At 45.9% G+C, this 144179-nt stretch overlaps 1 protein-coding gene and 1 long non-coding RNA gene across 7 annotated transcripts in view; both read right to left on the reverse strand.

Annotated features, from left to right (window-relative positions):
- Positions 1 to 29910: 29910 nt before the first annotated feature.
- Positions 29911 to 93049, reverse strand: LOC140698454 (uncharacterized). Of its 2 annotated transcripts, none has more exons than XR_012076243.1 (4): positions 92858 to 93049; positions 53852 to 53911; positions 38210 to 38255; positions 29911 to 30110 (listed from the first exon to the last, which is right to left on the reverse strand). It is a non-coding gene; the product is annotated as an uncharacterized lncRNA (long non-coding RNA). The 2 variants fall into 2 exon arrangements; XR_012076242.1 differs by lacking the exon at positions 29911 to 30110 and adding an exon at positions 32717 to 32895.
- Positions 93050 to 110387: 17338 nt separating this feature from the next.
- ABCC12 (ATP binding cassette subfamily C member 12) overlaps positions 110388 to 144179 on the reverse strand; it is a 70210-nt gene continuing 36418 nt past the window's right edge. Inside the window, exons 12-30 of one of the 5 annotated variants that reach the window (XM_072967301.1) lie at positions 143077 to 143201; positions 139966 to 140038; positions 138092 to 138295; positions 134611 to 134745; positions 134430 to 134505; positions 134275 to 134334; positions 131452 to 131541; positions 130661 to 130764; positions 128676 to 128867; positions 127822 to 128048; positions 126061 to 126198; positions 122717 to 122903; positions 117516 to 117605; positions 115609 to 115798; positions 115051 to 115210; positions 113990 to 114068; positions 112867 to 112980; positions 110584 to 110748; positions 110388 to 110481 (exon numbers count right to left, since the gene is read on the reverse strand). In XM_072967301.1, coding sequence (XP_072823402.1) covers positions 110389 to 110481; positions 110584 to 110748; positions 112867 to 112980; positions 113990 to 114068; positions 115051 to 115210; positions 115609 to 115798; positions 117516 to 117605; positions 122717 to 122903; positions 126061 to 126198; positions 127822 to 128048; positions 128676 to 128867; positions 130661 to 130764; positions 131452 to 131541; positions 134275 to 134334; positions 134430 to 134505; positions 134611 to 134745; positions 138092 to 138295; positions 139966 to 140038; positions 143077 to 143201 — 2502 coding nt within the window. In that variant the 3' untranslated portion in view covers position 110388. Of the gene's footprint in view, positions 110482 to 110583; positions 110749 to 112866; positions 112981 to 113989; positions 114069 to 115050; positions 115211 to 115608; positions 115799 to 117515; positions 117606 to 118257; positions 118422 to 122716; positions 122904 to 126060; positions 126199 to 127821; positions 128049 to 128675; positions 128868 to 130660; positions 130765 to 131451; positions 131542 to 134274; positions 134347 to 134429; positions 134506 to 134610; positions 134746 to 138091; positions 138296 to 139965; positions 140039 to 143076; positions 143202 to 144179 lie in introns of those variants that run through there. The other 4 variants (XM_072967300.1, XM_072967302.1, XR_012075576.1 and 1 more) reach the window with 4 other exon arrangements.

A 144179-nucleotide genomic window follows, 5' to 3' on the forward strand; every position in this document is an offset into this window, starting at 1 on the left:
TAAGAAACAGAATGGAACCAACATTTGATCTCTTCGTGGAACATTATATATTATGCATGGATTTTTCTCAGTTAATCCCAGCAAGGACCCTAAAAATAAGCATTATTATCCCCATGTTACTGTTATGGTTACGAAGGTGCTTTTGGCCCTCAAATAGCTTGAGTTCTATAGATGCCTGAGTCTTGCCCTCAGTGGAACAGTTGTCATAAACCAGCCGGGAAGCCGTTTGTGCCATCCATTTAGAAGGGATATCACGTCAAGGCTATTTCTCTGGGAGCCTTCTAATGTCAGCCCTAAATATGGATGTCAAAACACATTACCCTCTGGGGAGGCTGCAGCCATCCCAAGATTGCATGTTTAAATGACTAAAACAGAAAAATACAGCTCTTGGATTTATGACAGAAAGTCAGAAGTTTTCATCTCAGGCAGAGCCATAAATCAGGTGACCTGTGGGGGCAGAGGGGGCGGCCAGCGCTCCCCGGGGTCCCCTGAGAACCCTGCAGGTAGCGGTGGGCCAGCCTGCAGCTGGGAAGCTGTCCCAATTGTCAGGTCCCTGTCTTGTCGTTTGTCAAGTGAACGGGCGATGTCACAGTAGATTATGCTGGTGTCAAAGAGAACATCCCGGCTGAAAATACATCTGAGATTGAAAAATAGTCCTCCTCAAAAACTGCAGTGGTTTTGAGGAACAAATGTTCTGGAGAGGATCAGTAAGCAGGTGTGGATGTAAATTTTCCTCCACTAATGACACAGGGGCAGGTGGCTTTCAATGGTCATGAGACAGGGCTTCTGGAAAGACACCCCTTCACTCTGCACTAGCAGAGCCGTCTGGAACCCCTGTAGTGAGCGAGCAAGAGAGTAGGCCAAGGGCAAAACATCCGAATTAGAGGTGGGAAACCAGTTGCCCTGGATCAAACGTGGCCCCTGGATGTGTTTCTTTGGTCAGCTAGCTTAGGGTTAAATTATATATATAATTATGAACTGAAAAGTAATTATAAATAAAAATCCAAATTTTTATAGCACAGGGAACTATATTCAATATCTTGTAAGTTATGGTGAAAAAATAGGAAAATGAAGATACATATGTACCTTTATGACTGACGCGTTGTGCTGTACACCAGAAATTGACACAACATTGTAAACTGACTGTACTTCAATAAAAATATATTAAATATAAAAAATCCAGATTTGGGGCTTTTCTGGAAAGACTGGAAGATCTGGAAATTTTGAGCTCATTTTCCAATATGGGGAGTTGGTGGAGCTGAGCAGCTGCCTCAGTTTAGATGGAGAATGAACCTCTCTAGTCGCTTCCATTCTCCACCTGTTTATTTAGATGACCTGCCTGACCCTCTTGGCAGTCAGTTTACAGCCCTGATTCATGTGAGGTCCCGATCTCAAGTTCTTTCACGGAGCCCCCGAGCACCCCTTCCTTTTGCAGTTTCTTCCTCCCCACACCCAAGACCGCCAAGGCAAACCCCGGAGGGTCAGCTTTGCATCTGGATAGAAGATGCTCTCCTCCCTCCCCACCGCCCCTGTGGCTTTACAAATAAAAATAAAAATTTTTAAAGGGTCCTTATGAGTCCGATGAGAGATTTCCCATTTTTTTTTCCCTTTGTAGCTGGTCCTAAATGAGAAGGAACAGTTTCAAGTGTTAAAGAGAGGCCATTTCACATGTATTTTGAAGCTGCAGATGTGGGAGAAGATTCCCCTACCTCCTCCCCCAGTTCTCTCTGCCTATTTTGTTCTTCTAATAGCAAGAAAGGGTAGCATTTTAATAATATCTCCCCGGAATGACTTTATTCACGCATGAATTATTTCTCATTTACAAAGGTTTGGGAGATGCTTTTTTTCCCCTTCTTTTTTTGCTGTGGAAAATGATGGCTGTTTTCATTGCTAGGCACATTACTGTCAGAGCTCATGAAGCTGATGATCAGGTCTGTTTTCCCACGGAGTCCCCCTCCAACAGCCAGCCTGGTTTGTGGCGTCCCCGAAATAGCGGCTCTTGTCAAGGCGTGTGTGGGAATGTCACAGTCACGGTGGCTAATGGCAGGTGGTTATACTGCAGGCACAGAGTAGAGGCAGATGAAAGGCTGTGCAGGGCCGGCTCTCCCTCTCATCTGATCCTCACAAAAGCCTTTTATGAGGAAGTATTATCATCATTTTTACAGATGAAGAAACGGAAGCTCAGAGAAGTTAAGCCACTTTCTCAAGGTCACTCAGCCAAATAAATGGCTGACCTGGTATTTCTTTTTTCTTTTTTTTCTTTTTTTTGGTCTTTTTTCTTGGGGAGGGGGGTGGGGAATTAGGTTTATTTATTTGTTTACCTTTAGAGGAGGTACTGGGGATTGAACCCAGGACCTTGTACATGCTAAGCATGTGCTCTACCACTTGGCTTATACCCGCCCCTGTCCGACTTGGTATTGCAGTCTGGTTCTGCCAAGTCCCAACACTTTCACCACCAGACTGGGCTGCCATTCCTGCGTTCTTCTGGAGGGATTTCATCCAGGAGTGTGGTTCACCATAATGGGTGCGGCACAGTCTCTGAGGTGTGTGGGCCCAAGACGGTGCCAGGGCTAAGCCAGCAGTGATGTTTCAGGAGCCACGCCCACCCTTGCAGGTGTCGATGGGTTTGCCCTGCTGTGGCACTTGCAGCCAGCCTGGCACCTCCTGAACTTCCCCTGCTCTAAACCTTACAACACCTCTTTGAGGTGGGTATTGTTCGCGTCTACTTTAACAAATGCAAAAATTACTACCACTCTGTTGCGCACCAGCTCTCTAGCAGGTATTCATCTTCCAGTTCAAAGTCCGTGTCCTATAATAAGAGCTCCCTATCCCCTGACCCCCCAGCCCCTAGTAACCACCACACTCTCTGTTCCCATGAGCTTGGCTTTTTCAGATTCCACATAAAAGTGAAATCATACAGTATTTGTCTTAATTAAAATAATCATTAAAATAATTATTTTTAAAAAATGGAAAAACTGAGGCTTGCAGAGTTTTTGTGACTTGCCAAGGATTGAATAGCTTAGAAAGGGAATTTGAACTCAGGCCTGTCTGGCTCCAAGAGCCAATTTGTTTTCTCTTTACTGAGACCTTCTGGGGGTAAATGTCCCGAAGTGAGGCACTCATGTCACTGGGGGTACATGAAACCATTTCAGGAACTCACGGATGAAGACTTCTTATTTTAAAGGTGTGCACTTGTTCTGATCTGTGCTAGAAAAAAAGTTTTTTAAGAACAAATCAAACCTACAGTTTAATAACTACTATTGCTTAAGCCAAGGCAAAAATTTACTTAAGTAAAATAAGTGAGTTGATTAAAAAAAATGATGTAGGTAACAGGAAATCTTGGAAACACAGAGTAAGCACCCCATGACATTAAAGAATGGGAAAATGAAAACAAATATATGTATGTATATTATGATGCTGTACACCAGAAATTGACACATTATAACTGACTATACTTCAATTTTAAAAAGGCTATTTTTCGTTGCAAAAAAAAAAAACAAGTATTAAGAATATCATATTCATTCAAGGATAGGTGTAACAGCCACTATTCTGTGTTCTGAAGGACATATATGTACATAACTGTGATGATCTTAATAAAATTACTTAAAATGGAAAAAAAATGGGATTTCATGTACGAGGACCTACAAAGTGAGGTCATAGAGGAGCAGCTTGGGGATGTCTCCCAGCCCACTGTGTCACTGCCCACTCTCTGATAACTGTCCCCTCCCAGCCCCAAACATCTTACAGTGAGAGAAGCCATGTCCATATAGGATGGCCACAACCCCAGGCCACAGTTGGTGGCTGGTCCACCATGGCCAATGCTGGCTAAGCCAGTCAGCTGCTTCCCAATAAACAGAGGCTGGAACTAAGAGATGGCAGGCTTAGTTGGCTCACTCTGTTGACAGGAGGCCAAATGAATTCAGGAGCTGTTGGTGACCACCATTTTGCCTTGTGGACAGCAAAGAAGGGTTGGCTACTCTGTTGGGTGAAAAAAGAATGAAGTAGGCATACTGAGAGAAGCAGTGATTAGGTGGAGAGAGAGGAGGCCCCCTATCTTCCTACACGGCTCCAGTCCCTGGCTCTGTGCTGCTTCAAAACCCAGTGGGTCCCCTAGGACACTGTATTCTTGCCAATGCTAGCTCAGCTTTTGCAACCAGAGGAGTGTAACCTACACAAAGCTACTCCAAGAGAGGTGTGACTGCTAAACACTGACCTTTGTCAGTGCCCATTCCTCACCTTCATGCCCTCCCTGGAGGCCGTTTTAATGGTCTACTGTCAGAAGAGGTAGCAGGGCGCATGCTCCATGGCTCAGCACTGGCCCTCTGAGACGAGACAGGTCTGTTCTGCTTCTCAGTGTGGCAATCAGGGCCACTCAGCACAGCCCGGTCTGGAGGCCTGGCGATCTCCATGTGCACCTGCCATGCAGTCGCAGGCGGCGGAGGTCTCTGCCCCTTTGGGTGTGAGGAGGGCAGCCTCTAATGAGAGGAGGCAGGTCATTAAACTGCTCACAACAGCATTTGTGTGTGTGTGTGTGTGTGTGTGTGTAGAAAATGGTTCTGCAATGGAGCCCCGGATTGCTTGGGCTGGCTCTCCCTGGTCCTCTTCCTCGGGAAGGCATTTCTAGGAGATGTGCAGGATACACCGCAGAGAGCCTGGAGCCCAGTATTGAAGTATTTCTGCAGCTCCGACTCTCTCTTGCCTAAAGATGCTGTGCATCATCCTGCTGGGCCTTCAGCTGGTCAACCTCAGTGATCCAATTCCATCCCCAGCTCTTTTCACATAAATCCTCTTGTCTGGTCCAGCTGACTTTGTGAGTGTTCCCTATAGTTGACACACCACTGGAGTTCCTGGGCCTCCTTCTCAGAAGCATCTCCCACCTCATGGGAGCAGATCCCTGCAGCCCTGGGCGCCACCTTTCCCGCACCGCAGCTGACTGGGTCTGGAATGGACCTAGGGTGTGTCTCACAGAGGCGCTGGTCAGTTGTAGAGCTAGCCTGGAAGGCCTTATGGGCTTGGGGGCTGTGAGGTGCCTGGGGGGCGTGCAGGCTGGACCATGTGCAGGAGAATAAGTGAAGCTGGTCCAAGAGGAGCCGGGCACGGAGAGAACGACAGAGAAAAGAGGCCACTGGTGTGACATCCTGCCAGCACTGCAGGTCCTCATTCCTGTTCGTCTGGACAACCAGGCATGTTTCTTTAACTTGGATATCCAGAAATCGTTATACAGTGTCTGCTTTCTGATTAAGTTACCACTTATATGTACTAAATTGCTCCCATCTTGAGTGGGTTGCTGCTTCTGGATACCAAGTGGTGTGTGACGAGCCATTCCCCGCGTGATGACAATCTCACTGTCCCCCATTTGTTTACACCGCCTCTGCTTCAGTAGTGTCCTCCTCGCTGCTCTCTGCTTCCTCGAGCCCTCCCCATCCTCCATGAAGCCCTCCCTGCTTGCCCCACTGCCCCAGCCCAGAGAGGGCTCCCTGTGCTTTGAGCCTATCCCAGTCAGTCTGGGCTCTATAATGGAAACACCATGAAGTATTCGACTTAAACAACAGAAGGGTGTTCTGCACAGTTCTGAAGCCTGGGAAGTCCGAGGTCAAGGTGCTGGCAAGCTGGTTTCTGGTTGAGCACTCTCCTCCTGATTTGCAGATGGCTGCCTTCATGCTGTGACCTCACGTGGCAGAGAGGGGTCATCTCTCTCCTGTCTCTTCTTATAAGGGCACTAATTCTATTCATGGGGGCTCCACCCTCATGACCTAATTACCTCCCAAAGGCCCCACCTCCAAATACCATCACACTGGGGATAAGGTTTTAATATATGAATTGGGTGGGGCGGGGGTAGGGGACACAAACATTCAGTGTACAGCAGAGCCTAAGGACTTGACTGCACTGAAGCAGCCCTCATAACTGTCTTGACACAAGCCTCCTCTCTGGGCCAGGCCTGCACTGGGCACTGGGGACACAAAGACACAGAGACACAGCCTTCCCTCTAGGTGGTCACAGCAGAGGAGACAGACCTGTAAAAAATCAACCATAATGCCATGTGACAAGTGCTAACACGAGCCTTTCCTTCTGCTGGGGGAGGCTCAGGGTCCTCCAGGAAAGTTGGAAAACAAGGTGACACTGGAATTGAAAGTTACATGAAGTTTTGCCAGGTACACGAGGGGCACAGGGCCTTCCACACTCTTAATGTGTCATTAAGAGAAAGTTACGCTGACACTTGTTAAAACATTACCGTTTTAACTTTACTCAAGACTGCTGCAGTAGGAGCATTGCAGTGGGGAGAGGGGTCAGGCCCAACTCTGCTTACGGCAAGGTCAAGTGGGGACTTACAGCCAAGGAGAAGGGTGAGGGGGTCAGTGGATGGAAACTGGCTAAGAGGAGACAGCAAGTGTAGGGAGACTCTTGCCCAACGGATCTAACAAAATTCCTGATAAAAGGAGGCCAAGGACTTAGACATCAAGGGTGGGAGGGTGAAGAATTTGATCAGATAGCAAGGGAAGAGAGGTGCCTTAGCTGAACTCTCTGCTTAGGCTGGTCTGGGAAGGCCAAAGACAGGATGAGGGCCCAGGTTGGACCTCGAGGAAAAGAGGGCTCACAAGAGCCTGTCTAAAGTCTGGTCAAGGAGAGAGTCTTAGTCACAATCCAGGTCCTGCCACATTATAGGACTATGACGTGTGAGATACATTTCTCTTCTGCCCTGCTCCCATCCCTGGCCTGGGTGAAGGAGCTGTCCGCTCTCTGATTCGGGGGCATGTCTCTTCTCTTCACTCCCATCTGTACCCCGTAACCTCAGCTTCACCCTCTTCCTTGTCTCAACTACTTCAATTTCCAGTTTCCTTTCAGAGACCTAGGAATCTCAGCATCTGGAAATCACACACACACACACACACACACAATGGAAATGAAACCACCTTGGAAGGATATTGAGACATAGAAAAGGAAGGGGGAAAATCCCTGTTTCTTACAGATTTATAAAGGAGCCAGGAATGGAAGCTAACAGGAAGGGAGGCAGTAGACAAAGGCTGGTAAGTAAAGAAACCCACATGTAGGAATGGCCCCGCTTTGGATCAAGGTGCCAAGGCAAAGTCGGGCTTCTCTCATGTTGCGGAAGAGAGAAATCAGGCCTGTTTCTTTCCAAGAGGCAGTATAGACTCGGCTCCATTCCTAGCTCAGCCATCTCCATGGCCCCTCAGTGCTTTGCACAGACTAGTGACTCAGTAAGCATATGTTGTAGCAAATGAAATGTAATTAGAAGCCAGTGCTTAGTTACTCTAGTCACAAATGATACCGTGATTTAGTGTCAGGACCCAAAGTAAATTGAATGATGGACCAAAAATATATTGTAAGTGTTAAAAGGAATTCAGAACAGCCTGCTTTTCTTTTCAAATATCTTCTCTTCCATCCTTTTTTCTTGACAAGAGTTTTGAAATAATGAGAGCTAGTAGGTGATACATGAGTGCCCTTTATTTCTTACAGCTCTGAAAAATGTAAGGTGCTTGGCTGAAGAATTCCATCTTTATTGTCACCTGCCCGTGGTGGCTATGTGAATTGGTACAGCCTTCAGGGAGGAGATTTCAGAGTATCTGTCAAAGTCCTAAGAGCACCTTCCCTTGCATCCAGCAACCCTAATTCTAAGCGCTCTGTTCTGGTTATCTATTGCTGCGTACAGAGCCACCCCAGAACTTAGTGGCTGAAAGCAACCATTTACTATCATTGCTCACACTTCTGCAAGGTGACCAGGAGAGCCTCACTTGAAGTTTCTCGTGTGGCTGCAGTCAGACGGAGGCCGGGTCTGCGGTCATCAGGAGACTCACCTGGGCTAGACATCCAGGGTGGTGCGCTCTTGTGGCTGGGCGTGGCGCTGGCTGGCAGGTGAGAGCTCCTGGGGCTGTTGGCTAGGTTACTTCTCATGGCCTCTTCATGGGAATTGGCTTTTCATAGCCTAGGGGCTGGATCTCAAGAGGAAATGTGTCATGTGTTCCAAAAGGCAAAACATGGAAGATTCCAGGACAGTTAAGGGCAATGCCCAGAACTGGCCCAGTGCCACTTCTGCCAGATGCTACTGGTCACAGCAGTTACTGGGTCCACCCTCTCGCCAAGGGCCAGTATGTCCCCCACCCCCAATATGTTCTTTGAAATATTTTCCCATGATTCTCTTTCTTGTTTTAAAAATTTCAGAACTCTTTTACATACTAAGTTTTTTTCATTTACGGTTCTTTGACTCTAAGCAAGAGAAACTGGTTGCAAGTACCAGAAAACTTACTGGATGAGGAGTGGCTGAGGACTCGGGCTTGGAGCAGGAAGGAAGTGTGGAGCAGTCTGTCCTGGGTCCTGCCGCTGGGATGAATGAACTCTGTGATTGATTCTACTCTTGCTCCCCCGCTCAGGGGTGAATATCACAGGAGACAGACCCTGGTTGGCCAAGCTTCGGTCAGGAGCCACCAGGCAGTGGAGGAGAGAACCAGTAGAAGAAGGTTCTGGAGACTCGTACAGATCCATGGTGGAGGGCAGGTGCCTAGATTTCCCTTCCATGATTTAACTCCGTGGGGGAGAGGCAGTATCCCAAAAGGGGGCACCAGATGCTGGATTAACGACAATAATGAATATCCTTCCCAGCTGGTTTCCTCTCTAACGCCTCCTCCTGATGTTACGTGCTGTATCCACAAACAGGTATGAATCTGGGGTCCGGTCCAAGGAGGACGGACTTTGGAGCCAGACATAGACAATCACTCCATCTTTCCTAGACTCAGACTCAGTTTCCTGATCTGTAAAATGGAGGTAAACTGTGCCTAAGTTTCACGGTACTTGTGAGGATTAGAGATAACCTAGATAAAGTGCTTTGCGTAGTCTCTGGCCACCCGTAGACCTTCATAAGTGGAGCCGTTGATCATTCTTCATGATGGAGCAGTAATGGATCTGCTCCTCTCCTTCCCACCACCGTGAGGCCTCCATCCTTCCTCCACGATTGGCAATGATTTCACCAATCTAAATTGTTGCCATCTAAATTTTTGTGTGAGCTGGGTGTGAACTGTGGGACCTCAGGACAGCTTAGAAAGGGAGCTTGGCAGACAGAGACATGCCCACCCCGGGACAGCAGTAATTGTCTGCACACACAGTTTTGGAAGGAGGGGCTCGAGCTTCACACCCGCGTGACACCACGTTTGCTCACAGACGCTCCCACAGCTGCTGCTCCTTCCCGGGAAGCCAGGCCCGCTGTGTGCTATTTAACGCCACGCGGCCACACACTTACATCCCTCTTCTTTCATTCCTGGGCTTTTCTGTTCTTTAAACAGACCTTTCTTCTTCTTCTTCTTCTTTTTTCCCCTGTCCCTCTAAGAGTAATGGATGAGTTCATGACTTCTGTTACCTCAGAATTGCCTGGCTGTGAGATTGTATTCAGAATCCTTTAAATGGTTCTTTAATGTTAGGAGCAAAATGAAGCTTTTCCCCAGTCTTTGTAACAGGCTTGAAGGGACAAAGTGGTCCTGTCACAGGCCGCCGTGATGCGCTCAGAGCTCTGCCGCGGCCCATCTTGTAACAGATGGACTCTCCATTAGGTGTCCACGTGGTGTCCACCTGGGGTTTCACTAGCTTTGGTTGAGACAGAGATTTGATGTCAGCTGCAGATAATTCCTCCCTTTCTTGTCTTGACCCTTAAATCAAAGATGATCAACAAATTCAAATTCTTCTGTCTTTTTCTCTTCTGCTGGATTAGAATGCTAGAAATAGCCTGGATGAAACCCCATCTCTTTCAAACAGCTTGGCTTGGACTCAGATACCAAGACCAAGGTTATCAGTGTTTGGTGTGGAGTGCAACATGGGGTTTCTGGCATTCGTCTCCATGGAAATCACGGATGACAGCAGATTCCACTTCTATTGCTCTTGGCATCACTCCACCGCAAGGCTCAGGTGAAGGCCCCGGCGACCTCCCTGTGAAACCATCCTTCCAATGCTCCTTGTCCTGATTTTTTCACGACTCTGACCACTGTGTCTGTCTGTTGAGAGATTTCTCTTGGCCATTATGTATTTGAAGAAGCCCAGGCTTAGTCCAAATTCTTTTCTGTTCTTATTCTTTAATCTCTTCTTATGAATTTCATCTGTACCCATGTCATCAATTATCTTCTGTGTGCGTGACTCTATCCTCTGAACCTAACACCCATACACCCAACTGCTTTCCGGACATCTCCACGTGAATGTGTCAAAGGCTCTTCAAAGTCAGCCTGTTGAAATCTGGACTCAATATTTCCCCTCAGAAACCTGTCTTCTGGGATTTCCATCTCCATGCCTGGTAGCCCCACTACCAACCTTCAAATAAAAAACCCAGGGGTCTTCTTTGCCATGTCCTCTCCCACCCTCTCCTGCTCACTCTGCCGTTAACCACAGCAATTCTGTCACTCGAATATCTCACACTGGGCTACCCATTTGCACCCCACCACCAGCACCCTGGCCCACATCATCTTTCTGGCTGAGATTACTGGTCTGTTTTGTGCATGGCCCCAGTCTGTTTCCCGCGTTGTAAGCTTTCCCAAACATAGATCATCTTATGTTACCCTCTGCCTAAAAAATCCTCAGGGTTTTCCAATTGATTTTAAGAAAAGAACCCAAATCCTTAATATGTCCACCAGGCCATTCTTGTCTGGCCCTCTCCAGCCACACCCTCTGCCTGTGCCTGTCCGTGTGACTGTCCCTGGTAAGGCTTTCTCACATGCTGTTGGCTCTACATTCTGCACCCCTTCCCTATATTTTAGATATTTACTCTGGTTCAGATTTCCTGCTCAGTTACTACTCCCTCAAGGAAGGCTTTCCCTCACCTCCCAGACAGGTCAAGTCCCTCCTGTGCGTGTCCTCAGAGTACCCCATGCTCCCGATCAGAGCACTTATTATAACTGTCTGCAGGCTTGTCTAGTCCAGGAGGGCCAGGGCTGTATCTCTTTGCTCATCGTTATGTTGCACACCTAGTACAGTGACCACGCACATAGTAGGTGCTCACTAGATATTTTTCAAAGAATAAGTAACTAATGCAGTTCAGATGAAGCTCATGCTGTTCAAGAACGAGACCAGATAAGCCTCCCTGGGACCTCAAATTCTGGATGGAAGTAGAGAGGAAAGGGGACAATTTATTCAGAAAGTCTGGCTAGGGGCTGGGGGACACTGTGGCCTCTGCTTTTCATCACGAAGGCCTTTGTGGCATCCCCAGTGTCAGTCTGTGCCCCATGGGATTTCTTCAGTCGTGCAGGCTGGGTTTGTGACGGGAGGGAATGCTGTACCAGAGCAGGGTTCTGCCTGTGCCCGCCCCTGTGCTCATGGAATTGGAGGCGCTAAGTCTAGCAGGAGGGCAGGGACAAACCAACATGAAACACAAGTATTGAAGCACAAGGCGAGAGAAGCAGGTTCAAGTCAGCTCTTCCAGTTCCCAGATGTGGGGCCTCTAGCATGTTTTTTGACCTGCCTGAGCCCAGGTGTCTTCATCTGTAAAGTGAGGATCACAAAATCAGTTGGGTTTGAAGATCCAGTGAGCTAATACGGGTGGGGAGCAAAGGTTCACTGTAGCTGCAAGCACTGACTGGAACCGTGTGGGTTCTGAGGGGAGAGAAAGGAGGGAGTGGGGGGCCTGGAGTCACAGAGGAAGGGAACTGGGCTGGGCCCTGGAATATGAGGGGGCGGTTAGGACAGGGAAGAAGAGGGACGAGTGGAGGAGGAGAGAGGTGGGGTTCCGTGAGAGAAGGAACAGAGGCAGGAAAGGGGTTTGCTTTGGGTGGGGGAGGGGTAACATGGAATAACCTTGGGAACCGTGAACAGACCCACCGAGGCTTAGATTCATGCCGTGGTGAGCCTGGGGAGGTCTGTTAGCAGAGAAGGAACCGAATGTTTATTACGGCATATCCCTTCATTAAAAATCAAGAAATAAGTAAAACTTACCATGTGGAGTTTGACCTTGGGTTTGTTAGGTATTTTTATTTTATTTTATATATTTAAAATTTTTTTATTTTCATTGAAGTATAGTCAGTTTACAATGTTGTGTCAATTTCTGGTGCACAGCAGAATGTTTCAGTCATACATATTCATATATTCATCTTTATATTCTTTTTCACCATAAATTACTACAAGATATTGAATATAGTTCCCTGTGCTATACAGTATAAACTTGTTGTTTATTTATTTTACATATAGTAATTAGTATCTGCAAATCTCAAACTCCCAATTTATCCCTTCCCACCTCTTTCCCCTGGTAACCATAAGTTTGTTTTCTATGTCTGTGAGTCTGTTTCTATTTTGTAAATAAGTTCATTTGTGCTTTTTTTTTTAGAGTCCACATATGGGCCATATCATATGATATTTTTCTTTCTGTTTCTGGCTTACTTCACTTAGAATGACAGTCTCCAGGTCCATCCATGTTGCTGCAAATGGCATTATTTTATTCTTTTTTTATGCCCGAGTAGTATTCCATTGTATAATTATATCACAACATCTTTATCCAATCTTCTGTCAATGGACATTTAAGTTGTTTCCATGTCTTGGCTATTGTAAATAGTGCTGCTATGAACATTGGGGTGCAGGTGTCTTTTCAAATTAGAGTTCCCTCTGGATATATGCTGCTGGGTATTTTTATAATGCAAACAGGATTGTAAGTTGCTTGGGCTCTGTGCTAAGTATTTCAGCTCTGAATTTTAGAAGTAAAAGAAAAGAAAGCACACAGGCGTTGGTGTCAAGCTATGTCATGATGACATGATATCATTAACATCTCTCAACCTCAGTTTTCACACCTTCAAAATGGAATTAAAATGCCACCCAGCAATGATAAATAGCTTCTTTATGCTGGGCACTGAAGTGGGTTAAGTAATTAAGAGACACATGGATTGAACAGTGTGCTATGTGCGTTAGGTGAATCTGATTCTCACGACAACCCATTGAAGTAAGATTATTATCATCCCCATCCTCCCTGTGAGGCACAGAGAAGCAGGCAGGCTCCAGAGCTCAGTCTTAACCCAGGAGCTGGACTGTCCTAACGACCACCTCACAGGGCTGCACCAGGGACATGTTGGATAGTGTATGGAAGACATCTTGCCCACTGCCTGGTTTGTAGTAAGCACTCACCACACTTTAGCTCTCTCAGATTTGATTATATTTAACTCAGTAATTTATCACATACTGTTCCTTATTTGTTTCAAGTGTTTCTCTTTTCCTCCAATAATGATGGTAATAAATTGCTTAAGGACATTATAGCCTGTGTTTCTTTTGTAGCTTCCACAGGGCACCTAGAGGTTCTCAACAGAAATTTCTTAAAATGAACTGAATAAATGCTTACTGGTTGAATAAATGAGACTTCAATAAAAAAAAAAACAAATGTAGAATATGACTGATTGGCTTTTATGGCCTCTTATTTCTTTCACCCCACCAGATTCTAAAGGACAACTTGAGGAGGGTTATAAAAATATGAAATTCAACAGGATAAAAGAAAAAAATGAGAAAATTGGAATGAGGGGAAATAAAATTAAACCAGGGTTGTTTATTTCTTCATCATTTCTTGACAGATATTTGCCAGTGAAATACCCAAGATGAAACTCAGAAAATTTTCCAGGAACTGCAACTTACTCCTGTAGAATGTTTCCTGGACTCTTGAGGAGACACAGCCCGAATCTCAAAGGGAAAAGGAGGTGTAGTTTGAAAAGTGAGGGAATCTAGGACTCTCTCTGATCTGGTTCCTAGGAAAATACCAGGTTTTCCTTGAGACCAATGTCCTCGAACCTCTCGATATAAAGATGTAGTGTTCTCAAAGGTAGGGAGAATCGTTTCCTACTGGCTTGCTTATACCAGCCCATCAAACCTCCCTCCTTTCTGTTTCTACCTGATCTCCAAGATCTATCTCTCTGGATGTCTTGGAAGAAACTTAGTAATCACCCCTCTTCTCCCCTGGACTTAGAATCAATTAAGAACAGACACAGTAGAGTCTGAGGAAACCAAGGATTGTAGAATAAGGTTAAAAATGTTGCCTCTGAGGCTACAGATCCTTCTCATCTCACTTGGTTTTTTCCTGCAGAAATTTCTCCCACTCAGTGTTTCTCAGTCATGACTGCACATTAGAATCACCTGGTAGCTTTAAAAAATTACCAATGCCTGCACACCATCTGTGGAGCATCTGATTTAATTGATCTGGGAGGGGCCAGGCATCATTATCTTTTCAGCTCCTAAGATGATTCTAATGTGCAGCTTAGTGTTGAGACCTGTTTAGCGCACAGCAGATTCCCCCATAGGGCTTGTTACAGCACAGATTGCTGGACCCCACCCCAGAGCTGCTGATCCAGAAGGTGGGTCAGAAACAAACTTGTAATTGATGCTGATCGTGTTGGCGCTGGGACCACACTTTGAGAACCACTGCTCTAAACCAACAATTTAGCCAGAGGACCTCAATGCTCACAAAAATTCTGTTATAATATCAATGTTTCTTTATTGTTATGGAGGTAATTTTTATGCATTTTTATTTTTGATTTGTTGAACAAGTCATAGGAGGAAAAGAAAAATGGGACCAGAACCACAAAATCGCACAACCTTCATGCACATACATGTAACAGCATTCATTGCTTGCTTGCTATGTCTCAGGCACCAGCTAAAACTTGAAGGGCATTCTTCCTCCCATCTTTATGACAACTTTATGAAGTAGCTACTTTACTACCCCATTTTACAGATGGAAAGTTTGTAACACAACAAGATTAGAATGGATATTTTACATACTTGTAACCAGAGCATCAAGTCAGCTTCTTAGGGCACTGGCATATTTTCCACCCTCTCCCACTACATTCACATATCATAGTTTTTTTTTTTCTCATTGGACATTTAGATAGTTTCCATTTTTCACAATTACAGCTAACATAACAGTGATCAATTTCATTTCGTGCTTGTCTTAAATTATGTTCTTAGGATAGAGCCTCAGTCAGTCAAATGGTAAAATCATCTAACAATGTATTAGAAAACATTTTTTTCAATATTTTTCAATTTTTTTTCAAACAAAATCATTCTCTGACTGGGCTTAGTCATTTCAAATACTGGTACTGTAGGAAGATATTTCAGAAGGCATTCCATATAATTGAGCCTCATCCCCTAATCACTCCAGTGAGTGCCACCTCCCAAGCAGGCAAGCATTTTCAGAAAATGTCCAGATTTGTGATGGCAAAATGATGCTTCTGCCCTCTTCTATTATGACCACCCCAAGACAATGAGAAAATGCGAACTAGAAACGCAACTTTATCACGAACGACAGCATGTGACCTCTGGAACTCAGAACCCCCATTGCATAAGCAGAACGTGTAGGAGGAAGGTCAAAGCTGGTGCCTGAAGGAAGGCTCAGGACTCCGAGGCACCAGCTACCACTGAAGGGGAGCAAAGGCAGCAGCTGAGGACAAGGGAGTTGAGTGCAGGTCTGTGGAAGGGGTAGGGAGAGCCTCCAGACCCCCACTCCTACTGCCAAGAAGCAGGCGGTAATACGCCCCAGAAACTGAATAGACAGCCTCCTGCTACAGGGACACCAGGCACAGAGGAGGGAAGATGTGCCAGGCCAGACCCAGTGGACCGAGGGCAGGACTGTATCTTGAACAGGGAGAACCCCCAGCCCTGTGGCCAGGTGAGATCATGTCACTGGGGTTCCCGCACTGACTTGGCAGTGAGCCAGTATCTTTGTGATTTTAATGTCAAAAATGCTTCCTAGGGATTTATTCAAAAGTTGTGATAAACTTGTATTGGAAGGTAGAGTTGAAGAGAGGTAGGGTGTGAGAGAGCCTTATTTAATGGGAATTGTATTCAATTCCTATTGAATTGTACTCAATATGGAAATATTTGGAAATACGGAGGTAAATAAAGGATATACAGTTAAAATTGTTAAAATTGGTTGCCTCTAGGAACGGGGGTGAGGGAGGGGGTGTTTTACGTGTGGGGACTGCTGTTTTCTCTTATAAGCTTTTAAGGACTAATTGACTTTTTAATGATGTGAGTGTATTTCTTTGATAAATTGAAGAAAAAGGGAAAACTGGCTTGGGCACTTACTTGTCTACTGCTTAATTTATGTACCTTATGAGTTGGAGTTCCGTAAATGGATTTTGTTCAAGCCGACCATTCATGGAGATTGCAGGTCATAAATAAGAATCAATGATATTGGGGAGATAATTAATTGGTCCATAGCCAGAGAGAATACCGATTCCTAAGAGAGGAGTCTGGGCTCCAGCTTGAGGAGTTAAAATCTCCACTTAATTCTGGCCAAATTTCTCAGAGAGACCGCGTACTACTCCACCCTTTGCGATTCAGTCTAGCCAGTGATGCACCCATACTGTTGGTGAGAGTCTAACTAAGCATCATTCCAACCAGGAAAGTTCTCTGCTCTCTCGCTCTCTGTTGCCATAGAAACAGTGCAGCTCAAGCCTCTCTGTTGCTTTGGTAACCCACCCCCATTTCCTCCCATCACTACCGCTGGGGTATTTTGCTGGCAAGATAATGGTCTCTATTGTGGAATGAATGTTAATGGGGCAGCACGCTACCCCAGCCTAGACCCAGCCCTCCCCTCCCCCCCAGCTCCACATTTTAAAGCCTCGTCTAAGTGTCATTTCAATGAGGTGATAATAGACACTCAAATCAGATGGAGAGGAGCTGTAGTGGTTGCAGTGGTGGGTGTTCCTCGTTATGGTGAAACAGGGTTCAGCTCCTGATGTTGAAAAGGGAGGAATGGTATCTAGGAGGCACCGGTTAGAGGGCTCAGAAGGGGGTCAGGCCCTGAGGCTGGTCCTCTCAATCAATAGAGGATAATGATCATAAATAAAGCTTTCTAGGTGATGAATATATGCCAGGCACTGAGTTAAGCACCTCATGCACTCTGAATCCCTATTTTACAGAAGGAAAAAGTAAGCAACTCAGTATCACACAGACTCAGCATTCAAACTCAAATCTTAATCCCTGCACTAAGCTGCCTCTGGAGACCGGGGGAAACAAGAGAAGCACCAGAGAGTTGTTCTTGCACTGAAAGAGCTTACTCTTCAACTGGAAAGAGAAATTTAACTCAAAGGGGAAAGCATGAGAAAGTAATACTGTTCGGGGTGTGATTAAGTGTAAAGTTCAGGTGCCATCTTCACCAAGAGGATAGAGGAGACACAGAAGTCATAACAGATTTTCTGCAGGGAAAGAGAAAAGAGAGGATCGTGCAGATCCAGGAGACAAATCTTTTATGACAAGACTCCGGGTCAATCACAGGCTCCTGCCCAGAGCAGGCGTTTAACCCGAGTCACCTCCCGGTGATAGTGAGGGAAGCCTTTCCGTTGTTCAGCAAAGGAAACCTCTCACTCCTCCTCCCTGTGTCCTCGAGCCTTATGAGATGCAAACTTACTTAATATCGTCTGACTCTTTTACTTTAAAATACCAAAAATAGTGGAGTTTCATATAAAATTGCTTTAAATTTTATGGCTCTCAATTTCACAATCCAATAATTCTATTTGCTTTCCGAGTAAATTTTTTTAGTCACCTCAAGTCCTCATGGCATTAAGTGGGGTATAAATCTTCAGAAATAGAATTTTTATGGTATCTTGGATTTTCTTTTATCAGAATGATAACTCTTAGACATGTCCTTGTGTATCCTCTAATTTGCCCACACTCTCCTCCTTTTAACACTCCAAGGCATGACAGTCACAGACAGCAGGCTGGAGGGACCATGTGGAGTTATAATGGAGACATTGGATTCTCCAAGGGGAGCTCAAGGGTGTAGCATCCTGACAGCCCCATCTGTGGGGTTTTCTTAAGCCCAAAGCAGTGGTTCTCAATTCTGAGCTCTCTCCAGTAATCACAAAGGATGCAAAAGATGTTCAACTGTCAAAGTCAAATGAATATAAACTTGCTTTTACTTTCTATAACATATGCATATATTGTTCAGAAATCTTAGAAGGAACTGAAGGCAAAGTTTAATTTGAGTGTAGCATCAATTGTTGGTTAAGATGGTGACCTGTGAGACTTAGATTTGAATCCAGCTCAACTTCTGTCTCTTTCCCTTTCTCCCTTTCCCAACAGCTCTCCTCCCTCCTAATAGCTATGTGACCTTGAGCAAGTCATGTCAAGTCTTAGTTTCCTTATCTGCAAAGTGGGAAAATAATGGTAAGTTGTTTTTGTGAAAATTAAATGATGCAATGCATGTAACGGATTTGTAGTGGTACCTGGTGCATAATACTTAGCAGACATTAATAGTTTTTACTCTAGAAAGAAAATGACCACCAGGTGTTTAAGATCTTCAGGAGAACTTCTCTCCCTGATGGCTTGGCTTCTTTCTGTCGGTGTAACCTGTTTCAGCGTGGGAATTTTTGAATGTGGTACCTCCCGACTATTCCTGCTGTTTCTCTTGTAGGCTCCTGCATGGATTTGATAACTCAGACTCTGATGTCTCAGGCTTCTGACCTTGCTGGGTCCTCACATCCACTCACCTCAACTTTCTACATCCTGATTTCTGTGGTTCTGCTTCTGGAATCAGGATTACATCCTGAATCTTTGTTGCTCCCTTTGCTCAGCAATAAACTTCCACTGTTCTTGATGGTGAACTCTATAACTGACACAATCATGGAAGGGATTTGGGTCCTTGTAGGATGAAGTCAGATGTCTTGGCATCAGGTGAATTAATAAATAATGCCCCGGAATGCAGAGGAAAATTTATTAACCAACTACTTGAATCTGGTGTCAGTGCCTAGAATTTAGGAAGTGTCTAGCAAGAGTGTACAGCTAGTCTGGATTAGCTTTGTCTGAACAGCAGCCTCCTCATCTATGGAAAGTCTATCATTAATAGAACATTCAGCCTGGTGCCATCAGGAAAGAAGGGGGACCCTCAGAGCCACTAGAACAATTGGATAGATTTTGGTGATTCGTGGAATGATGGTGGTAGTGACTCAATATGCTCACATCCCCGGTGGTCTATGGCTTGCAAAAGTAGAAGAAGTTTACATATTGCCTCCCATAAGCTGTTGAAATTGTTGTGGATAGGTAAACAGAGTCAGGTGCTTACCTAGAGAATATGAATACAATATATGTGTATGTGTATGTGTAACAAACTCTGAAGGCCACATTCAATGTGATCATTTATGTTTGGGGTATGAGAGCCGTCAAAGTACAGTGGAAAGAGCATGTCAACTGGGAGAGGTCCATCCAGTTGCAGCTCCATTCTCACTTCACTCTGTGAACTTTTCCTTCTCTGTGATGTATAGATCTCCTGTATCTGGTTAAAAACAGAGAATGAATGTGACATTGATTTGGAAACACATAATTGCCATAGAGTACAGTAATATTGTGAGTCTGTGTTTTGAGTTTCAATATATCTAGCTGCTCTTTTTACATAAGAATTTACAATTTTATTAAAGGAAATTTTCCTGAGTCCCTACATGATGCAGAATGGTGCCATGTGGTGCCAGGCAGGTGTGACTGGTGGGCCGTGGTGCAATGGGCTCTCCCCAGTGTGTGTGGTGGAGGGGGAAGGGTCTCACATGGACACTGAGACTGCCTTGCAGGCTCACGGCCTGCAGGCTTCCCTCAAGAGTTTCTCCATGCAAGAGCCAGAATGACTCAGTTTTCTCTTAAATACAGTATCTGATACATTATATGTATATTATGTATATACATATATACACATGCATATATATGTGTATATATATGATAACACGTAACCAAATGAATATGCAAAACCAACTGTCCACCTTAAGGACTGGGACTGGTGACTACCTGTGTGTCCCCTGCCCCACCCTCTTTCCCCTTCCCAGAGGTCACCACCTTCCTGAATGTTGTATTTATCGTTCCCTTTAAAAAATATTCTTACATCCCATCTATACCCTCAAAGAATGGATTGCTTAGTTTTGCTTGTTTTCGATTTTATCAAGATGGTATCGCACATCGAATGTATATACATGCATGACTGGGACATTGTGCTGTGCACCAGAAATTGACACATTGTAACTGATGATACCTGAATTGAAAAAAAAAGATAGTATCTCATAGTAGCTTTCTAAGATGCTCCAAGCTGTTGCATGGAGTTTTTGTTCTTTCATATTTTTACTTCTGTATACCCAGTGTGATCTTTAAAAAAAACAAAAACCAAATCATACCACTCTCCACCGAGAATACTTCAGCGGCCTCCCACTGAATTTAAGGGCAATCCCAGACTCCTTACCTCCTCCGCAAGGCTCTCCATGACTGAGTCACTGTCTTCAGGGGTTGCAGTCCTCGGTAGCCTCCTCTCTTCTAGGGATCTGCTTCCCTGTGCCAGTCCTGGCCTACTGCTGCCTGTGCATTTCGGAACATGCTGTCTCCTGCCGTCTCCTACCGTCTCCTGCTGCCTCGCTCCTGTTCCTACCTGACTTTGATTATTCAGAGGCCCCCTGCCACCTTTCCGGGCTCTGTTGCCCCCACCTTTACATGTGTTTTATGTTCCAGCATCACTGCCCTGTCTTTGCAGTTCCCACATGCCTATCTCAGAGCCTCTGCGCAGAATGTACCTTCCACCTAGAATGCTAGTATTCCTTAGTCTTGATGTTGTTATCTCCTAAAACTGGGATGACCCTGCCTTCTTAGCCATCTCCCCTCTGCTGACTAGATCACGTGGCCCTCTTCAAATCCCTCATCCTGCCCTGTTCATTCTCTTCATTGTATTTAACCAAGTGTGAAATTTAATTACACTCACTTATTCGTCTGATTATTTAGTGACTGTTCCTTTCCCTTTTGGAAATTCAGCGAGGACAAGCACTGTCTTTCTTATTCACCACCGTATCCCTAGAAACTGGAACAGTACTGGCAAAAAGTAGATACTCAGAAAATATTTGTTGATTGGATACATGCTATTATCTTGAATGCATAAATGAAATAATGAATAAGCTTATTAATAAAAATCTAGTTGGGACCAGCATTTGTTTACAAGATTCACTGCTATGGGCAGCTACATCTCAGTGTCACCCTGTCCCTCCCCGAGGAGCTCTGACTTTCCTGTACCCTCACCTGCAAATTCCAGATCACTGCATTTCTGTCTGCTGATGGAGTCCTGTCCCCGCTAGAAGCCCACGGTTATGCCATGCAGTTGAAGTTGGGCTGCAGGAAATCCTCCATACAAATTCCCACCCCCTGGAGCGCAATAGCAGCCCTTGTCTTCCCAAGTGGACGCCTTGAATCTGTTTTCTCTGTCTAAGGTACTGAGCCTCCTTTTATGGTTGTGTTTTTCCCTACTTGGCAAAAGAGGCTGGTAACTGTGAGTATGCTAAGGGTTAATTTGGCAGTCTCTCGCTGAAGCCTGAAATGACATTTTTGCTTTGACCTGTCTTGTCCTTGTGACTTTCCAGAAATGGATTTGGGTAATGACTTGTCATTATGAGTAATTAGCATTTGTGGAAGTCTGAGAAGACCTGCCCTTTCTCATTTTAGCTTGGGAAACTTTACTACCCTTTTGACACGTCTATTGAAGTTGCATATTTGGCAAGGTGTGAGATAAAATCATGGACACAAAGGTTATCCATCAATGCCTGTAATTAACCCTTCGTGCTCCTGAAAGAAGTATAGTTGTTTACATTTCAAGATGCAGTAGACGTATCTTCCAGATTAGACCTAATTTCCTCTAAACACTTTAAATCAAAGTTAGCATTTATCAATTGATATTTGGAAGGACGGAAGAGAGTCAGGGTTGTATTTTCTTATTCAGTGTGTCTGACCACACACCAGGGAGTCTGTGACTGCTTACTGCTGCTGGATATTTCTGCTGATTTACGAGATGTTGGAACCAGAACGAATCTTAGACTCTGACTAGTCCAGTCCTCTCATTTTATAGATGAAGAAACCCAGCCCCACCCCTCAAGATAAAATGACTTTGTTTTTAGTACTTAATTCATAGTTTGGAGATTGCAGTAGATGACCTTTAAAGTTCTTTCCGAATGTATGAAATATAGAGCAAAAGATGTGAGTTTCAGCACTCGTGGGGATTCTCTGGGTTTGCGATAATATTGACCTTATTTAGTTCTCTTAAGACACATTCTGGAGTGTTCACAAATGGGTTGTCTCAGTTAGGCCATCATAAGTATCTCATCTGTTCTGTTATCAGGGCTGCATCGTGCTGGAGTCTCAAACCAGTGCCTGGAAACTGAACAGTGAAAAAATAAATGATGCTGTTAGGCTGCTCTCTGGACTGGAGGAATACTGACTGTCAACACGATCGTGGGCTCTCAGAGGCATCAGGGAAGCCATGCAGGAGGGACACTGGTACTCTTGGTTCTACCAAAGGCACCAAACTGTACATTGGAATGAGGGAAGTATGGGAAATAGCAAATCTGGTCTTGACGCCATTTCGACTAATCCGAGCTTGCTGCTAGCGAGTTAGAATAACAGTATCACAGAATGACCCTGTGTTCATATAGCACAGTTGGCTTCCAAAGGAAAAAACAAAAAATCTGTGTGTGGCTTCAGAACTCTCTCCCTCCTTCCTCCCGTCCTCTCTTCTCCCCTCTTCCTTCCTTCCTCTTATTCCTCCTTCACTCCTTCCTTTCTTCCATTCATCCTTCCTTTCCTCTTTTCTCTCTTCCTCCCTCTTGTTTTTTGCTCTCCAATCCTCTCTCTTTGCCATCTTTTCTTTTTCCTTCCTGTATATAATGCAGGGCTTCCTCCCCCTGAGGCTCCCAAACTAGATTTTCCTGTCTTAATGCAGAGCGCTGATACAATCTAGGGTTCTCAGCGTGGACTGATTGCAAGAGGCTCCATTGCTACACAGAATTAGACATTCTAGTTCTAAAATTTATTGTATTACAACATGAAAAGTTAGCTTTTACTAATGTATCACTATATTTTTATTGATAGTGGGACAAGAGCAAAGATGTTTGAATTTCTTAGGCTTGATCAGAGCAATAAGGATATGTAGAGTAAAAAAAAAAATTCTAGTTCGAGTCCTAGATCTGAGCAACTTGCTCTGTGATCTTCACCAAAATGCTCTGCTTCATTAATGCAAGTTTCATACCATCTTTATTTGCCAGCTGGGCATGGGACTATACCATGGGTTTAACTCTCTCCCTACAATATGCCTTGTTGCTTTCCTGCCACCAGGTCCACGATGGCTTTATGAAACCTTCCTTCTTAGTATATTGTAAAAGCAGGTGTTCACCCCAGTCACCATGTAGTGGTGCAGGGTTAGGGCCAGCTTTTTCCATAGGAATACAGTGGATGATGGTGTGTGTGTGTCTGTCCGTGCATGTGTGTGTGATTAATGCAAAGTTGCACCCATCTTCATATATTTAGTAAACATTTACTGAGTGTATCTGGGTAGGGAACTGTGAGCCAAGGGCTTGGGCTGCAAAGATGAATAAGAATGGGTTCCACTGTCTGGCTGCAGATATAAACACAGACAGACAATTGCAACAGAGTATGATAAGTGCTTTGACAGAGTATTGGGGTGTGCAGCCATGGAGCAGAGATTCCTAGAGTGGGTGCTCAATGCAACGCACTCTCTCTCCGTACACCAAGGCTTTCCAAAAATGTGGTGCATGGACTCTGGAAGCTTGCTGAATGTGCAGATTCCTGGCTGTCACCCTGGCTCTCACAGAGTCTCTGAAGGTGGAACATGGGACTCTGCATTTGTAGCAAGCTCCCGAATAATTTATACACGATTCCAATGGAGTATACCATTTAAAGTAAAGCTGAAAATCCACCATTTGAGATCCAATTTTCTTTAGGTCTTAAAGTCATTTAGGCTTAACAAATCCCAATTTACAATGCAAATGCATGCCCCGTTGGGAGAGACTTGTGTCGCATTCTTTCTGTATATACCTTCCCATACTTGCCACCATGCTCAGCATCCTCTAGGAATTCCGAGATCAATGACTGCACAGAAAAGATGTGGTGAGTATTGTCAGCTGAGCCCTAAGCTGTGGGGGTAGGAGCAGAGAGGGAGGACAGAGAGTCGTGTTTAAACAATTGAGAGCAAGCAGAGGACCATGGGTGACAAATTAGGAGCATCAGGAGTGGAAAGAAGGACTCTAAAAGGGCAAGTGGGAGTGAGGTAAGGAAAAACCTAATCTGTTTCACAATGTCCAATAACCTTTATCAAGTGAGACTGAGGATGAAACTTACTCTGAATTTTTATATTCTGTCACTACCGTTATTTGCTAACAGGATCTGGTCTAATTCGAAAATATATGCAAATTTTAACTTAAAGGTGAGACAGAGTCCTGTCAGATTTGATATTCTGGCTCCATCCCATAATAACTGTATAACTCAGATAAGTCTCCCAGATTTCATTGGCTTCTTATAAAGCAGGGATAGCAACACCTGCCTGTCTCACAGGATTGTTACAATAGCCAAAAAACATAATATAAGCGTATTTTAAATCTGTGTTGAGCTATTTCTAAAATATCAACTCCAAGAAAGCAGAGATTTCTGTCTAATGTTTACTGTTGTGTCCCCAGGACCTGGGACATTGCCAGCAGATTATAGGCCTTCAGATACTGACAGACAAATTACTTCTGATGACTTATCTGATGAGACAGATGAATGTTGTGGAACAAGCTTCAGACCTAGGCAGAGCTGGGTATAGATGACAATGTCTACCTCTGATTGCTGTGTGACCCTGGGTGAGTGACTGGGCATCTCTGTTTTTCATTTCTCCTCCATAACATAAGAGTGATAATATCTATCTTATAAAGTTGTGCATAAACCAAAAGATAACACATGTAAAGTTCTTGGTACGGTTCCTGGTATTTGGTTGACAGTTGAGGGGAGCTATATTATTAGCCAGAAGCTTAAAAACCAAAGGTTGAAGAAATGTAGAAAGCACAGAACTGCTTTTTGGAGTCATAAACACTTCTGATAGTTGAAGGAGTATATGATACACTTTCCAGAGAAACAACACACACACATGCATATTATACACAAAGTATTGCAAAGAATTTCAGAGTTCATCTTGAAGCCATTCATGGGCCCACAGTCAGTGACTTTTTTAAGTCATGATTTTATTTTTTTTAAACAGTACAGGATCATGGTAAAAAAAACGCAAACAAGAAAGAAAAGAACAAATACTGAAGTAACAAATTAACTAAACTCCCAGTGCCTAGAAATAACTAACATTAGCACTCCGTGAACACATTTCCAGACATTCCTGTATGAATATATATAGGAGCAAGAGAGAGAAATCTGTAAGAATACATGTTTGTTATTTTTAGAAAACATTTACATTTAATTTTGATGAATTTAATAGAAGGAAAAGAAACTGTTGCAAAATGGAAGGAATTTTCAAACTTCTATTTTTTACTTCAGGCATCATTAATTTATAAAAGATTCCTTCATTAATTCCTAGAAGATTCTTCCACGGTCAAGAAAATATATATTACAGAATCTTTAAGAGTTAACTCTATTTTTATTCTATTTTAGTTTTAGAAGAGATTTTTGATCTTTACTACAGTAGATGAGTTGATTATTATCCTCCTTACATTCTTGCCTCCTTCCTTCTCTGACCACTCAATTTCTGTTGGCTATGCAATTTTTAGTTTATCAGGGTGTTATATGTTTATATCCTATACTGGAACCATAATCCTCTCAATAACTTAATGTTTATTCTATGTCAGTGAATTCTTGTAAGAATTTTTTTTAATAGTGTTTATTCTGTTTTGTTGGAGGTCAGTTTTTGGGGGGGATAGTAGATTGGAGTGTTAGGATATAGTTACCACATATGTTATTATCAAGTGGTCCAGGGAATGCAAAATAGTAGCACAGAGTCTTGGGCCAATGGATGGGAGTTAGGATACAATCTGGCCAAATTATCTGAGGAATACTGGTGAAGGGCTGGAGCACAGGCCATCTGGTCAACCGTGGCTGTGGCAGGTGGGGCTCTGGGTCCTGGGAGAAGCCTCTGGTTCCCTGGAGAGGGACCATCTGTTAGACCCCCATCCTGCACCTGCTCTGCCGAGTCCCTCAGAAGAGGCGGTTCTTCAAGGCCAGCTGAGTGGGCCCCTGTGGTTTCATGTCTAGTCTCCTCCAATCCTACTGCTTGGCTCATTCTCGCTGTTCTTTTAATGGTAACAGTCAGAGAGGAGGAGGATCTCTCCCCTTTTCTGCAAAGGCCAATCAAATGTTTAAAATGAGGTGGTGAGCATGCCTAACCCAGCCTCAGCCACATAGGGGCTGAGTTAACATTCACTCGAAATGCAGGTTGAAGTAACAGTCTAGCGTTTTATCTGCATTTAGTGAGCCAGTCCTTGAGGGCTGGGGCCTGCTATCGGCTCTTCCCACTAGGGAAGGACTGCAGTGGGAAGTGAGGTGAAAAGGGCTGCACAGGGAGAGGAGGAAGCCAGAAAGGTAGGCCGAGGTCACGGATGATGGAGCGCATGCTCGGTGTTAGAGGGCTGCTGTTAACCTCCCGCAAGGAGGGAGAAATAGACCACATGCATGGAGGTATTTTTGTCATGCAGCTGCAGAAGCAGGCAGCTCATTTTGCATGATTTATAAGGACCTTTCTAGTTTGTTCTTTTTAACCTAGCTGACTCTGTGAGAAAGAGCCCCATTCCCAGGGGAATCATTAATCAAGGCATTCCTCAAAATAGGAATGTTTCCATGGAAGCATGGATCAGAGAGGTCTCTTAGAGTTCATCCCTTCCAGTGATCTCGGTCCTGGCTAGACATGGGACTCTCCGAGGTGTTTCCAACCATTAGGAAAGTACAAGTTATTAGTTTATCTCTGGAGGAAACCATGCATGTGTGTGTTTAAAAGCTCCCCAGGTGATTCTAACTTGCAGCCAGAGTTGAGAACTCCTGAATTATTTCAACCCTCTTGTGGTACAGGTGAGGAAAGTGCAGCTCAGAGAGGGAAGGCGCTTGCCCAGTGTCACACAATTACATTTGTTGTCCAGTTGGGACAAGAACCCAGGGTTTCTGACTCCCTTGTCAATGTTCTCTGCAGTGTCACTGTGCTCTGTTGTAACCAGACCCCTGGACATAGTAACAAATTTCTCCTACTTCTTCTCACAAGGCTCAGAAGAAGTGAACTTCAGCTATTTCTACCAGACCCACTCCTGTTGGGAGCATTTTAATGAAATTAATTCTCATATAGAATCCTACTGGTGGTTTATCAAGAAAGGAACAAAGGATGGTCAAGAGAATGACCAGAGGATGTTGCAGTGTGAGAAAGGATATTGTTGTGGCCACATTGTTTTGTTTAAGGCAGAATGTTTGCCTTCCATCCCCAAGGTCTCGTTTTAGCTTGATCTTAGCTTGGGGTGTGGCAGGAGACCACAGAACAGAGCAAAAGAAGTAATCCATATGCCCTGATACATTTGGTGTGCTTTTAAAATCAGATATTGAAAAGTATGTACCATTAACATGGTTCCTTTTCCACCTTGGACATCAGGAAGCTCAAAGTAACATTTTATGCTTATCGTAGTCTAGATTTCTACAATAATATTTTCTGTTTTATCTCTTTCAGTGTTTGTTTATCATTTGAGTCTTACTTTTACATGCCTAATGGATATGTGTCTTTTGGTGTAAGCGACCTCACATCTTTTGGAGAGCAGTCCAGGGTATAAATAACATATGGCTCATAAGGAGTTTGATCCAACCATGATCTGAGTGCCAGAGACATCACATCCCAACCCAAAGTATCACTGTCCCTGTGTAAATGGCGGGGCCTCCCCCCCAGAGCCCCTTCCTTGTTTGCTATGATGTTACTATTTGAATTGTTCCTTCTCTACTTTCTTGTCGGATAAGCATAGAAAACTAGGAGAAACTGCTCTGTCCACCGAAGAGCTTAAATTTTAGGCCCTGAAGTCAAACTTTTCACAAGGGACTCTCTTCAACGTACTTGCATCTCAAATGCCTTTGAAGCGAGTAGAGGGTAAGAATCGGGGTGTAGGGCCAGGGTGGGGAGGGAAGGCCTGCGTTTGGATGGGAGGTGTGAGGACAGTTCTGCTCTTACAGTTCCAGACACTGGTGCCATGCCCTCCCAGGTCTTAGTCACCCACTTATGGGGAAAATCCTGTCCCTTAGTTGAAATTTCAGCACAGCTTTCCTCAGTTTGAAAGATTTTGTGCTGATTAAGTCACAGTAAGGACTTTTACAGTAAGTAAAATAAGTCCTTACAGGGAGTAAGAAGGACTTCCCCCTTTCTCACTGTGGATTTAAAAAGCGAGGGACACAGACCAATTTATACTTAGAGTGAAGTTTTGTGGGCAAATCCCATCTGAAAGTGTCCTGGCCAGGGCATCCTTTTTTGCAGTATCATCACGGCAGGTAATAAAAGTCAAGACGTGATGGGGCAAGAGCACGCTCCACGCTTCAAATGACCATTCAAAGAAGTTGCTGGCTGGTCTTTACCCTTCTGGTTCTGTTAATCCGGATGGTCATTAATATCAGGCTTCAGGAGCATCTGTCTCCTGGCGGTGGAATTGTCAGGTCAGGTAGCAAGCAGGGGAGAGAATAAAGCCCGTGGGTAGGTGTTCTTTTGTCTGTTGACTTGTTCTCTAGTGACGCACTCCCTCCATATTTATCATAGGGCCATTCAAGTGGCCAATGTCATCTCTAATGAGGTGGGATCATTGCCCAGTAAAGCTAATGTGGCTCCTCTGTCTTCTCTCTTAATCCTGGGGCCATGAAGGTAGTTACTGTCACGTCAATCTCTCTCCCAGTCTGGGTGACAGAGCTTCTTTCGTGAGGAAATTATACCCCATTCCCCCTCCTCCTGCCTCTCTGTCCATCTCTGTAAGAGGCCCTGAAAGCAAGTGAAGAGTTAGTCTCGATATGGATATGTTGACTGATGTATAACAAGGATTGTGCTCTGTTGTCTAAAGTCAATAATCCTCTCCTGGAACCTCATTAAAGGCAGCTTCTGTTTAACTTAGAGGGTCTATTCTTGGGGTAATGAGAGGCAGACAAATCTAGACTCAAATCTGTGCCCTCTTCCCAACACATACGCTGTTTACTAAGTGTGTGGCCTCGGATAAACCACTTCTCTTTGCTACTCGCTCATCTATAATATGGGGATAATTGTTGCTCCTACTTCTCTGGGAAATTGTGCAGAGATGGATTCAGGGAAGCACACATGTACAAGGCTTAGCCAAGTGCCTGGCACGTAGTAAGTGCTCAATAAAGGGTAATGGTCATCACTAGCATGGATGGTAACCAAACCCAAAGGCACTTCTCCAGGGACACTCCTGAGGGTCAAAGAAATGAATTTTGGCAAACCACTTTTCAGGAGACTTTACAAGCTCAGTCCTCCGACATCCACGTTCTGCGGAATAGCAATTCTGGAAAGTCCCATCTGATGCGCTGTGTCCACACGGCTCAGCCGAAGACATAGTGTGCAGCCTTAAGAGACCTAGAGAAAACTGGCCACAAAAACAAGCAAAACTCAAGCTCTGTATTTAGTGCTCAGCCTTCTGTAGACTGTGAAGTTGAACAAGATGGTCTAAAGGTCAGGAGGGGGACTTAACTCAGCTAAACCTGGAGAGAGAGAGAAAAAAAAATCTCACCACACGGCCGTTCCCATGTTCGAAAGACCTCATGTTGGGGAATTAGAGAAATTCCAATTAAGCCCTTTCGTTCTGATCTCTCATTAGATCCTTAGAATATATGCAGAAAATTAAATCGAACTGGAGACCTCCAGCTGGGAGATTTATCCGATTTAATGTTTTGAAAGAGACTTATTATCTTGTCAGGAATAATTCGAAAATCCAAATAAGAGCAATTGAATCAGCAGAATTTAGGCATCGAGACAGCGATCATTCTGTACAACCAACCATAGCATTTAAATAGCTGAAGTGACGTTTCCAAAGCTGCCACTCGGCAGTTCAGTCCTTCCAAAAGCTCAGCCCTTCCTCGCTGTACCCTCTCCCTCCCCTACCATCACCCACCACGTTTTAAAGCCCACGATAAAAGACCACAGCAGTAGCATTCAAACGAAACTCGTATTCGGGTTCCTCATTCTTGCCTGCCTTGTCTTCACTCCATGCCATGTTCTAATCGGTGTGCAGACAGGCTGCAGCCTGGTGGCCTTCCAAAATGCTTGCCCTGTTCCTCTGGGAGTTTTTGGCTGGCTGCATTCTCCACGTGAAATAGCAGCTGGCTGCCTTCTGCATAATCTCCTGGGATGGGGATCACTGCTAGGAACAATTAAATGGGTTTCAAAATGTAATTGGGCTTGTTTTTTATTTTTTATAGCCTTCCAGCTACAGGCAGCAACTACATTGAGAGGTCTGAGGGGCCAGGCTGTTTCGTTAATAACCAGAGCCTTCAGGTAAAGTCAGGAGCTGTTCCTCACCACGGCTCCCATCAAAATCACTGTTGAGGCCATGTGGATGCCAAGATGTAGCCCAATGACTTATGCCTCCATCCTGAAGGATGAGGTCTCTCTAAGTATTGTCAGCTGCCCTAGGGCTGCCAGACCCCATAGCTCTCCAGCCTTCTCTGCGGAGAATGGGCTAGAGAGTGGGGAGGGGGCAGGAGGCAGGTAATGCACTCTAAACTTGCCAGATAATGGTTTGTCCAGCTCGAGTCATTTAAAGAGTCTCTTCCGGTTTAGAACAGTCTCTGTTGGATAAGTATGTGGTCAGTTCAAAGCCTGCAAACAATAAATGCTGAAGAGGCTGTGGAGAAAAGGGAGCCCTCCTACACTGCTGGTGGGAATGCTGTTTGGTGCAGCCACTGTGGAAAACAGTATGGAGATTTCTCAAAAGACTAAGAGTGGATTTAACATATGATCCAGCAACCCCACTCCTGGGCATATATTCAGAGGGAATCTTAATTCAAAAAGACAAGTTTACCCCAATGTTCATAGCAGCACTATTTACAATAGCCAAGACATGGAAATAACCTAAATGTCCATTGACAGAAGACTGGATAAAGAAGTTTTGGTGTATTTATACAACAGAATACTACTCAGCCATGAAAAAGAATAAAATAGTGCCATTTGCAGCAACATGGATGGACCTGGAGAATGTCATTCTAAGTGAAGTAAGCCAGAAGGGAAAGAAAAATACCACATGATATCACTTATATGTGAAATCTAACAAAAAAAGAAAAAGAAAAAGAAAAAGACAAACAGACTTATTTACAAAACAGAAACAGATACACAGACATAGAAAACAAGCTTATGGTTACCAGAGGGGGAAAGGGGTTGGGAAAGGATAAATGTGGAGTTGAGATTTGCAGATACTAACTACTATATATAATATAGATAAACAACAAGTTTATTCTGTATAGCACAGGGAACTATATTCAATATCTTATAGTAATTTTTGGTGAAAAAGAATATCTCCTTCACAGGACATATGGGAAGTTCCAGGCCCCCTGAAGCCCACACACAGGCCTGAGGTCCAGGAATGCCACTGCAGGGTACCCTGTCTGACCCCTCACTCTGAGTTGCTGCATCCTCCCTGTGCCACAGGGGCGTGGCCATGTACGTGGCATTTCCCAGGCAATGCCCACTGAGGTAGGATTCCTTTCAACCCGCAGCTCCATGATGATCTTGGCTCCCCCTTACCTATCAGGATGTTTCTACCAACCCCAGCGAATCTGCCACCCAATGAAGAAGATAGTGGGGACACGTGTCTGACATCTTCCCCCTGCTTCTTCCCACACTTCCTTATGGCAGAAGGAGTTCATCTCACACTTCCTTTGGAAAGCACTTACCCTGTTTCCCAGGGCACTGAGTCTCAGGGCTCAGACTTCACGGTGGAAGGGGAGGTATCCTTGCTACATCATGGAAGAAACTCTGTGATCTGAGCCTGTTGGGTGTGGTTCTTAATGTGGGCGCTCACAATGACCAGGAAAGAAGGGTTCGCAGGGGCAAAAGCTACACTGGTTTAATATCCCCCCGATAGCCTCACTGTATTTACAATCCAGCCTGCCTTCTAGGGGAGGTAGATCCCAAGACAGAGGTTTGTTATTGAACAGGGGCAGAGCGTGAGGATGCTCCCTGGTGACTCTAAGAGCATGAATCTCACTGTCCTACCCAAAGAAAGACAGGGACAACACAGACGCTGGAGAGCCTCTGTGGGAGGGAGGCTGGGTCTAGCCTGGTTGGGGAAGTCATGGGAAGGGCTGCTCGGAGGGGGAAAGGCTACTCTGGAGGAGAAAGGGGAAGTCAGTTGTCTGGCATCTGGAGAGAACTTTGGGGACAAAGCAGAGATATTTAAAGAGAGTATTTATGAAGTTTGGCCACATGGTGTGAAATATAAACCTCTCTGTTGTCCCGCATCCTCCTGGAAATATAACACTGTGGATCTGGGGATCCAGTCACACTGCAGTCCCTTCTCTGTCTCCCCTTGCTTTCTGCTCCTAAATGGACCCAAGAGGTTAATGGGACCTGCAACCTTTCCTCTTTCTCTTAGTCACGCCTCTTTCCGTTTTTCAGGGTGAATTTGTCCATACTTTTTGTTGAGCTATTTTTATTTTTGTCATTCTTATTTCAGGTAACAAGTTTAAAAATTTTCATTCCCCTTACACTGTATAACACAGGGAAATATATACAAGATCTTGTGGCAGCTCAGGCAAAAAAGAATGTGACAATGAATACGTGTATGTTCACGTGCAACTGAAAAATTGTGCTCTACCCTGGAAATTGACACAACATTGTAGACTGACTATAACTCAATAAAAAAAAAGTTAAAAAAACTTCATTCCCCTTAGTCAGTTTATAAATATTTCATAGCAGGTGAAATTCTAGGCACATGGGAACGTGATGAACATGACAGGCACAAGTGAGGAAGACAAACACTGAGTAAAGAATAATGAGATGATTTGGTGGATAATTCCAAGCGTGTGAAGTGCCGCGGTTGAGGCAATACGGTGGTGACCGGTACCCTTAGAGGGGGTAATCAGGAGACTCAGAGTCCTCCAGGGGGTCAGGAGAGGCTTCTCAGAGGAAGGGTATTTGGCTGAGTTGTCCTGAAGAATAAACAGACATGAGCTACAGAAAAAACGGGGGAAGAATTTCTAAAGATGAGACCAATAAATTCAGTTCTTGGAGGCAAAAGAGAGCACAGCATCTTCTAGAACTGAGGCTGGCCAGCCCGGGCAGAGCATAAGGATTGAGGGAGGTGGTGATAAACAACGAGGCTGAGGACATTGCTGGGGCCTGTCTTGATGGGGACAGTGCAACACAGAGCTGAGTGCATGGGCTGCCTGCCCCCTAAATTAGGGTGACCTTGAGAAGTTGCTCTCTCTAAGTTGGTTCATCTGTAAAGCCAGGATAATGTACCTGACTCATAGGCTTATTTTGAGGATTACATGAGATAACCCACAAAAATCACTTGGCCCAGTGCCTGACTCATTATAAGTACACGATAAACACCATGTATGGACTTGTAGACCACAATGAAGAATTTGTATTATATTTTTAAAGCAATGGGAAACCATCAGTGAGTTTTAAGGAGAAGTTCCTGATCTGTCCTGTGCTTTTTAAAGCGTTGTCTGGCAGAAGAGAGGAAAACGGAATGGAGAGGAAGAGGAAATATGAGGGTGTTCGTGGGAAGATTGTGGCAGATATGGGGGACTGACTGGTTCAGTGTCCAGTCCAGCCTCCCTCAAACAGGCCTTCCTGTATGGCAGAGGATGCAGAACACATCTGCTTCTGTAGCAGATAACATTCCATCAGTTACATGCATCTGGGAGATTCAGAAGGTGGTCCCAGCTGACAAGACTGGCCACGGCCATCGGCTCTCTCTGAAGCCAGTGTCAGGCACCAACACAATGGTGACAAGAGGCAGCTTCACTGCCTTTGTGACCTAGGGCCACATCTAACACGATGTTCTCAGAGTGAGAATTTCCAGTGATGGCTCCCTGAATCTCCACCTTCCTGACAGTGGCAGGGGAGCAGTTCCTCTGCTGGGCTCATTCTGTTGTGTTGCTCTGAATGTTATTTCTGGAAGCTCAGTCCAGACCCTTCCAGCCCTTCCAGGACAGAGCAAGCACCTCATTTTCTATATTAAATCCCTTTATATGTAAAAGCTAAAGTGGTTTCTACTTCCTGCAACTAACCCCCAATTGATAGAGAGATTAGAGAGATACAGAGATTATTGCAATACTTTAGACAAGAAACGATTGCTAAACTAGCATCCTGACGTGGGGAAGTATGTAGAAAGGGGTATATCTGAGAGACATTTAAGAGGTTGAATTAATAAGACTCAGTGATTGATCGAGTATAAGGTTGGGGAGGAATAAGAAGTGACTCATAAATTATTGACTTGAGAAATGATGTGGGTGGTGGTGCTATTTCTTAAGGCTATCAAATTGGAGTTGGAGCAGTTTGGGTAGAAAAATTATGCATTTGATTCTGGACATATTCTGTTTAAAGCATATTTAAAGTACCCACTTAGAGATGTGGCAAAGTGTGTTGAATATATGAGTCTGGAAATCAGAGGAAAGGCCTGGGCTGAATATTTGGGAATCCGTTGTATGGAGATGGTAATTAAAGCCTTGGAAATGCATATAGTTGCTTAGGGCACATGCAGAGCCAGAAGGGAGCAGCTGGACACGCAGGGGGAACACAAAGAGAGAGAAGCCAAGAGTGGGTGGGGGAGGAGGGTACAGCTCATTGGTAGAGCACGTGCTTAGCATGCACAAGGTCCTGGGTTCAATCCCCAGTACCTCCACTAAAAAAAGAAGGAGAAGGAGAAGAAAAGGGAAGGAGAGAGAGAGGCCAAGAAAATGCAATGTGCCAAAGACAGAGAAAAGAATCGAGTAGGATGGGAACTGAAAGGTGTCCATGAGATTTACCAGTGCAGAGGTCAGAGGCAAAGTGGCAGGGGAGGAAACCAGATTGCAGTGGGTTAAGAAAAGAGTAGGAGGTGAGGAAATGGAGGAGATACATGTAAACATGTGGGGCAGCATTCACCAGCTCATATGCCAGAAAGGCTCAAAATAACAAGAGTGCTCGAAAGGGCTCCCTTCTGGCCTTATCTTGAGTTCTCCATAATCTCTAATCTTTCCATAATGTGGACCCTTTATAGTCTCCATAGGAAGGAGAAATATAACCATGAAAAAAATTACATAAAAAGAAGAGAGAAGGAGGGAGGCAGTTGCTGTAAAGGGGGTAGGTTGAAGGAAGGCTTCGTTTTTAAGATGGGAGAGGCTTGAGCCTGCTTCAGTCCTGATGGGAAGGAGCCAAGAAAAAGAGAAAGGACTATTGATTGTGCAGGGTTCCTGGGAAGACAGACCAGCACAGGGTCCAGAACACAGGAGGAGGCATTGACCTTGGATAAGAGCAGCGATCACTCAGTTCCAGCAGGAGGAAAGGAGGAAAAAGAGAGTCAATGGGTATCTTATGTCAAGTTCCCCACAAGCAGAGCTCAATACGGGGATTTTTGTGCAGGTGATTTACTGAGGGAGTGTTCTCAAGAAAAACATGTAAGGAAGCATAGGAAGCAGGAGGTTGCAGCGCAAAAGCTAAGCAAAAGTTTGGTTTCAGAAATCCAGCCTCAGCCCAACCCCTCAGGGAACTCTAGTGCATGAGCTGCTCCTGCTCAGTTTGTCTGTCTTTGAGGCAAGGAGGCTGAACCTCGATATCCCTGCATCAGGCAGTCATTAGCCATCGGCTGCTCTCTTGGAAGTGGAGTGAGGTCCATAACCTCCCAGGCATCTCTGGGTGAGGCGGCTTCCATAATCCAAGGGCAATCATTTAGAGAAGGGTGTAGGAGTGAGCTATTAGCAGCCAACTCCCCTGGCAGCTAGGGAATGTGTGAACCTACCCGTAAAGGATACCTGGATGGAGCCCCATTAACAGATGCTGCAGTGCTGGTACAGGAACATTTGTGGGTTTGGTTTTAAGGATAAACAGTAAGTGAAGAGGCAAGGGAATCTGGGATTTAAGAAGAGGAGAAAATGTTAAAAATAATAGGAATATGAACTGACCAGGAAAACACAGCAGGCTTCCTGGACAGGTGAGGTTGGTGACCACGAGTTTCTAGTGGTACCAGTGAGCCAACTTGTGTAATTGTCACTAGTGGTGTCAACAGTCCAGATGCAGCCATGGAGAAAGCAGTCATTTGGGGCTGGAGTCGGGGTAGGTGCTTTGAAAGGACAGAAGAGAGGGAAAGTTTAGGCAGTAGTTATGGCCTTAGGGTCTAGCTGACATCGAGAGAAGAGGAGGAGACTGATGGAGAAGGTGAAAAAAGGTAAGAGTCAATGGCTAGAGATCTCCATGAAGTTGGAGAATAGATCTGGTGGAGGGTTGTCGAGTGAACAAGCTTAAATAATAGAATTTCATGGGCATATAGAGAACACTTTGAACCTTTGATCTAATAGACTGGACCATGGGAAAGGATGATGGACTTGAGCCAAATAGCAAAGCCATCAATGAATGAGGTTGGAAATGAGTGAGAGAAATTGAATGTGGCAAAGTGCTGTGGAGAGTGCTGCAGCTAGGAGCACATGCCTCAAAGGTGGAGAGATTGTACAATAAGACATCCTTTCAAGGCTCTGGTGGTCCCCTAAATCTTGTAGCGGGATTTGGTCACCAAGGTAACCTCACACTAGGCTCCTTTAATAATCTGTGATCATTTGGGTTTCCATTTCTACTGTTTCCTAGAACTTCTCAAACTTCATTGTAGTTTTTCCCTTTGAGGTACAGTGAACTCAGCTGTGTGTTGTGTTCAGAAGGGAAAGCCATGGGGCTGTGGTCCAAGGCAGGCATTTCAGCCTCAGTGGAGCCTTGTGTCCTCAGGGTCAGTACCAAAGTCACATTGCTTTAGGACACTGTCAGGGAGAGCAAGACCAGTTTTCTCTGGGGGAATAATTTGATGTGAATAACCATGCCCGTGAGTGTTGTGGGAACAGGTAATGTTACCTGCTTCCTTTTTACCTTTGGAAGGAAGCAACGCGTTCAGTGGTTTCATGACTGGATTTCAGGATCCAATTTGCCTGATTAGGTTCCCAGGTCTGATTTTCTAGCTCTACAAGTGTGTTTCCTCCTCTGTAAAATGGAGCCAATTATACCATTTTCTTAACAAGCTTTTGATATGGAATTGACATGTGGCAGTTCTTAGCATAGTTTCTGGCACATAGAAACTCCCCCCTAAAAGTTAGCCATTAGTACTTTTACAACAGCCCACCTCCTTTCATGAGTAGTGAGGTGTCATGGAAATACTGGCCTTTGGAGTCAATATGGGCTCAAACTCTGACTTCTCCACTTGTTGGTTGTATGGTCTGAATTACTTACATCTTAAAAGCTTGGTTTCTTCATATATAAAGAGGGAGTAAATCCATGGAAGCAAAGAATAGAATGGTGATTGCCAGGAACTGTGGGGATGGGGAGATGGGGGATTGCTAATTAACAGGCATAAAATTTCAGTTATGTATAATGTACGTAAACTGTAGAAATCTGCTGTATGACATTGTGCCTATAGATAAAAAATACTGCATTGTGCCCTTAAAAATCTACCCTCAAACAAAAGTTTTAAGTTGTTGATGCAAAAGAAATGGGGCCATAAAAGTCTTACAAGGATCAAATGAGATAATGTATACAGGAAATTGAATGGTCAACTACTATTCACACTTTTTATTATTTCCGTTTGGAAATGTGACAATGTTAACACTGCTAAGAACTAGTTAACTGGTCTTTTGATACTAAATCTAAGGCCTTTTGACCAAAATATCTTAAGATTTTTTTCAATGCTGCGAGTGAACACAGAAGAATGAGCTTGTTACTCACATGTTCAGGGTTTAAGAGGATGTGGATGTTTATACAGTGTGCAGCCTCTTATTTGTGTTGACTATAAAATCCACAAGAGCCCTTAGATTCCACCCATCTCACCTGTCATTTACACAGTGGGGAACTTTGGCCACAGAGGATGATGGGACAGCCTTAGTGTTGGGGTGGTACCTGCATTGTGATGGCCCATAATTTAAAGGTGTATCACAACCACATTAACACTGCCAATAAGTTACTGCTAATTCAACTTTGCAAGAAAAAGAGGCAACTTACATCCACTAAGGACAAAATGACATGGATTTCAAAAAGCCAGAGAAATCCTCCCACCAAAAGCACTGGACATTGAAAAATTTGGTTGGTAAATGAGTTTTAGTGTGTTTTTCTAATAGTTCCTTGAGATTGCTCCTCCACCTGATAGGCATTCTACAGGTGTGATAGGATCTAAGCATAAAGATCTAGAGTGATTTCTGATCCGAGGGGAGAGTCTAATTGAATTTTATCCCAGAAGATAAGTATGGAATATACTTTCACCAGGACCATTTCTATTCTTACCTTGAATTCTTCGTTGACCTGACTTGCATCTCAAAGGCAGGAATCACTGTAAGAGAAATGCCATATTTAAAAAAAAAATCATTTAGAGATTCCCTAGCAGGAAATCTCCTTTTTAAAGTCTATGATTGTTTTATTTTTCTTCACCCAGAATGGGCTGTGTCACTGAAATCAGTCCACACAAGCTGCATGTCCAAAATCGTCTATACACCTCATTGTATGCCACCACTGCGATGTTTTATTCATCCGCACCTGCTTCTCAGAGTTTCACTGAAATTTGTTTTGCTCAGAGTAGCTCTCTTTCAGGCCTTTATCAAATAATCTCCAATCCCCCATTAATAATTTGTTGGGAAAAGGCTGGAGATGGTATTCTCCACAGTGTGACAAATATGCCAGTGATTTCATTTGAATTACAGCAATGGAGTATCAATCTTTGCAATCAATGATTTTTCTTCCTTCCTTGGATGACAGTAATTTTTTATTATAAGTAGTGTTCAGCAAACTTGATAACGTTCCCTGGTGACTTTCTATAACAGCAGCCATATGGAAGTGTAATTTCAAAGTCCCTCTGATCTCATTCAGTTTTATGCTGTTGGATTAAATGTCAAAATTGTCTTTGTACCATCTGCAAGATTTCTTCTATTCCAAATACTCTTAGTTTGCTCTCAGTTATCTGGTGAATCATTCTGTACACTTATCACTAGTATTAAAATTTTAACTTAAAGAAAGCTGTTCAACAAAATTTATTTTGCTGCCTCTAGTTTTAATAATATGGTAGTAAAATTGATTCCCAAGTGTCAAGAATTGTAGAGGTAGTTCAACAGTGGAGAAAGTTTGATTTTAAAAAGCATAACACACATCCCTTAGGATCTTGACTAATAAAAAATCTCATAATGTTTTAAAAACACATCAGTTTATGTTTTTTCTTAACCTCCATCAACAAAACAGAGTTGAAAGTAATATGCCTCAACAGATTTAAGATAAAGATCATTGTTGAAGATAGCAAATATTGGAAACAATTCAAATATCTACCCATAGAGAATTGGCTAAACAAATATAGTAGCCTATACTGTGAATATGCAGTCATTAGAGAGTGGGCCAAAAGCATTAAAAGGGACAGAAGAAGACAACTCATGGAATGGGAGAAAATATTTGCAAATAATGCAATTGACAAGGGCTTAATTTCCAAAGTATAATAGCAGCTCATACAACTCAATATCAAAAACCAAAAATAATCCAATAAAAAATGAGCAGAAGGCCTAAATAGACATTTATCCAAAGAAGATATATAGATGGCCAACAGGCAAATGAAAAGATGCTCAACATTACTAATTATTAGAGAAATGCAAATCAAAACAACAATAAGGTATCAACACACATGTGTCAGAATAGCCATCATCCAAAGTCTACAAACAATAGATGCTGGAGAGGGTGTTGAGAAAAGGGAACTCTCCATTGGTGAGACTGTAACTTGGCACAGCCACTGTGGAGAACAGTATGGAGGTTACTTAAAAAACTAAAAATAGAGTTATCATATGATCCAGCAATCCCACTCTTGGCCATATACCCAGAAAAGACATAAGCTCTAACTTGAAAAGATGCATGCAACTCAATGTTCATAGCAGCATTATTTACAATAGCCATGACATGGTAGCAACCTAAGTGTCCATCAACAGAAGATTTAATAAATAACATGTGGAATATATATATATATATATATATATATATATATATATATATATAAATAACTTGGCCATAAAAAAGGATGAAATAATGTCATTTGCAGCAGCATGGATGGACCTAGGGATTATCATACTAAGTGAAGTAAGTCAGACAGGGAAAGACAACTATATGATCACTTGCACATGGAATCTAAAAAAAATAATACAAATAAATTTATTTACAAAACAGAAACTGAATCACAGACATAGAAAATGAATTTATGATTACCAAAGGGGAAAGGAGGGGGAGGCATAAATTAGAGTGTGGAATTAACAGATAAACACTATTATATATAAAATAAACAACAAGCATTTACTGTACAGCACAGGGAACTGTATTCAACATTTTGTAATAACCTAAAATGGAAATGATCTGGTATATATACCAGATTGGTGTATATACCAGATTTGTTTGGTGTATATATATATATATATATATATATCTCTGAATCACTTCATTGCACACTTGAATCTAACACGATATTGTAAATCAACTATACTCCAATTTAAAAAGATTCTCTCTTTGTTGTTGACTATTGACAGTTTGGTTAGAATGTAACACATTAACTGGGTCTTTTTTATTTCAACCTAGCTGGAGTTCTTTAAGTTTCTTGAAAATGTATGTCATTTCTTTCCACATACTTGAGGAGTTTTCAGCCATTGTTTCTTCAAACAAGCTTTCTGCCCTTTTCTCTCTTCTGCTTCTGAGATTCCATAATGTATACATTGATCTACTTTATGGTGTAACGAATATATATTTTCTACTTTCTAGTATCTCATAAATCCCTTAAGCTCTCTTCACTTTTCTTTGTTCTTTTTGATTTTCAGTGACCTGTCTTCAAGTTCGCAGATTCTTTCTTCTGTTGACCAAGTGTGTTATTGAACCTCTCTAGTAAAAATTTCAATTCAGTTATTGTAATTTTCAGCTCCATAATTTCTATTTGGTTCTTCTTAATAGTTTCTATCTCTTTGTTGATATTCTCATTTTATTTATACATTGGTTTTCTTATTTCATTTAGGTATATATTTGTTTTATTTTTCAGTTCATTGAGCATCTTTACAACAGTCATTTTAAATTCTGTGACAGGCAGCTTATGGATCTTCATTTCTTTAGGGTCTATTTCTGGAGTTTTATTTGTTTATTTTGTTTGAGATGTATCTCTCTGTTTCTTTGTATGCCTTGTGACCTTTCCTGAGATTTGGGCATTTGAATATGCAGCCACCTCTCCCAGTCTTTATGGACTGGCTTTCTTCAGGGAAAGAACTTCACAATCAGCCTGGCTACAGGCTATAGGACCTTTCAAGCCTTTTGTAATCTTTTGTTCCTCTTGATGTCTGCCTGAAGAACTGCAGCTATAATGTCCTATAATACTTGCTTATTTTTTCAGCAGCTTCCAAACTCTGGCACCAGTCTCATCAGTATCCCAAGACAGGCCAAATAGAAACTAGTCTCTCAGGCAGCCCCCAGGCAAATCAGAATGTTGGATGCACAGTCCTGTCTTTTGTTTCAGACCCAAATTAAAACTCCTGGTACTGGGGGCAGGGGAGGGTGCCTTGCTAAGCTGTGTAGAGGAAAGGGGAAGAATGGTTATGCAAAATGCCACACATTTTTGTACCTCTTTCTCTGGAATTCTGTCTTGGTTTTACATTGGCCTGGGTGCTGTAGGTTCTCAGTTGTCTTTAGAGTTCTCACAAAGGTATTATGGTCCATGTTTGTTGTTAATTCACTGTTTCTGTGGGGGATGGGGAGCCTGGAACATCCTAGACTGCCATAATGCTCTAACTATGGTGTACTTTAAACAAAGGACTAGAAATCTGGAATGAAAAATCAACTCTTCCCTGTTTATTATTTTGTGCTATTTGAAATAGCTCAAACTATACTACTTTTTGAAGATTGAGAATATTATTGAAACAAGCAATATATAGAGTATCTATTTGTGAAATCAAAGAAGAGAGATTAAAGAGATGGTACTATGTTTTAGAAAAGATCTAGTCAGGAAAAATTTATCCATACCAGGTGTCCAAATGAAGAGACTTTAATATGGAGGACTCATTAAAAAGGTACAAAGGTGTTTAATCAAACAGGGTTGGTGAGGCAGCCCAGAGATTAGAAATAGCAGAAGCCAGGGCTGACCATGGAGGAGGCTAGTCACTACCAGAGATGCCACTCCTCAACAATGTCTCACCTCCTATTGGATAGGTCTACCTAGAAGCCATTGACAAGGGAGCTTTAGAAACAGAGTTTGCAGGGCTCAGCTCCCTGCATGCAGAGCAGAACAGGGAAAAGTTAGCAATGAATTAAACAACAAAAGGCACACATTTGACTGGTACATTCTATAACACTTGGTACACTTCTCTACAAAAGTGGAAATCAAACTAAACTTTAAAGGATGAGGGAGGTTTGGGATAAGTTGAAAGGAGGAGATGAGGACATCAGGAGTGAAATTTAGCTTTGTAGGATTAAGAAGGCAACCCAAGATGGAATTGTTGGAGATGTGATTGGTTTACACTCCATTTGTGTAGCTTTAAGCAATAGTAATTTATGGAGAATCATAATACAGTAGTGTTTTAGGCCAATTAGCTTGGCATCCATGCAGAGGGCAGATTGAAAGGGGCTTAAACTGGAGATGAGTATATCTTTAAAAGCCCTCTTGAGGACACAGTTAGAAACACAAACATTATAAAAGGAAAAATCTCATTGGTAAAGGCAAATATACAGTAAAGGTAGTAAATCAACCACATGTGAAGCTAGTGGAAAGGTTAAAAGACAAAGTAGTAAAATAACCTATATCGATAAGAAGTATTGAAATAAGACATGCAATATGATGTCAAAAACATGGAGGGGGGATGGAGTAAATATGCAGGCTTGCTAAAATGCATTTGAGCTTGAGATTAGCAACTTAAAATAATTATATATATTACTTACATCAATGGATAGATCGCCCAGACAGAAAGTCAGTAAGGAAATACTGGCCTTAAATGACACATCAGATCAGATTGACTTAATGAATATACATAGAACATTTCATCCTAAAGCAGCAGAATACACATTCTTTTCAAGTACACAAAGAACATTTTCCAGGATAGATCACATGCTAGGCCACAAAACAAGTCTTAGTAAATTTAAGAAAATAGAAATTATATCAAGTATCTTTTCCAAACACAACAAAACGAGACAATGAATCAACTACAAGAAAAAAGAAACCCCACAAAAACACAAACACATGAGGCAAAACAATATGCTACAACCAGGGGGTCACTGAAAAAATCAACTAAGAAATTAAAAAAAAAAACTTGGAGACAAATAAAAACAAAAACACAACAATTCAAAATCTATGGGATGCAGCAACTGCAGTTCTAAGGGAGAGGTTTATAGCAATATAAGCATACTTCAGAAAACAATGAAAATCAGAAATAAACAACCTACCTTACACCTAAAGCAACTAGAAAAGAAAAAACAAACAAAATCCAAAATTAGTAGAAGGAAAAAATTATAAAGTTCAGAAATAATGAAGTAGAGACCAAAACAAACATAGAAAGATTGATGGAATTAAGAACTAGTTCTTTGAATATATTTTAAATAATGGATAAACCTTTATCCAATCTGAAGAAAAAAACAGAGTGCCCAAATCAATAAAATCAGAAATGAAAAAAGAAAACTTACAACCAACACCACAGAAATAGAAAGGATCATAAGAAATTACTATGAACAATTATATGCCAATAAAATGGAGAACCTAGAAGAAATGGACAAATTCCTAGAAACATATATTCTTTCTCCCAAGACTAAATCAGGAACAAATAAAAAATATGAATATACCAAGTGAAATTAAATTAGTAACAACAACAAAAAAACCTCCCAAGAAACAAAAGTTGAGGTCCTGATGGCTTCACAGGTGAATTCTACCAAACATTTAGAGAAGAGTTGACACTTACCCTTCTCAAACTTTTCCAAAAAATTGCGGAGACAGAATGCTACAAGGCCAGCATCACCTACCAAAACCAGAAAAAGATATCGCAAAAAAAGAAATTATGAGCCAATGTCACTGATGAACATAGATGCAGAACTTCTTAACAAAATATTAGCAAACTGAATCCAACAATATAATAAAAGTATCATACACCCTGATCAAGTGGGATATATCCCAGAAATGCAAGGCTGGTTCAATATCCACAAAGCAATCAGTGTGATACTCCATATTAACAAACTGAAGAATAAAAATCATGTGATCATCTTAATAGATGCAGAAAAAGCTTTTCACAAAGTTCTCAACATCTATTTATAGGCACAAACTGGGTATAGAGAGGACATATCTCAACATAATAAAGGGCATTTATAATAATTTTATACTCAAAGGTGAGAAGCTGAAAGTATTTCCTGTAACATCAGGAATAAGACAAGGATGCCCACTCTTGCCACTTTTATTCAACATAGTATTGGAAGTTCTAGCCACAGCAATTGGACAAGAGAATGAAATAATATAAGGAATCCAAATAGGAAAGGAAGAAGTAAAATTGTCACTGTTTTCAGATGACAACATACTATGCATATAAAATCTTAAAAGACACCACCAAAAAACTGCTAGAGCTCATAAATGAATTCGGTAAAGTTGCAGGATATTAAATCAATACACAGAATTCTGTTGCATTTCTAAACACTAATAACAAACTGTCAGAAAGAGTAATTAAGGAAACTATCTCCTTTACAATCTCATCAAAAAAAAAAAATACCCAGAAATAAATCTGAGTAAGGAGGTAAAAGACGTATACTTGGAAAACTATAAGATGCAGATTAAAAAATGAAAAAAAAATGCAAACAAATGGAAAGATGTTCTATGTTCATGGATTGGAAGAATTAATATTGGTAAAGTGTCCATACTATCCAAATCAATCAACAGGTTAAATGCAATCCCTATCAAAATACCTGTGACATTGTTCACAGAACTATAAAAAACAATATAAAACTTATGTGGAACTACAAAAGGCTCCACATAGCCAAAATAATCTTGAAAAAAAGAACAAAGCTGGAAGTATCATGCTCCCTGACTTCAGACTATAGTACAAAGGCACAGTAATCAAAACAGGATGGTTCTGGCACAAAAACAGACACATAGATCAGTGGAAAAGGATGAACATCTCAGAAATAAGCCCATGTATCTACAGTCAATCTACAGCAAAGGAGGCAAGAATATACAATGGCAGTAAAGTCAGTCTCTTCAAAAAACAATGCTAAGAAAACTGGACAGTAACATGTAAAACAATGAGATTACAACATTTCTTCACACCATATACAAAAATAAACTCAAAAATGGTTAAAGACCTAAATATAAGACCTGAAAAAATAAAACTCCTAGAAAAGAATATAAGCAGAACATTCTTTGGCATAAATCATAGCATGGATCTCTCTCCTAAGGCAAAATAACTAAAGCAAAAATAAACAAATGGGACCCAATTAAACTTAAAAGCTTTTGCACAGCAAAGGAAACCACTGACAAAATTAAAAGATAGCATACAGAATGAGAGAAAATATTTGCAAATGATATGACCAATAAGTGGTTAATATCCAAAATATGTAAACAGCTCATACAACTCAATAACAAAAAAAACAACCTGACAAAAATGAGTAGAGGACCTGAATAGACATTTTTCCAAAGGAGATACATAGATAGCCAACAGTCACATGAAAAGATGCTCAACATCACTAATCATCAGAGAAATGCAATTCAAAACCACAGTGGGACATTACTTCACACCTGTCAGAATGGCTATCATCAAAAAGACCACAAATAGCTAATTTTGACAAGAATGTGGAGAAAGGGAACCCTAGTACACCATTTGTGAGAACAACCAACAATGGAAAACAGTATGAAGGTTCCTCAAAAAACTAAAAATAGAACCACCATATGAGCCAGCATTTCGACTCCTGGGTATATATCTGAAGAAAACAAAAACATTAATTCAAAAAGATACATGCACCCCAATGTTCATAGCAGCATTATTTACCATAGTCCAGATAGGAATTGGGCAGCAGATTAATGGATAAAGAAGATGTAGTATATATACATGATGGAATATTACTCAGCCATAAAAAAGAATGAAATTTTGCCATTGGCAACAACATGGATAGACCTTGAGGGTATTATGCTTAGTGAAATAAGTCAGACAGAGAAAGCCAGATACTATATATTATCACTTACATGTGAAATTTAAAAATAAAAGAAACAAACTAATATAACTAAAAAGAAGCAGACTTTTCAGATATAGAGAACAAACTACTGGTTACCACTGGGGAGACAGAAGTGGGGAGGAGTAAGATAGGGACAGGGGATTAAGAGTTACAAACTACTACATATAAAATAAATAAGGAACAAGGATATATTATACAGCACAGGGAATGTAGCCAATATTTTATAATAACTTTAAATGAAGTATAATCTATAAAAAACATTGAATGACTGTGCTGTACACCTGCAAATAATATAATAAAATTAAATTAAATTAAAAAATTAAAAGCCCACTTGAGTATTTCCTAAGGATTTTGCACAATTAATATTGGATACAGACAACCTAGACAAGACCAATATGACCTAATATATCTTATTTCTCTTTTAAGATGCAGAAACAAGAAGCTTCAAGCTCACAGAACACTATGTTTCCCAGTAGGAAATCTATATTTTCTTTTTGTTCTCTAAAGTAATTTTCACTGTGCTATAAGTTCTTTGGCAAAGAAGGAAAAATTTGGAGGCCACATTCTGGATAATCTTGGTCAAAGAATTTCCCTTGAATGATTTAGATAACTGGACCTGGGGTAAGTGTTTCTCTGAATTATTCATATAAGATCCTCAGTTCTCTATTTTTTAGACATAGATTTTGGTCCAGTCCACTGGGTTCTTTATTGAGGTCATCATTGTTTTGTCTGCCCCACACCCTCTTTCTGAGTATATTGCCCTTTATCCTGCATTAATAACCAAGGCTGACCCCAGTTCTCTGCTTCCATGGCTACAGGGGTGGGTCCACACCCCAGGGCCATTTGGAGTTTTTCCCTGGGATAATTTTGAACTGGAGCTGAAGTAAAAATGTGGCTTTTCAATATGAAAGGGGACTCAATTTCAACCATGTTGTTTACCACAGATCAGAAAGAATGAAACTAACACAGAGAAAGAGGCCAAGAAAAAAGATAAAAAACAAAAAACAAAAGTCTTATCCTTGGTTCCAGTTGTCCCTTAACCTGGCTGCACCCTTGCTCTTAACACAGCAGCATGAACCAGTACTCCCCTCTTTTGAACCAGGATGATTCTGTCACTTGCAATCAGAACATTGTCACGTACAACCCTTCAAATGTATACAAACTATTTTGGGGAATCACATTTCTCAGAGGGCCAGAGGCCCACGGCAGACTAAGGATCCGTTTTCTAGACTCTGGTGGGCTATTTGCCTTATCTTGCTCCTGTGTTTTTGGTCCTTGGGTTCTTCACCCAGAGATCAGCCCTACAAACCCACAGTATGTAACAAAGCCAGGGGTCATTGCTTATGGAAGAATGTTCTGGAAGGGGCCTGCTCCTGGAAGAAGGAGCCATGGGGAGTGTGAAGAGTTCCTTGTTGGCAGGGAATGAGAGCCATCTGGACTGTATGCGAGGCACCCTTGCAGAGCATGGATTCTAGAAGCAGGCTGTCTGAATTTGGATTCCAGCTTGTCCTCAAACTGACTCTATAACCTTAAACAATTTTCTTACCTTCTCTGTGGTCTGGTTCCCTCATCTGTAAAATGGGGATGCCTATAACCACCAGATGCTCTAGACATCATCTTACCAGCTAAAGAACAAACAGAAAGGCTTTTCCCCCATAATTCGAATAAAAGTCTCAGAAATGAGTCTGGTGGGCAATTCTGGAGTCATATGCCCTTTTATGAATCAGTCAGAGGAATGAAACAGTCTGAATGTTTGGCCTTGAGTCAGGTGACCATCTGTGAGCTTTAAGAAGGGGCAGTGCTAAGAATCCACACAATCTGAGAGTGGAGGAAGGGTTGTTCTTCAAAGGAAATCAAGTTTCCTTGAGTAGCATAAAGGAAAATGGACACAGCTCCCCTGTGGTGGACTGTGAGTCTCCTGAGGTTGGAGATCACAGATCATGCATTTCTAAGCACAATCTTATGCACTGTGGGCACATAGTAGGTGCTCAATAAGTAACTTTCCCTTTATCCTGGCTATTAGTAAGCCTGATTAATAAAGAAAACTCTGATTCTCAATGTTATGATTCAAGGCAGAAATATCTTATGATCAGAAATATAGCATAAGCACTTAAAAACCTTTCTCTGACTTTATTCAAAGTTGTGAATGGTGTTCAGCAGCCTTAGACTCAGACTTTGAGCAGCAGATCCCAAGATGTCTTTGGAAATCCAGATGGAGCTTTTAAATACATGGGAGACAGACCTGGCCCAGTGCTGTTAGTTTAAATAGAGCTTTATGTGGACACCATGTAAATTTCTCTGGGGACCCCTGTGGGGACACTGCTGCAGTGGATTTATTGCCCTGGCCAGCCTGGGGTGTAAACCTCTCAGGACATAGTTGAGTTTTGCTCTTCAGATAATATGCTGTGGAAAAGAAGTGTTTGCCTGCCTGTAAATCTGCTCAGCCCAAATGCCGAGACAATTCTTTAAAGGCAAGATAATCTGACCAATATAATAACACAGATGGAGCCCGCCTGGTTAAATGTCACGAAACTGGGGAATTAGGATAAGAGCAAGAATCAGGAGAAAACCTCCATCTCCTCGCCAGCAGCTCCAAGGCTGTTCCAGACAGGGAGTCAGCTGAGCTGGCCGGCTCGGGGCAGGAGAGCAGGTGACCAGGTGCCTTGGATTCCTCCATCAGGGGTGAATCTGGGGTGGCGGGCCTTTAAAAGATTTTGGTCTTTAGCTTTTTTTTTTTTTTTAATAAAAAAACACCATTGGGAAGAATCACACTTGAATAATCTTTTGTTGGAAAGTGAGAGAGAGTGAGACGGAGAGAGGATACGTGTGCCTGATACCGTGCAGATGGTTATGTCATTATCTCTTGTCGCTAGTGAAAAAGGAAGCTCTAGAGAAGGGGGTGCTTCCTGGAAAGACTCGTCGCAGTGAGTGGGTGGGAGCAAAACAGTGCCTCACTGGCTACGTGGACGTCTGGTGGAGGAAGAGGAAGCAAACGGCATGCTGGTAAATACCTCTGCTCTACCTGCCCAGCATCACTGGCCCTTTCTGCCGGGAACTCCTTGAGCTCTTTACCCATGGGTTCTGTCTTGATCTTACGTGCCCCTCCTCTAGCCAGAGCTGATTGGTCAGAGGAGGGCAACTGAACTAAGCTGGGCCAATGATAGTGTCCCTACCTTCCTGGCCACGGCTGATTGGTCCAGGAATGAGTCTCTGGTCCTTGATTCAATAAGCCTCTTCCCTAGGAATGTATATTAGAACCACAGAAGTCCAGTGTCTCTCTGCTGGGTGAACTTTGATGTGGAGCTGCTGGTAGCCTCTTTCTCAGCCATTTACCTGTCTCCCCTTTGCAAAGAGCGGGAGTGAAGCTGAGGTGTAGAAGGGAGCAAGGATACAGGAGTTTGGTTGCATTTGAGGCCTGGCCTCCATCTGGTCCCGAGGTCCATCCCTGACTTTCTGTGGCTGACTGCCCAACCTTTCCTTGGATTCCTTCGAGCCTATAAATTTCTTCATTGCTTTGGCAGGTGCCAGTGGCTCCTGTTTCTTATGGCTAAAAGGCTAATGGGTACAGAGTTTCAGTTTTACAAGATGAAAAGAGTTCTGGGGATTGGTTGCACGACCATGTGAATGTACTTATTACTACTGAAGTCTGCACTTAAAAATGGCTAGGAAGGTACATTTTGCTGTGTGTCTCTTACCACCATTTTTTTTTTTTTATGGCCTTGAGAAGAACAGAACATACCTCCTCAAAATCAGTTCTTTTCTTGATACCAGCTTTGTGGTTGAGCTTGAAACTCTTCACCCCAGTCTGACTCTAGATCCCATCGCTGGTCACCCCTGCTTTGTGTGACCTCATTTTAATAACATGGGGTCTTATTAGGCCAAGGTCGAACAAGTAATTTGGAAAATACCTTGGTTGTCTCAGAACCATGTTCATTCTATTTCTTCCAAAGCCGTGTAGAAACCACAGGGGGTCCTCCCGCAGCCTTGCAGCCACCGTCCACGAGCACAGATAACCAACAGTCACCTAATAAGGTGCACACATGTGTGGGTGGGGGGCGCTTCAGCCTGGGCGTGGGTCTCACAAAGAGCAAGAAGAGGAGGCTTTGATCACAGCTCAATTTTAAAATCCTTTTGTGTGGCTGCGGGGAGTGACTTCTAATGGACACACTCTAGTCCCCTGTCCAGCCACAGTCTCCTGAACAAGTCAGCTGAGCGAGGGTGGTAAGGGAGATAGGCCAGTGCATCGTCCCACTTTGGGGAGCTTCTCTCCAAGGGCTTAGCCAGAGGCAAAGCAATCCACAAAGACAGGATTTCAATACGGAAAACTCGAGCTGATTTCCATTTGCTGTGTTGAAAAGACCTGTCAATCACAAATACACAGCTTTGTTTTCCAGACACCAAAATATTTGGTGTGTATTTGTGTGTATAATGTTCTTATCCACAAACTGAGAGATCCCTTTCTTCTTCAAAATATGCTATTAAAGATATAAAAATCTTCAAAACATTGAAAGGGAATTGACTTGTAGAGATGAAAAACCACGCCTACCCTGCCCCCACCAAGAGGTGAAAAAGATTTTTATAAAATATATTGTGGAGAAGGTGACTTTGAGTCTTAAGAGACATGGAAGAAGCAACGGGGGTGGGGGTAATAGACTTGCCTACTGAAACACATTTCTGAGTGAAATGCAGAAGGAGTTTTAAAGTGCAAAGTAAAAATTTTAAAGTCCGTTGGCTTTAAATCTACACACGTGTGTGTGTATGAATGTCCTGATGAGGTAGCTCACTGCCTGTGCTGTTTCTTAACATTCTGGGCAGCAGCAAGATGATTTGATTTGACCATATATGAGATGCTGTTAATAAAAGCAGCATTGAAATAAATCACCATCCTGCAAACGCTGGCTGCTGGACTTCGAGGGAAGGCGAGAATCTTGAGTGTGTGGTGTGAAAAAAAATGCCAGCAGTTCCCTTTGAGCATCTGGGCTGGGATGCTGTGGTAGAACCACTGGCTCTCTCTGCCGGAACCAACTGTCCTGCTGGTGTCAAGTTTGCTTGGCACTCCTCTCGGTGCTGTGACGAGCCCCTACCCCAGCCTTGCTCCTCTTCTTCTTTTTCTTTTTCTTTTTCTTTTTTTCTATTTCAAGGACACCTACATACATTGGAGTTCATCTGTAACTACTTCTGGGAAAATGTGATTCACCTTTTCAAATGAGCCAATTGCTCTGGAAGAAGTTTCTGAAGGCTCAGAAAAATTGAGAGAAATCCATCTTCTGCTTTCTAATAAAATCCTGGAAATGAGCAAAGTTATGAAATGGACAGGGAATGTCTCAGGCACTTCAGCCCATAACTCCGTTGGCATTGCCCTCCTATGACCATCCTAGTTTACTTCCCTGCAGCCCGTCCAGGCACTCTCTGACCCTTGGACCTTCTCTCCATCCCTCAGAGGCCTTTCATTTCTAGGGAGTAACAGGTGATAATGGTTTAGTCACCGGATAACAAACCCTAGTCAGTTAACTTTCAAGGGAAGAAGTCTGTAATTTAGTTAGAATATAAATTTTTAGCAGGTCCTTGCAGTCCAGTTGGGCATCTTAGAGGGGATGGAGAACACAGCAGGTGTCCAGTGACCGGGGGTGGTTGGGAGGCCCCTGGTGATGTGGCACTGTCTCTGTGGCCTGCTACTAGGCTTAAGTCCTGATGTTTGACTCACTGCCTTCTCTCCAGGCCATGGTGATTCTCTTTTCTGCTCATGAGTTTGCTGAAAAAAAAGTAATTGCCTGGTATTTAAACAAGGCAAGCATTATTACCTCTAAAATGATAGCAGAGAGCAGAAACAAAGGGCCCATCAACCGAGAGGGCTCCCAGCTGGTGGGTTCCCCCTGACATCTCCCCACTTACTGTGTCTAGACTTTGCCAGCATGGAGCTAGCCTACCAGAACGAAGCTGAGGAAAAGAAGTTCTGAATATGCATTTTGATGCTGAGGTGACATACAGATAGATTCTGTTATATTGACAATCGATACCATTTTCAAGGGTGTGAGTTTATATGAAAAACTGTAAAGCTGTCATTCAAAATGACCCCTGATTATTGGTCAGGTTAAGTGGGTGCTATGACAGTTCTCACAATCACTAGATCCAAGAAGGGGATGATGCAGTTGGCTCCTGTCTGTCTTTTAGGTAGCTGGGAAGGTCTGAGATTGGCAGCTGATGTTGCTAAATTACTTGATACAACACAAAGATGCGGAGGAGAGCAGATTGTTAAATTTAACACAACAACAAAATCCCCCAAATTATTCAAGGAATTATATAGCTGCTCTATTTGTTGAGATATTCCCCAATATTTCTCCAGACCAAGATCCAACTCTATTTCCTTTGGTTACACAGTTACTGGAGGAACACACGCCAGCCTTGTGTGTGCCCACATTTGTAGGTGAGTCTGAGCCTTCAGAACAGACTTTGGTGGGCAATGAGAAGCACACAAAGTGTATTATACATCAGTGCCAACAAGTGTGCTTGTGCGTTCACATCTGTGCGTGTGTGTGCTTGTGCGCTCATTTCTGCTTGATGCTGTGTACTGGAGAGACTATAAAAACTTGATGAAAAGCAGATTGAAGGCAGCATGGAATTGCCCCATTTCCCAGCAGTGCTGAACACCTGCTGTTCCCAGAAAGGCTCCAAGGCACCACGCTGTTCCACACGCCTCCGTTTTTGCAGCCATGTCTGAGCTGGACTGTCCTCTTCTAGTCATCACTCAAGGTTAAGCATCCCTTACAAAGCCTTCCTTGACTGTAAACAGGCAGTTAGCCATTTCCCCCATGGTGTCCACTCTACTTTGCTTTCCCTTATGATAGAACGTCAGACTTCACAACTGCTATTTATTTACAGGTTTCTCTTCCCAACGCAATTAGAGCAGGGATTATACCAGACAAGAGATGCTCCTGTGGCCCCGGGTCCACACTGTGCAGAGCATGGAGGCACTCAGCTGTGAGGAAAGCTCTGACACAGGATGGCTACCGACCCCAGGCACCCATCTGCGGGTCACCATTGAGGGCGTGACTGTACTATCATAACAGAAGTGACCAGGACACTTCTGGCATCTTATGGAAACTTCTAAGGGCTTCCCAGCAAGATCTCAGATCAAAGGAGAGAATCGGATTGTTTCAGAGTTCCCTTGAAGAAGAATTTTTAGGGTAGAGCTCAGTGGTAGAGCACATGCCTAGTATGCGTAAGGTCCTGGGTTCAATCCCTAGTACCACCATTAGATAGATAGATAGATAGGTAGATAGATAGATAGATAAGCCTAATTACTTATTGCTTCCCCCCACCCCTCAAAAAATAAAACAAGACTGCTTTTAAAGAGTCATTTAAAAAAAAGAATAGTTTTGATGTTACAGAAGAGTTTTAGAAAATGAGATTTCTTTCCAGGTAGAATTGATTTTCTTATGTTATTTACATCTGAGACAGAAGCTTTTAATTTTGCAGCTCATCTGAGTTTTTGCCATTCATTCCTTTACTCATCTGGCTAATGTTTATTGGGCACCTGGACTGCCACTCCAAAATTACCTCATGCGCCTGAACGTGACACAAAACTCTTTACGCAGACAGAGTGTTGTAAGGTGGGGTTTAGACGTTTTGGAAATAAAGCCACTGTATTTATTCACCTGTGGCAGTGGCCTCCCTCCCCAAATTAATCTTCCTCTAGAAGCCCAGAGACCCTGATGATGGAGTTTACAGCAAGCTTACCAAATATTTCTGCGAACACCTGTCTCCATGTAAAGGGAGAAAGACAAAACACGGTGGGTCCTGAGAAAGGAAAAAAAAATCAGTCAATATTTATTGAACATTTACTACATGCTTGACACAAAGAAGACACAAGGAGAAACAAAGTCGTGACCTCCAGCCTCCTTGCTCTAGTCTTCCCGGAGTGACCAGACTAACACGTGGGATATAATTACAGACAACTGAAGACAGTTCATCCTCTCTGTCAGCATCTCCTAAACTCCTCCTGTAGGACTGGAGCTGCTGGAGACCCGGGAAACACAGGTATAAAGTTTCAGCCCCTGTCCTCAGGGGCTCCTGGTCTGAGGGCATCTCCACATGACAGGTAAGCTGAAGCAGTGGAGAGTCATGGTTGCCCAAGTGAAGCAAATGATAAGGCAACTGGAGGACCAGGCAGTGGTTCAGAGAGGATGATGTGGGAGGCGTGAGTTCCCCAGGGAAGAGCTGGAGCAATGAACTGCTACTGAGATATTCTCATGAGGTGTTCTAATTAGCACACATGTTAGTACTAAGAGTGAGTCTGAAGGACAGAGAAGAGCTTCAAACTTTGCCAAGCCCCCATTCGCTTCTAAGATGCATCGTAAGCCGAAATGACTCTGAAGGACATGTGTATACATGAAGGTTTTTCTTTGTTGCTTCCTTTCCCATCCAATTACTCTTTCATTCAAAGAGCTATATTGAAGTGGGAGGTGACAGGCAGGGTTCTAAGGACCGAGGATACAGTGGTACACAAGAAAAAGTCCTTGCCTTCTGGGAGTTTTTATACTGGTGGGGAAGCAAATAATCAGGATTATATCAGCCTTTGCCAAGTGATATTATGGATGAAGGATGAAGGCGTGACGTGACTGGGAGGAGATCGGTGACAAAGAAGTCCCCTGGTGATGCTTGAGCTGAGACCTGGAAGGTAAGGATGGAGCCATAGGAAGGGTTGGTGGGTGGAGGAGAGAATCTTTTAGGCTAATGGAGTAGGAAATATCCATTAAACAAATGTGCCTTCAGGCCTTGATCCACTTACAGCCCCTCTGTAAAAGGACTTGACCAACAGTCAGGGCGGACTGGAGCGGGCTGCTCCATCAGAGCAGAGACTTACACGGTACTCCTGGCACACGTCCATAGCAGATAGGAGGGGAGGTGGTCTCGTCATGTTTCCTGACCCCAGGACTGAGGCTGATGGAGTAGCCTGCTTCTTAATGCTGGTTCTCATGACAGAGGGCAAGGGAGGAGGAGGGAATGTGATCAATCACACACTGGCCCTCACAGCCTTCCCCTGAAGAGGCCAGACATTTTGTTGCCCAGAGTGTCTCAGGTGCACATCTAACTCTAAGGGGGCAGTGCCATGCAATCCTGCATTGTGTCAGGAGAACAGAGATGTTTCCTGAACAGTACTAATGACCACCTCATGTGGAAAAGTAGTGAATTTACATTTCTCCCTTACCTGACACATGAAATCAAGAATTTAAGCTTTGGAAGTTGGTCAGTGAGCTCCAGGAAATTTGGCAGGGTGTCCTCGAGTTCCCTGAACAAAGGAGCAAGGCTGGCTTCTGCTATTAGCATCCCTGTCTCAGCCTGCTCAGGCTGCTGTCACAGACTACCACACACTGGGAGGTGTAAACACCAGAAACTTATTTCTTCCAGTCCTGGAGGTCGGGAAGTTCAAGGTCCTGGTTTGTAGATGGCCGCATTCTGTCTGGGTGCTCACATGGCCTTTCCTCGGTAAGTGCTCATGGAGAGAGAAGGAGCTCTGTCTCCTAGTCTTCTTGTAAGAGGAGATAATCACATGGTGACAGCACCACCCTCACGCACTCATCTAAACCTAATGACCTCTTAAAGGCGCAGCCTCCAAATACCATCCCATTGAGGGTCAGGGCTTCAACATGAGAATTTGAATTGAGTCCATCATAGTCCCTGCCTGTCATGTGGCTTTTCAGAGCCGTCTTTCTATCTGAACGCTCTCTACTTCCCCTGAAATGTAGAATACCAGAGGCAATGAAATCTCTTAAAATTCTGCAGCCAAGCAAATGTGCCTGAATTTCTATTTCCTTAGGACTCTAGGAGCCACAGAGGGAGATAGGTCCTAGGAGCCAAAGTACCCATGAGATTACATGGAAATTCAGAGGAAGGTGGGTCCACGAGGGACGAAGTAAATACCTATAGAGGGAATCACTGAGCTCTTCCTCTAGGCTCAGAGTCAGAGGTGTGAGAGGAAAGAGGTCTGGCATCAGAGACCTCTCTGAAGCTGCCATCCCTCTGCGACAAAAAAACTGAATGAGATATGCTTCGCCTCCCTGACTCTCAGTTCCCTGAATCACATGCTTCAAAATTCTCAAAGACCTGCCCAGAAAAGCCTCTGGGCTCTTATGTACCTGGGCTGGGGCCGTAAGGAGAGCACAGAAAGACGGTGGGAAAATGCCGGGAGAAGGGTGGGCAGACCGGGACGATGAAAGATTTGAAGCACTTCTGATGAAAGAGCCTGAGTAAGGCGACTGTGAGGAGAAGTGGACAAGAGACACAGAAAGCGGAGGGAATGAGGCAGTGCAAGGGCGGGTCAGGAGGAAAGCAGGGATCAAAACAGCCATGTGTCCCACCCAGTGGTGCAGACGGGGACCTGGCTGCGACCAGCTTGGCACAGCTGCCACTGGCTGGCTGCTTCCCCCGGGGGAGAAGAGAAACTGAGTCACATCCATGCCTTATATAGCTGGGCTCTCGAAGTGGTGCAGGATTTGGCTGTGAGTGGCTGGTCGCTGTTTCTCTGCATATCCTAGAGGGGAGGGTTAAGAACAGCGGCTGTTTTTCCTCTCCAGCACCCACCCCCTCTTCTGCTCATGGCCCCTGAGTTTCATTTGGGGACTTTCCTTACCAATGCTTAGCTTCTTCCCCCCATTACATGGTGCCAAATTTGGGCACATGAGCCAGGTTTGGCCAATGTGAATAAAACATTATGATTCAATAATCAGTTTGGGCGTTGACATCGGACCCAAACTGGACAATCACACTAACAAACCTCTTCTGGCAGCAAGCTCACTTTCTGCCCAACCTTCTCTGATTACACTCATTTAGCTTCTTCAGAAAGCTACAGCTCAAATCTAGCATCCTGATGTGTGATCTGAATGCCAGCTCTGCTATTTACTATGTGTGAGACCCTGAGTAATCTTCTCAAGCTCTCAGTGCTTACTTCCTCATCTGTAAAATGGGGATAATAGTATTTATCTCATCAGGTTGCTGGCAAAATTAAATGCATCAATAGATGTCAATTGTTTAGAATGAAGCCTAGCACGTAGTAAGCTCTCAGTCAGCAGCGGCCAGCTCGTCCCCTCCCTTATCCCATAGGCTGACGCAGCAAGAGATGCAAATCCTTTGCCACTGTCACGTGGTCTCTCCTTGCTGAGCCTCTGCTTACAATACTGGACTTTCCTCCCACACCTCCTGTTACCTTGAAAGCCTGCAAAGGGCAGAGTGTTGATGTGTGGGACCAGATCCCAGGGTGCAGCCAGCCATGGCCCTGGGGAGGAGAGCAGAGCAGCCCAGCCTTCCTGGCAGCAGAAAAATCATGGGCTCTGAAGGGGCATAGCAGCTGTGGGCTGGCAGTCTGCGGGAAGGGGTTTTTTCAACTGGACATTGAACAGCTTCAAATAGGACAGAGCATCGGTCCTTTCATCCTCTGAAACTTCTCCCAGGGGCTTGGAACCATGTTTAAAAGTTTATTTCTGAATCTATTGCATGCATAGTAATTGAATTATACACCCCTGAATTATACACTCTAACTAAAGTTGCCTCCTCTTCATTTTATTTTCTGAAGTCTTAAATTGTCCTTACAAAAAAAAAGACAAAAGACAAAAGGTTGAACTTGTAGGGGAGAATAAGCTAAGAAACTCTGATGTCTCTAATACTCCACTTGCTGGGGCCATTCCTGCAGTGATGATGCCATTTGCCTTGGCCATGTGGCAGGGTAGCCTTCCAAATGCCCAGGATTCATTTTCCATCCCCTCATGTCAGAACACACAGTCCTTTCTTCATGGACCCTCCACTCAGCTTGTTACCATGGAAACTGCTGCCTGTGTCAGAGCACCTCTGAGAGGGTAGGAAGGAGGCAGGAGCTGCTGCCATAGCAACACACATCTCCACAGAGGCGGCCCACACTCGGCGCTATCTTCATTCCAAAGAGGGAAGAGTGGTCAGAGGGGATGCCTGAGTGGTTCCCCTGAGTTGGCTGCCAAGTGGGAACTCAAATAACTGATCCTTATCAGCAATTTAGGCAGCTCTGCTTGCAAAGAAAGAATCAGGAAAGTTCATTTCAAGTCCTGAGAGGACCATAGGGACCAGAACCATTTGAAACCAACCGGTGAGGCCACTTGCCATTGTTGAAGAAGTTAAAGTATTCATCCTAACGTTTCCACTAGCATTGTACTTACATGACTAATGTACATAGTCTCACAGTTAAGAGTAGGCTCAGGGGCCAGATGCTCTGGAATCAAATACTGGTTCTGTCACTTACCAGCTATGTGACCTTGGATAAATCAACATCTCTGCACCTCAATTTTCTTCTCTGTAAGATGATAATGGCAGTCCCTGCCTCACAGGGTTGCCATGAGAGCTAGGTCACCAAGTTTATGAAGAGCTCTAAATGCCATCAGACAATAATTCCCCAGGACACATTCACTCTTATGATCATCACTAGTAATGATGCCGTACCTATGAGGGTTTCACTGGTGCGAAGCATGTGCTAAGTGCTTTACTTGCAGAATGGCCTTTAGTCCTTACAGTAACCCCAGAGAGGGTGATGTTGCTACCCTGCACTAGTGCACAGACCCTGAGCCCAGGCCTTGTGAGGCCAGGCCTGTCCTCTCCATCTCTCTAGAGCCTGCATTCTCTATGGAGCAGAAGCATACCCAAGAGGGTAAAAATTGGCTTCTGGGTGAGTGGGGGTGAAAAAACCTTACTCTTTTTATGTATAAGCAGAATTACATACAGTACATAAGCAGACATGCAGTGTGTGTATCTGTGGTACTGACATTTCACAGGTGGGTTGAAGGCAAAGAGGGAAAAATGTCTAAAAGGGACTTTTAGGAAGGTGATAATGGAACACGGTTGAGAAATCAGAATCAGAAATCAGAGATGGGAAGTTTTGGGAAACTAAACTGAGCCAAATCCAACCCCAGCCCACACCCTCCAACTGGTTATCAAGGCCAGAACTTCCAAATCATCGTCCTTTCATGTTACCCAGGTGTCAAAAGCTAGCAGGGAAACCACACCTTCCACAAAGACCTTGGAAGAAATGAGCCCAACATTCAAGAAATTGCTTTGAGCTTGTGAGAAGCAAGACCCCACATAAACCCATAGGACTGTTGTGACTTTTGCACTGATGGTGGAGATTGCTGTGGGGAATCAAGTCCCAAAGCTCTTCTCTGACCTGTGAAAGGACAGCTGAGCAAAGGCCTGGCCTGAGGCGCAGTGGAAGGGGAGCTTGGACGGGTGGTGAGCCAGCGGACTCTGCCCCAGTCTTCCCGGGGAGCTGAGAGCCAGCTGCTGGGATGGGCACATTTGCTCCAGCCCTGGCTAGCCCTTGGACGTCTGGGAAAAGGCTGACAGGGCCAAATCCTCCTGGAAACATTTCCCAAAGGACCAGGAGCTTTTCTATCCCTGTCACCTAAGAACTAACCTCTGGGCATGGGGCTTCTCATTGGAGGAAATTGTGCCCTGAGGGCTGACAGGCGGCAGCAGCCACAGGCAGTGAGATGAGAAACTCCCTCAGAGCCTGTGATGACAGTCCCATGACCCCTCCCCCTCCACCTGCCCCTGGATACGTGAACAAAACCACTCAGCAAGAGTAAAAATTAGCCTGAATGTTGCTGATGTGTCACATTTTAGAATTTGCTAAGCAATTTCGCATCCATCAGAGTCAGGAGAAATCACTACCATTAAAAATGATTATAATTAGGAAAAATAGGAAAAAGAGAGGACAAAACCCAACCAGCATGTTCCCAGAGGGACCTCATAGCCCAGACTGTTTTCAGTTGTGACCAAACTTAAGTACAACTTACACTGTAAACAGGTATGTGCATACATGTTTATGTGGAATTGAAATAAAGTGTCAAGAAATCATACTTGTCCTTAATATAGATGATGCACTTTGAGGTTCCCAACTGGAGCTTAGTTTTTAAAAGTGCATGACTCACTAAAATGACTTTCTGGGTCACAAGCCAAGATTTGAAGAATGCTGTTGAAGATCACATGTTACTCTTTAAAACAGTAACGCACAGATGTTAAGAACCTGGGTTCTGGAGCCAGATACCCTCGGTCCAAGCTCAAGATTACCAGTCACTGCCGTGGAGAATTCAGCCAAGTGAGTGTGCTTCTCAAATCCTCATTTCCTTACTAGCAAGGTGGGAGTAATGTTTGTAGCACCAGCCCCCAAGAACTGCTTTGGAATTACGTGAAATCGTGCTTATAAGGTACTTAACACAGTGCTTAACATGGTGTAGCAAGTGGCTGCTAAATGGTAAGTATCATCATTATTATTGTCGCTACTATCATGGTTGTTGCTGCTTTTAAAGAATGTAGAAGGAAGCGTGTGCACCGGTGTCGGCACTTGGGAGTTCAAGCCTGGATAAAGCGGCTGTGGAAATGAAGCCAGGCTCAGAAAGAGGAGGATGAGCCCTAGTGAAGCAAGAAAAGGGGAGGGCAGAGGGCAGGGAGCAAGGTGGGGAGACCTTCATATGGATTGGAAGGCGGATCCAAGGCTGGGTGTGTGTGTTGGGGTGGGGGATATCCTCAAATACAGAATATTTTTCTCTCTTTGCAAAAGCCCAGGGCTTATTTGTTTTTAGACCACAATCAGTTGCAACATGAATTCTGGAAGAGAATGCAGTGGCCCCGGCAAACTTGGAAGCTTTGTGGTGCGCTAATCAAAAGTGATACAGTTGGTTTCCCGACTGCCAGCTACTGTCCAAGCATGATCTTAATACGGGTCTGAGCCCGTGGTTCACCGACTCCTGGCTCACAGGCTGTGTTTACTGAGCAACCGAAATTGCCGGTGAACCTGCAGAAATAGCCCAGTTGGTCCTGCAAATCATTATGTTCAGACCGGAAGCTGCATGCCAGTTCCTTGCCTCTGCCCTCGCCCCACAGGAGAGCCAATCCACGTGCCCTCAGAGCCAGGTGGGCAACCTGCCCACAGCTGCCTGCTCTCTTCTCTAACCCACCCCCTTCCCAGAGAACCCGAATGATCCTTTCAGGTCCCTGATCTCAAGGAGTCTAGGCTGAAGGGTCTGGAGAGGGAGGCAGGAAGCGGGCAGGACCAGGAGCCGCGGTTTTGTCGCAGTCGTGCGGGCTGAGTAACACCCGGCCTCCCAGCAAACCCTTGGCGGCGCAGAGGGATGCTCGGCTGGTGCGCGCGGCCCCGGAAGCAGCCCTCACAGCTCTGGGGCGTATCTGTGAGTCATGACTAACAGCTCCGCACACTTCCAAAAAATTCCATACTGAATCGGGTGTCACCTTAGATGGGAAGGCTTTTATTTAATTTGGGTTATCTGGGTGGCAGTTGTTTCTTTCCAACTTCACCTTCCCCTTTTTATAGCCGTAGATAATCTTTCCGTGGACAGGCCTAGAAATGTAACCGTATTTATGGGTCAGGCTTCGCGCACACTCATCACTCAGAGGACGCAGACGGCGCAGTAATTCACCGGGACAGCAGAGGCCTCCGCACCCTGGGCTCTCCCTCCCTCCCCGCAGCTCACTCACATCGGCGTGGGTGAAGGTGACCCCTCCCCCGCGAGTGGAACAGAAGATGAGGTCTCAGCCCAAGGCCAAGGAGAGCAAGCACAGAATGGGAAGGAGCAGCTGGGAGGCCAAAGAGGGATGTGGGCGAGATGGTTAATGACCTGTTTCCAGCGGCATGTGACCGGCCTTGGGCAGGAGACACAGAGCCAGGATCTCTGCGCCTCCCGCTCTGCAGCCAGGCACCAGAGATCAAATTGTGACTGATCTGCTGACCCGCATTAAGATCTGAGCACATAACTGAACCTAAGCCTCAGTTTCCTCAGCTGCAAAATGGGGATGATAAACACACACTGTAAGATTATGCAAAGATATTATGATAAAGAACAGAAAGCGCTGAACACAGAGCTTGGCATAGCAGGAGGGTGCAAATACTTTGGGTGTTATTTGCAAGATTGTAGATGAATCTGAAAGCTTCACGTTGAGTGAGAAGCCAGACACGAACGAGCACATACTGCTGATTTCATTGAGAGGAAGGTCTAAAACGGGTAGAACGAATCTACAGTGAAAGACTTCAAATAGCTGTTGTCCCTAAGGTGGGAGATGAAGACAGATGGACCAGGAACGGATGCAAGGGATCTTCCAGGAGTGATGAAATTGTTCTATGTCTTAATAGGGGTGTGCACGCATTTGTCAACACTCAATGACCCAGGAACTTAGGACTTGAATTTTACTGTGTATAAATTACACCCTCATTTAAAAATTATTGGTAAAATAATAATTAGTAATTATTATAATACTTGTGCTTAACAGTTTGTGTCCTAAGATAAATCTTAATGAGTCTTTCAGTGATGGAGACCAAACTAGATAAAACAAAAAGGAGATTTATTCACTCTGTTAGTTGGAAAGTCCAAGACTGATTTGCTTCAGGAACAGCTGGATCCAGCGGCTATGTTCCTTCATCTCTCAGCCAGTTTCTTAGCACACTGACTTCATCCTCAAGGAGCCTGTCCCTGTACAGTGCCAAGAAGGCTGTCAGCAGCTCCATACTAAGCAGCTACCAGCTCAGCGAGGGGTGATCTTTGCTGATCACTCCTGTAAAAGCCCTGGTCAACTCTGAGGAGTTCCTCTTGAATGAAAGGAGTGGGAGGGGCTCCCTAGGGACTTCAGTCAAAAATGGTGTCCATTTCAGGCAGTTTTGTTGCCATTGATGTTGACCTTGTTATCAAACCCTCTGATGAGGGCAGTTAACTGAACTGTGAACCAACCCTGACAAAATTAAATACTTTATAAAAATCATCAGCCATCACTTTACATGAGGCAATACTTTAACTGCCCTAAGACCCAAGCTGAAAAGACTCAGAGGACATTCATTTCTTACTGGTATCTCTGCAACCTGGTTTCTGTTTTCTGAAATCTCTTCTCCATCTGTGTGCTCTCTTCAGAGGATCTATTTGGAGATTCTCATTTGGGGGCCAACAGACCTCATTACAGATTTGACACCAGATTGGTTTCACTCTCTTTTCCTCCCAAGACAAGGCACCTACTAAATACTTAAGGACATCTTCCCCCTTAAAAAGTCACCCCAGGAAAACAATAATTTCCGATTGTCCTCCCAGTAGTCGGTAAACACAGTTGCCTTTTCTCCTGCTGGGGAGCGTGTGACTCAGGCTGTCATTTACCTCTTCTGTGAAATGAGGGTAGAGTTAGCTTTCCAGACTGCATCATGGGAGTTGGAAGGTCCAGAGAAGCCGATCCAGTAAAGGTATTTTGAAAACCAAGCACTTATAGTAAGAGTTCCAATAAAGAGTCCTAAATGCCCGGGTAGAGACACCCTTGTCTGCCACCTCAAGCCACCTGCAGGTCGCCAGAGTGAGTTTCATTGGCCAAGACCCTAAAAAAGGAAAATGCTCTCCTTATAAGCCCAACACAAGCCTGAGCAGGAGATGCCAATTTAACCCCATCAGAAAGCACTCGTGGCCTCATAGAACCTGTGGCTACTCTCCCCCAGCAACAGCCCCACACCCTCTGTCCAGCTCCCACAGACCCTTTCATATCTCTAGGGCAGATTTTAAACATACCCTTTGATGCAGCACTTCCACACCAGAGAATCTCCCTTATGAAGTAGTAACTCATGCCTAATAAGATACCTGTCAAAGAGGGCTCACTGCATCATGTTTGTAAGAGGAAAACTACAAAAATATGCAAGTGTTTATTAATAAGGAGATGGTTAAATACATTAAGGTGCTTATGGATCATGGACTGCCCAGTGATCCCTAAAGAAGAATGAAGTAGGTAAATAGCTCTGTTTCTTAGGGGGAAAAGTTATGAAACCAATCATTTATTCATCTAGCATTCAACAAATATGACTGGCCACCTACCCAGGCCCTCTTCTGGGAACTGTAAAAAAATTAATAGACAGAAACTCCATTTAAATAGAGTTGAGAGACCAAAGAGGGGGGCTCTGATGCCTTGCAGCCATAGCAGAGTCCATTAGGAAGAAGAAAGACTCTTCTTCTTTCCTGGAAAGGACTCCACCAATGAAAAGCCATGGACTCTTTGTTTAGCCCTCCCAGCTTCCTTTCCCCTCTATAAAAGTGTGCACCTTCCCTTGCCACTCGGGGACCTGTGCATGGCTCACCATGGTTGCAGACCCCGAATTGCAATGCTTTGCTGATCCCGAATAAACCCATCTTCGCTGGAGAAGTATCAGACAGTCGGCTTTAGGTCCACAGAACAACAAGGAGCAAGAAAGACACAGTCCTGGTTCTCATGGGGCCTATTTTTAGCGTAAACAAAATTTAGTGCCACATCTTCAGAAAATGCTGCTCACAGCAACTGCCCCCAGGGAGTGGGATTAGGGGAAGGCCACGGAGGCCTGAGGAAAGGAGGAAGGGGGTGCTTCACTGCTTCCATTATATGTCTGTGCTCTTTGAATATTTTTATGATGAGTATTTGTCACTTGGTAAATTTTGTAAAACCAATAGAGGAAACAAGATAAGTGAAATGCAGGCACCCGTGAGCCCACACCATCCATAAAGAGCTGGGCTGGGAGGAGTTAGACAGGAGGTAGAGAGAGAGATAGTCCCCTTGTTCCCAGGGAGGCAGCTGAAAGGAAATCGCTTCTGGAGTCAGCAAGTCGCTAAATTGTTCCCTCCCCCAAGTGTTCCTGTGCCAGGACCCGGGCCTGGGGCTGAGAATGTGGCCCGTGGGGGGCCTGGGTACAGAGGGGCAGGCACCAGCCAGCAGCACTGTTCCCAACTGGGGAGAGGAGGCAGGCTCTGTCCCTGCCTTCATCCGGGCTTCATCAACGTCTCCAGGGCCTCCATCCTGCTCCTTCCAGCATGGGACCACTTGTAGGATCATATAGAGCTCAAGTGCTGTGCCCCTCCTGAGCAGCATACCCCCGAGCAGCACCCTTCACATCTCAGGGCCTCAGCTTTCTCATCTGTAAAGGGGGGATGCTGATACCGATAGTTATGCTGAGGGTTTAGTCAGGGCTCAGAATTGTGCCCAGCACACAGCAAAGAGTTAGCTGTTTTTATAGTTGTTAGGACTGCCTCCTACTCTGCAATCCTACCATGCAGGAAGCAGAACAAGTGTTAAATTGGCCTCAGTGGCTTCAGATACGATTATCATCCAACAAATGAAGATGGCATCCTCAGAGTTTGATATCTCAATCTGACAAGGACTTACAGATCCACAACCTAACCTCCCACTTTACAGATGAAGCCACTGAGGCCCAGAGAGGCCAAACCTGAGAATATAGAGAGTGAGGAAGGTGTGTGTCATTCCTCTGCTCCTGTGCTGAAGTGTGGGTAGAAAGGAAAGCACTGAAGATGTGCTAACTTGATTTCTACTATAACTTGTGGTATAAATGATGTATGTATATATACACATATGTATAACCATGTGTATATACACAGTCATGCATTTAATTTTTTTTAATTTTAAATAATTTTAGATATAGAGAAGAGTTCGAAGATAGCACAAAGTTTTCATATACCTTTCATCCAGCTCAGCTAATATTAATGTCTTACATAACCACAGTACAGTAATCAAAACTAAGAAATTGGCAGTGTGTTCGGCAATCCCGTCGATTTGTCTGTTGCTTCAACACTGTTTGGCTGGAACGGACCCAGGGACGCCCCTTGCTCCAGCCTCTGACCACCCTCAACTTTTTTCTAATCGCAACCTTCAGAACGAGCCACTCTGCTATCCTCGGCCTCTGGGACCAGCCAACACGATTTTTTGAGCTTAACTCCTCATTACTCATCTGCCGTGAGCTCCCAGATTTGTCAGAATTATTCCACCGCTGTCAACCACATGTTAACATGCATCTGCAGGATTCTGACACCTACGTATCTCTGGGCTTCCATTTCCACCGCGACAATGTGGCTCTGGAATGCTTGGAGAAGCGTAAGGACACTTAGCGTCTCTTGAAAATGTGAAACCAGTGCAGCGGCTGTGCTCTCTTCCAGGACATGAAGGTGCCATCTCGAGATGAGTCGGGTAAAAAGCAGGACACTATGGAAGCTGCCACTGTCATGGAGAAGAACCTAAACCAGGCCCTTTTGGATCTGCATACCCTGGGCTCTGCCCACGCAGACTCACATCTCTGTGACTTCCTGCAGAACCACTCCCTGGATGAGGAGGTGAAACTCATAGAAAGATGGTCGATCATCTGACTCACCTCCGCAGGCTGGATGGTCCCCAGGCTGGGCTGGGCGAGTACCTCTCGGAAAGGCCCACCCTCAAGCACGACTAGGAGCCTTTGCAACCCAGCGGCCTTTGTGGAGCCCCCCTGGTGTTAGGACTTTTGCCTGAAGCCTCTCCCTGCAGTCACTAGGCAGATTTTTAACTGTCCTGGAATCCTCTCCCAAGCTTTGGACCAAATGGAAACAATAAAGCTTTTTGGAGCAAACAAAACAAAAACAAACAAACAAACAAAAACTAATCAATTAACATTGATGTAATGCTATTAACTAAACTACAGACTTCCTTTCTCTGTTCCAGAGTCCAGTCCAGGACCATCCCATGGCGTATACTCACCATGTCTCCTCCATCTTCTCTGTAATCTGTGACAGTTCCTCAGCCTTTTCTTGTCCTACATGACCGTGTCATTTTTGAAGTGTACGGGCCAGTTATTTTGCAGGCTGTTTGAATTTGGCTGATGATTTCTTGTGCTGTATTGAGGTCACAGATTTGAGGGAGTGCACCACAAAGACAAGGAGCCCTTCTAATCTCATCATTTCAGGGGGGTACGTGAGACCAACCTTGCTGGTGATGCTAACTTTCATCACTTGGTTAAAGTCATGTCAATTGTGTTTCTCCACCCTAAAGTTACTGTTTACACCTTTCCATACTCTGTGTATTAGAAGTGAGTCACAACTTCTTTATCCAGTCATCTGTTGATGGACATTAATTTAGGTTCTTTCCATGTCTTGGCTATTGTAAATTGTGCTGCTATGAATATTGGGTACATGTATCTTTTCGAATTAGTTTCCTCTGGATATACGCCCAGGAGTGGGGTTGCTGGATTATATGGTAAGTCTATTTTTAGTTTTTTAAGGAATCTCCATACTGTTTTCCATAATGGCTGCACCAAACTGCATTCCTATGAACAGTGTAGGAGGGTTCCCTTTTCTCCACACCCTCTCCAGCATTTATCATTTGTGGACATTTTAATGATGGCCATCCTGACTGGTGTGAGTTGTGGTATATTTATACAATGGAATACTACTCATCAATAAAAAAAATAAAATAATGCCATTTGCAGCAAGATGAATGGGCCTGGAGATTGTCATTCTAAGTGAAGTAAGTCAGAAAGACAAAGAAAAATACCATCTGATATCATTCATATGTGAAATCCTAAAAAAAAGAAAAAGAAAAAGAAAAAAGAGGACACTAATGAACTCATCTGCAAAACAGAAACAGACTCACAGAATATAGTAAACAATCATGGTTACCGAGAGAAAGAGGGTGGGAAGGGATAAATTTGGATGTTTGAAATTTGCAGATGTTAACCACTATATATGAAAACAGATAAATTTCTTCTGTATAGTGCTGAGGTGGGAAGCCCCATGAAAAGACTGGCAGGACCCCCAGGCAGGGCCACTGCATTCTTCCTGGTGCCATCCAGTTCCCTGGCCTGGTGACATTATTTTGCTTTTGTGCTTTTGTAAAACGTCTAGGAGAACAGAACTTACCCCTATGATTCTATTGGTTCCCAAAACTCACTCCTGATTGGTCCATTTCTAACACCTCATCTTGCAAAAGCTTGACTAGTAACCTATAAAAACCTGTGTAAACCTACAAACGGGGTCCAGAGCTTGGAGTGTTAACTCCTCTGGTCCTACCGGCGTAATAAACCTGAGTACTCCAACCCTCCAAGTGCCCCTTGGTTTCTCACCAGGATCCTGGTTGCTGTAACACTCTGCTGTAACAGTGCAGGGAACTATATTCAATATCTTATAATAACCTTTAATAAAAAAGAATATGAAAATGAATATATGTATATATATGCATGACTGGGACATGATGCTGTACACCAGAAATTGACACATTGTAACTGACTATACTGAAATTAAAAAAAAAAAAAGTAAGTCACAGAATACAGGCTACACTCAAGAGGATGGGAGATAAGCTTGCCCTCCTGGAGGAAGACCACCACAGTAGTTAATATTTGAAGGGAGATACTTCGGGGCTGTGCAAATACCTCATTTCACCTTAAATTTTCCTCACTAATTTTAGCATTCACCAGTAGATTTTGCCTGTAGCGATGATTATTGTGGTGCTCTAATGGTAATTTTCTATTTCCTGCATTCCTTCTCCATTTATTCTTTGGGATTCTTTTGTAAGGAAGAGTTAGCTTTTCCCCTCCATTTATTTATTTATGCCATCATTTATTTACATCAGTATGGACTCATGAATATGTATTTTCCTCTTTGGGTTCAAATCTAACACCATTATTATTTATTATGTCCCTGAAAATGTTTTAGTTCATCGATTGGGAGCTCTTCCAAGTGGGCTTCTGTGACTTAATATGTCCCCATCCTTTTGGGGTTTGGTTTTGGTTTGGCTTTGCTGTTTGGTTTCTTCTTTTTGGCACAGGCCGTGTATTTTAAAAGTATCAATTAGACATGTTAGTCTTCAGCTCTAGACCCTCCAGTGGTTCCCACTGGACTTAGAATAAATCAGGATTCTCTGCCAGCACAGGAGCCCCTGTGTGATCTGACCTTTTCCCCACTCTCTTGTCTCTTGCTGATGTCAGCTCCCTCTGGCTTTTTTCTTGTTCTTGTGACACACCCAGTTTGTTCTCTGTAAGCCCTTTGCTCCTGGGTCCCCTCTGCCTGGAGCATCCTTGCCCAGATGTCACCTTGGCTGAATCCTTGTCCTTCAAGCCGAAGCTCAAAGAGTGCTCCCTGACCACATATGAAGTGGCGGGACCACTTGGAGGGGTGGCTGAAGAAAATTTGATGAAGACGCATTTTACAGAGGTACAGATGGACTTGTGGGAACCAAGCAGGAAGAGGAAGCCCTGGGGACTAGCCATTACCAATCCCCAGCTCAGAGGGCCAAGAGGGGAAAATGGTGTTAACAGTGCTTGGCAAGAGCTGGGGCCAGAGATACAGGAACTCAACCACTGCCCAAGCCATGGTCCCAGCTGGGACAGGGGTGGGCCCTGGGTGTATTAACCTCTCCCTCCCACTCTTCAGTGTCCTGTTGGTGTTCTCCATTGTCCAGAAACAACAGGAAGCCAGAGGGTGTGCCCACTGCTCCACTTCGAGGTCAGCCTCCTGGCACACGGGGCAGAGTGGAGAATGGGTCTGCACAGGCCAATGGAGAATGTCCTGCTCACCACCCACCTGAACTCTACCAATCATTTCACCTCGTTACTTCCCCACCCCATCATGCATTATCATTGTCTGAAACTGTCTTCTTCATTTACTTGTTTATTGTCTATTTTATTTATTTTTTAATTTACAATTTTATTTATTTATTCATTCGTTTGTTTGTTTGTTTACTGTCTACCTCCACACCAATATAATGTGATTTCCATGCAGAAAGGACCATCTTATTCACCACTGTATTCACAGTCCCTGGCACATAGTAGGTGTTCAATAAATATTTGTCCATGAACAAAAAGTGAATCCACATTCAAAGGCCAAACCATATATTTGGGCCTATAGTATTCCCAACTGGGTTTACTCCCTTCAGAATGCTTCTGTGGCTGGCATGATTTGTGTGGCTCCAGAGTCACAATTCCTCCAGCACCTCTGACTACCCTCTCTTCCCATATTCCCCCATCCACACGGCTGGGCTGACTTCTGCTGCTGGTGCCTCTGCCATCTCTCTCATCCTCCCATCCTTGAGGCCCAGCTCTACTGCCTCCTCCTGGGGGATCTCTGATGTCCATGACCTTCCTGTCCTCATCATTCCTCTTCAAAGACATGTGCCCATCACCTCCCACTGCTCTCTGATTTCTGTAGACTTGTGCTGTCCTTGGTAGGAGCCACTAGCCCCACATAGCTACCTAGCACTTGAACTGTGAGCATCCAAACTGAGATGTGCTAAGTGTAGAGTACACACCAGATTTGTAAGAGTTAGTGTGAATAAAAGAATGTAAAAATCTCAATGACAGGTTGAAATGATAAGATTTAGGGTATATTGGGTTAAATAAAATAAATACATTATTAAAATTAATTTCACAGTCCATTGTTATTTTTTAAATCTAGCTACCAGGAAGTTTGAAGTTACCTGCATGGCTCACATTATGTTTCTTTGGACAGAACTTCTCTAAGCTAATGTCTCCACAAGCAGTATTTCATTTGCCGCAGCATTTCCAGGGCTTGCACAGAGTGAGGCACATAGTAGGGACTCAATAAATGCCTGTCGGATACAGGCACACTTCCCACTAGAGGTCTGTTCCCCAAAAAGATCACGAGCTTCTGGAGGGTGAGGCGGGGGCCCTTCTGTCTGCCTTGCAGGTAGTGAGGGTGTGCAAATCTTATATAGACCGAGTGTTTCCTACAGCAAAGGTGATTAAGGAGGCTCAAACCTGACTTGAGCTCCAAGGGCAAAACCCAGTGGAGCCTGCCGTGTGAAACAGGAAGCAAAGTCAGAAGATCTGATGGAGAACATGTGGTGTTACCTCTCCACTAAGAATCACTCCCTGAAGGGTTCCAGAGAGCGCAGGACGCTTACAGGAGGAGAGCAGGACCTGATGACCTGCTCTGTTCAACCACAGGGAGGTTGTTAAATGCCAATTTTCTTGACAGGAAGAAGCTAGTGTGTGCTGGCTCTGCACATTTTCACCTGGCCGAAGTGGGAAATGTGTAACCTTTTCTGCTGCAGGAGGTTGTAAAAGGAAGAGATATCTGCCTCTCCCCAGAGCCACTGCTTGAGCCACACGCTGTTGGGAGCACTTTAGAATTGTTATTTCATAAATCCCTTCACAGTGCCTCTGTGAGGCAGGTAGTGTTACCAGCTCTGCTTTACTGATGAGGAAAAGCTGCAAGAGGTGAAGTCACTTAGCCAAAGCCTCAGAGAGCCAGTGGCAGATCCAGCCCTGGAGTGTAGCTTTCTTGACTCTTTTTCTGGTGTACTGTCAACTGTATCCCACTGCCTCCACCCCTAAATTGAAAGAGAAGGAAAGAGGGAAAAAGAGTTGGGGAAGGAGACAGAGTCTGTAATTCATTGGTTAGTTCCTGTAGCTCTTTGATACTAGAATTCAAAACAGTATAGGTGGCCTCTCCTTCAGAGCACAGCTACGGGACAGGAGCCCAGCTCTAGAATTCTAGAATCAACACCCATAGCTACTCCTTTCTCTATCCAACCACTGGCGTTCTGAGTCCTTGAGGGCAATATTGCCCACTTCCCTGTGCCCCTCCTCCCTCTGTGAGATGGAGAGCTGAGATGCTGTGAATTTTCACACTTCCTGGTACACACACATAAACCACCAGCCACAGGCTGTTTGACCTTGAACGTGTAGAACACCTGCACAGTCAGTTATTGCTGCATCACAGAATTCCTCTAAAAGGACACTCACTGAGACGTGTGCAGATCTCCGGGGCCCTTCTGCTTCACAGATCTCAGGTCAGGGCCCAGACCAAAGGGCCATTGACCACCCAGGGCAAGTTCTTCTCATGTCAACAGCAGAAGACAAGTGGGTAATACCAATCATGCAAACAGACTTCAAGCCTCTGCTAAGTCATCCCATCTGCTAATGTCTCATGGGCCAAGGCAAGTCACGTGGCCCAGCTCAAAGCCGAGAGACAGGGCTATTCACTCCTCCCATGGAGCTCTGTTGAGGTGGGTGGGTGAAAATATTTTTTAAGAATAATCTAAACTACTGTGTCCCTTCATCAATCTGGGCTTCAACAAATATTGATTTCAATGACTATTTGGTCAAGGAATAGAAATGCATTGTGCTTCAAGGATAATGCTGGATATATTCTTGATTTGTGAAATAATGTAACAGATTTCCGTTACATGCTGGCTCATCATTTCTTTGATGTGAATATCCCACAGGTCAAATCCCATCTCTGAAACTGAACAGCTATATCTGATTTGATGTAATCGGCCAATATATAAATCCCACTTTCCATTACCAAGGTGATAACATTTCCACTGAAATAACAGAGAAACTTACCCAGAGCACTGGGAGTGAGCACTGCCCTCCAACTGTAGTTTTCTGCCTGCATGAATTACTAAAGACAAAGGCTACTTTATAAATCTACTCACTTTTCCACCGCCTTCCCAGATTTTATAGCTTGCTACTTTTCTAAGAGCATTGCATGCAGGTTTGGTGTTTTTTTAATGGCAGATGGGTCGTGTGTGTTTATTAGCCAAGTCGTCATAAATATGTAGGCACCAGTTGTGCGAGGGAGTAAAGACAGACTGAGTGGAAAGAGACAGTCCCTACCCTCAAGAAGCTTAGAGTCTGCTTGTAAAGATGACATGCTCTCTGTATTGACACAGGCCAGCCATGCCAGTACTGCAGTGTACATGTGGGTCAGGTCAAACCGTCACTGACAATATGACCTTAAATTCCACAGCTGAGCCCATGGGATGACAGACTTTTGAACACATTTCTCAAACCTGACTTTTGTAGCTTGGATCTCTGAAGCAAATTTGAAATTTTGAAAAAAAAGATTTCCTTTTTCTGTAATGATGGTTTTAAATCTCTGATCAGCAATGCTTAGGGTTCTCTGGCATCCCTTTTGTCTGAATTTCTCATCTTGTAAAGGGTATTTTTTAAATCAGTTTATGGGAGAACACTAACTTTATTTGATAAAGGAAAAATAAAAGCACGAGATAGTAGGCATTCAACTTGCTTTCAGTTGATGTTTCATCATTACGAATTTCCATTGCATCTGACACTCTTGCATTAACAAATACTTGGATACATCATTTTGGAGTTAAGACAATAATTTGCTGGCAAATTTGACCAAAAAAAAATTCAGCAATACCAGAGATCTACCATGCAGATATAATTTGCTACTGCTGTGATCACTTTCAGTAAAATGATCCCATTAGTCTCTGCATAGCTGATTCTTAGATTCCCTCCCTCAACCAGCTGGAAGAGGGGAAATAGTGTCACATTATTAGCAATGGATAAAGTTTATTTTGTGCAACCCAAAGTCTGATTTTCACAGTGACATCGAGTCCCAAGCCTTGTGATCACTTATTTGCTCAGCAAATACATATTAAACCCCAGCGCTCTGCAGGACCCTGTGCTGGGTGTGAAGAGGAGGAGGAGGAGAAACACACTCTGAGTGTGGGTTTCAGGAGTCCTCCCTGTGAGACATCTAGGAGATCCAAGCACTCTTTCCTTTGAAGACCCCAACCAAGACATGGCAATCATATTAAAATGCACTCAGTTCCCATATTAAATATAATATTTTGCTGTCAAAATTTGTTTTTAAATATCATTTTGATTCTTCAGCTTTCGTATCTTGAACCTTGTTATTTCTTTCTGACATGAACCCCCACTGCGGGTCTCAAATATTGTCACAGACACATGAAAATCCTTTAGGGCCTGATGGATAAAATACTCCTGGGGTCAGGAATGATGTCATAAATCTTGAAAGAAGAGGGTATTTCTACCAGCAGAGAGGGGGCTGAAGGGCTTTCCCTTCAGGGAAACAGTGAAAGAATGTTCAGGAATATTCTGGAAAGCATTTAGCCCTCGCTAGAGACAAGTTAGATGGTGGTCTGGAAAGGTAGGTGGGAAAAAAATTTTGGAGATGGGATGTGAATTTTAAACTCTACTTTCTAGGCTGTGAAGAACCACAGATGGTTTATGAGAGAGGCATGACCTGTCCAGAGGACTTACCAACCTGGGAAAGCTCCAAGGAGGTGAATCTAAAAGCTGACTTTGAAGACTGAACCTCAGAGCAGAGCTTGGTGTAGAAGCTGCATGCTCTCCACACTGACTCCTCTCCCAGTTTTCCTTAATTCCTCTTTGTCACGTTGCTTTTCACAGATCCTCACTTCTCTCTGCTACCATGTCCCCTAAAACATGTTCTAGCTCTCCTTTCTGGTTTCTAGCAACTCTGAGGCTGGCCCTGCTCTGGCTGGCCTTCTCAGTCAGCATCTCGTTCATTATTAAATTTGCCTCTCCCGAAACATATTTGCAAATAATTCATACTGCAGCTTCTCTTTCTATCATAGAAAGAACTTATTTTATAGAATGTTAATGCTGAAGGGGATGTTAGAAGCCAACCACTCTTCATTCTCTCAAATTTATAGTAAAGGAAACTGGATTAGGCAGGAAAAGGTGACTTGGCCACCAACTTGGTCAATATTAAGGTCACCTGAATGAAAGCTGGAGTTGGGACAAGAATCTGTGGTCACTTGGCTCAAATAAATCTACTTCTCTGCACTTGGCCACCCCTGAGGATGTAACCTGGGGATCACACTGACAAAGTATGAGCTTTCAGATATTAAGAAGAGACTCAGTGCTCCCTGAATTGAGACTGTGTCCCTTGAGACAATCTAGAAATAGATTTTGGTCATGGGTTCCCGGGGTTTGTGACCAGATCAAGTTGTCTTGGAGCCAATTATTAGACTGACCTTGGAGTGCGCTCTCCACGGAGTCTTCAAGTCAGTGTCTGATTTACTTTCTTTTTGCAATCTTTTCAAATAAGAGAGAATGACATAAATGTTGGAACTGATCAGCCATTCTTTTTCTGATCTTCCGTAGTTTTAAGGCAGCTATCTACCCTTGGAAGAATAGTGATGCCAAGCAGAGCCATTAGCTTCCCTCGTCTTCTAACCTGCCTTCTCCCATCATTTTAACAGAGAGGGCTCCCCAGGCGTTATGAACTCTGCATGAAATCTTCATTTGTCTTTAAAGGAGATTTAATGCTGGAACTTTCCATGACAGTCTGTCAATGTCAGTATAACTCACCATGATATGTTGTGTTGTGGAGGCACTGGAGGTGAGCATAACAGCCATAAAATCACCCTAAATGGACCCGCCTCACTCACTCTTCTGGCATTGTCTTCAGATAGCTGCCACACGCCTTCCTGAAAGTCTCCAAGAAAAGACAGCCCCATGCCCTGACCCTGTAGCCTCAACCTGATGTTTTATCATTAGACTTGCACAAAGCTGATTCCCCAATCAAAACTGCAGCCCTTTCATGGGGGACGGGATAGCTCAGTGGTAAAGTGGTGCTTAGCATGTGCGAGATCCTTGGTTCAAGCCCCAGTACCTCCAATAAACAAATAAATCTAATAGTGGGGAAGGTATAGCTCAAGTGGTAGAGTGCATGTTTAGCATGCATGAGGTCCTGGGTTCAAACCCCAGTACCTCCTCCAAAAATAAATAAATAAATAAATAAATAAATAAATAAATAAATAAATATCAATCTCCTCCCCTCCAAAAAAAAAAAAAAAAAAGAAGAAGAAGAATAAGAAAGAAACAAAAAAAGGAATGAATAAAAAAATTTTAAATAAATAAATAAACCTAATTTCCTCCCTCTCCCCCCACCAAAAATGTTTAATCAATTCCTTTCTTGATGCCTAAAACATGAAAATTACTGCTCAACTTTGTTCTTCTCCTTCATATGCTTCCAGATGAGTTTCTGCTGAGACCGGCGCCAAGGGCTGTCAAAGGTAAAGGCAGCTCGCAGGAAAGGTTTCTCGGACCCATGGCCCTGGATTCTGACTCTGGGCTGCATTTCAGATAGGCCCTCTTGGAGAAGTTGATAGATCCCTTCTCTGCTCTCTGTTCATTCCTTCAGGATGCCAGTGAATCGACTGCCTGCAAAACGAGAGTGCTTTCCTTGTTTGAATCTGCGCTTACAGTTCCTAATCAAATAATAACTTTCATAGCACTCTGCTGCTCTAAGCCTGAACGGCACTTCCATTACCTCCTCTACTGAAGTCAAAATTACAGGCCTGTCATTTCCTGGATTTTCTCATAAATGCAAGCATTAAATTATACTTACACTCACCCATTAGTAACTTCTCTCTGTGGTGGGTGTTTAAATGTCTTCTAATGACTGTACTATCTCTTCAACCTGCCACCCCTCTTGGAATATTAATGAATTCCACCTTGTTCTAGAGTTCCTGTCTAGTGTGTCTTCTCATTTCTTGATGCAACATGAATTTGATTTTATAAAGTTGTTTTTTCCTTCTCTTTGTGAAAAGGAAAGAGAAGCATTTTTCTTGTGTTGTTATTATTCTCCAAAGAGTGAGAACCTGATAAAAGAAGAGTCACCTTTCTGCTTTCAAATTTTTCTTAGAGAAGATGTAGAGACAGCTTGGGTCTGACTGCAGACAGATTGGGTCCCTCCCTCTGGGATTTTCAACCATTTTTTGCCACTTAATCACATCTTGATGACAACACATGTTCTGGATGCTTTATATCTATTGATCATTTTAATCCTTCCCACAACCCTGTGCTCCTATTTTACAGATGGGGAAACTGAGGCAAGGAGCTTTATAAACTTTCTCAAGATCACACAGCTAACAAGTGTCAGATGCAGACTGAACCCAAGTAGTCTAGCCCCAGAGGTCACATATATGCCAGGTTTCTTGCAAGTTACAAGTGACAGAAGCTCAACTCAAAGTAGCTAGGCAAAAGAGGTTTTGTTTCTTCATAAAACCAATCTTTGAACAGGAATGGAGCTGCTCTCTGAGACAGCTGGGACTGGCAATTTGACTGCCCTCAGGACTCCATTCCTTCAGGCTGGCTTCTTCCCCAAGGCTGGAGTCAGGGCCACCAATTATTTCTTAGCTGACATCCTTCTAGATTCACGATGAAAAGAAGTTTCTTGTCCTTAAGCTCCAATTGTAATAAGTAGATAAATAAATAAAGAGAGAAGAAACAGGAAAGGATACTGATTGGCCAACTTGGGTCACATGCCCATGCCCTGGACCAATCACTGTGGCCAGTAGGGTGGGTCATTCATCCACCAGGATCATTCAGGCTGGGTTAGGTGCCCTCCTTGGAGAAGTTATTGTGTAAGGGAAGATAAAGCACCTTCTGGTAAATCACATTGTAGAGTCACAGAATAGGAGGGAAAAACAAAACAATTCCCTAAAAGATGGAGAAAGCACAGCTTGGCTACTGGAATAATTACTGCAAGCTGAACAGCTTCAGGAACAGGCATCTTAACCTTTATGTTTCTCTGAGTTTTGCTGTTGTTCCTGAATTGGATGGAACTGATCAGCCGGTCTGGCAACAGCAGACTTGCAGGTCAACAGTCATCTGGCACTAGGACCAGGCTCTCAGGTGGGATGAGGACAGTGCACTTCACCAAAGCTGCCATCAAGCCTGCTTTGCTCATTTATGTGGCCTGCCTGGCCCCCTGCAGGCACTGGAATTTGAGACAGGTGACTTAGTGTATCACCAAATAGCACACTCAATCACAGCGCTAACCGACTAGAGCATCCATTTCCTCCAACATCTTTGGCCAACAGCCCACGCAGAAGGTTAACGCTTTGAAGAAGAAAGAGGCAAGGCAAAGGATCTGGCAGTTTAAAACAAGAGTTTTCTTGACAGAATGGCTTATGGCATTTGACGGAATTTTTCAAGGCACAGAAAAACAAGTTTGACAGCATGTGCTTTAAGCAGAGATGTGTATATGGCACTTCCAAAGTCAATCACTGCCAGCCTGTGTGTGGGGTGGGAGGCGGGAGGGAGGGGGACTTCATTTCTCTCTCCTTTCTTTCCTTCACTCAGAGCCTCAGTGTGCCCTCTTTAGATGGTTGTGTGAAATAGGCAAACCCACTTCCCTCTTGTTTCCACTAATTTCCAAGGCATGCTCTGGCTTAGCATTCCCTTTTTGATGATGCTTAGCAGCTCCTAGAAATCTACAGAGCTTAGGGAATCGTACAGCACCACGCTTTTCAAACTATGGTACTGGAGATTCTTTGCTGCATAAACCAAGAGATACTTTCTGGCAAGATGCCTGCTGAAAGCCTTCTAGAGTTGAGAGAAAAGATTTTGTTTTCCCTGATGGGCTGGGGCAGAAATGGCTAATAGTGGAAACATAGTATGAAAGTTTTATACCTTATACTCAGTTTTCATTTTCCCCTAAAAATATGGGGAGGAGAGGGCAGTAGCCCTGAGCTAGAGAGTGGAACGTGAGGGAGTAGGAGGTGATCATTAAGGAAAAGGCATCACATCACACTGGCCAGGCAAAAATGGCTCTTCCTAGTCCCCTCTCACTGAGTGTCCATGAGAAGATGCAACTCTTGCTTCCTTTGGGATTACTGGTTCCATTATCATATATGGAGTAGACAGCAAACTCAGCTGCCAGTGACTGTCTCCTTCTGTTGTCCCTTTTGGAATAAAACCCATATTTGTGCAGTGAATTTGGTTTTCCTGATGGCTTTGCAGCACCTCTGGGCACTACTGTCCTCCCTGCAACTTGTGTAATCACTCCGCTACGTTCCTAAATGATTTTGGTGTTCCTTTGTACATTTTCCTCTCATTTCACTGAGAGAGAAGAAACAGTTTATTTCTCCCTAGTTGCATACCAGTAAGTCTCAGCCTCAGCTGCTATTAGACCTAGATTGTCTTGTCCAGCCTCTCATTTTGCTGATTTTTTTAAGTCAAGAAATACTGCCTTTATCAAATTCAGCTCTTGACCAAAAGTAAATGAGAATGTGTTTTAACTTCATTTTTTAATTCATAATTTATAACTTTTGCTCAAGGCTATCCTTAATCTAACAAGCAATTATCTCTCACACCGAATTAGTCAGCCATTCATCCACTCATCCTTCTACTCATCTAGCCAGCCCGCCACTTAAAGAGCATTTTGTTGAGTGAATACTGTGTGCCACTCATGATCAGGCTCATTGTTCTTCCTAGCTGCAAATAATATTTATTCAGATAAAAGCACCAGATCAACAAACCATCTTTTTACATTTTAATTCCTCCTAGTGACCTTATGGAATCAGCTGCATCAAAAAGCATAGGTACTTTGCATATATCAGTTTTTCAAACAACCAAAGAAGCAATCTGACTAAGTAATCATTAAGTGTATAACTGGTCTTTCTGGAGAGTATTATTCCCAAATCTTTAAAAGTAATTTTTCTTTGTGGAAGTAAAGTATGACCCTATTTCTTAAAAGGAAAAACAAAGGGAAAGAAAGGAGGGAGAGGAAGAGAGGAGAGAACATCACAGATGTCCCTTTGCTCCCCACGCTCAACCTTGGTCCCCTCCCTTCTCCCTGAAGGCCACCATTGTTATGAGATGAGATTTGCAGACCTTTTTAGATGCGTTTCTGTAACTATACAGTAGGATACAATTTATATTAAAATGCACACAAAATAATGCCACATACTTCTCATATGAATAAGAGAAATAAATATATATATGTATACATAATATTCTCATAAATGTACACATATGTATAAATAAAAATAAATGCATTCCTGTAGTTTTGTGCAGCCATTATGGAAAACAGTATGGAGATTCCATAAAAAACTTAAAATAGACTTACTCTATGATCCAGGAATCCCACTCCTGGGCATATATCTGGAGGAAACCCTAGTTCAAAAAGATACTTGCACCCCAATGTTCATAGCAGCACTATTTACAATAGTCAAGTCATGCAAGCAGCCTAAATGTCCATCTGCAGATGACTGGATAAGAAGATGTGGTGTATATATACAATGGAATACTACTCAGCCATAAAAAAGAATGAAATAATGCCATCTGTAGCTACATGGATGAACCTGAAGATTGTCATACTAAGTGAAGTAAGCCAGAAAGAGAAAGAAAAATACCATATAATATAACTCATATGTGGAATCTTTAAAAAATGACACAAATGAACTTATTTATACAACAGAAACAGACTCACAAATACAGAAAACAAACTTACCAGTGAGGGAAAGGGTATGGAGGGACAAATTGAGAGTTTGGGATTCGCAGATACTAATTACTATGCATAAAATAGATTAACAACAAGGTCCTACTGTATAGCACAAGAAACTATATTCAATACCTTGTAATAACATATAATGACAAAGACCATGCTGTACACTAGAAACTAACACAACATTATAAATCAACTATACTTCAACTTAAAAAAATAAAGAAAAAAGACACGCATTCCTTGATTTCTTTATGGCAAGCAATTTCAAAGATTTCCCATAGTTTCAGTAGACATGGACTTGAGTCATTTATTCTTTGTTTTTTGGCATAAATTTAGAAAGCTCTGGTTAAACATTGGTGCTTTGGGTGGCAGCAATGTCTGGGTTTGGGTCAGAATGCAGTAATAAATTTGGAGAAATGTAATTTGCCCAAATCAATTACATTTTAAAACCACCCACTTTTATAGAGGGCACTACTTTCTCCATGTTGCTCAGGGCATTTTGGTCGCAGGGGCTGGGATTAGGAAGAGCAGCCTATTACCCTGCTGTTTTTCCAGGCTTGCCTCTCCCAACAACCCACTTGCTCTTAGCTCACACTCCCCGATTGAGAGTGAAAAAAACTGCCACCACGCCCTGCCCCCAAATAACCTGAAGAAGAGAGACTCTGATAGTATGGGGCTGTCACAATATCGAGCCCAAACTGGAGGTGGTGGACGCATAGAAACAGAGCCTTAAGTCCCAGGGTTAAGCTTGCTGTCACAGATTGGAGACTTTCAGCTTCTCCTACACATCACTGCTTTACTGTATATTAACTTTTTGCTTCGCTGTGGTAGGACTGAGCATAATAAATTCATTTGCCTTTAACACGAGAGCTCACCCTCTGCCCCAACCTTATCACCAGCTCTGCGCCCCAACATGAATAAAGAAATCACGGTGTCATACTTCAATGACAACATAGCCATATGTTAACATACAGAGAAATTTCCAAATTGGAAGGCTTTAAGCTTAAAATATATGTATCTGAGTTATAAGCCAGTAGGATTTATAGACATACTCAGATAGTCAAGGTACACATGAATAATCATGTACATTATCCAAAGAGTCCACCTTAAATTATTCATCTCTAAGTGGACTCTCCAATTAACCCAGAGTCCTTTTCCTCAAGACACTGTTTTTGAGAGCAATGATTATATTGGCCTGTTTTATTTTTAACAGTTTGTTTATTGTGAAGAATGTAAGCAATGACAAATCTGCAGAGAAGAAAGTAAAAGAATTATCCCATATCTAACCCCTAGACAAAGATATCATCAAAGTAATGTGAATATGTTTAAAATTACAAGAATGTCATTCCAAATGCCTCCTTCTCTTCTGCATATATACAGATTAATCAACTGCACTGCATTTCTGTGAAGTAAATGAACACATGCTATTTTTTTATTTTAATTTTACTTGAATTTAGTAGGAAAAAATGAATTAAAGAATTTATGAATTTCAAGTAAAAATTACTATACCACTAGAGCTATTATTCCTAAAAGAACCTTCTTAGATTAAAATCATAGCAATAATTAAAACTTGAAAATGCTTAAGTCATTTGTAGCTATCTATATCAATTTTTAATAATATTTTGTTGTTGGGTGTTCTTTTCGAGGACTTAGGGTGTGATTTTCACATGGTCCTTTCCAATGAAAATCTCAGTCTGCTACTATTACAGCTGAATGACATCTTGGACATCTTGTCAGAGTAGGATGAAGAGACTAAAAAAGTGTGTCACATCCAAAGCCTTGGACAGAGATGCAGACAACATTGCACTCCATCCCTTGGGTCTCAGTGGTTCCAACATATTCATGCTTAGAAGAAGGAAAAGGAGGGGGAAGAGGGAAATTTGCTGGGGTGACAGCGGGTTGAATTGATTCTGCTCAAGCTGGATGAGGGGAAGACAACCTGGTCCTCTGTAGGTGCCAAGGGAAGACCACCATCAGAGGGTGACCCCCCACCCTCATCCTGTTTTCCCCCACAGCTGCACATGGAATCCAAATGAAGAAGGCAGAAGCCCCCAGGAAAACACAGAGGACCAGATGTGAGCCTGCCAGGGAACGAAGGGGGAAATTCTGCCACCTGAAAGCCCAACCCTCCCTCAGAGGAATAACGCGGAGTGAAACTAACTACATCAGAGCAAAAGCAAGTGAAAGGGGAGGGAGGACAGGAGGGGATGAAAAGCTGCTGATCGGGCACAGCTGGCCCATTCAGAGCAAGCTCAATATCTCAATTACCGGGTGAGCTCTGCTCTTCAAAGATGTTCACACTCATTCCCTCACCCAGTGCTCACAGCAACCCTGCAAGGTTGACAGGAGTAGCCCCACTTGACAGCAAGGACACTGAGCTGGGAGATGGCAGAGCTGGGAGTGGTCCCTCCGTGCTAATCCAGGTTGGGGAGTTCCTCTATCTGGTATATAAAGTCAACAAGACAAAAAAGACAAAGAGGAATAAACTGGCAGCGTTAGACCCCTCTCATCATAATTTTTTGGACAGTCTTTTGCAAGATGGAGGCTGGGAGGACATCCATCAGTTTTGGCTACCTGCCATCCATCCCTTTTCCTTAAGGTCCACCACTTTCATAAAGGGCAACCACCTTCTGCCCCTCCTAACTGAAGACAGTCCTAGTGAAAAATAATTCCAGGTGATCACTTTTCATTGCAAAAACTAAGGGAGCCAATCCCACCCTGGGATAGTGAGGGCACGCTCTCTCCCTAGACCTTGAATCTTGAGAAGTGTTGAAAAAAGTACAAATGGTTGGAGGTCATTCATTGTGGCCATGGTGGAGGCGATGGCATCCATGCTTCAGACAGAACGGCTCCTGCCATCTTGTATCTTTCCCATAAATCTCCTTCTGTACAAAGAGATCAAAGTTGCTTGCTATTGCAGGCAGCCCAGAACCCTGGCTGATGCAAAGGGTTGGCAGGGCTTAAAATCTTTCCAAAGCTCCAGCCTCCTCCTTGGTCACTGAGGACCTAGGTGGACAGCCAAGACACTGGGAAGGGAGCATAGAGGACTAGACCTTCCTTGGGCCAGGCAGCTACAAGTGAGGAGATCCTGAGCTTGGCGGACAGTCAGCAGCATCGTTGAGTCACAGTGAGAAGCTCCTGGAACCTCCAGGATGGTTGGATTCCTGGCCAAACAGAGGAGTTTTTGTTCCAAGGGGGACCCTGGGACTAAAGGCTGCATTAAGCTGGGGTTGCCTGAAAGAAAGGACACAGGCTTTCCACAGAAATATTCCAGGGGTGCCTTTCCATCACAGTGCTTGCACAAAGTGTCATTTCCTCCTGCAGCTGGCTTCCTGTGCCAGCAGAATGGCAGGCATCCTACGGAAAAGATATCCTGATTCTGGCTGCTGGTTGTGGCAGAGATGCTTGAAAGAGCCTGCTCAGGAAATGTCAGTGAGTCACGCCTGGAGCCCTCACCCTGACCCTGCACCGGGGCAGCGTCCACTCCCCCAGTTGCCCTTAAACATACATTTTCCATTTAGAGCAGAGCTTGGTTTCCAGGGTGTTCAGGGAGTGAACAGGTGCCAGAGCGTCTGTAAATCATAGCTCAGAGCCCACGTCCCTCGGGCTCTTTCCTGCTGTCCGCAGGGTGGAAGACGCGGCTTCCCTGGTGCTGCAGGTCCTCGGCTTCTCTTCTGTTTCCTCCTCCTGGGGCCCAGGAAAAGCAACATAGTTGCTCGTTGGTGTTAAATGAACGAGTGGGCTTGGCTCCAAACAAAAGCTTTTCTTTTATTTTATTCATCCCCTCATTCTTAAGAAGCTGCTTGCAAAACCTAGAAGTGAAACGACTGATAGACTGAAGCAGCAAATCCCTCTCTCCTGACTCCCCCATCTGAGCTGCAGAAGGTGGAACAGAGACCTGCTAGACCTCATGTCAGGACCCCTCCGTTTCCAGTCTTTCCTTCCTAGAGTGGAAGACATGTGAAGGCAGAGGCTCTTTGCTCTCTAGTCTCTTTTGCACTACAGTGCCCACACCAGAGCCCTCGAATGAGCCTGACACCCAGGGGCCTGGTGGAAAGGAAGTGGGAGGACACCAGTGGTGCTGTGTGGTGGGGCATCCTTTTCCTTCCTTCCATAGCATCTGAAATAAAATGCAGAACATGCAGGGACCTTAGCGATGTACTCCAAAGGCCTCATTTTAGATGAAGATGCCCAAAGAAGTAAAAGAATTTGCCCCTCTCCCCACCCACCGAGTCACACAGCTAGTTAGTGGCAGGGGCCAAACTCAAACCAAAGACTTCCAGGCAGTTCTGTGCAGACCACAGAACTAGACGTCCCCCTAAATTACAATTTTTTCAGGCTACATTAGAAATATGTGATTTTTAAAATTTAGTTGTATTGTGGTAAGAACATTGAACATGGTATCTATTCTCTTAACAGACTTGTAAATGTACAACGCAGTACTGTTAGCGACAGGCACTATGTTGTACAGCAGATCTCTAGAACTTACACATCTTGCATAACTGAAACTTGATGCCTGTTGATCAGTAACTCCCCATTTCCCTTCCCCCCACCCCAGCCCCTGGAAAACACCATTCTACTCTTTGATTCTATGAATTTGACTGTTTTAGATACTTTATGTAAGTTGAGTCATGTAGCATTTGTCCTGCTGAGACTGGCTTATTTCACATAGCATAATGTGCTCAAGGTTCATCCATGTCTTTGCATGTTGTAGAACTTCCCTCCTTTTTTAAGGCTGAATAATATTCTATGTGTTCTATGTATGTATATATGATGTTTTCTTCATCCGTTCATCTGCTAATGGATACTTAGGTTGTTTCCACGTCTTGGCTGTTGTGAATAGTGCTGCAATGAACATTAGAGGGTTAGTATCTCTTCAAGATCCTATCTTCAATTCCTTTGGGTAAAGACCCAGAATTGGTATTGCTAGATCATCTGGTTTAAAAATAAGAGGAAAAGAAAAAAAGAAATATATGATCTTGTATAAGCGCCAAATTTTAAGGGGGATTCAGTAAATAGCTTTTGAAGGGGCTGACTTACTACGTGTTGCTTCAGAAAGCTCAATGATAGCTAGTGAATTGAAAAGTTTCGAAGAGCTGTCTGCCTTTGGGGGAAGTGGGTGGCATCTGACAGAGCTGAAGAATAGCTTCTCAAACTTCAGTGTGCTCCTGACTCACCTGGCAGTCTTATTAAAATGCAGATTCTGATTGGTTGGATGTGGGGTTGAGCTAAGATCCTGCGTTGTCAACAAGCTTCCGTGTGATGCTGCTGTTCATGGACCACAGTTTGGGCAGGAAGGATACAGATGAAACTCCTAGAGAGGTTAGTGGTAATCATCATTTTTGGTAACTTCATCTCTAAGAGTCCCTGAGTGCTGAGCCTGCCACACACACACACACACACACACACACACACACACACACACAAAAGACCAAGTTGAGAAATTGGTATGGTGCGATTGCCAGATGCACAAATTCATCTTTATATTTATGTGAATCCAGAGATCTCTGTGCTGGGGACTGTGATGAAAGGAAGGAAGAGGTATTTGTCTTTGTATTTTCACACCAGAAGAAAAGCATTCCTGGTGGCTATGATTCTACTAAAATACTCAGCATATGTGTGCTGCACTTCACAACAAATCTGCTTGGTTTGATACATTTAAAGCCTGTCAAATGCTTTAGAAACAGAAAGGACACAACTCATACAGAACCCATAGAACAGTTAAAGCCCCTTGCTGTTACTCTCAGCAAAATGAGGTCTCTCATACTCCCACAGTGTCTCCACTGAGACTGTTTCTCTGAGTTATCAACTTTTTATCCAGATTTTCACCCTGATGCTGCTTCTCCACTTGAGCTTGAAGAAAAGAAAATTGTCCCCTGAGCTGACCACACTGGCCATTCCAGAACCACTGACCATGCCTTCCTCAGCAGAGATCACTGAGTTGACAGCTTCTGCTTGGAGAGGGGTGGGAAGTCAATAGGGAAGGCAGAAAAGGAGGGGAGAATCACACTGTTGTGCAGGAGGGATCAGGCGCACTCCATATCTTTTCCTGAATGCTCATGGCACCATCATTAGAGGGCAATGGAGGGACAGATAAAAGAAGTTTCCCAATTATGCATGGGCATCACCAATGAGTCAACATCTCCAAGACTGCTCTCCTGTCCCTCCACACACAGCTCCCAAATTTGACTACATCCAGAAATCTCCCAATGTCTCTAGAGGCCCAGGACGGCTACCAAATCATGCCCAGATCAAGGCTGCCTGGCTGCACAAGAAGCATCCGGTGATGATGGCTCCAAGCTGCTATTATTTCCCCACCGTGTTGTCTGCTCCCAGGGGAGGCTGCAGATAGCAAATGCAGAAGTCTTGCCCAGATTCTGCCCTCACAAAAATTCCAGATCCTTTCCCGGAGCCTTAAGTGCCAAGCCAGAGTGTGCGGAGAGCCCAGACCAAAGTGCTGTGGCGAGAACACCTCGTTTTCAAGGCTGCTGCTTTCAGGTCTATTTCTAATAGGGGAAGAATGAGTTTGCCTTTTGTTTTTGTTTTTTGTTTCTTTTTTCCCAGATTGAAAAGGGCTAAACTGATAAGCAATGATGGGTGTCCTTTATGGACAATTGCTCACACTGGCAGAAAAATGTCCTGTGAGAATGACAGCAATAATAACAAAGCCACCTTGACCTTTGAGCACATGAAGGAAATCATTCTTCAGCAGGGAATCACTTTTCCAGCTTTCATGGGTTTTGTTTTTTTTTAGCCACAGGAGATAAAGAAAGCACCGCACCCTACCCTTTAACTCACTGTTTCCCCTGTCCAGTTTCTAGTTCCTGGTAAATTAAATAGAGGCAATTTACAGGCTTTTCTTATTTCCTTGTTCCTGTGAGCTCTGTTTTCAAAAGCTTCTCCAAATCTTCCCCTACCTCTCCCTTCAAATTTCTAACTCAGCTTCTCCAAAAAGAGCATATTAAATAAATACTGTTAAATAAGAGTAAGGTATTTTGCACATAGTAGGTGCTCAATAAATGCTGCGCTGAATTAAACTAAAGCCCTGATAGTTCCTTATCAGGCTCTCAGCCTGATGGAGAATTACAGAATCCAGGGGAAAGGCACCTTGCCGCCCCAGTCTAGTTTGCTCTCTTCCCTTTTCTTTACTCGCCGTTTGACACTGAGAGTCCAACTCCGCTCTGCACCCTGGGAGGAGCTCTTACTCCCCCAGGAGTGTGTTGGAGATCAAGGCCGGAGCCCAACCCATGTCGTGTCAGCCACCGAAGCCTGCACCTCTCAACACAGGTCCACGGATCAGCCGGAGGGGACCGCTCTGTCAGAAAGGAGTCACATACTTGCAAATTAGGGGCAGGGGGGACGCACTCTACCCAAATCCTCGGATATCGCAAGGACATTCACGAGCTGAAATAATCACAACTCAGTCTTTTTCCTCTTCGGCCCTCTTCGTAAACAGCGCTCTGTTCTCGTTCTGCTCCCTGACCACAGCAGCCCCTAGTGGCAGCAAACGGCACTGCCGAAGGACCCCAAACTGTTCCAAATTTGTCTCCAGACCCCACCCCACCTCCTCACCTTCATTGATCTATTTTTTATCTTTTAGGGGCTAAGGTTAGCCTTTTGGGTTTTCCATACAGACAAAGGCACACGAAGTGTTCACTCGCACTGATTCTGTCGGGGCTGGAGGCACCAGGGTCAAGGAGCCTTGGGAGTCGGGAGTGGGTGCCCAGCTGGAGACTGGTGAGGAGAGAGAGGGAGGGCGTCTCAACCAACTCCCGTGTTCACCCGTATAGCGTGTCCCAGGAAACTGGGGCCTGGCTCTGACTTGACGTTTGTTCAGAAGAATCAGCTGTCAAAGAGTGAGGGGTGGGCAGTCCAAGCCTCCCGCAGGGGCTCACTATCCTTCACTTGTCCTCACATCCTGACAAGCAGCTCCCGCCAGGCAAGGTGAGAAAAGCAGAATGGCACCCTAGAGGAGGAGCTCTTCATTAAGCAGCAGAATGTCTTCTCTCTTCCCGGGGAATGACTTAATAAAACCTCCAACTTCTACCTTGGATGACAGCCTAAACAACTTTTCTTAAAGAAAACCTACATGAAAAAGTTTATTTGAAACAGCGTCCCAAGGGAGTCCTTGGATACTTAGCCCAGGAGATGAATCGATGCAAAGACTGCTTCCCCTTAAGAGAGTCTAAATACTCAAGTCCCTCCACAATCCCTCCCCCCCCTTCCTGGAATCAGAGATTACCGGGAAGCACCAGGCTCCTCCCAGGCCCATTTTGGAGGGGCCAGGAAGGGAGGAGATGGATTTGTGGACGCTGGCTGAGCGCTGAGACTCTGCTGGATGCTTCCTTCACGACCTTAGCTCACCTCAGACTGCGTAGGGAAACCAGCATGTGAAGAATTCCTCCGGGAGGGAAATGACACTCGGAGAAACAGAACTGTACCCCATGATGCTGCCTTTCATGGACCCTGCACGTGTTTAAATGGATTCAAATGGAAACTGTTAAATGGAAACTGAGTTGGTGAGTTTGACATCAATTAATATAATATAAAGCTGGCAGAGGGGGTCTTTGAATTAAGCTCAAGAAAAAAAAAACAGAAGAAGAAGAAAGAAAAAAAAAAAACAGCCCTTATACTTCCTGCTTGAAATGAAAATAGTGCATACAGGGCAATTTCCCCAGGGCTTATTTCAAAGTCTCAGAAGATGTTAAACCCACGAGCAAAGCCCAGAGCTCTTGATCTTGGAGAGAAATGAGAGTCAGGGGACAGAAGATCCTTTCAGCCATGTGTAATCTTGGACTTGGTGTGGCCTGCTTCTTGGCTGATGGAAGGATGGATGTCAGAGCAGGCTTGCTGGGCATGCAGGGGCTGACTTCTAAGTCAAGACCAGGAGAGAAGGAGACCTTCCCAAGGGACCCAGGCATTTTAAGAACCTGAGCCTCCTCCTCATCAAAGGAACCTGTCCTCACCCCACCTGCAGGTGACATGTGGTGGCTGACCATCTGTTTGCCTCTCCCAAGCCCCATATGTGGCACACACGAACTGTTCCTACCTGGCCACCCAGCCTTCAGCAGGCTGCATCACTGAAAGGGCTTTGGGGAAGCCCATCATGTCGAGTGCCCGCTTCCCGTCCACATCCATGGGCCTCCTCCCAGCCTTCCTGCAGATGGCCTGCCTCTCTGGGCTGTTCTCCTCATGGAGCCCTCAAGACAGGCTCCCATGGGGGTCTCCTCGCCTGCCCTGTCCTTCCTCGTGCCCCTCCGGTAATGCTCCCTGTGATTTGATAGTGGACATCCAGTCTTTACACCAACCCAGGCCCCGCTTCCCCTTCATCCATTCATCCCACCATATCCACTCAGTGCCGACCATCTGTCAGGCACTCTGCCAACAATGGGGGTACAACAGTGACTGCAAGAGACAAAGTCCCTGGGACTTAGATTCTCGTACAGGGGCTGGCACACTTTTTCTGTGAAGGACCAGAGAGTAAATATTTCAGGTTTTGCAGGACAGATAATCTCTGGAATCACTCCTCAGCTCTGTTACTATAGTTCAAAAGCAGCTACAAGGCAATGCCTCAACCAACACACGTGGCTATGTTCCAGTAAAATTTATTTACAAAGTGGGTTGTAGAAGGGAGGGATTTGGTCCGTGGACCCCAGTTTTAGTGGAGCAACAGCACCTCCAGGTGTTCTCTGGGCAGACACCCTTCTTGACTTTCAGCTCATGTTTGACTGGGTCTGAGCTCACTCCTAGGCCCAAGGGTGGTCATGTGACGCAGGCTCAGACAGAGTCATAGCGAGCTCGGGGATGGGCCCAAGACCAATGGGCTGATGAGATGCAGCCTTGGTTCTTTCTCTGTAGATGCTGGAAAATACATATTCCCTTACTATTGGGATTTCTAAGCAAACAGAGGAAAGCCTCAGGGTCATCTTTGCCATAACACAGAGAGATCATGAGAATGAAGCTATCCCGAAGGAGGGCAGGAAGAAGGATCCTCATGACACCAACGGCATATTGAAGCACTTAGATTCAACCATGCAACCATGTGGGAAGCCATATATACCTCCCCTTGTACCTTTGGTTACTGGAGCCGATAAACACTCCTCCCTTTGCCATTTTTTTCCTTAATCCAATTGAGTTGGGGTTCTGTCGCTTGTAACCAGAGTCCTGACTGACTGATACAAAACTCAAACCCATTCTTGAACCCTCTTTCTCTTTACTCTGCATACTTTCCCTGGCATCTCATCTACCTCCATGAGTTTCTGCTGTCACCTCTATGTAGGTGACATCTTTATTTCAGGCCTTACCTTTAACACTGGATGCATATTACCTACGCTTCAACTTGCGATATCCTGTGTCTAAAACTCAGCTTGTTATGGAAACTTATCCCTCCAAACATCTCCTATGTTTCTTAATACTACTACAAATAATAACACCAAAGGAGCGATTACTCTGTGCAAAGCACTATAGTAGGCAATATACAAGTGTTATTTGTAATCTTCCCAACTAACATGCAAGGCAGACACTATAAGCCTCACCATATGGCTGAAGAAACTGAATCTCAAAGCGTCTACGCTCATTTGATTGGTAAGTGACTGAGCCACAGTTTAACTTCAGGCCAGCTGTCCCAATCCTTGCTGGCTGCCTTTGACTCTACTATGCCACGCTGGATGCCTTCCTGTTCGGTTAAGAGCATCCCCATCCAATCAATCACCTAAGCTAGCAACTCCAATAGCCCATTGGTCACTAGGGCCCACTGACTCTTCTTCCAGAGCATCTCTGCCATCTTCCTCTCTCCACTCAGCCTTTGCCTTGGTCAAAGTCAGCCTTCTGAATGCCCTCTTTCCCCAGGTCCTTCCCTTCCACTCCGGTCCATACTACATTTCATTACATTTTAAAGCCAAAACTCCAGAGAATAAAAATTTTTAAAACTGCATCTTGACACTTCTCTGTCCAGAAAACAACAATTCCTCCATTACCTATAGGATAAAAGTCAAATACCTTAGCTTGCAGTCAAGGCCATTTTCTTTTCATTCTTTTTTTAACAGCTTTATTGAGATATAATTGGTATACAAAAAAAAAAACCCATACTCGTTTAATGCATACACACAAGAAAGCATCTCCCCAATCAAGGTAACAGACATATCCGTCACCTCCAAAAGTTTCCTTGTGTCCTTTGGTATGTGTGGGGTAAAAATATTTAACATTAGAGGTACCCTCTGAACAAATTTTAAAAATTTAAGTGCACAACACAGGGCTGTTAACTATAGCCACTACATTCATTTGGTATAAAGTTTCAGTTATACAAGGTGAATAAACTCTAGAAATGTGCTGTGCAACTTAGTCAAGGCCACCTTTTTTTTTTATGGTAGTGTGCATCTGTTAATCTCACACTCTCATCTCTCAATTTATCCCTACGCCCCCTTCCCCTTTGGTAACCATAAATTTGTTTTCTAAGGCCATCTTTAATCCAGCCCATGACCTCCTTTTTTCATCTTCTCTCTCTTACTGACCCATCATTTAATACAGTCTTGGTTTAGTGACTTCTTCCAGAAAATAACAAGTTTAATCTGCTTTTCTTGAACTATTGAGACCACTTCAGCATGGCATGATCCAACTGCTATCTGACTCTCCCTAAGTCCCTTTTCAGTCTCCAATTCTTCCATGAAGCACTCCTGAATACTTGAACTTACTCTCATCTCCACATCTCCTGAACTGTTTTTTTTCCATCCACTCATCTGGAAAGTTCTTTCTTTCTCTCTCAGTTACATGCTACTTTGAAACATCTTTTGAGTCTTGTCTTATTTTACAAGTTAACACATAGATCATTTTTAAACTGTATCTTATTTCTCTAACTAGGCAGTAAATATCTAGAAGTCAGAGTTCTTGTTTTCTTTTAACCTCTCCACAGTTCCTAGCACATTTCTAATTACAGCTCTTCGCAGCGTTGGCTGTACTTTAGAGTCTCCAGTGGAGCTTTGTGAAAAATACGAATGCTGCATCCCATGCCCAGAGATTTGGATTTAACTAATATGTGAGCCCAAGCCCAGGTTTCATTGTAAAGCTTTCCAGGTGATGCTACTCCACCGCCAGGCTTGAGAAGTGGTGGTTCAGCACATCACAGATACCCAGAAAATGGTCAATGGATATTTGCCCGATTGACTAGAGTCCAGATGGGGACCCAGACTGCATAATTAGTTACTCCTGATGATGACAATGATGATGGTGGTGGTGATAAAAAACCTGAAACATGTTCACTCTTGTGTTTCTAGTCTCAGCACCAGACAATGGTTCCCCAGTAAGAAATCAGGTCAGCCCCAGTTTGATCTCTGCAAATTCTTTTCTTCTGTGCCTTCCCAGCCACTCCATACTGGACTCTTTGCAAGACAACAGGCTTCCTGCTTGAGCGGAGCAGACTCACCGGGACTAACCTAGTTCATCCTCGTCCCCAAGGCCACAATTTATAAAAAGCTTAGTTAATTTGTCATTCTGAGGAACTTTTGGACACAACTAAGTTCTTTTCTTAATAAGGCCTGGTTCCCAGGGAATGGGCAGGGACACAGCCTTTTAGCCTGTGGACTAAAATGTTCTTGGCAGAAAAGGAGTTTGTGTCAATGGTTGTCTCCAGTTGATTGGGAGACCTTTGCTAACGAGGCTAGGCTCAGGGCTCCATCCCCACATGGCGTAATGAGCTTTGCTTGTCCTGTGAGTGGAGCCCACCCTTAACTTCACCCAGCATCTTACAAATGTCCTCAGAGCATTCAAATCGGTGGGAAGCGGGTGTGGAGGATGGCTCATTACTGCTGGGTTGGAGACAACATCTTTATCCATGAGGCAGCCCCTACAGGTATAGCTAAGCATTCAGGACCTGGGGGCCATTCGTGCCATTTCATAGCTTAACTGATTAAGGACTTACCTTGTTTAGAAGTTAGATGAGATCTAAGATGCAAAAATTAGGCATACATTTTCTTCTTCCTTAATCCAGCTTCCATTTAAAGCCAAAGAAACTAAGACAGCTTGAGCATGTCTGAAACAGGGCACTGACTATTTGGGGCACACGTGGAGAGCTGGTCAGGGGATCAGAGAAGTACAGTGGTCAGAAGCAAGCCCCGGAATCAGCCTACCGGGGTTCAAACCCCACACTGACCTTTGGTAATTGGCTTCACCTCTCTAGGCTTCAGTTTCCCTATTCATAAAACAGGATAATTATAGTAAGTAATGGTAACAACCCTGGAATGTTCTGGGTCAGGGCAGAAGGAAATCATGGGAACTAAAGCACTGAGGGGCCTCCGTGGCTATTGTGTGATAATGAGGTTGACCCAAATCCCTGCTCCGTGCAGCCTGGCTTCTCGCTCCTCAATCTGGGGAATCAGCTTCTCATCTCAATGGCCCATGGAAGTTTTTTTGATCCCCAACCCCTAGGATGGACCAGATTTTAACCAGGACCCAGCCAGAAAAGCAGAAATCACTCCAAGTCTTCCAAACAGAAGCCATTTAATATGGGAAACTGGTAACACAGGTAATGCCAAGAGCCAAGAAGCCAAGCAAAGGACAGTTAGGTGAGCCCAAATGAGCAATGGCAAGAAATCACTATCATCTGAAGGCTGGAAGGACAATGGGAAAATGTGGGTCTTGGGTACAGAAGCCAGGCTTCCGGGTAGGAGCTAAAACCATAAGGGGCTGCTGGGAAGTACCTGGGACAATGGAAGGAGGGACGATCAGGTGGAAGCTGAAGCCGTGGAGGGGACAGCCACTGCCAGAGACACCATAGTAAGCAGAGGGAGACTGGAAGAAATACCCTGGCTTTTCTCCTCCTCCCATCCCATCCAGTGAGCAAGGGGGTCTGGGAAATGTAGTTTCCTATGACACCAGGTGGGATGGAGAACACAGGCGATGGATCGAAGAGATACCGGTTAGTCAACAGGCATAGCCTCCTTTCCCAGTTCTAATGCATTGTCTCCCTTGGGGCCAGCACAGAATTTTGTGTCTTGAGTGAATCAAAATGCGAAAGGGCATTTGTCATCTGGGAAGTGTCAGAAGGCACTGGGTACATGTTAGAAGTGTCTTGAAACCACACTGCACAGCCGGGGCTGCCCTGCTGGGACGCGGAATACTGAAGAGAGCAGAGAGGGAAAGGCTGCTGCGGTTGGGGGCAGTTACACTTGTTTGTTTTCTCCAATTTATTTTCTGGCAAATGCCTCAGTTCTTTTTATTATTAATCTGGAATTTTTCTTTCATGTTCTCCATACATCTTTGGAAGATTAATTTAAACCAAATCTGTAGGTTCCCAAGGGGCTAATCCATTTTTCTGACTCTTTGAACAAAGCAGAACTATTATTTCTTATCTACAGAAAAGCACAGCTGTTTGAGGTAAAAGCCTGAGAAGCTCCCTGCCTCCCTGGCAATCTGGAGGCTTGAGACTTGTCTGGGGATCTAAGCACAGGCTGAGTTTCTTAGGAGACTGTTAACCTAGCAGAAAAGAAAGGAAGAAAGAGGACTGCTTTTGCTACACTCAGTGAGGACTTTAGGACCTTGGGCATTGCTCTCCCTTACCCTCCTCCCACGCCAGTTTTGTGAAAAGAGCAGATCTCCCCTCAGCTCGTGGGTAAATGTGTAATTGGGAGAGGCTTCTGCCGTGAGCAGAAGTCTTCCACTCTTTGTCCAAAGTTCAAAAGCTGGGGCTTCTGGCAGAAACTAAATCATGGCAGAGGCTGCCCAGGGGGCGCTAAGAGACCCGGCTAGTGCTCAGAGATCCCAATTAAGCAGAGAGATTGAAGAGGAACACCCTGGCTTTTCCCCTCTTTCTGCCCTCTGATCCTGGAGCAAGCATCCAAATGAAGACATTGAAATGACAGTCTCAGAGTCAGAACGTCTGCCTTCTAACAAATGTCCCTTCCCTAAATACCCATCCACAACACACACACACACACACACACACACCCCCAGAACCCAGTACCGGGGAGCTCACTGTCCTTCCGTCCCCTTAGCCGCTGGCCCAAGGGCTACACTTCTTCCTGCCACTGGCTCCCAACGGGGGAAAGGCTCAGTCTGCCCCCAGCTGACACCTCAGCCCTCCTCCTATCTCTCAGATATCTTCTCTCCTGGCTAAAAAGCCCATTATTCTTTTTGTTTTGTTTTGGGGAGGTAATTAGGTTCATCTATTTATTTTGATGGAGGTACTGGGGATTGAACCTGGGACCTTGTGCATGCTAGGCACGCACTGTACCACTCAGCTATATCCACCCCAACAGAAAACCCATTATTCTCATAACAGAAGCGCCACATTCAGCTTTGGGTTTTATATGTCTGCCGGCTAACAATCTGAGCCAGGTTTATCCAGAATGTGTCACAGCGTATGAATTGATATTCCTTGGAGGAAAGAGAAAAAAAAAAGAAATGTCCTGTGGTCAAATATGTTTTGAAAACGCTGGTGAGTAAAGTTGGGCAGTCGCTGTCAGCGTCCCCCCACACCCTGGCTCCTCCCGCTTCAGCACACGCGGCTCTGCTTCCACGGTCAGCTCATGCATTTCTGTTCCTGGGGGCTTTGTTTGACCCTTGGAGCCCATTCCGCCCACCCAAGACAAGCAAGAAGGGCCAAGACATGAACACTCCTGGAGAGCAGTCCTCAACCAAAGAGTGGCCAAGGTGAGTTGGTGTGTGACTACCCAGCTCCCCAACACTGCCCTCTGGTGGGACGGCTGGCTGGTGTCCTTGCAGAGTTCCCCGGGGGGATCATGCCTCAGTTCACAGAGGGGAACTGGCCCTATAATTCATCCTTCCCTGTCTCACTGCCCCACTCATACCCCACCGTCAGCAATCAGGAAACTATCTCAGTAAATGCTCTTGGGAAACTAAGACACAGCCAACTTGCACTGTAAATCTCCAACTAAGGGCCATAGTCTGAAGCCTTCCCCAGGTGTATCTGGTGGGGGAGCCCTTCTCTCGCAGTTCCTCTTGAAGGACTAGGAACCCTCTTTGGGAAGCACTATGCTAACTCCCAGGTCAGATGCACACCTGTCTCAGAGATGTGGCGAAGGAAGAAGTCAAGGTTGGGAGGGATGATCAGGATGTGAGGCAGGAAGGATGCTGGCTAGGGAACATTCAGCCACCTAGAAATACCTGGGGTTAGGACTCATCAGGGACAAAGACTTTTCAAAGGCGCCGGCTGCCGGGAAGTGCTGACCTGCGTGTTAAACTGGTCCGTCTGCTGGTACAGGACCTGCTTTCATTTCCCGTTCGCACATTTCAAGTGATGTGTGTGGATTAGGCTAATTCCTAAAGGATTCACACTTCACAAAAAAAAGAATATTTTTGCTGCCTGTGAGGGAAATAACTATCGTGCTCTGCTTCTAGCTGTAAGGAAATGGTACCAATCTCCTCCAGCTGTGAGGCGAAGAGGCAGAGGCACCCCAGGACTGGGCAATTATGTCAGGAAACTCAACATTTAAGATGAATGGAAAATGGCTGGGGAGGTTTTTTTCCCTCAACAACTTGGCTTGAGCAGGATTGATTCTGGGACTGAGAAGCATTCAAGCGATGCAGCGCCTGCAGTGTTATAAAATAGGATCATTTTATAGTTGGAAAATCTAAGGTGTGCCCTATCATCAAAACACAGGCATTTAATAATGTTGGTCGAGGATGTGGAAGCAGTGAGGAGGGAGACTAACCATGAAATGCTGGGTCAAACCTATGTTCGGAGTCCAGACCATCACAGAGGCACAGGAAGACATCCTCCAAATTTCATCATAGACTGGGAAATTTTATCTTGCCCCAGAAGTACATGGAATGTTCTCCCTGGGACACCCCACAGCACTGTCCCAGGAAATCTCTGTAATGTTCCGCAGCAGACGAAAATTCTATCTGAGCCTGTACACAGATCCTCAGGTCTCCACTTGGCGCTTACTCCACGTTCATTGGTGGTCTGTTGTATATGTGACGGGATATGGTGTTTAGAAGATGAGTGTTCCCCATCTTTCTTGTTCCTCTACACACTAGTGGACACTCTGGCTGGCACTGCTCTCCACCCGGTGAGACGCGCACTGCTCAGCAGAGCAGCTCCTTAGACTTGGTAGCAGAGAATCTGGAGAAAGGAAGAGGGAAAGGGAAACAAGAGGTCTGGGAGGCAGGGCTTAGATGGTGAAGTTCTTCAGGGAGGTTTGGGAAAAGTAAATTCAGAGCGACTGCAGCACATGAGCAAAGTGGATGAGAGAGAAAACAGGAATGTGTTAAGAATGACTGAGGTCGACATGTGCCCTCCTGGGTGTCTGAAAAATATAAACCAAGGACAGGAGTGCCTTCCTTGAAATGACTCTTGATTACTGATCCTCTTGACCTCAAACTCACCTAGGGACTGGGGTCTTTGGGTCATGGCTTACAGCATGACACAAATGCACATCCAGACCCTGAGCCTTTAAACAAAGCCACCCACCCACAAAAGATATGGCTAATAATCAATATAAATTGGCATTGGGATCTCCAGCCCACAGCCAAGTATCTGGGATCGTCTCTCTCCTTCCACCCTGTTCCTTACTGTTCACTCCAGTCTGTTCTTGACTTCTGGCTTCTCAATAGCTCTCCCAGTTTTTGGCCCTGTGCTTGCTCCTTGAACTTGAGCACAGACATTGACAGCCCTGATATTGATCCTTGCTGTCCTTAGGAAACAGCTTTTTCCTCCTTCTGGCGCTCTCCTATCGTAAACCTCCAGCATGAGCACCAGCCCAGCCTGCCTCCAGTCCCTGAACCACCCCGATGCCTGGTGTTAGCTGGGCTGGTTCTGAACCCTACCACCACCTTGAGGGGTCATTGGATGATGTAGAATGTCTGTCCCCCACACCCCCTGGGTGACTACTCCAGAACCCAGTGATATCCTGTCTACTGTGGTGTCCTCCCCACTGCCAGCCCTGCATCTCGTCCAAAACAAGGGCTCAGCAAGTGTTTGCTGATTCCCAGACACAGGATCGCCTGTAGGTCTCAGCCTGGGAGAAATGTCAACAAGAACAGCGACACTTGGAATTTACTGTGAAGAAACTTATATGAGTTAACAGAAATTCCAGAATGCCAAAGAGGCTCCTAGATAAATTAGAAATCATTAGGAAAGAGAGATACTCTTTTCTGGCCAATAGCCAACCATTACTGATTTAACAAAATCAGTAGCTCATGGCCCCTTCATGACCTCCCCACATTGAATTGACCTCCATTTGCTTTTTTTTTTTAAATATCAAAATAATCCATTGAAAAAAAATTCATTAAGATTTCATTGAAATTATCTATTACTTAAAGAAAGAACTGACACTGTTAAAACAGTGAGATTTACGTCTTTGTTTTTTAATTTTAAATTAATTTTATTTTATTGAAGAATAGTTGATTTACAGTGTTTCAGGTTGTACAAAGTGTACACTTATACATACATATATATATATACTCTTTTTCAGATTCTTTTCCGTTATAACTTATTATAAGATATTGAATATAATTTCCTGTGCTAAACAGTAGGTCCTTGTTGTTTATCTATTTTAGATATCTGTGTATCTGTCTATCCCAAATTCCTTATTTATCCCTCCTTCCGCCTCCGCTTTTGGTAACCATAAGTTTATTTTCTATGTCTGTGGGTCTGTGTCTGTTTTTGTAAATAAGTATGTTTGTATCATTGTTTTCGATCCACGTCTAAGTGATATCATATATTTATCTTTCTCTGTCTGAGTTACTTCACTTAGTATGACCATCTCTAGGTTCATCCATGTTGCTGCAAATGGCATTATTTCAAGAATGGGTACACTTGAGTTCATTACCCAGGGTTAGGTCTATCTGCTTTTAAAGGTCGGTCCTTTCCTGGCTCAGCTGATTTTCCCAGCTGCACAGCACTTTTCCTAGGCCCCTAGACTCCTGCCCTGTATAGCTCTCCCCTCCCTCCTTTGCATCCTCATTACATCTAGAGTCTGGAACCAGATAGAACCCAGATTTCTATAGGTCTGTGATGAAATTTGATGTTCTGAATGTTTTTCTGTTTTTACTTACTTCTTGCAAAATTGTTTGAGTATCTACTATGGATCAAGCCCTCTACTGGGCTCTGGGAACACAGTGACAGTGCTGACATTAAGGGGTTCCAACACAATGGGGAAGAAGTCAAGACAGTGGAGAATTACAAAATGCTGTTGTGACGGGGCTGGTGTGTTGCAGAGGCAGAGAGGAAGGCCACCCTGGGGCTGGAGTTCTGTGTGGGGTGGAGGGTGAGGATGGAGGATAGTAGAGGTGAGAAAGGCTTTCAGGAGGGGGCAATGTCTGAGATTTTAGAGGATATGTAGCAGGTAAGTTAGTCCAATAGAGAAACCAAAGGCAGGTGTTCCAATCTCCCTCAATTCTTAGACTTACCTGCTCTTGAACCTTTCTTTACCTGGTACATCTGGTAAAGCCTAGCACAAAGGACACCATCTCTGTAGGGTCTTCCTGACTTTCCCCATCCCACCTCAGCTTCTGGGACTCAGCTCTTTGGTTTCCCCATGGTTCTTCTGAACCCAATATAATAAAAACGTCTTCCATTGCATCATTCGTATGTACCCATGAACCCTCAGATAGATGGAAAGACCCTGGGTCTTGTTCATCTCAGCAGCCACGGGGCTTAGCACAATGCCTGGAACTTAATAGGTACCTGATTAAATGCTTGTTGAATTTATATGATGGAAACTTAGACAGCTTATTGATGTCAAAGTGATTTTGCAAGTGTCAGTTTGGATGGTGGCTTAGTAAGTAGCATATTAGTCAGAGGATTCTAGGCCATGTGACCGTAACAAAATCTCAACCGAACAAAGATTTATCTTTTACTTAATGTGCCAGAAGTCTATTTCTCACTCATACCACGTGTTCTGTTCAGGTCAGCTGGTGGTAAGAGTAGGGCGGGGAAGGGGGATTCTTCTTCACGTACTCATTCAGGAACCCGCGATGATGGCGGCTCCACCATTTGGAATGGCATCCAGGATGGGGCCGAAACAGTGGAAGAGACAATGGCGGGTGCACTGGTTTTTCCATGCGTGAGTCTGTGTTGGTATGTGTCCCTTCCATTCAAGCCTATTAACCAAAATTACAAGAGAATTGCAAAAATCCCTCCCTCACAGCGAGGGGCCTGGGAATGGTGGGGATGCGAGAGGAGAAGATGGAATGTTTGGTGAGACTCTGCTGCAGGTAGAAGCTAAAATTCCCACTGCTGTTTCATCACCAGATGAGGAAAATAGGCACCACTGGGGAAAAGTCACCAACTCACACTGCCCAGCCTGAGATCCCCTTGCCTTGGCTCCAATTAATGCATGGGAAGTTGTGAAGCCGGAAGCCTTAGGAAATATTCATGTTATGTCCATCTTTCCTTGGAAATGCTACCCACTGCCCAGATCTCACTGGTCCCTGGGCTACTTCCTCGTTGCACTTACCACCAGGAGAGCTCCATCTTCAGGCAGGTGCCAGGAGCCCACTGAGCAGTGCTTCTGACGCTGCATCCATCAGTGTCCCACATCTTCTTCCAGTGGATCTCTGCCCCCAGGGACCCCACTTTGCACACAGTTGCAAAATGCAATTTTGTAGCATCATGTTCTTTACTGTCTCAATGTTCAGCTTTTCCTCTGTTCTCATCCTCATTCTCCCCTCTGGTGTCAATCCCTTGACTACTGCCATGTTTTCCTGCTTCACTTTAATCAGATAGCTCATCTCTTGGGCTGCTGTCACCAAGGACTTTGAACAAATAACTTTTGGCAATCATCTTTAATGTCTTCACACTGGTTCCCCACACCCCTTTCTCCCAACACCATATCCTATTGGCTTCTGCATCTTCTTTCTGTTCCTAGCTTGGACTTATTTATGAAAGTCATTTTAATTTGTTTTCTGCTTGGGTCTATTAATACAATACATTTCCATGCAATCGCCCTCATTAATTCTACCCGCGCCGCCGACTTCAACTCAGGAGATAGACGGCAATCTGCACAGGATAGCTCTTCCGAAGAGAGAAGGGAGATGCTTGGTTGGAGTCTGCATTACCTCTGCTGATTTGCTTTCTTTATTACCTCCCCTGTGCAGGTGACAGTTTTCATTTGTGTAAGTTTCTTTTTCTGATTAGGGACTCCCTTGGCTGCAGCCACCTTGCGTGTCTTCTCTACGCTAGTGTCCGGGTGGTCCAGCACTCCACGTCCATCTACCTCCCGTTTGCTTTCCCAGACGCTCACACTCTATGGGGTGGAGGAAGGCAGAGTCCTCACAGCAGCCCTGTCCCACAGGGGAGCTCCGACCGTCCCCTGGGATGCTGGTCCCTTCATGATGAGCTTGCCTCCCCCCTCAGCTCAGAAAAAGTTCAGAGAAAAAAATTAAACTCCCTTGGACACTGAGGACACTTCCTGGGGGCAAATAAAGTCATCTAGGTTTGAGCTGAAACATTACCTAGCTCATCAAAGTGACCATGGCTAGCACAGACCCTCTGCTCCTTCTGAACTTAGAGGAAGACCATCCTGGGGTGGGGGTTGGAGGGTGAGGGTGGAGATGAGCAGTTTCTGAGACAGTGGGCAGGTGTGGTGTGAGTGTGTGTGTGTGTGTGTGTGTGAGTGTGTGTGTGTGTGTGTGTGAGAGAGAGAGAGAGAGATGCAGAGAGACAGTCACATCTCTCCGAGGATCACGGTAGAATAAAAGATCTGAGATTAAGACTCCAGACCCCAACATGCTTTTAGGCAGACCCTTCTCTCCTTTGCGCCTCCACCTCCCCCTAGTTCGATAAGCAATTGGAACTGCATGGTTTCCAACGTTCCCTCCAACTCTGAGCTTCCGTGCTTTTGTGAATGAATGCTGACTTGAGAGCCCTTGCCTGACCGTACGTAATTTATTTCAACTTTTTATGCTTTGGGCTTTTTTTTAAAATTCTAAACGAGGGCTAATAATCCATGTTCAGGAAACTGTTGTGATGATAAAAGGAGATTAAAGATGTAAAATCACTGAAAAAGCTTAACGGTACTTTTAAAATTCAGGATCCTTGAGCAAGTGAGACGCGGATCCTAACCACGCTCTCGCAAGAAGCGAATGAGGTCATCCTGCAAAGCTCGTAAAACAGTGTGTGGCACGGGGCACGCGCTGAATAAATGGGTTATTCTTTCTGGGCTTCAAGTTTCTGGTAGGACAGTGTAACAGCACAGGCCCCCCCGGGGCTGATTTGTAGCAGGAGAGTCTATGCAGAGAGGCCTGGGCCTGAAAGAGCGCCCGGTTCCCAGCCTGGCCCGGTGGGCTGCGTGGGCTTCTGATGAGGGTCCTCCTTCCCATCCAGGGCTCAGCACAGTGTGGCTCTGGCATAGTGGGGACATTTGGGTACTCTGAGGATTAGGAAGCTCTGAGGTCACCAGGAGTCAGCAGCAAGTCCACCAGCAGGGACCACGCTATCTCGCAGATGAGGAATGCCCAGGACACACAGTAACATCTTGCCCATCTCTCGGATCTGCGTTCTTCTGTGCTGTCTCTCTTCTCAGGCAGATGCTCTCCTCAGAATATCAAAAACGGCACCTGAAAGCGTGAAGCTAAAGAGGTCTGTGGTTCCCCCCTCCCCATCCAAGAAGGAGAATTCCCCGTTTCCCCCTTAGTTCCAGCTAAAGCTCTGAGTTTGGCTCTGACTTGGGTAAGAGCCCATCCTAAACCTCTCACAACACCACAGAGGTGTGACTCTCTGATGGGCCCCGTCTCTTTCCCAGGCCCACCCCCAGGGACAGTTGGTGGGTCAACATCATCTGAAATGCTTGGGTCCTGGGCTAAGAAGAGAGTGGGTACTGGTCCCCCAAGAGGCACTGAGATCTTGGAAATGATGGGTTTGGGTTTGAGCTGAGATTTCTTTGACCTTCTGCCTTAAGTAGGCTTTCCTAGAAATAGACCCAGAGACAGGGATTTATATGCTAGTAATTTACCAAGGAAATCTACAAGGGCCAGGGGAGAGCAAGACGAGGAAGGGGAGAGGTCCACATTTTGGCCAAATCCTTAATGGGCTCCCTCCAGCCTGATCCCACACGAGAACCTGCAAGTGCGAGTTACACTTCCAAACAGTCCCACCCTGAGACCAGGGAGCTGGGCCTCTCAGCTCAGAGCTGCCCTGGAGGAATGTAAACTTCTAGCCTCTTCTGTCTTTTCGTGTGTGCACTGAGCAGCCCCTGTAGCCCAAGGTGGTCCTGGGAAGAAGGGTAGAGAGAGACCTCCGGGAACAGGAGCAAGCGGAAACATCCCATGACCAGAGGGATCTGGACAGAGCGCCACAGCGTTTCCCAGTACCCCAGGGCCAGGCTAGTTCCTCCACGACACATGTCTCTGTCCTCTAGTTTGTCAGTGTGGATATTAACAGGTTGCCTTTGCTTAGAGTGAGAACACTTGGCTCAGAAATCCCCACGTCGGAGAAGCCGGAAGAATCTGATTAGTGTTGCAGCACCATTACGACCACTTAGCAAAGAAGCCCTTGGGTTGTCAAGCCAAATGTGCTCTCTGCACGGAGTGGCCTTGTCATTTCCTAAATGATCTTAAATGAGCCAGGGGTGATTGCTGCACAGATAATCTCAGTCTTACCCGTTGCAGAAGCAAAGAGGCACACAGTTGAAACAGATGCCCCAGAGGGAACCAGGCTTCCCTTCATCTGCGTGCCCAGGAGAGAGCTTCCTGCTGGTGGGCAGTGTGCACCTTACAGATTGGCGAACGTGACCCTTGCATGTCTCTGGCAGTTTGTCCTTAGGACACCATCCTGCCTGCGCTGGGGATGAGGGGGGTGTGATGTGGCAGAACCAACCTGTTTCTGTCCCCTGGAACTTGTTGGCAGTAGGACTGTCAGAGGCCCTGCTCTCCTTGGCCAGACTCCCTTGATTGCTCGTGGGCTCTTCCCAGCACCTGCCCTAATTGTTTCCACAACAAACTGTTCTGTCACCAATTCTGTCCAAGCTGTTGGTGGTCTCCAACTGTGCTTGGAGACACAGACAGTGAAGTAGCTGACAATCTTCCAAACAGAGTTCAGCCCGAGTTAGGCTGTGATCTGCTGCCTCTCTCCACCAGGTCCTCCTCACCTCAGGTCTTTGGATGATTCCCCTTCCCAGGCCCCCGCCTTTGTGGCCCCCACTTGTCCCACGGGGACTGTTGGTTGTTTCCAGAATCATTCTCATCTCTTCCAAAATTCATTCACCTCTTCTTTTTTTTTCAAATGGGAGGAAGGATCAAAAGAGTGAATGATCAGTTAAAATACTGAATGAGTGAATGTATCAATGAATGAAAGAATGAATGAATGAGCTCACATCTAACTTTCCACTCCATCCTCCTGCATTTGAATGTATGTTCTTTGGCACTTTTAAGTCAATTTCCCCAGCAATATCATAAGTTTCCTGAAAGAAAGAACTATTATTTTTTTTATTTGCTTTATGGGTCGGGTCGCAGAACTGGGCCACTGTCCATCTTTTTTAGAACAGTCTGTGCATCAGCCAGTGTGGCATCTCGGATGTAGCACCAAATTGGAATTCAGGACCTAGTCTTCCCCCATTCCTCTTTGGATAAACCTGGACCAGTTTTAGACTTTCCAGCTTCAGCTCCCTCATCTTTAAAGTGAAGGGATTGGACTGAGAGGGTGGGCTTTGGGGTACAAATCCAGTTTCATCTACCTACCATCTGGGTAAACTTGGGCAGATTCCATCACCTCCTTGGACAAACAGGAAGGACCATTTCTAATTCATGGGTTGTTTTAAAGACTTCATAACACGCCGTAGGTCACGTCAGGTGTTTAGTCCATAGCTAATAATTGTAGTCTCTAAATTCCTGTCTGCATTCTGACACAGTGAGAATGTTCAAGGCACTGTATCAGAGAAGGAATTTGCAAGGCAGCGGAACACTGTTTCTTCTGTTAAGATTCTTACATGCTGTGCAAATTTCTCTTTAAAAGAAATGCAAAGCCAATCAGCACATGAAAAGATGCTCTATGTCGCTAAACAACAGGGACAAATCAAATCTACAATGAGATACGGCTTCACACTTATTAGGATAGTTGTGAAAAAGGAGGAATTTCTGACACGTGCCTTGAAGACATTAAGCTAAGAGAAATGACGCTGTCACTAAAAGACAAACAGTGTATAATTCCACTTATATGAGGGACTCAGAGTAGTCAGTTTGGGGTAATGAAAAGTTTTTGGCCATGGGTGACGGTGATGGGTGCTCAACAACGTGAATGTACTTAGTGCCACTGAGCTGTACACTTGAAAATGGTTAAAATGGTAAAATTTTATGTTATGCATATTTTAACATAATAAAATGTTTTTTAAGAAATGTAAAACAATTGCCATAGACCAATTTAAATTTAAGTTTCTTTGGGTGTGGCTTTTGCCAGAGGCTCCTAGAGCTGCAGATAAACATCAACCTGGGTGCTGCCCTGCTTTGTGCTGAAACTGTAGAAACAGCCTGGCTCTGGTCCTTTAATGCCAGTCCCACCAGAGGGAAAGTTCTTGGGTGGGAGCGGTGAACATGCACATCGTGGAGTCAGGCAGACCCTCTCTGTGGAAATCAGCATTTATTTGAAGGTTTTAGTGCCCGATTTAGCTTCAACCAGAAGTGACCTTCTTCACAGGGCCAAAAGAAAAGTGAATTCTTTGATCGTCCATCTGACCCCAAACTGACCTCTTGTGCTTTTCACTTCATTTTAAATCATACTGTTCTGGCCAAAGTGATTCTAACTCCTAGCAGAGAATATTTCACATTTCTACCAACAATTCTGGGCCAATTTCAGATCTGTTCACTTGAATAGCAAGAATAAAGTCTGTGAGTTCTTTTTGGATCCTTCTGATCTCAGGCAGCAGGAAGGGAAGGTGAAGGAAATATTCGTAAGTGGCATCAATCTTTGTCAGGAGATAAGAATTGGAAATTCTTATCACTTCTAAGGTAGAGGAAGATGGGTGTAAGTCCAGAGCAGGGACCACTTTTCCTCAGGTCAGGGTCGGCATCTTCCCGGGAGGGAGGACGTCATTGTCCTCTGCATCATTTGTGATGTGTTTGGCTGCAAGTAACAGCAGATCACCTCCAGCTGGTCTGAACAATAAGGAAAATGCATCCTCTCACATGACAAGAGGTGGGGTGACTGCAGGGTCGGCAGTTCAATGTCATAAGCAAGGCCTTGTGCTCCATCCATCTCTCCACTTCCTGCACGGTCACAAGGCCACACACAGGCCATGGGAGAGAATGCTTTCCGGAACCCACCCCTCAACCCTCAGCCAAGTTCCCTCTTCCATCTCATTGACCTGAATTGCTTTGCATACCAATGCCCAAACCAGGAGTCAGCAAGCTTTTTCTGTAAAGGGCCAGGGCAGTAAATCGTTTTGGCTTTGAGGACATACGTTTCATTGCAACTACTCAGCTTTTGCCAAGAAGCAGCCAGAGGTAATGTACTAACAAACGAGAGTGGCCGCATTCCAGTAAAACTTTATTTAAAAAAAAAAAAACAGGCAGGCTGGATTTGGCCCATCAGCTGTCCTGAAACACGCCACAGATAATTTGTGATTTATAATAACAGTGCTTGTGAGTGGCATATTCTACTCTCTGCTGGCATCTAACAAGGATCTTCGAAGGGTTCTGACTCGCAGCATTGAACATATGATCACCCAAGAGACAGGCAGATTGACAGAACACAGCAAAACTGGGACACCAAATAAAATGAGAAGAAAATTTCAAAGTTTTTATGCCCTAATGAGCATCAGAGTAGACACTAAGGGAAGACATAGAACTTGGTTAAATCTTGTTCGACTTACTTTACAAACTTAACGTTACAAAAATGTTTAGAGTTCACTATAATCCCCTTGAAGCTCCAAATTCCACTCTTTTGAAACTATATTCATATCTCCTTTTTACTTCTCCTCTCTTGAAAGTCAAGACTAAAAAGAACCTTAGCACTCAGTCCAAACCCCTAAATTTTACAGATGAGTGAATGGAGGCTCAGAGAGGGCAAACTACTTTCCCCAGATCACATAGCCACTCAAATTTAAGTGGCTGCCAAAATTAAGACCCAAACCCAGGCTGTGGTAGGTTGTAATGTGGTTCAAAGTATCTGCTGCCCTTCCCAAGAAGTGGATTATACAACTTCCCACAGGAACCACGGGCCTCATGGTGCCTGTCTCTGCAGGTGGAGTACATACCCTACCTCCCTGTCGAACTTGGGGGTAGCCAGGTGATTTGTTACACCCAGGAAATGTGGTGAAGTGGCGTGTGGCACTTCTGATTGTTTTGCCCACCCCGGGCTGCAGAGTGAAGGAGAGAAGCAGCAGTGGCACAGCTGACCCGTGATGGGCGTGTCATGTCAGCAGGAAATAAACCACTGAGATGCGAGGCTGTTTGTTGCCACAGCATAACTGAGCCTGATCCTGACCAATGCATAGGCTTTTTAACTCTGAGCACCGGGATCTTTCTCACCTAGATAGTCTCAGCAGGGCTGCATGGGACTGAGGAGCACGCATTGTAGTGTCAGCCTGTCTGGGTTTGGATTTCACGAGCAATTACAAATCGGAGGTTTGTAGCAACCCTGCACCAAGCACGTCTATTGGCACCAGTTGTCCAACTGCATATGCTCATTTTGTGTCTCTTTGTCACATTTTGGCAATTCTTACAATATTTCAAATTTTTCTTTGTTATTGTATTTGTTACGGTGATCAGTGAACTTTGATGTTACTACTAAGATTCACTGAAGAGGCTCAGAGGATGATTAGCATTTTTTAGCAATAAAGTATTTTTTTATTAAGACATGTGCATTGTTTTTTTTTAGACAGAATGCTATTGCACACTTTGTGGACTACAGTATCGTGCAAATACAACTTTACTGTGCACTGGGAAATCAAAAAATATTGCGTGACTCACTTTATTGCATTGTTTCTTTATTGCTGTGGTCTGGAACCAAACCTGCAATATCTCCAAGGTCTGCCTATAGCAGCTCAACACTGGGTATTATATTCAACATACTCTCTCTCCCTGGCTGACATTTCAGTGACAGTAAGAGGAGGGAGGTGAGGGCTCACTGAGGGTTAGGGTTACAGTTAGGGGTAGGGTTAGGGAGACTATTCCATGTCCTAGCACATGCAAACAATCAACATCCCTCCAAAAGTCACTCTGCAGTGAGCCATGCTAACAACCATCACTGTCCCTGTCCTTGCTACAGGCTGAGGGGGAGGGGCATGAGAGGCTCTAGGAAAGGGGTAAGAGTCAGACTGCTTAGGACTCAAATCCCACCTCTCTTCCTTCCTTCTTATACATCTATAGCTAAGTTACTAACCTCTTTGAGCCTCAGTTTCCACCTCTGGAAAATGGGAATAATAAAAGTGTCCATTTCATGGGGTGAGGTGAAGATTCAATGAACTTATTCATGTAAAAGTGCTCATCATGGTGCCAGGCACAGTGCAGGGGCTCACCAGGTGTCAGGGTCGGTCTTCTTTTCTGGGCAGGACAGACCAATGGCAGCAAGGGCAGAAACAAGTACCAGGAGGTGAGTCATCTTTCAGTGCATGTGAATGAGCCACAGGGATCTGTGTAGCCTTGGCTCCCCACTGCCTTCATGGAAACACCTTCCTGAAATCATAGACTGATTGGCTGGCTGGTGCTGAGCTGGCAGAAAATAAAGCATCATCCCCGAATACACAGCTGGTGTGGATTCCCATGGCCAGCACAGAGCGCCTGGTCTGCTTGCCCCATTGGGGAGTCACTGGACATCCATCAAGGCGAAGGCCAAACTCAGCCTGGGCAGCTGTTCTGGAGCCCAGTGACTTCAGATCAGGGTCACATCCTGTGATGGGAGAAGGCTCAGGTCGGGAGGTCAGGACAGTGGACAGTTCAAAGATGCACTGCGTCCCTTCATGGGAAGAGCTGAACGTGGCAGGGAGCTGCCCATGAAAGGAGCCCTCTCATTCGTGGCATTTTCAACCACATCCTTCTTGCTGTGGTCTGCTGATGGCCGAATTGCCTTAGCAAGGGCCTTAACACTCATCAGATGGGAGACCTACCTGCAGCCAGCTGTGCCTGCTTCCCCTCTGGTCCAGGACACACCTGCCAGGGTCTGGCCAGAGGAGGGCTGGAGAATGATTTGTTGGAGGCAAAGCCCACGAGCCCAGTCTTTGAGATGCTAGCCAATGGCATGTCTGCCCTCAATTTCAGCCTTTCCAGATTAAACCCTTAACATGCAAATCTATCTTGGGAGTAGGAGGATGGAGGGGGACCTGCCAGATGAGTTCATCAGGGTGTCACGCACTCATTGCACTCATGTCGCTCGTTCTTGAGCGCTTTGTGCCAGGCTTGCCTTTCTCCATGTTTGGAAGGTTGGAAGGATGGCATGGGACCAAGACGAAGGAGGGGAAGGGGTGGAAGGTTCACTGGCCATCACTGCTCTGAGCCACGTCCGGAGCTCAGCCTGGAGGCCGGGAGGCGGGTCTAGGACACCTCATTGAAACATCGGTAGTGCTTCCAATCCCAAGGAATGAGAAACAGCCAGACTGTGGCAACCACTGCACAAAAGCCCTTTGAATTTTTTTTTTTTTTCTTCCAAATGTCACCATGAATCAGCAGCACTCACCCCTCAGCTGCTGGGACTGTGTGTTTACTGCCTCCGTCATAGTAAACCTTGAGGTGGGAAAGAAAGACTTGTATTTGGGAAACGCTGTAGGGGTTTATTACTGAGTCAATGGCGAAAGCAACAAGGCTCTGTGACAGAAAACAGTACAGAAATTAGAATATCTTCAGCAAAATAATTGCAAGGCAACATTTCAGGGTAGTTTAATTTCCTACTGCATTTTAATGACCAATATAGAAGATATAAAAATGTCATTTATAGAGAAACTCCAACATTTTGTTTTCCTGGTTATTCTAATAGATCAAATGGGGCATACAATATGATTTTTTAAAAAAATTTTCACCAGACACTGTAATCAATCTTTCATGCTACAGATCTCTGTAGTTAGGGCTTGTCACACACTCCAAATAGACAAGAACAGGAGTTAAGAGGGAAGAAAACTCTGTTCTCTTCCCTTTTGATAACAAGGCAGGGACCCTTTATAAAGGCCAACCTTAGGAATTTTCCCATTCTGTTTAACCAGTTTTTAACTGAAAGTTACAATGTTTTCACTCCCATGCACTAAAGTGGTATTGATGAGAACGTATGAGGGACCTTTGGGGTTTTAGGACGTGGGGGCAGTTTTTTATCTACTAGCTTCACCTGCCTCTGTTTATCACCCAGAACAATGCCAAGCCCTCCAAGTGAGATCAGAAGGCGTGTGCTGGGCAAGGCAGGGAAGCAGGTCCGCCCCGGCTCAGCCTGTGCTCTTGGCATGGGAGGGATGGTGGACCAGGGCTGCCCTCCACCCTGCCCAGATGACAGCCTCCCCACTGCAGGTGCACTGACTCATCTCACATAGCCTCCTCCTCTTCTAAAAGCAGCTGACGTGGCCCCAGCGGGGATGTTTACAGTCGGAGTTTATTTTCTGCTGCCAGTAACATCGCAAATGCAGAATCTGGCTTCTCAGCAAGGACTTCAGGCTTGTCAAACTCGACCACCTGAAAGTCAGAGAAGAAGAACTGAAATTGCCAGACAATAGCCACCCACCATAGAGCCCAAACCCCTGAAGCCTCTGGAGAAGTGACGCCAACGTCCTGCACCTTCCCGTTTTCCATGACCAGGACAAGGTCGCAGTTGAGGACCGTGTTGAGGCGGTGGGCGATGGTCAACACCGTGCAGTCTTTGAAGGCGTCTTTGATGGTGCTCTGAACAAGGGTGTCGGTCTTAGAGTCCATGGAGGCAGTGGCTTCATCAAGGAGAATGATCTGTGGAGGAAAGAACACTGTGAAAGCCACACTAAGCCAAAGCTGTACCTAGAGGGAAACTTATAGCCTTAGCTCTATTCATTAAAGAAGAAGGGCTGAAAAGTAATGAGCTAAGTAGCCACCTCAAAAAGTTAGAAAAAGAACAACAGAATGAAAGTCACATCACACCGTCTTCATCTTCTGCAGAGGGACTTGCTGGAGAAACAAGGTTGTGTGTTCTTTACTCTTCTTTTTATAAGTGGTTTATTCTAATCCTACAAACTAGTAGGAAGACACACCTCATGGGCTTTATCTAGTGCTATCATGTGCTGACATGAGTCAGCATGAGGTACAGTAACAGCACTTGTGTTAGTTTCCTATTGCTGCTATAACAAATTAGTACAACTTAGAGGCTCAAAACAACATAAACTTATCACCCTGCAGTTCTGGAGGGCAGTAGTCCTAAAGGCATGGCATTGTCAGGACTGCACTCTTTTTGAAGGCTCAAGAGAAGAAATGATTTTCTTGCCTTTTCCAGCTTCTAGAGGCTGCCTGCCTTCCTTGGCTCATGGCCCCTTCCTGGCATCGCTCAAACTTCTACTTCCATCATCACATCTTCTCTCTTTCTGACCCTCTTGCCTCCCTCTTATAAAGACTTGTGGTTACACTGGACCTACCAAGGTAATCCAGGATAACCTCCCTATCTCAAGATCCATAACCTAATCACATGTGCAAAGCCCCCTTTTCCCAAGTAAAGTAACACATTCAGAGATTCCGGATATGAGGATGTGGGCATCTTTGCAGGATGGGGGTGGGAGGGGGATATTATTCCTTCTGCTGTGGTGCTGGTTTGCCAGTCAGAGGGCTTGAGCTCAGCTCTAACTCTGCTTGCCCTTGGCTAAATTACTTAACTTCTCCAAGGCTGTTTCCTCGTCTGTACAAGAAGGTTATATCTTACTATGAGTATGAAATGCAAGGGCAGCACATAGACCACTTAGCAGTGTGGGGCGCCACAGTCAGCACTAAATGCATGCTGGCTCCCTTCCCTGCCGTTAGCGCATCCAGAGAACGCGCTGAAAGAACAGAAACTAACAAAATGGCTTCCCTGATGCTAAAGCTGTTTGCTGAGTCATTCTGACTGAAAATTCTTGCCACTTGCTTTTCTCTTTCCTCTGACAAACCCCGACCTCTGCTTCACTTGCCTACATGCATCTGTGCTAAACAGCCCCCAACCTTTCCATGACACTCTCCACTCAGTATACATTCTCTGCCCAGAATAGCTTATCCTTTAACCCAGAAGGTGTGTTCCAGGAAGGTGGTCACAGGCTGAAAGCATCAGAAGAACAGATCCTCTAGAGTTTCTCTGTGATGCCAGGTGGGTTCATCAAAATTAAGAAGAACACAGTGCCCTGGAAAATACCCTGATTATTGTCGCCTTTCAGTTCCATGCGGTTTTTCTATAAAACCTTGGGACACCAATCCCAAGCTGGATGCAGTCTCTAAGGCATTAACCTGCTGTGACTCCCCTCTGCTTGGCAGAGCAATAAAGCTGTTCTCTCCTAATTCTCCCAAAACTCTGCCTCCAAGTCTCAATTTGGCTATCGGGGTATAGAGGCCAGATTTTGGCAACACCATATGATGGGTTACATTTTGATCAGGGTTCATAGAATGGGATTTCTAAAGCAACAGCAACCTCTTCCTTGAAATCAGTAAGCAAGGATGGCTAAGTCACTAAGAAAAATGAGTATAAATTTTACAGTCCCCACGTCCTGGCATGCTGAAGGCCTTCTCTGGGATCCTGGGTACTGTTTATCAGGCCTCAGAATTGTTCAGGGACAAAGGGAAAAAGTTAAGAAGCAGATTTCTCAAACCCAGGCCACTTAGCAGGACAGAGGATACCTAAACAAGACATCCCGGGGAAAGGCCCAGAGGAGGCAGGTGCTGTTGCTGTAAATGGCTGTTATTTTTCAATTTTTACCCTTCACAACTTTGTCTTAAGAGAAAGCAATTGGTTTTTAAATGGCTCAATTGTTCTCTGTTTGCTGAAAGACAAACGCCTGGCTCTAGCTCCCAGATGGAGTGGCGCTGCAGGAAATATCCAAAATTCGACCAATCCACTTTTCCGTGCTGTTTCCTTACTTTTGAATTACGGAGAAGCGCTCGGGCCATACAAAGCAGCTGGCGTTCCCCTACTGAGAAGTTTTCTCCATTTTCTGTGACTTCTGCCTGTAATTTTTCCGGGAGCTTCATTATCTATAAAACAGAGAATGCCGTATTCGCGCTGACGATCTATAAAATTGTCCTGCGTCGTCTGTATTGATTGCCCCCTCCTCTTGCATTTATCAGCTGGCTATATTTTAATATGGAAAAGAAAGTGCAGAATAACAGTCATTTCAATATCGCCAACGGCCACCAGGGAGAGACCAAGGTGCAGGCAGTCATTAATAATTTTAAATCACAGTGTGATTCATAGAACCCCGTAGACACCTTGCCAAAAGAGTACAAATGATGTGCGTATGGCTCGAGAGAATCACAAACACGTGTACGTGGCTTTCAGGATTCCTATTTCCATGGACAAAATAGAAATGAGATGAAAGAGTTTTCTGGTCATCAAGGAAAGGTAAGTCAGGGTCTGACTTGTCCAGCACGACAAGTCCAAGTGGCTTTGGGAGATGCTCATCTTAGTACCAAGTCCTGGGGGAAAAAAATCCCCCCTGGGTTGTACAGGTGTCCACGCTCACTTGCTCACCCCAGCTGCAACTCTCATAGGACAGGGTCCCATCTCACAGCTGGTTCAGTCCACTCAAACCAGCCACACCTGCCATTCCTGGAGCATGCCACGCCCCCTCACCTCCTCAGGATTTGACTGTTTCAGTAAGTAAATGAGGCTGTGGGCGGAGCAGTAGGGCACTTCATCTGCTCTAGAGTCAGATGGACTTGGAGTCAAGCCTCCACTCTGTTACTCACGTGTTACTTCTCTGAGTCTTAATTTCTACATCTCTAAAAGCGGAGGTAGGAGTACACACCTCAGAGGGTTGTAATCAGGACCAACTGAGAGAATGCATGTAGAGCTCTCAACTGAATCATGGCAGTGGCCTAAGGAATATTCTCCATTGTTGCTTTTAATAAGGGGTAAGTTAGGGTTACATTCTACTGATATGCATGGTGCCAATAAACCACTGGCCAAATTTAAACCTGGGCCAGGTATCTGGGGCACTGGGGCTGGGAAACAAACTCATCCCGGACAGCCCCAGAGACCTACTGTGTCTCTCATGAATGTTCTCTCCAGAACCTGCCAGAGCATCTCATCACTGTGACTCTCAAAGGGATCCAGGTTGTACCTGCAGTGAGGGAAAAGAGAGGGGGCTGAATTTCTGAGGACAAGAGAATGGCAGAGCACATTTTCCACAGCATGTCGGGGAGATGTGTGCGATGATGCTGCGGCAACAAAAGCAGTGCTGAGCCCAGGACGACAGTCCACGAAATACCAACCTCAGGCCAAGAGACTGAGGACCCACCACTCCACACTGGGATGGAGCAGAGACCAAGGCGGGAAGACCACCAATCCTGCCAAGAGATAGCATGGAACAACGCACTCAGGAGACACATTTGGTCCTGTGGGGGCCATGTGCAGCAGAGCAGATCTGACCTTGTGCAACTTCTTAGCAGAGAGAGAGGGAGTGAGCAGTTCCATCCGCTGGTGCGTTCACTCTGCCTTCAGAGGCCAAGAGCTCCATCGGCAGCTCTGGGGCCTCGCAGAGGGCGAGCACCTCATGTGCAGGGTGTGAGTCTAGCATTCCCAGACACGGAGTGGGCTTTTCACACAACTCTAAGTACAGCCCCCGACTTCATCTGGTGCTCAATGCAGGAAATGTCCCTCTTGTTAGAGGGGCAGGCGCTGCACAGCGCCAAGTGAGACACTGTGGTTTTCTCCTTGCACCTTGACATCAGATCTTGAGCCCTGCAGGAGTGGCAACCCTACTGGTCTTGGACTTGAGCAGCTTCTGTTCACTCCTTAATGGGAATGAATTGACATACTTCCCAAAGGATGGCTACATACATGGAATAACTATCTGTTTTACTGTGCAAACTGGGGTATTTTGGGGATCAGCCATTGCTAAAACTGATAGGATGCTGGGACACAGGCACAAACCAGGGCTCTCTGGGGCCAACTGGGATGTCTGCTCCCCCTGTGCATAGCATCATGTTTATCTGTAGCGTTGTTAATAAAGGACCAGCCACGATGTGGGAGCTTCACAAAGCTGTTGTTGGTTTGATTTCATTATCCAAAAATAGAAGTGCACAACAATCAAAAACAGCTACCTTACTGTACCTACAAACAGGACGGGATCCTGGGGTATCACGGTCAGCTTGGTTCTGAGGTCTTCCAAACCGACAGTGCAGATATCCACACCATCAATGATGATTGTGCCACTGGCGGGCTCCACCAGACGAAACAAAGCCATTCCCAATGATGACTTTCCTGGGGGCAATAAATGTGAAAACAGCAAATCAAACATCAGTTTGTATTTCATCATATCTGAGTACCTAATCAAGGGAATTTTTAGTGCAATGAAAATGGCTCTGTGGCGATGACTGTGCAGACAGAAACCCCTCACTCTGCAGAGGCGATCGGCTGCCCTCACACTGTCAACCTGCCCATCCCTGCAGGGGCTGTTGGCACCTGACTCATCCTCTGGGCCTCGTTTCACCAGAGTGAGTCTCATTTAATTAATTCAAAAAATTACAGTAAAGAGATTTCAGGGGGAAAACAGCCAATCTGCCACACATACACATCACCCTCTGTTGTGGTTTAGCTAGTGCACCCAGTGGAAATGCGAAGAAAACAACCTGAAAGAAACAGTCAGAACTCATCCTCACCAGAACCCGTTCTGCCGACAATCCCAACCGTCTGCCCACTTTGGATGCTCAAGTTCAGCCCGTCGAGAACAAGAGGGGTGTTGTCTCTGTACCGCATCTGATAGTCTTTGAACGTTATCTCCCCATGGCTGGGCCAGTCGTGGGGACAGGTCCCCACTTTGAGAGGGAGAGTGCATTCAGGAACACAGGTCTGAAAAACAGAATAACAAATGGCAGGCTAATAGTCATTTGCTTTTCCATTCATGTAATTCATTCATTCATTTATTCACGCAGTTCTAGGTACTTGTATTCTTGGCAGTGAACTAGACCAACAAGGACACTGCACTCAAGAAGCTCTCATTGCAGTGGGTAAGTTAGATAATAAACAGGAAAAGAAATGAGAAATGAGGACAGTAAAAACAGTATTGTAATGGAATATGGAACATGTGTGGTGGAAGGGGCAGAGGGAGTAAAAATAACTGAAGGGTTGAGGAAGGCATCTATAAGGATGTGACATTCAAGCTGTGACCTGGAATGCTGCAAAGTTGCCAGCGACAAGAAGATTTGTTCCAGGCAGAACAGACAGCTAGTGCAAAGGCCCTGAGGCCAGAACAAGCTTGGAGACTTTGAGGAATAGAAAGAAATTCATGTGGCTATGGCGTAGTGAGTAGTGGGACAGATAACTATAAGGAGCAGCTCATACAGGGCCTTGTGAGCCTGGACAAGCATCAGTCATGTGACCTTGAAGCTGTGTGACAAATCCAGACCAAGATTTGAGATTTGCAGAATTCAATTAGATACAATTTCATCATCTACAAGAGTTGCCATGGTGTTAGAAGTAGGGAGATGACAATAGTGCAGGATGTCAAATTCAGAGTTACATGGAAAAGGAATTAAGTTCCCAAAGAGCCCAGGAAATGCAAAATCTAATTAAGGAGTAGAGCAACTTGACTGCATTTCGGGACTAACTCCTCCTCTGAATTATAAAGTCTCTGTTAACAAGGAGAAATAGGGCTGCCGTGTTCCCCATTAGGGAGGCTGACCAGCCCAACCTCTGGTCAATAGTCAACCACGATTAGTTGAGAAAATAACTGTATTCCTAGATAGTGAGTATTTTTAACCCCTAGAAGATTTAGAATTAATGATAACAGTATTTAAGAGAAGCAAAATTATAACAGTAATATTTTTAGTTTATGGAATCTGCATATTTGGTGTTTTAAGTATTCATAAAGTTAACAACATTCAGGCTTGTGCTTCTAATTTAAAGTGTATAATTGGATAACTTATATAAATGTGATTTTAAGTTAAAAACTTCCTGTTTGTATACAGCACTGGTATTGTTACGAGAACTGAATGCTCACATATATAAGTTTAATTTATTGGATTTATATAACCTCAGGAAAGTTTGTTAACTCAGATGATCAAGGTACTTAAAAAGGAAATGGAATGCATTAAACTTTAAAATGCAGTTTAAAACCTTTTAAAGTGTTTAATGAAGTTTGTAAACGGGGCCAGATACTATTCAAAGGCCCTTAAGAGTGAATTGACTCAACTTCTCTTCAAAGAACAGCAGGATCTAGAGGTTGAAAATAAAGCTTTTAAAAAAGAAATAGGCTTTTTATTTTTTCAATTCGCAATTTTAGTCCATCAAATATTAATTTCGAGAGACTAAAGTAAGCCACTGAATTCTCTTTTCTGTGTCCAGAAGTTACCCTTGAGGAAATTCTGCTAAAACGGAACCCCTCCCTCAACATCAAGGACTTCAGACTGTATTGTAAATACGGGTTTTAAGAAAAGAGATTGTGGTCCAATTTCAGTTTTGTTTTGTTTTTAAAAAGATCCCTTTCACGTGTAAAAAAAATAAAACGCTGGCCTAAGTTCTGCCAGGGTTAGCTGGTTCCCCCTCTCGCAGGCACTGATTTTCTTACCGAAATGTACTCCCGGAGCAGCTCCACGGAGGTGAACTTGGCCTGGGTCTCGGTGCCAGTGCGCACGCACACCTGGAGCAGTCCGCTCAGCTGCGCAGGGGGGCAAGCGCCGCGGTTAGAGCCCGTCCCGCCTCCAGGGGCCCCTGTGAAGTCCCCTTCCCGCTCACTCAGGACCACACAGAAAGGAGGCCTGCATTCCCAGCCAAGTGCCCAGCTGTAAAGACACTCCTGTTGGGGTGTTTCTGCCTTTAAACACTTCCTTTGTATTTGGAAACAAATGGTAATTATATTTTGCCTGGCACTCCAGATGGTGAGAGTCATCCGCCACAGCACTGACTTCCTGGCTGGAGAGGTGGGGAGCCGCTGTGGAGCAGGAATTCTCCTGGGCCCCCAGAACTGCATGGTGTTCGCCCTTTGCAGCCACCTGGAGGGGTCCCGCCCCTCTATGCACCTCCCCGCTTTACCCCACCTGCAGCCCGGAAGCAGTTAAATCCAATCACCATCACCGCAGATCGTCAGGATGGAAGAAAACCATCCAGTCCACCTGCTCGCTTGGGACATAAGAAAATCCAGGCTTAGACTGGGGCTTGTGGAGGTCACCCACCTGAAGCCAGGCTCCCCCAGCGGCCAATTCTGAGGTTGGGATGCAAGCAGGTTGAATGGCCAAATCCCTGGGACCTGTGAATGTTACCTCACTGAAAAAGGGATCTTTGCGGGTGCAATTAAGGATATTGAGACCAACCTGGATTACCTGGGTGGGCCCTAAATCCAACAAGTGCCTATGTAGGAGACAGAGGAGGAGGAGACACAGAGAAGAGGAGGAGGAGACATGAAGGCGGGGACAGAGGTCCGAGGGATGCAGCTCCAATCCCAGGAACACCCCGGAATGCCCACAGCCACCAGAAGCTGGAGAGACAAGGAACAGATTCTCCCCTAGGCCCTCCAGAGGGAACATGGCCCTACCCACACCTTGATTCTAGACTTCTGGCCCCCAGAACTACAAGAGAACGCATTTCTCTGGTTTTAACCCAGTCGTTTATGGCCATTTATTACAGCAGCCCTGGGAACCTACTCCAGGAGGACCCAAAAAGTCCCAGGAGGGGCTGGGAGAAGCGAGGCACAGAAGAGAAGGGGTGTCCGGAGAGGCTTCACTGCGGGCACCCAAAGCTCGACACTGTCGGGGGCCCCGAGCATCCGCACGGAGCACACCTGAGTTGTCCCGAGGATGCTGGGCTCCATCGCCACTAACTCCCTGCAGGCATCACCGCTGGGGTGGTCCTGCTGAGAGGGCTCCCCGTGCTTGCCGCCCACCTCGGGCTGGAACTGAGCATCTGCCCGCAGCCATGAGGGGCCAACTGGCCTGCCCTGGGGGAGGAGGGTGGGCACCAACAGCACCTGCCTTGACACAAGCCGGGCTAGTGGGCTAGAGGCCGGACCAGGTTTTCCTCACTAGCTGAGCAGTGACTGTGGGCTGGCACGGTTCAGGGGCTGGTTTCCCAGGGTAAATGTGATACCCAAGACTCCACACTCAAGGGGCTTACCTACGAGTGGGCCAGCAGGACGAGACACAGGCAGTTTCAAGGAATGATAAGAATGTCAATTACCCAGGATGTTGTGAAAGCAAGGCTGGGGCTGGGCTGGGGAGTTACCTGCCTTGTGGGGCGGGGGGGTAGGGGGGCAGTGGTTCAGGAAAACTGTGTGTGCCAAAGCATTTACGGTAAGAAGTCTGCCAGGCAAACTCAGGTTCAGAAAGCTCTGGGTAGCAGCAAGTGGCCTTAACAGGAAGGAGGCAGGCTGGGCAGAGCAGGTGGACAAGGTGGAGAACTGTGTGGGTGCAGACCCCCCGAGATCCCCCTTCAGCAGGCCTCCCTTACTGCCCTCCAGCTTCACACACATTTCTCTTTGAGCAGTGGCTCTCGGCTGGCGTGATTATGCCCCCCGGGGACACTGGGCAATGTCTAATTTGTCATGATCTTGGAGGCAGGAGGTTTTACTGGCGACTCCTGGTTAGAGATCAGGGAGGCTACTAACCTCCCAGAACACACAGAACAGCCCCTCCCCAAAAGGATGATCCTGCCCAAGTGTCCACAGCACTGCAGGTGAGAAAGCCTTTCTTAGGATACAGGCTACACCCCTGCCCACGGCTGACAGAGTCCTGCCAAGTCCTCAGAGCTTACTCTCCACCACTCTGCTCAGGCCACAGGAGCTTGAGTCCCCGCCAGTACCAAGCTCCTGCCTGCCCCATCCTCCCCTGGCCCCTCCTTCCTTGGCTCGTTCTTTATCATTCAGGTATCAGCTTGGAAGTCGCCTCCCAGCAGAGGCCTGCCCTGACTATCCGGTCTAATGTGGCTTCCCCGCTGACAGTCACTTCAGTGATTTCTGAAGTCTTCTTATTTGTTTACTTGTGCACTTCTTTCTTCCATCCCACTGTCTATCCCTCGCTATCCCACTAGAGTGTAAGCTCCATGAGGGCAGGGACCTGAACGGCTTGTTCACTACTGAACCCGCAGCAGCTAGCGAGATTCTGGCTCTGGGAGGTGCTCAGTGGACATCTGGTGAATGAATGAATGAACACTGCCCTTGAGAAGGGCATGTGCATATTTTGTTAAGTTCAAGGGTATCAGCTCCAGCGGCTTAGAATTCCCTCGTCAGCACGGTGCTGGCCCCAGGAAGTGCTCATTCTCCTCCGTGATGTTATGTGATGTTACTTTGCACTCACTTTCTCACTTTCTGCTCTGTGGGACTTCAGACCAATTTCTCCTCGACCTAGGGGGTCACCTCTGTTCTCAAGGGAAGCTCTGTCACTTGGATTCTGTGTTCTCCAAAGGGGGTTAACGCTCAAGAAAGCCTCAAAACCACCTGGAGGAGAAGCGTCCCCTAGACCTCGGTGTGTGCCAGCTTCCCAGCCTTACAGGAATGTTCGAAAACAGTCTCATGGAAGGCTGGTGACATCCCCCAAGGGCATGACATCAGTTGAGGAAAGCTGTTTCACTGGGACCAAGTATAGGGGCCCAAGGGGATCTATTTAAAATCATATATGTGACTAGGCGACAGCAAATAAAACCATCCATCAATGAGGGAAACTGCCTATCCAAGGAAAACTCATTTCTCTCAGTTAAGATATGGTCCTAGTCATATATTTTTTTTTCCTCCTCCTTTCCAAAATGCCATTAAAACGCCAGTAGAGAGCTTTCAAAAAGGAATAGCCTTGGGAAGAGACAGCAAGGGGCTGAGGGAGAGAGAGCACTGAATGAAAGGGTTACACATTCTGGAAGATGGAAAGAGGATGGAAGTCTCTTTCAGTAGAATGGAGGCAGAGTGTGCTGTGGGGGCTCCCAGAGCCTTCTGCCACACAGGACTCAGAGAGGTTCCGGGGTAAGAAGGGGCCACAAAGAGATCGACTGATAGGCCATCTTTAGCCGTCTCCTCCTGTTGGACCCATGTTCTCCACTCCCCTCCTCTCTCCCAACCAGAGGTAGCTGGACACTCTCCCTAGCCAACACACACACACACACACACACACACACACACACAAACATACATACACACACACACACAAATAGGGCTCCCAGGATAGTATCCTAGATAAAATCCCTTTAAACCTAGCATTTGGGTGCCTGAAGGCCAGCTCCCTGGCTCTCTCCTGAAGAGAAGCCAGCCTGTGGAAAAGTCCAACACCCTCCCCAACTCGGGAGACACCTGGCAGGACATAGACAAAGGCAGAGGAAACCCTGAAAACCCAATCTAGTTTTCCTCAGCCTTAAATACAAGTGGATCAAGAGACATATGAACAAAACCAATGGTGTGAAAAGAGCAAGAACCAGATAAACAAACAGATAAATAAGCAAACAAAGAGCCTGGAGAAAAAACAGATATCAGTCAAAGAAGAGAGGAGAGTTTAAGAAAGTGGTGGGGCATGAACCTCTAATTAATGTTCTCAGAGAGATTTTAAAATATGTTGCATCTATCTAAAAATGAGCCTTTTCAAAACTCAGAGACTAAGGAATAATTTGTGGAAATTAAGTGTAAGAATATGTGACTGACAAACTTTAAATTCAAAATAGCGGCTGGATGACCAAGTGAAGGAAAACTCTCAGAATAAAGATAAGAATATAGAAACCTTGAGAGGAAAGAAAGGAAACATAGAAGATTGATGCAGGAAGTCCAATATTCAACCCACAGGAGTCACAGAAAAAGAAACCAAAGGGAAAGGAGACTAGGAAATTATCAAGACGAGAAAAAGGAACCGTGGAGGGAAAGGAAAAATGTTTCCAACTTGAAGAGAAGATTATTCTGTCCCCAGCCTTGAACAGAACTAATGGAAACAGAACCCATACTCAGAAACACTGTCCTGGGGTGTCAGAGCCCTGAGGATAAAGACTGCACTGGAAAGGCTTCCAAAGAGAGAAACGTGACGCCTGTATCGAGAAGCAGAGGCAGTCTTAGATGGGTATCAGACCCAGATGACGTGGTTCGAATCCTGGTGCTCACACATGCAGGTGTGTGGTCCTGGCAAGTCTTTCTGGGCCTCAGTCTCCTCACCTGTAGAATGGAGATTATGGTATCCCTACCTCATAGGGTTGTTGTGGCAGATAAATGAGTTAATGCATGTAACGGATTTATAACTGTGCCTAAAATGTCATGTATTTCCCTATTATTATTTCCCTATTTTTGTTATTTTTTGAAAGAAAAACACCTAAGCCACAAAAAAGAAAAGTCAGTAATTATTCACCATGGACACTGTGGCTGCCTCTCCAGCATTACTTTTGCTCTCTCTGTTGTAAGGCAGCTGTGTGACTTTGGGGTGTGATGGGTGTGGCTCCATCTTTCAGCCTAAGCCAATCATCCCAATTACATGAAGTTAGTTCTGGGATGCCTAAATTAATCCAGCAAGAGTAAAGCACAGGGCTTTTGTTCAGTGGCTGGGGCAGGAAATGCTTTCTTCCTGCTATAGCCCCCAGAGGCTGCCAGTTACCACTGTACGATTATGAAGGAAGTCATCACAGGAGGAGGACAAAGAGGGGCCATGATCCAATTGTGCCTGAAGCCCACACAGCCCCCAGACCTTTTAGTGATATGAGCCACTAAGCTCTCTTTCTTGTGTAAACCCATTTGAGTTGGGTTTTCTGTTCTGTCCACCCTCCTGGATACACTCTATGCCAGAGCCTCCAGGCCCAGCCCAACCTTGCACTAGGTGTTACCTGGATGATGTAAGACAATGACAAGCCTTTGGATGAAGCACTGATTGAGGAAAAACTCAGGGTCACCAACAAGGCCACAATGAAGGTGACGATGTTCATGAGGACATCCATTCTTAGAGCAAACCACCTGAGAGCACAGTTGAAGTACAGGAGGTGGCTGCAGTTTTCGTCATTTAGCATCTTAAACCTAAAATGAATAAATCAACAAAACAGGAGATCAGCTTCCACAGACTCAGGACTACTGGAGAAATAGGGCAAGGGGAGTTTTTAATCAAGGGCCAGTGCACACCTACATAGGAGTGCCTTACAAAGATGAGCATGTACCCATAATCTTCAACATCGGCCACCATAGGCATCTCTGATTTGCACATATTTTGCAAAATCCCACATGGCAGTCGAGTATGGTGCTGAGTGGACTCTTTCTGTCTTTCCCAGAAACTGGCAACTGGAACCCACAGCTGAGGACAAACAAGGCTAAGTACCTCACACTCTACCTTCAAAGGACCCCTGCCTTGGAGTCAGCCACCCCTACAAAGGTCCTGTGGAAATGACCATTGGCTCCTTTGATCTATAAAGAGAGTAGGGGGTGGAGGAGATCGCCTTTAGGGAGAATCAATGTTTGTGCTGATAGAGGAAGGAAGGGAGGGTGCTGTATTGGTTCTCCTCCCCAATTCAGAGAAAGAAGAATCAAGGCAATTACTTTTAAAGCTGGAGGTCTCTTCAAGAAGAGAAAGCTGGCATCTTGTATCCCTGCTACGTGTCCACCAAGCCAAAGAGGAGACGGAGCACAGGGCAGAGTGACAGAGATGACACCAACAAGAGATGAGGGCAAGACCCATCCCTGGAGTCCCTCATTCCCCAGATGCATGGAAGGTGGGTCCTGCCCATTACTACAGTTCCTAGAGTTGGGGGCGCACATGGAATTTGGGGTGTGGGGCTGCGGTCTTGATGTGACACTGATCGGCGTGAGGTAAGAGGCTCCACATCATGGGAACGCAGTATGAGGCTGCCATACAGAGCTCACTGGACGACCCAGGCACAGCTTGTCCTTTGGGAGGGCCTGGCAGAGCTGCTAGGGATTTGGATCCTGTTGGGGGCTCTCCCCTGCCACGCACGAAGAGCTGGATCGGCAGAAATGAACAGCAGAGAGGAGAGTGACCCCAGACAGACTGGTCACTGAGGGTGTGTCCTTTCCCACCTCCATCCCCCTGTGCCAGCCTCTGAGAGCCAGGCTCCCAAGCTCAGAGAAAAGGGAGAGGGTGTTTAAGAGAACAGACCAGGGGCTTCCCAATAGTGGTCCTGCCCCTACAATACATACACACAGCCTAGCATGAGCTCTCCAAGTCTTGAGGGGATGGGGGCGGTGAGGCTATGGCTTAGATACATTCAAGACTGAAATTTTAACTGAACTCAGCTAACCATTGACCAGAAGAGACATCAAACACAGTTGCCACAGATGGTTCCCCTAACCTACTGGGAAAGGGGCTTCCTCAGATCAACTGGTAGAAATTATTAGAAAATAATGAAGACCTTTTGATGTTTAAACCCTTAAGGAGTTGAGATTCCTCCCCTGGCTCGTCCTCGGCCACTGCTGCTCCAACTCTTCTAAAACTCAAAAGATTCTGTCTGGAAGCACCTCTGGACACCCTGGCGGGCCCTGCAGCACCCTCTTCCTTTCTGTTTCCACTCTAACTTAGTTTCCCCAGAGCTTAGTTAAAATACTCTTCCAGACACCGTGGTGTCACTATCATGTACCTCTAAAGCCTACAAATTCAACTGACAGCTTAAGCGACTTAGAAGTCATCTGCGGTCTTATCTGTGTGGTTGGTGAGGTTGTGCAGAAACAGAGTCACTGGCTGGGATCACATTGGAATTTGACCTCCAACCTTTTTTTTTCAGTCCTGTAGTATTTTTGGTTGCAAAAGCAATATATGGCAGAAGCCCAAGCCCTCCAGAAAGTTCATGACAGGAAAAAAAGTGTTAAAAGAGGGTAGAGCTCATCAGTCACGTAGGGCTCAGCTCTCCTATAAGATCCTCGTGGAAACCTTGGGGGAGAATCTGCGGGAAGACAAGGCTTGACTCAGTTCTGCCTGTTGTGAGTCGATGAATGACTCCTGACCAGGACCCTGGGGGGTCACGTGCGATGCAGGACTCTTGACAGATGCCGTTCAGGTTAAACCAGTAGCAGGACTAGCTGCTGACTGAACTAAAGACAGGCTGGGATGCCTGGTCCACACTGAGACTGGGTGGCAGGGGCCGGGGAGAGAGAGAGAGAGATGCACTTTGAAGTGTGTATTAGGTTTTTAAGGAAGGAAAGGATGGGGGTGGAAAAAGAACATCTATGTGGCAGAGACTGCTCTAGATTCACCACAATCCATTTTCCTTTCCTCCTCTGGACACAGCTGGACTACATTTCCCAGGCTCCTTTGCAGTTACGTGAGCCCACATGACCGGAATCTGGCCAATGAGTGTGCAGAAATGATGAGTCGCTTCACTGGGGTTGAGGTCCTCCACCCACATTGTTCCATTTATCTCCCAATTAGACCAGAGGATCCTGGAGAAGCCAGGATGGAGAAGCTCCAGATGGAGAGAGACCGTGTACCTGAGTGTGGCGCAGAACCCTCTACCCCTGCCCCATGGGTACTCATTCAGTTGTGACTTGAGGAAGAATAAACGTGTATTGTGTTAAGTCCCTAAAACCTAGAGCTGTTTGTTACTACTGTGAGCCTCCTGTGATTGATACATGGTGATTGTAATGTGATTATGTGGTATTTCAGAAGTTTGGAACTGGAGGATGCCAGAGAAATGTATTTATCTAGTCTCCACATTTTAAAGAGAAGAAAACTGGTCCACCCACGAAGTGAGATGTAATGTGGCCTTTAAAAATTATCCGTACAAGGAATATATAATAATGTGAAAATGCTATTTAAAAATAAAACAAGACAAAAATGATTATAAGTATTTCAGAAATAGAAAAAAAAAGAGAAATGACTGGAAGGCAAACATATGAAAACCTTAACAGGATTTGGGTTGGGGGCCTGTGGGTGACTTTTTTTTTTTTCCCTGTTTTTTCCTATTTTCCTGAATTGAATACATTTTACTTTTAGAGAGAAAAAACAAAATGAATAAAACCCCATTGTGAGGTTGTCACTGGATGAGCTGGAACCTTTGGGAGCTGCAGACATTGAGGAGAAAGGCCTCGTGCCTAAGGGGGCTCCACCTCGGTTCTGCCAGCTCTCCATCCACAGTCCATCCGAGGCCCAGACTCCCCTCCTCAATCGGCACCTCCCGCTGGGGGCCGGCAGGGAGTGGAAGCCCCGGGGCAGGCCCAGCCCAGGACTCACTTGTCCACGCAGTCTTCCCTCTTGTCGTAGGCGTGGATGGTTCCCAGGCCCTGCATGGTGGAGGTGACGTGGGAGAACCAGGGCGACCGGCTGATGTTCTCCACCTTCTTGAGCTCCTGGACTCCTCGGTGGAAAATGCTGCAGGGAAACCAAGAGCGGCCAGGAGGGCCCCAAAGGGGGGTCTCCCAGGGCTCCCCTCGGCACATGCAGATCCAATGACACACTCAAGACAAAATCTAAGGTGGACGGTGTCATCTAACTCATCTCACTAGGGAGGAGGGGTTGGTGCACCACTCTCCTCTGGAGATGGGGTCTCGTATGAGCCATTCCTCCCTGTGGTCTCAGTTCTGAGTGCTTCTCATGGCATGAGTGCCTCACCGTGTGAGACGTGACTCTCCACAGTGCTGGCCCTAAATACAAGCCAACCACGTTTACGCGTCCAACCGAAGGGAAAATGGGAGCCTGGAGTGAGATCCCAGCCCCCCCAGCTCCCAGGGCACACATGAGTGTTCCCAAGGTGACTTCAACCTCAGCCAAGGATGCGGAGTCTGCCTCTCTGCCCATGGGTCCCTATGCCCACCATTCCCACTGTCTGCTGGCATCAGCCACAGACCTGATCCACAAACTGGGAACAACCAAAACCAACCCTGTCATCTTGATTACCCCAACTGCACCTCCTCCTGGATCACTCGCATCTGTCTTCGCATCATTCCCACTCTTGGACTCATCCTTGGCCTCTCCCACCCCCCAGCCCCAGTGGACCATCTCGGAAATGGCTCCCAAAGCCACCTCTCTTTGCTGCCCTGACTGCTATGTCTATTTCTCATCTCTCACTCAGACTCTACATTTTAAGATTCTCTCATCCTGTAGTCCCATCCTGATATTTCTGTGGTTCCATCCACCCTCCACGCTATGGCCAAAGCAATATTTCTAAAACTCGGCTCTGAGTGGGTGAAAACAACCCGGTTTACAGGTGGAGGTGGGTCCAGGATTTGTTGGCTGAATCCTTGCAATATGGGGGTCCTCTTCAAGACTCTCAGTGTCCAGCCCAGGGCTGGAAACATCTGGGAACATGATAAGCATTTTTCTGAGCTTTATGGAAACTCAAAGCTGGTATAATACTGTGTCCCATTGTTCATTTACAAGACACTTACAGTCACCTAGTCTCATTTGATCCTAACAAGAACCCCCCTGGTACATGTGAAGTGTATACTTCTATGATCTCCATTTTAGAGACGAGTAAACTGAAGCTTGCAGCATTTCTCTGCATCACCCAGGTCGTCCACCCAGCTACCTGCTGAGAACCCCAGCCCGCCCAGGCACAGGGAGGAGCCGGGTTTCCTGGAAGCCTGGAACCGACGCTGCCCTCCTGCTTCTCCCCATGCGGAGCAGGCATGGGGACTGCCTGGTGCCATGCAGCCCGAGGCTTTTGAGTGCATCAGTGGTCAGATGGGGCTATTTCCCAAAGGTCAGAGGGACTGACACTGGCCTCCTCTCTCCTCCTGCAGCGGGAATGATGGAGCCCCATGGTTAAGAACGTAACAGCAGCCAGACAGCAACTGTGGTTGCTAGTGTCCCAGCCTGGGACCAGTGCATCTCCCAATCCTAGCCACCGCTCAGCATTGTGTTGAGACTGAAATGCCAGATGTCTGCCACTTAGCATAGCACTCAGTACCACCTGATACGACCTGGTCACTGTGCAGGGAAAACCAAATATGCATAGGTTTCATGGGCTCCTTTTTAAATGCTGCATGGACCTACCGTAAAAGAATGAAGAAGCCTACAGCAAGGCCGGCCAGGACTAAAAGGACAGCAGGAAACACAGCAGTCAATATCACGAGAATAAACAGCACCATGAAAAACTGCTGCAGAAAGTTCTCAGCGTGAAACGGCAGCCTCACGTCTAGCTCGTCCATGTCCTTGGAAAAGCGGTTCATTAGCCTGCCGGTGGGAGTCCTGTCAAAGAAGCTCATCGGGCTCTCCAGGACCTGCGGGCGACAGCGGAGAGTCAGGGCTGAGTGCGCGTTGAGTGACCGCAGGCGGCGCTCTGTGGGGCTGGGATCCTGAGCCCAACAGCTTGTGCCGGGCGACCCTGGGAAGTGAGGATGCTCTCGTCTCTCGTGGCCTCTGTGAATGCCAGTGACTGTGGGAGGGATTCAGCCTCCGCGGAGGATGGAGGGATTTTGTGCCCCAGGGCAATAAAAAGCCAAGTTCCACTGTGTCTTTGTGGGCTGCACCTGTGTGCACGCAGCAGCGGAATGAAGAGGGGGCCCGAGGTGCTCAGGGCTCTCTGGAGCAGGAGAAGCCCTCTGGGGCTGCACACGCCTGCTCCAGGGCAGTGTCCTCGGGGAGACCTTCCTGTCCACCCTCACCTTCACTCCCAGCTCTGCCTGGGCCCGTGACACCCCCACAGCTCCCAGAAGTTTGCCTTCATAGTTGATAATTAGCTACTGGAAGACTCTTCCCAGACTCGACCATGAGCTCCATGAGCACTGTCTGTCCGCTAGCCCAGCTCAGGGTCTGAGGCATCGCAGGTGCTCAGTAACCCCCACTGACTGATAAACGGGCTGTGCAGGCAGCCCCCAGAGTGCGGGTGGGGGTGGGGGAGACTGTACCTTGTCAAACACTCGGTCGTGCAGTGAGGAGGATGCCGTCAGCGTGGTCTTGGTGAAGGCAAAGCCTTTGGTGACCCCAAACAGCAGCATGGACACCATGCTCCCCATGTACACCCACTGGTGCCCCCGCGGCCCGGTGTCCACCGGCACCGTGCCGACCTCGCACGTTCCTGTGTTGCCCTGAGGCCCACACTTCATTTTGGGAGGAAAAACAAGAAGAAGAACCAAGAGTTGATCAACTGTCCAAAGAATGGAAACTTTCCAGACAGTCTTTCCGGGGAGAAGAAACTAAAAACAGGTGCATAATTGTTAAGAGTGAGTTGGGTGGTAAAACCAAATCATGTCCCTGTGAGGGCTTCTGAGCTGTGCCTGGGTCCTCCTGCTGGGCAGCTGTGGCCCCGAGTGGCCCCTAGCTCACGAGGCTCCGCACAGTCAGTGGGGGAAGCAAAGCACACAAGCCAGGCCTGTGTGGAGCAGCCGCTGGGGAGCCCAGAGGTGATGCTGGGCCAGGAACATCACAGAAGCGACAAAGTCTGGATTCCACAGGTGGGCTGAGCAGCCCTCAGGCAGCCCAGACAGGCCAGGGAATCAGGGACCTGCTGGCAGAAGCCACCGGGCCTTTGGGGAGACTTGGGGGCTCTTCTGCACAATGGCTCAGCCCCAGGGCCCCCTTTCAGAGGCCTGGAGACGCTGCAGGGAGGAGGGAGCCTGGGGAACCAAGGGCTCTGGGAGTTTTCATTGGCAGTTTCATGTTTCCCTGAGCTGTGTGCTAAAAGTCAAGATTGCCTTTGGGGAGCAAACAAGCATCTTCCGTCTAAATGCCATTTTGCTGATTACAGCAATAGCGGAAATGTAAACCAGAGGCAGCGGCTGACGGATGAACACTCCTAAAAGCAAAAGCATCCCTGGGGAGCTAATCGACCAAAGGACCAGCTTGAAGAGGAGGCGTCGCTGTGCTGTGGGCTGCGCCCCCAGTGTCTGGGGGTGGGGCAAGCGCATGGGTCAGCTGTCATTGCTGCCGCCCAAGGCACGGGCCTTCTGGGGAAGCACCATATGTAGGGGGAGGCCCCCCTCTGGCTCAAACCTTGGCCTCTCCAAGGAAAGGGCTCTTCATGAGCAAACACAGGTCTGGTGGGGGGCCTTCCAGAGATGGCTCTCTCTCTGCACAGAGCAGACCACCTATTGGCCTCCCCCCTTGGGACTGGCCTCGGGAAAGTGTGCCAAACTCCAGGAGGGCTATAGCTGCCTCTCCCCTGCCTGTGTCTTCCCAGGGCCTCCTTGCTTTGGTTGTCATAGCAACAGAACTGTGCCAAAATGTAATCCTGGAGGATGGGCAGGCAACCCCACAGCATTTCCCGGGGCTCCAGGAAAGCTTTGAAACCATGGGCCAAAAACTGGGAGAGCTTCCAGCAAGCTTGTACAAGAGAAGACTTATCAGTCCTTCCCAGGACGGCCCTGGCCTAGATGAGAGCTTAGGAGGCAGAGAAGACCCGAAGGGCCCTGCAGCACATCCAGGGACTGAGTCTGACTTTTGCATATCCTGTTCCTGCAGAGGGACTCTGGGGAGCAGAGCTGGGTGGAACCCCCTGACACCACACAGTGTCTGTGACAAGATACCAGTTTCAGAGGCAAGAAGGTAGAAATCTGTGTTGGGCTTCCCTGGTCCTCTCCCTCCCCAGCTCCTCCTCAGAGAGGCTGCAAAACTGACCCTATGCTGCACGTGCGCGACTCCAGACACGCTCTGATTGCCTGGCACAATCTGTTTAGCCAACTCTTTAAAATCTGAAGGTGGCACATAAAAATGCCCATGCCCTGCTTGTCTTGCAAAATCAAAGGAGATTTCAGGAGCTGAGCTGTGTAGTGTAAGCAGCTGACCTCAGCCTTGTGGAAGGGGGCTGTGGGAGGCTCATCATGGGGTGTCGGGCGTGTTCAGACTCTCCGTCAGCGACTGACTCAACACTTTCCAGTGCCAAAGGGGAACTCACCTGTGAGCCCTGGTCCAGCCAGAGCCCCAGCCACCAGTTGCTGAAGGCGGAGCTGCCGATCATCAGGAGGAAGAGGGACACCACGAAGAGAGAGAGGAGGTACCCTGCAGAGGAGGGAGAGGTCCAGGGGTTACAGAGGCGAGGGGGCTGCAGTGGGCTCTCCTTCCTCAGGCTCTAACCCTGATGGGAAACTCAAAGCCTGCAGGAAAAGGACCCCCACCCCTGGGAACCACCTTCAAGGCTGACACAACATATCTGGGTGTTGGATCCCTGAACCCCTAACAGGGACGTCTGTTCGACACGCTTGGGAAATAGGTCCAAATTGTCAACCTATTAGAAGAACCACTGTTACGCACTTAATAGAAGTGACTTGGTATTCTTTAAAAGCAACTAAAAACCCAGCCTTGCTGGGGAGAGACAGGGAATGAAACTACAAGGTATGCTTCGCACGGGGAGACGGGACTCTTGCGTTGAAGGCGGGGAACGAGCTGACGGCTCTGTGTGCTCAGAGGTTAGAGTGCGAGGTCTCACCAGAACCAGAGCTGGGTCGTGCTGCTGCTCGCTCAGTTTCAATAAATAGAGTCTGGCAGCTTTAATGGAGATAAAGGATGATTCCATTTAAAAGGCTGTATTATCAGACTTTAGATTTTTAGGGGGAAAAAATAAAAGCTGTAAGAAAGGACCCTCGCATAGAGAAATTGTTAAAGAAACCATAAAACATGAACCCAACTGTTTAAAAAAGAATTTTTTAATGTAAATTAAATCAAGAAACTCGTTGTTTTATACCGAACCTCCAGAAGCCTTAATGTACGTGCGATACGTTTTCCAGGTCACAGTGCCTTCCCGGGGGGACTCCGTCTGGATGAGCTGGTGCAGAGGAGCTGTGGAGACAAACACCAGTCCTGAGGCAGCCCTGGCGGGGCGGGAGCCCCTCCAGCACACCCCCTGCCCCCGCTCAGGGCAGTTACCATCCCTCCTTCCACTCGCCCTATGTTTTCAAATTCTCAACACACTTTTGCTCATTTTATTTATTTATTTATTTATTTAGGTCCTCATTACAGCCCTGTGGGGCAGGTGGCGTTCAGTCTTTTGAGAAATATTTATTAAGCCCTACTAGGTGTTCATCCCTGGGGAGACAGGAGTTGTCTTGATCTAGTTCTCCAAAAGCAGATCCTAAGAGGTGGATGTGAACACATGAAGTTTATGCCAGAACTAACAATAAAGGTGGCTCACCAAGGCAGCGCCCCCTACTGGGCAACAGGAGATTAACCCAGCACAGGGAAATCTCCAGCCAGGGCAGGACTACACATCAGAGGTTTTTCTCACATGCAGTGGGATCTGGGACATTTCTGCACCAACTCCCATTGGCCATTGTGTGAGGGCTCCACCCGGGGCGGCAGGGTGGTTGATTCCCCAGCACTTCCAGCTTGACCCGGGGCTGGCAGCTACCAGAGACACAGGTGTGGAAGCTGGGAGTTGGACTATGTGTGCAGACGTGCTAAGGGCACCCACAGCATCTACTCTGGGGCCAGCCAGAAGGCGTCTACTAGGGAGCTCACACCGTGAGAAGAAACCCAGGGCATCCTCCCAAGTCAGCTGCTGCGTGGACTCCTGATTCCCTCCACAAGGCTGCCCCCCATCCTCTCCACTTTCCAAAGGGGAGGGGGCAATGGCCATCAAGTTCTCATTGAAACACATTTGGAGGTGCAGGGATGCTGGCTAGGAACTCTCAGCAGCCAGGATCAAATGCACGTCTCTTCCCTCCCCTCCCTGGAGAAGCATGCTGTGGTTATACCTGGCTCTTGTAAACAGAGATAAATAGAGCCAGACAAAGAGGCACCCCTGTGCACGGGCTGTCTGCACCCTGCCCCGGCAGAGAAAGCTGTCAGACCTTAAAGGTGCCTCAGTGAAGAGAGCTGCCATTAGCCCCTCTGCCTGGGAACCTACGCGCTTCTTTGCAAACGTTCAGCCTGACTGTCACTCATTGTGTCTCCCTCAGGCTGCAGCACGTACGGGACTCCTCAGGCTGGCAGAGTGGCACCCTGGGGCACAACAGGAACTGTCAGGCCACCTTGGGGCCCAGCCCAGCCAGTTGTGCTGCTGATGCTCTGTTCACCCTTGAGCCACTTTAGAAAGTGCCCTGGTGCTAGCCCTGCAGGCAGTGCCACCTTCAACCCTCCCTTTCCTACAGCTCTCAAAGCATTTAATTTCCCAGGTTCCCTCTTCTCTCCAGAGAAGCAGGATTTACTCTCTTCACAGGACCCCAAATTCTGGGCAGCCTGGAGCTTTCCTGAGAAAGCATGGAAGAGACGGCTGGGTTCCCCACTCCAGCCTTGGCTACCTCCAGAGCAATAAAAATATGTTGTCTTTCCAAATGCGTTTGTCACAAGCACCGTTAATGGCGCCAACTTTCATCTATGGGAAGACTCACTTTTTTTTTTTTTTCACATTTTAACATCTCTGAAATCAGGATGCACCCCATTTGGTAGTACGCCATATTGTCTGATTGGCAGAGGCTATTCTTTCTAAGCAGTACATGAAATAAAACTGATCTTAAAATGGATGGCATCTTAAAGTTGTTGAAATATACTAAGGTGTTCTTTCAGCTACACGTGATTGAGGGACCTTGCTGTGGGGACTTGGAGGAAGGTGCATTTTGAGCCCTGACTTCTCAGTGCCCAGCGCGGGACAGTGCACCCAGTAGGCGCTCAACAAATGTTGAATGGACGAAGGGACAGAGGCAACAGTATATACAGAGAAGAGGCAGCTTGACTAGCCTGACCCTCGCTAGGCTCATCTTTCACATCTGTCCTCTTTGCTCAGACCCAATATCTTCTCCTTTCCCCATCTTGTCACCACAGTGTCTCTGGCAAACTCTTATGTATACTTAAAGAATCAGTCCAAAGGTCACCTCCTCAGTGAAGCCCTCCCTGCCTTGTTACTCCCATCCCAGCTTCCCATTAGCCTTATTAGTTTCCCATGATTAGCCACTTGCCTGTGGCCCCCACCAGATGAAAAATCCTGAGGATGGGGCATATTTTCTTTCTCTCCCCAGTCTCCCCAGCCCAGCTTCGTGCTTGGCACATAGTAGAATGCTGAGTCCTTACTTGTGGAAGGAATGAATGACCTTATCCCACCTATCCCACGACTGCTCAATTCTTTCTCAGTGCTCCCCCAGAAAGAGTGGGGAACATCTCTCCTGTGTGCTTTTGCCTCTGATTAATCTCTGTGCATTGCCTTGATCTTTGCAACTAATAATGACAGTGATGACTACTGAGGGTTGCTGTATGTCAAGCATTGTGCTATTCATTGTATGTACAGTTTCTCACGAAATCATTGCAAGAACCTATGAGATTGGTACTATTATTTCCCCATTTTATGGATTAAGAATATAAGGTTCAGAGTGGCCAAATATCTTGCTCTGAAGTCATAAAACTGGTGATTGAGACAGAATTTGGACTCAGGGAGTTGAACCCCAAAGCTCACATTACAGTAAACCAGATAATGCTAGCTGCCCGAAAGGACACACACTATGCCTATGCTTCTTTATCCCTAAAAGTAGGTGCTCAATACATATTTCAAAGTATGTAATTGAAGGCATGAACAGTAAATACCTTCTGTGTCTACGAATTCTGATTCTGTTTCAGGTTCTTTTCCTTCCTTTTCCTCATCTCCTGGAGCCACAACTAGGGTGAGAAATAAAGAGAGATCTGTGTCCACTCGTGAGCCATGGGTAATAAGAGAGGTGTGATTCGAACTCTGATTGTACCAGCGTCTTCCTCTCTCTCGGCAGGGCTCTCCTTGAGGGCTTCCACCATGGCTGCGTTGTAAATGTGCTCAGGATCCTGGAGACAAAATGAAATTTCTTCTGAAATCCAGGTGACTGAACTTCAGGCCAGAAATCACGGGGGAAGGCTCCCAGTGTCCTGCACCCAGGTAGGAAGAGTTACCCTGAATTGCAACCCTCGCAGGCTGTGAATCAGTTTTGCATAGCGTCCTCTCTCCTCCATCAACTCTTTGTGGGTTCCCTTTTCACAAATCTCTCCGTCTTCCAACAAGATGACTTCATCACAAGACTCCAAGAACTGCAGAGAGAGTAAAACCATCCACCATGAACTTCTGCCCTGGTAAGAGGGAGAAGCGCCATGCCAGCCCCCCATCCAGTGGCATCCCAGGCTCATCTAGACCAGAGGTTTTCAGTTGACATTGAGGGCCAGATGATTCTTTGTTGGGGGATGGTGGGGGGCCGACCTGTGCATCGTGGGATATTTAGCAGCCTCCCTCTCTTCCACCCACCAGGTTGTGACAAGCAAAAGTGTTCCCAGACATTGCCCAGTGCCCGCCAGGAGGCCACAGGGCCCCCAGCTGAGAAGCGCCCACGGGTCTCATGAGTACCAAAGGGGTCTTTGGTTGTCACTGTGAACCAAACTGACTCTTCCTCTGCTATTGCTCCCTGCATGCGCTGCCTCGCGGAGAAATCGGGTCACAGAGGTTTGGAGGATGAAATTGACCAAGTCACCACAGCTGAGATTTGGCGGAGAGGGGATGTATGATCTCAGGGATGGCCTCCCTCTGTTACGACGTTACCAGCCCACCTCGTCATCCTCATCTAGCCCAGGAGACCCAGCCCATGGTGCGCTCCCCGGCCACCGGGCCACCCCACCTGGCCTGAAGAGTTCACACCAGCTTTGTCTGTATGATAAAAATATCGCTGCATTTAACCATAGCACCCTGCGTTCTGCCCAAAGCGCTTCTGTTTTTCTAATTTGAGTTCCCTTCATTTCCATATCACGCCTGTGATCAAAGAGCTGCTAAGAAGAATCTCCTTTCATTTTGGAATGAGACTGAGCTCTCCCCACAGGATCAGCCCATCTAAGGGCAGAAAGCCCTTCCTAGAGGTGGACAAGCTATTCTGAGATTTAAGACCGTTCAGCCTAGACAGCCTGGACCCTTGCAATACAGTGGAGAGGTCTTCCCCTGTGCTTTAGGGTCCCCCCAAGGTCAAATCTACCTTTGACGCTCTTGATTAAAAGCCGGAAAGAAGTAGCTACATTTGGTCATTGTGCATCTGATGGGGTGTTGGGTAGGGAGAGGGTGGTGCCCAAAAAGCCAAATGTTAGCAGTCTTGCTTGGCTTTGGACAGCTCCAGCCTTTCTGCCTCCTTTGGACCAAGCTGCCCAGTTTCCTGTCCACTTTCCCGAACAGCCGATGCAGGAGCAGCCTGGCTTTTACGTGCAGTTGAGACACTTTCTGAGAGCCTTTTTCCTGAAAATCGTCTCTCACCTCTGCCCAGCATCTTCTAACTTTTAAAGCCTGATCTCATCTCCTATTTCTCAATCTCCCACAAGCCAGTCAAGAAAGGAGGCAGCATTATCATTGGCCCATTTCCCAGATGGGGAAACTGAAGCATGGGTGTGGGGGCTCTCATTCCAGCCCCAGAAGCTCCCGAGGAGGCCCCAGTTCTCTCCAGTGAGACTAGGTGTGATCTGAGAAGCTTTGTTCTGCAAACTCAGAAAATCTGACCCTGGCTTGGATTTCAGCAGCCGGCTACCAGCCTCATTGCATTTGTTTCCTCCAGTAATAGAAGAGCAGCCATCCAGCCCAAGCGCTGGGAAGCATTCAGATGGCCTGTGGGCCCTAAAGTACAAGCAGCCAGAAAAATGCTCTGGAAAAGCCCAGGGGCTCCAGGTCCGGGTCTCTGAGCCCCTCCTCCTCAACAGTGGACAACCGGACTGAGATTCTAGCGCCATCTGGTGGCTGCCTACATTTTTCAACATGCTAAAAGTAAGATAAAATGACCTTGGAAAAGTAGTCTTTGAGGAGACTGAGGACTCCTGGGTTCTTGCCTGAGGTCACATTGCTGGTGAGCAGGGTTCAAAGGTTGGACCAGGGCCAAGGCCACATTCTCCCCCTTGAGGACTCCTGCATGGGACAGCTCCGACCCACATCCATCAGGTGTCAGGAGTCTCCCTCTGCATCTCCAGGACTCCAGGAGGACAGGCCTCCCCCCTGCACGTGGTCTCCAGGGACTGGACCCCGGGTGATGCAGAGCTGTGGCCATCACATTTAGTGGCCTGGCTGGGTGAGAGCCCGTTCCCTGTCACCTCGTCGGGGCCCAGAAGAAATCCAACCTCCTCCTTCACCCTGGCCCCTGACCGGCTGAGGAACCAGGAACCCTTGTCTGCACCAGCCCATCTGATGCTTCCTCAAGGTGATGGTGCCCACTCAGAGGAAACCCAAGCAATCCCCGCATGCAAAATCCAGATGCTTGGAGCTTATTCTGAGAACTCAAGCCCTCAGCTAAGAGGGGCAGAGGCTGGGGACAGAGCCACAGCGATGGGAAAGCCTGATTTTCCTGAGTCTTGAAGAAACTTTTCCCTCTTTAAGCTGGTCCTTCTAGCCACTGACAGAGGATCCTAAAGATGCTGGCTAAAGCATCCTGTAGCCATGGCAACTTCATTTGCTGCCGGCTTCCCTGCCTCCCCGCGATTGACTTACCCTTTGCAAGACCATGAGACCTGCTTCTTACCCCTTGTTTAACATTTTCCCCACAGGTGGCAGGAGAGGCGGGAAGACAGGACTTCTGCTCTCTCTGCTCTATCTGACTTCTCATTACAGGTGAGTCCTGTGGGCTCTCTCTTCCAGCAGGAGGTGCACACGCATGTTCACACACACATGCACACCTCTGGGACTCACTGTATATGATGGGGGTACCCTGGCTTATCTCAGGGTGGATCGGGGACTTGGATTCCCACCAGGCATTCAGAACCCTTTATGTGAGACTAATGCAGTGAGAACTGTCCTCACCCTGCCAAATTCTCAAGCTCATTCAGGGCACGCTCAGTCAGTCCCTTTCCAGGGCAGGATTCGTGTTCCAAAGCCCAAGAGATTGGCTCTCAGCAGGGAGAAGCTTCTTGCCTTAGCCCCAAAGTCCTGGCCTCCAGCCCCTTCCCCCTGGGGAGTGATGCCAGGGGCATCTGGGCCCCTCATCAAAGGGTCTGTCATCCCCAGCCATCCCCCACTCAGACACCCTTGGTCTCAGGCCTGCCCAGCACTTGCTGGAGGAAGTGTTGCTCTGAACGTTTCTACCTGATTTCCCATCTCATGGCCATCAGTGGTCCGAGCTGGAGGATGTGCCCCGTGTCCACCCTACAAGTAGGAGTCAGCTGCTTCTGGAGAATTTACACACTGATGGAGGAAACATCTTGGCCCCACTGAGCCCAAAGGTAGGACAGTGGGGGCTGTGCACAGAGAGGAGCAGGCAGGGCTACGTGCAAGCCAGGGTGGCGGGGGACAATCACAGAGTCTCCTGCACACCCTCCTCCTTCTCTGACCTGGTCCAGGTGAGAACAGCAGGTTTAGACAGAAGACTGTGAGCATCAGTTGCCACACCCATTTAACGACCTCATGGGTCCTGCTGGTCCCAGTTACCTGCAGCTGGTGGGTCACCAGGACGACGGTCTTCCCCCTGAGCGCCTTCTTAATGCACTCCTCAAAGACGTGCTTCCCCACGTGGGCGTCCACGGCCGACAAGGGGTCATCCAGCAGGTAGATCTCATGGTTCGAGTAGACGGCACGGGCCAGGCTGATCCTCTGCCTCTGCCCCCCAGACAGGTTGAGGCCCCGCTCCCCGATCTGCAGACAGGGGCAGGGCTACTGTCCATCACCAGGCCACATCCCCCACCCCGCAGCCCTTGGGGAACAGGGGCTTCCTGAAGCTTCTCAAGATTCTTCTGAAGACTGCTCTTCACCACATCCCAGCTCCTCCACCCCTTGCTGGACCCCCCTGGCCGCACCAGGTACCCTGGAAAGTGGAAGATTCCACCTCCGCAGGAGGCTTGGTGGGCGGTGGCAACTAGCAAAAAGCTCCTTCCAATGCTGAGTGAGGGGTACCTGGCTCACAGCAGCCCCATCCCAGTGCAATCCCATAGGGAGGGGCTCTGTCTTGACCACTAACTCCAAAGGGCATTGTTGAGCAGAAAGCACTGGGCGAGAGGACAGGGAACAGGAGGGAGAGGTGGCTGGGAGCAGATGGACAAGGGAGCTCTCTATTTATTGACCTGTGGACCCACTCCCCACCCCCACTAGGCAACACTAAGCTCCATGAAGATGAGAGACAGATCTACCTTGTTCATCGTCACATCCCTAAGCCATGTCACCACACCTGGCCCAGAGCAGGTGCTCAGTGAGCATTTATTGACAGGATGAAAAGCCTAGGTTGCCTCCTGCAAGTGAGTCTATCCAGATGAGCCCAGAGTGAGCCTCCGTTGTGCTCTGCCAGGTGTTGGGCTGAGCGCTGGGCAGGACACACGAAGCTGGACAAGAAAGATCCCTGTCTACTGGGAGCTCACGTGTGAGCAGAGCGTGTGTGGTTAGATATACAGCTAGTAACGGCACAAGGCAGAATTTAACAAGTGCCAACGGAGAAGCATAAACCAAGTACTTTGGGGCACATTACTGAGGACTGTGGGACTCGGGAAGGTCTTCCTCAAGGGGGTGGATTTACAGTTGGAACCTGAAGGGTGGTAACTGGCAAGAGCAGAGGTCTAGAGCCTGGAGGGTGAGTGCACACCTCGGCAGGTGGGTAGGGGTGGGGAAAGCAAACCCTGACAGGGTGACCAGGGCTGCCATGGCTGTGGTGGCCGTTCCCTTGACACAGGCACATTGAGGCACCAGCAGAGAACAACAGTGCTCTGAACTGGCCTGTGCTGTCTGGGCTCCTCTGGGTCCTGGGCAGGGTGGGAAGACTGCAGAGGGTGCCCTGGACTGCAGCTACAGAAGGTGGCCTGGTGACTCGCCTGGGCCACCAGAGCTGGCCAGCTCAGCCCAGGACCCAGCCAGCTCTTTAAAAGAACACTCCAGGGGCAATGTTTGCAGATGGCTCATACACTGCTGGGCAGGCAGAGCCAGTGAGGCAAGAGGGGCTCTTGAGCCTCCAGCCACAGTGCTGCACCGCTGACCTCTGTCTTGGGAAGACAGAGCCGGCCAGCGAGGTGAGGAAGCAGGTCTCACCAGAAACCTTCTCCGAGATGACAGGCAAATTGGGAGTGACCCCAGGAGTCACCAGGCTGAACCCAACACAAGTAGAATTAGTGCCCCATCCATTGTGATGTCCACCCAAGAAAGGACCCATGTAGAGAATTCAGAGTGGTAGAGCCTGACTTTTCCCACATTTCCTGGGACCTTTCTGTCCTCCGGGGCACCTGGATGTGGATGGAGCGGGGACCTGCCGAGCTTCAGCCTGTTGGACCTGGCGGTGGGGCTGCCATGCACGGCAGTGGGGCTGAGCTTCTGGCTCTGCTCACCTCGGTCAGGTCTCCATAAGGGAGGCTTCTCAGGTCCTCCTGGAGGGCACAGACATGAACTGTGTGCTGATACCTGTGGGCACAAAGCTAGAAGTCAGCACGGCAAGAAAGACCCCACAACCATGCAGCCCTGGGTGGTCCAAAAGGCGTGCTGGTGTCATGGGCAGGCGGGGAGATGGCTGATTGCTTCGTCTTTGATGTCCAAGGGCAGCTTCCCCTTGACCTCTGCCAGCCTAATGCAGAGTTGACTCAGGACAGCCCCTCCCTTCACAGGCTGCCCGCCATTCAAGAAAGATGAAAGCCCTGAAGGGAAAACTGGGGCACCAACTGCTACCACTGCTCATGGGAGTCAGAGCAGGAAGTCACCACTGAGGGCCGGGGTCACTGGGGGAGGCTTCCTGGAAGACGCCACACCATGAATGGACGAGAAGACGTGTGTGGGTGGAGGGACCAGCTGAGGGCTGGTGCTTGTGAATGGTGACTCTGGCATGTGCTCCAGGGTGCTCCTCTGTCCTCTGGTCCCTCCCATCAGGCTGGAGAGGACAGGGTTCTCTCCCCTGGGACAGCTGAGGACACTAAGGCACTGTGCATGCCGCCTAAGGAGCGGAGACACCAAGCGGGAACAGGATGTCAGCTCCTTGGACCTCCCAGCCTCCCGGTATTGCCCCTCAGCGTCACCAACTGTGTAGCTCTGGAGGCCAGTCTGTGGGGAGTCTGATGGGCAAAGCCCCAACCAACTCTCAGTAGCTATGCTGCTGGGTTCTGCAAAGGACAGCAGAGCTGGGGGTCCCCTGATGCACTGGCCATGACCCCAGTGCCACTCCTTGGGGACTTCTGACACCAAGGGGGCCAGGAAGTCAGTAAGTAGTGGATAGGAACTGGGAGATGAACAGGAGAGGTTCCCACACCCTCCTCCTTGGTTTTCCCTGCACCTCGATCCCACTCAGACAGCCTCCGCTACAAACAGGGCATCGCGGTTCCCCACACCGCCGCCTCGGGAACTGGCTCCTGCTCTGTACTCCCTGGGGCACCTGGTAGCAGTTTGAACTTGTGTCACAGCCAAGCAGCCTTGGGGGCCCAGGTTTCCGTCCTCCTTGAAGGGCTGCCTGCCTTCACCGGGTTGATAGTTGACTGACTGATAGAGTAACTGATCTGGTCACCATCATCACCATCATTGGGATCCTGTCTCCTTGATGCATGACAATGGGCCGGCCTCACCCCTGAGGCTTTGCAAGACACACCTTCCCAAGAGGGCACCAGCAAGAGGGTAAGCAGACGGATCACGGGGAGCTGCCCTGCAGGTGGCGCTCCAGGTCCTGGCAGCAGACGCCCTGAGCACCGTGCCCCTGTATGGGCTTTAGGGTCGGTGTGCCTGGTGGTGAAGGCCAACAGCTTTGGAACCAGAACAACCTGGGTTTGAATCCAGCCGGGTAACCTTGGGCAAGGAACTGTGCCTCCCTGATCCTCACTCTCCACTCTATACAGTGAAGCTGATCGCTCTCATTGGGTTGTGAGAAGGAAGTGGGAACACATACACAAAGCCATGAGCACAAGGTCGGGTGCATGCGAATTCTCCATCAGCCGTAGTTACAATTAATGTTATTACCTTTGCCAGTCTTTCACTATGTTCAGCACATCTTCATCCCTTTGCCCCTCCACCCCCATCTTAAACTTCCTTCCCACCCTCCTGTGTCCTTGAGAGCCACAGTGTCCACCCTAGGAGTGGCACCTCTGCTAGAGATGCCACATGCGAAGGGTGATGAGTACATCCTTCAAGACCCGATTCAAGCACCCCCACTCTCCTCCCTCTCATGATCTCTGCTGCCTCTGACATTCTAGCACAGCCTCCTACCCTGGGCACATTCCTCCTTGGCCCATGGTCACTTCCGTGCATCTCTTACAACCCCTTCCAGACTTGAGCATCTCAAAGGCAAAGATCTATCCGAGCCACCCCGTGGTCCTCCGTGGTCCTGCAGAGTCCTGTGTGTTGCAGCTATTTGGTAAATATTTGCTCTCTGATGTCCTCCCTCTAGTCTGCTTCTGCAGAAAGAGAAGCCGTTCCAGGCAGGGCTGGGAGGAGGCCCAGGCAAAGGCAGGCCAGGAGATGCTGAACAGAGCAGTTCAGCTGGTGCCAGGGACTCCCTGCCTGAGCCTCCTGAGGACAGGATGCCGTGGCCAGGGACGAGGAGGGGGAGTAACAGGCCTGCTGGGAACCCATGCGCTGTCTGATGCCAGCCAGTAAGGACAGAGTCTGTGGGCTAAGACAATAAGATGTGAAAGTCCAGAGATGACAGCCAGATTTGTAAAACCAACTCGTTGGTCTTTATTTTAGCATCGTGGCACTTGGTGGGGGTCTTCAGGGCTACTCAGTTGTCAGGTAGTTCCTGAGGGTACAAATGATGCTGACCTGGAGTCCACAACTCGACTCTGCCACTTAATAGCTTTGACCTTGGGCAGGTCGACTCTCCTCTAGGCCTCAGCCTCTTCATCTGTAAAATGGGAACATGAGCCCAGGATCTCCCTAAATGGGTGGTTACAAGATTCTAACGAGAAAACCTACATGGCAGCACACCAAACTCAGCAAAGAACCACGGGAAGCTGTTACATTCTAGAGCGTAGAGATACCGGTCCAAATGTATTTAAAAATTAGAACAAACTTTGTTTTTAATCCATGAGATAATGTTGGGGACATCAACAGTGATACATCCTGATAGCTCTGACGTCAATGAATAATTTTCGGGGCTGATTAATTGCATACCTACTGCTCACGATTTCAAGCAAAAGTTCCGGTTACTTGGTCTAAAGTAAAATTGCCTGATTCATCTTTTTGGACAACATGTGCCCCGTTACAGAGAAGCTCATAACATACGCAGCTCTGTACTCGGGTTGAATGCCGATTCCACTCATTTCTTCAAGTGTGATTGCAGGTCTGCAGGAGGCACCTCTCCTGAACTCTTGGATCAGGGAAAACCAACACCCGTTTGGATCTGATAAATGTTTCCTCAGAACTCATTAACAAAACCCACCGAGCTATCACGACCAATGGCATCAGCCTCTGTAGCAGAGTGTGCCAAATACTAAAGTGCCTCACGCTCTCAAAGTTAATATTACCTTTGGTGATCATACTTTTCTCCAAATAATATGTTTTCTCGCACATTTCCGTGAAAGATCCACGCTTGCTGGGAAACATAGGCCAGAGTCCCGCTGACAGCCACAATCCCTTGTTGTAACTGCATCTGAAGCAACGACACCAGAGAACTTTCAGGAGCCAGACCGCCACCAGCTTCTCCTTGAGGGCCCACTGCACACTTGCCACCCACTTATTCCAAGAGCACTAATTGTGAAGGTGTGAGAGGGTGATGAGATGTCTTGTCCACCTACTGCAAAGACTAACTGTGCAGCCCGAGGGTCTCAAAGTCAGACATCCGTGAGAGGTGGGGCAGGAACATTACAGAAGGGGCCACCGTGAGCCTTGCTTGCCAGAGGGCCCAGTCTGCAGGGCTGCTACTGGCCCACACGCCTTCGTGCAGCTAAAACAAGATGTCCACTGAGGGGACCTGTCACAAAGCTTCCCTTCTCCAGGCCTCCAGGTGCAGTGGCTGGACCCCGCCCTCTGCAGCTGGGCCCCCGGGAGTGGCCACCTCCACCTTCCCAGGGATGGTGGCCCCAGCGTGCCCCATCCTAAAGAAGCAACCTTGACTTCATTGCACAGTTGGTGCCAAGCAAGGACACAGGCCTGATGCAGCCATAGTTTCTAACTTTTCAGGAGGAGTGGAAAGTTTCCTTTCTTGCAGAACTTCTGAACTTTCAGAACATCAAGGAATCTGATTAGGAGACATGCACGGGCGCCAGTCTGTGACCGGGAGTACACAAGCTCATTTCAGATGGCCCTCGCGGTGAGCCTCAACAGATAACGGGAGATGCTAGCAGTGATGCCGTGTGCATAGCTATCAGGAGGGGGGCAGTGTGAGGCTGGCCGTGGTGCTCAGGGAGAGTGCTCATCAGGCAGTGGCAGTGTGCTGGGGACAGGGAAGGAGGATAGCCGCAGTGGCCAAGAGATGTGACTCCACTTCTTTTCAGGAATGGTCCAAGGGACGGAGAGCATTAGACTCGGAGGAGGGAGAACAGTCATAGCAATGACGGCAATACCAATGATAACGGCTAAAATGAACGGGTCTGCGTCAGGCACTGGGTTACGTGCACATAAAATGTTG

The sequence above is a fragment of the Vicugna pacos genome, chromosome 9 (genome assembly GCF_048564905.1).
Source record: "Vicugna pacos chromosome 9, VicPac4, whole genome shotgun sequence".
In the NCBI taxonomy this organism is placed as follows: Eukaryota; Metazoa; Chordata; class Mammalia; order Artiodactyla; family Camelidae; genus Vicugna; species Vicugna pacos.